We start from the raw sequence: 121,896 nt of genomic DNA on the forward strand, positions 1-121,896 counted from the left end.
GTTCACAATACTGCGTTGTAACTGATTGCGTTATTCTAACTTGTTGCATGCAGGCTTTGTATTAAAGTCTGTGTCCAGTCTCCATTGCACTTCACACCCATAATAACATTATAATGCATATGTTATGCAACTGACCACTGTGAACCTAGCCTAAAGGCTGCCATACACAGGTCGATTGCCACCAGATCGACCAGCAGATAGATCCCTCTGTGATCGAATCTGATCAAAGAGGGATCTATTGGCTGCCTACACTGCAAACAGATTTTGAATCGATTTCACTATGAAACCAATTCACAGTCTGTGGAGCTGCCGCCCCCCCCCCCCCCCCCCCCCTGCATACATTACCTGATCCGGCCGGAGCGAGTCCCCCGGTCTCCTCTGTCTCTTCTCCTCTCTGGGCTCCAGCTTCATTTTACTTCCTGTCGGGGGAAGTTTAAACAGTAGAGGGCGTGCATATGTGCATATGTATGAATTTTATCTATATAATACTGCATTGCTTTGCACACCAATAGAGGGCAAGGTTGATTGTGGCTAGGCAGGATTAGTAATCATTAGGTTGATGGTTAATTTTTCACATATGTATATACACAACCAATTTTAATTTTAGTTTCCACAGAGATTGGGAATATGAGAGGAATGTTTTAATTGCACAATTTTACATGAAATATTGTAAAGGAGGAGTCACTTCCTGGCTGGCGGCCGTACAGGCTTTAAAATGAAGGCGCACACGTCACTCTGTGTAGCCCCTGATGAGTTGCTAAGCAACGAAACGCATAGGGCGGAGCCACGGAGTGACGCAACACGCAGAGCGAGCGCTGGCAACTGGTCTGGCGTCTCGGCGGATTGAGCAGCACACGGTGGGCACTGAGGGGTGATGTGGGTCATTGGTGGCCGCTTGTAACTGACTCCACCTAAAGCCTGAAGTGTACCAGACAATGCTGGCTCATTTTTTATGAACTTTATATTTTTAATAAATCGGAATTACACTATAGGAGGCTGGTCTTCCTATTTTTTTCTCCCTGCATGTTCTACACCTTGAGGACCTAACCAGAAACGGATTAGGCTTGCATCTACCAAGGAGGGGAACAAGCGAGCTCGTGAGGCGACAGGGGGGCCAAACACCCCGAAGGCGCAGTCTGGTCTTTCTCAAAAGACCGCAACATCTGGTGAGTGAGTCCATGAAGGGGGGAGAGGTGGATGAATTAACTTTTATGCTGAGAGCGCAATCATAACCAAGGTAATGTATTGCCACTAGTGTCGGTCGTCGGACATTCGAACGCCGCTATCAACACACTCCCAACCCGCCGGCGATCGAGTGAAATCTTCCGCGCGGACAGAACGGCGGAAACGATCGATTTCGGACAGAAATCGATCGTTCGGTCAGCATTTGCGCAACGATTTCACAGCTGTATCTGCTGTATATCGGCAGGAAATCGTGTAAGTGTATGGGCCCCTTAAGAGGGACTTTTTCTTCAACGGGCAAGTTAATAACGAGTTAAGTGAACCTATACTGCCTCCCCTGGGCTGTGAGGGCTATGTCACAATAGTGACTTAATACAGTAACAGATTTAGGATTGGCACACCTTGCAGTGTTTTTCAATGGTTGGGTGCTCAACCTTGATGTAGAAGCAACATCAGTTCAGTACAAACGATTCAAGGTCGGTCGGCTTGGGAACTTGAATTGGTGTGCCGACCGACCTTGAATCGTTAATAGTGACTTAATAGTGGCAAGCGTCACCAACAAAAAGCCAAGCCATGGTTAGAGGATCTACATCAGCCGAGCCATGGTCAAAGGAATTACATCAGCCAAGCCATGGCCAAAGGATCTACATCAGCCAAGTCATGGTCAAAGGAATTACATCAGCCAAGCCATGGCCAAAGGATCTACATCAGCCAAGTCATGGTCAAAGGATCTACATCAGCCAAGTCATGGTGAGAGGAACTACATCAGCCAAGCAATGGTCAGAGGAACTACATCAGCCAAGCCATGGTCAGGGGATCTACATCAGCCAAGCAGTTGTCAGAGGATCTACATCAGCCAAGTCATGGTCAGAGGAACTACATCAGCCAAGTCATGTTCAGAGGATCTACATCAGCCAAGCCATGGTCAGAGGATCTACATCAGCCAAGCCATGGTCAGAGGATCTACATCAGCCAAGCCATGGTCAGAGGATCTACATCAGCCAAGCCATGGTCAGAGGATCTACATCAGCCAAGTCATGGTCAGAGGATCTACATCAGCCAAGCCATGGTCAGAGGATCTACATCAGCCAAGTCATTGTCAGAGGATCTACATCAGCCAAGCCATAGTCAGAGGATCTACATCAGCCAAGCCATAGTCAGAGGATCTACATCAGCCAAGCCATGGTTAGAGGATCTGCATAAGCCAAGCCATAGTCAGTGGATCTACATCAGCCAAGCCATAGTCAGAGGAACTACATCAGCCAAGCAATGGTCAGAAGATCTTCATCAGCCAAGCCATGGTCAGGGGATCTACATCAGCCAAGCAATGGTCAGAAGATCTACATCAGCCAAGCCATGGTCAGGGGATCTACATCAGCCAAGCAATGGTCAGAGGATCTACATCAGCCAAGCCATGGTCAGAGGAACTACATCAGCCAAGCAATGGTCAGAAGATCTACATCAGCCAAGCCATGGTCAGGGGATCTACATCAGCCAAGCAGTTGTCAGAGGATCTACATCAGCCAAGTCATGGTCAGAGGAACTACATTAGCCAAGTCATGTTCAGAGGATCTACATCAACCAAGCCATGGTCAGAGGATCTACATCAGCCAAGCCATGGTCAGGGGATCTACATCAGCCAAGCAATGGTCAGAAGATCTACATCAGCCAAGCCATGGTCAGGGGATCTACATCAGCCAAGCAGTTGTCAGAGGATCTACATCAGCCAAGTCATGGTCAGAGGAACTACATCAGCCAAGTCATGTTCAGAGGATCTACATCAGCCAAGCCATGGTCAGAGGATCTACATCAGCCAAGCCATGGTCAGAGGATCTACATCAGCCAAGCCATGGTCAGAGGATCTACATCAGCCAAGCCATAGTCAGAGGATCTACATCAGCCAAGTCATGTTCAGAGGATTTACATCAGCCGAGCCATGGTCAAAGGAATTACATCAGCCAAGCCATGGCCAAAGGATCTACATCAGCCAAGTCATGGTCAAAGGAATTACATCAGCCAAGCCATGGCCAAAGGATCTACATCAGCCAAGTCATGGTCAAAGGATCTACATCAGCCAAGTCATGGTGAGAGGAACTACATCAGCCAAGCAATGGTCAGAGGAACTACATCAGCCAAGCCATGGTCAGGGGATCTACATCAGCCAAGCAGTTGTCAGAGGATCTACATCAGCCAAGTCATGGTCAGAGGAACTACATCAGCCAAGTCATGTTCAGAGGATCTACATCAGCCAAGCCATGGTCAGAGGATCTACATCAGCCAAGCCATGGTCAGAGGATCTACATCAGCCAAGCCATGGTCAGAGGATCTACATCAGCCAAGCCATGGTCAGAGGATCTACATCAGCCAAGTCATGGTCAGAGGATCTACATCAGCCAAGCCATGGTCAGAGGATCTACATCAGCCAAGTCATTGTCAGAGGATCTACATCAGCCAAGCCATAGTCAGAGGATCTACATCAGCCAAGCCATAGTCAGAGGATCTACATCAGCCAAGCCATGGTTAGAGGATCTGCATAAGCCAAGCCATAGTCAGAGGATCTACATCAGCCAAGCCATAGTCAGAGGAACTACATCAGCCAAGCAATGGTCAGAAGATCTTCATCAGCCAAGCCATGGTCAGGGGATCTACATCAGCCAAGCAATGGTCAGAAGATCTACATCAGCCAAGCCATGGTCAGGGGATCTACATCAGCCAAGCAATGGTCAGAGGATCTACATCAGCCAAGCCATGGTCAGAGGAACTACATCAGCCAAGCAATGGTCAGAAGATCTACATCAGCCAAGCCATGGTCAGGGGATCTACATCAGCCAAGCAGTTGTCAGAGGATCTACATCAGCCAAGTCATGGTCAGAGGAACTACATCAGCCAAGTCATGTTCAGAGGATCTACATCAACCAAGCCATGGTCAGAGGATCTACATCAGCCAAGCCATGGTCAGGGGATCTACATCAGCCAAGCAATGGTCAGAAGATCTACATCAGCCAAGCCATGGTCAGGGGATCTACATCAGCCAAGCAGTTGTCAGAGGATCTACATCAGCCAAGTCATGGTCAGAGGAACTACATCAGCCAAGTCATGTTCAGAGGATCTACATCAGCCAAGCCATGGTCAGAGGATCTACATCAGCCAAGCCATGGTCAGAGGATCTACATCAGCCAAGCCATGGTCAGAGGATCTACATCAGCCAAGTCATGGTCAGAGGATCTACATCAGCCAAGCCATAGTCAGAGGATCTACATCAGCCAAGCCATGGTTAGAGGATCTGCATAAGCCAAGCCATAGTCAGAGGATCTACATCAGCCAAGCCATAGTCAGAGGATCTACATCAGCCAAGTCATGTTCAGAGGATCTACATCAGCCAAGCCATGGTCAGAGGATCTACATCAGCCAAGTCATGGTCAGAGGATCTACATCAGCCAAGCCATGGTCAGAGGATCTACATCAGCCAAGTCATGGTCAGAGGATCTACATCAGCCAAGCCATGGTCAGAGGATCTACATCAGCCAAGTCATGGTCAGAGGATCTACATCAGCCAAGCCATAGTCAGAGGATCTACATCAGCCAAGTCATTGTCAGAGGATCTACATCAGCCAAGTCATGGTCAGAGGATCTACATCAGCCAAGCCATGGTCAGAGGATCTACATCAGCCAAGCCATGGTCAGAGGATCTACATCAGCCAAGGCATAGTCAGAGGATCTACATCAGCCAAGTCATTGTCAGAGGATCTACATCAGCCAAGCCATAGTCAGAGGATCTACATCAGCCAAGGCATAGTCAGAGGATCTACATCAGCCAAGTCATTGTCAGAGGATCTACATCAGCCAAGCAATGGTCAGAGGATCTACATCAGCCAAGTCATGGTCAGAGGATCTACATCAGCCAAGTCATGGTCAGAGGATCTACATCAGCCAAGCCATAGTCAGAGGATCTATATCAGCCAAGGCATAGTCAGAGGATCTACATCAGCCAAGTCATTGTCAGAGGATCTACATCAGCCAAGCCATGGTCAGCGGATCTACATCAGCCAAGCCATGGTCAGAGGAGGAACTACCATATGTACAGCTGCAGTATCCATGTATGGTGCTTGGCTATTAACCACAGAAGTTGGCACTATTGACTTCAATGCACAGTGTGAAATTTAGTCCAAAACCTGCTGGCAATATTTGATTGACAAGACAAGACAAATAACATTTATATTGCGCTTTTCTCCTTGCGGACTCAAAGCGCCAGAGCAGAGCAGCAGCCACTAGGGCGCGCTCTATTGGCAGTAGCAGTGTAAGGGAGACTTGCCAAAGGTCTCCTACTGAATTAGTGCTGGCTTACTGAACAGGCAGAGCCGAGATTCGAACCCTGGTCTCCTGTGTCAGAGGCAGAGCCCTTAACCATTATACCATCAGCCAACTGCTATTATAGTGTATCTGAGACAATACAAGTGAAAAGATTTATACTTACCTGGGGCTACCTCTAGGTGATCCAGTAGCTCAGTCGCCAACCTTCCACTCTCCTCGTCATTGCTGCTGTCAGTAACGTAAAATCTGTGACTTAACTGAGTCATGGACCACTGCGTATGCGTGCTTCTGGCTGTACACATCCCCCGATCGCGCTCCCATGGTCAGGACTGGGTCAGAATCACTTCTTGCTGAATGTGATTGGCCCAGCTCCAAGCTGCCTACAAGTTACATGAAATCTGAATGAAAGGTAGAATAATTTCCATCACATTGACCATCTCTGCTGTGAAATAATCAATGGGGAGACGTCACCCTGAATGATCACAAATCATCACTTCATGCAGTGTGTCTCCTATGTATGCCTGCAGCAGGTGAGGCGGACCTGCTACAGCGCTTACAGTTTCAGCATGTGATCCACGCGGGGACAACAAGATTCTGAGCTGTTTATTTGCTGGCTGGATGTCAATGCAGCTTAATTGAATGTGTTTAATCATTTCTGTCCCGATTAGGTAATAATGCAAACATTGTTCTGCTGGAGCTCACCTGCTAGGGCCTTAACGCTCTACAAGAACATCCTGGGACAAAGAGAGAAGAGGAGGGTAATCAGGAATATTTCACTCGCTTTTCTGATCCCCTGGTCCGCACCACATCTACCGGTAAGTATAAATCAGCGTTACTGAAGATCCATAAAATGCTGTGTAGCAGCTATAGCCCGCTGTTTTCGGGTTACATCCCCCTGAGTGGCTTGTAAAAGCGCATGTAACCCAAAACAGCAGGCTGTAGCTGCTACACAGCATTTTATGGATCTTCAATAAAGCTGATTTATACTTGGATGTTGTGCGGACCATTATCTTCAAACAATACGGATCTTCACCCTGTTGGTACAAGGGGTTGGTTCCTGCACACCCACAGAGGATTGTCGAGGTGCTGTTCCATCTCTCTTAAATCACGTGTGGAACCAGTTAGGGGCGCTTCAGATGGACAAATGCCAGCGGGTGTGTATTTCCGCTGGGATCCACAATGTCCTGCATTGAGATGAATGGCAGTGTTCACTCAATGCGTTTACCATCGATTGCCGCAGTCAATTGTTTTTCCTGAGACACTGCACGTAGCATCTACGATTAGCTGTGGCTGCATCTCCCCCCAGGAGCTTAAATTGACGAAACGCCCGGAATTGATGCCAAAAGCTTTTCTGCTTGGTACAGTAGCAGAAAAGCAGCCATCTGTCTTAAGTGGTCTTGAACTTAGAACTGCTCTAAATGATTCATAACACCATAATAACCTTTAAACAAAAAAAACATTTATTTGCTACAGCTGATACAAATCCTAAAATAAATCTGCACTGTTTCTACTTCCTGATTCATGGAAGCAGACATATTGTTAACAGCCTGTGCTTTCAAACAGGCTTATCTCCCATCTCTGCCATGGCAGTCATGTGACACGGGAGAGATCAAATTACAACTTGTGATTAGACACAAATGAGGGGGAATTAAACAGGCTAAACTCTCTAAATACATTCAGGCGGTGGCATAGCTAATGAGCTCTGCAAGTTTTACATTGGACCCCCCAAGCACTCTATACATAACAATTGATAGGGCGCACCAAAACCTGACATTATCAGAGGTGCAAGAAGAGGATGGGGAACAGTTTATTAATGATTACTATTCAAAGCATCTATAGACGTGATCATTACCAGCACAGGACCAATAAAGAGCTAATACTACGCTGAGGGAGAGCCCCTCGGTGCGGTCGCAACCTCTGCACCTCTTATTGCTACGCCACTGCATACAGGCTGTATTTCTCTGTTTTCCTTCTGTCCTATGCAAGAGTTCAGGTCCACTTTAAAGAGGAACTGAAGTAAGAGGTATACGGAGGCTGCCATATTTATTTCCTTTTAATCAATACCAGTTGCCAGGCAGCCCTGCTGGTCTATTTTTCGGCAGTAGTATCTGAATGACACCAGAAACAAGCATGCAGCTAGTCTTGTCAGATCTGACTTTAAAGTCTGAAACACCTGATCTGCTTCATGCTGTGTTTAGGGACTATGGCTAATAGTATTAGAGGCAGAGGACCAGCAGGGCTGCCAGGCAACTGGTATTACTTAAATGGAAATAAACATGGCAGCCTCCATATACACTCTCTCTTCAGTTCCCCTTTAACCTTACAGTGATCGTTTCAGATGACAGCTTAGGAACAATAGAGATACATGGCTTGGCTATCTACCCAGCAGCATGTTCTGTGCTATGGAGAGGGAAAGATTAGGAAGAGGGGCCTTAATATTGGAACTTCAACAGATCTCCCCACAAGAACAAGTGCTCAGCTATTAGTGATTCAGCACAATAGGTCACTAATGACCTCAGCAACTATGTCACACTCTAGATTTTCACTCCAGATAATTATCATTTCAGACAACAAAAACATAATGTGTGCACAGGACTTATGCCAGCCAGCCCCAGGCTTGTAATGTGGACTGGACTCATTGAGAACAATGGAGTTTATGGTGCCCTGGCATTTTACTAGCACTAAAAACAATACCTGCTCGAGACATTTTGGTGCCAGTACCTGCTATTATCCCCGATCAGTGCCAGGCATCTCCTGTAGAAGTCCCCACAAGTGCTGTTTTTCAGAGTTTCTGGTGTCAGTGGGGTATATTCATGAAACCGTAGCAATCAGAATAACCTGCATAAAGTCTCTTACGCACAGCGAGTACAGCCTAATGCATTGCATGTAATGTATTGCATGCTGCTTTACTCATCGCACTGTAAAGCTGCCCATACATCAGGCGACTTTGGCGGCTGATCAACCAACCAATTCGATTATTATTATCGAATTGGTTGAGCCGCCCCGACCGATGATGCGACCAATTTGGTCATGTTACCCGATTGCACCTGATTCAAGATGTCGGGCTGAAGTTGGTTGATCAGGTGTGCTTCAGTACGATGGCCGATTTCAGAACAAGCGACAAAATGATGAAACCCCCAATACTGGCCCCCTAATGTATAAATGTCCCCCCCCCCACCCTCCATGTGTGCATTTATGCATTACCTGTCCTGTGTCAGCCTCCGCATGGTGTCCGTCCGTCCTGCGTGTGGCTCTGCCGCATACACACTGGCGGCGGCGGCGCATAGCCTGTGACGTCACACTCTATGCGCCGCCACCAGCATGTATGCAGCTGATAGAAGAGCCACCCGGAGGACGGACACCACGCGGAGGCTGACACAGGACAGGTAATGTATAAATACACACGGGGGGGGGGCACAATTATACATTAGGGGGGCAGGGGCGGCTGATTCCCTGAAGATTTCATGCTGCAATCAGATGGGAATCGGCCTGTAGTATATGGGCAGCTCGACAAAGATGCAAATCTTTCTCTAATCAGATTCGATTACAGATACATTTGTCTCTTTGGCGAATCTGCCCATATTCTACAGATGTATGGCTTTACACACATTATTCTGCTTAAAGGGAAGGTTCAAGCAAAATAAAAAAAAAGAGTTTCACTTACCTGGGGCTTCTAACAGCCTCATGCAGCCATCCTGTGCCCTTGTAGTCACTCACTGCTGCTCCAGTCCCCCGCTGGCAGCTTGCCGACCTCAGAGGTCGGGGGGCCGCATTGCGTACATTTTTACGCATTCCCGCTAGTGCAGGAACATTAACACATATATTTTTACGCGTCACTGGTTCAATGCGTACATTTTTACGCATTGAACCAGTGATGTGTAAAAATGTATGTGTTAATGTTCCTGCACTAGCTGGAATGCGTAAAAATGTACGCAATGCGGCCCGCCGACCTCCGAGGTCGGCAAGCTGCCAGCGGGTGACTGGAGCAGCAGTGAGTGACTATGAAGGCACAGGATGGCTGCAGGGGGCTGGTAGAAGCCCCAGGTAAGTGAAACTCCTTTTTTTTTTATTTTGCTTGGACATTCCCTTTAACGCAGTTTAGTGAATATACCCAATCGTTCTCCATGTTCTTTATATTACAGACAGACTCCGACTTACAAACAACTCAAGTTGCAATGTTTCAGAGATACAAACAAAGTTGTCTTCATGTACAAAATATCAAAATATACAATACTTTTTTTAATTACTGTATATTCCGGCATTTAAGATGACTGGGCGTATAAGACGACCCCCCAACTTTTCTAGTTAAAATATAGAGTTTGGCATATATTCGCCGTATAAGACTACCCCTCTTCCAATGCACACCAACATTTTTTTAAAAAAACATCATATACTGGTGCTATGTATGAACAGATACAGGTGCTGCACTGTATGTGGTACCCAGTATATAACAGTATACAAGCAATTGACTGGTTGGATTGGTCAACTCTCCCTAAGTTAATTTGGTCAGCTCTCCTTGTCTACCTGTTTATCAGAGCGGTATGGAAGAATAGATTGCACTGTGCCCATAAAACACGCCTCTTTCACCTGTCTGGCCCACCCTTGTATCCTATTTACCTCCTTCTCTGCCTCTCAGATCTCGCATATATGCGCCTGCACTGCTTCACTACAGTCCTCAGCAGCGAGATCTGGGAGTCAGTAACAAGATAGGGCATATCACCCGGCATCAATGACACCCGGTGTATAAGACGACCCCTGAATTTTCATAAGGTTTTCAAGGGTTAAAAAGTAGTCTTATACGCCAGAATATACAGTACATAGTTTTGTTGTTAAATGTTACAGTATAGTATAAACTATTATAAGTACTTTAAAAGTACTGCAAGCATCAAAACAACCCAAAAAATAGAAATCCAGAGTTGTCTGAAATATATCTAATTTAATAATTTATTTACATTTCACTATGTTTCACCGCACTTGATTAAAGTCGTCTTAAGCGGCAGATAACAACCCCTCTGCTGATAATCAGCTGTGTGTACAGTAGCCCCTGAACCGCCGACCCGCTAGCGATTCACCCGGCGGATCAACTCACCCAAGTGACAGCCAATTCTTTTGTGCATGCCGTTCCCCACCCATGGTGTTACATCACGCATGCGCCGCTGTCGTCCCTCTGGCGTACCCCCCACCCCTCCTGCATAGCAACAGAACAGGTTGTCAGCTACATAGCTCACTTCACATCTACATTTTAGGAGTCTCTGGTAGGGAAGGGAAACATGCAAAGGGACCACTGTAGGATCTTCTTAACATATTCTAATTAGTATTGTTGTTTCTGGGGTAAATTAACATTTACATCCCCTCTGATGTTTGTGTCTGAAGTTTACACAGTGGCTGGTGGGGGGTTATTATCACACAGATCTAGAGAAACCAGTCTGTGTGATAATTACAGGAGCCAGACAGTAACCAAGCACCACAATACAACCAGGTTAGGGCAGGAAGGAGGATGGTCAGTTCCCGAGATGTATAGGTGGATGAGGAACCCATACATTAAAGGTGCTCATACACTCGTCAGATTAGCAGCAGATAGATCATCAGATGGATTTCTTATCTATCTGATGTGTTTTTAGAACATTTTTACTAGGATAGAATTCCAATAGATCTCAGTTTGAAATCTATTGAAATTCGATCTGATGGCATTTTTTTGCCATCAGATTTCCATTAGGGCCAATGCAAAATGATAAGCAATCTCATCAGATCGACCTAGATTTTCCACCCTGCCAGTTCGATGGAAATCCATCGAAATCGATCGAATTCGGCCGTCGATCGGTCGATTAGCCAACCGATTTGCAGTCGATCAATCGATCGATTTTGATCGATCGATCGCCCAGAAAATTGGCTGAGTGTATGGGCCCCTTAAGGCTACTTTCCCACCAAAACGTTGCGTTTTATGGTCGCATAACGTACCCCTAAAGCAACGCATGGTGGTGTTGAAGTTGGACGTCAGATTGCGCTGCGTCATGCAGCTCTCAAAGCAGCCGCTCAAAATTAGTGATAGGAAGTCCAGATCTTTTTAAGGATTCGGATCATTTGAATCGGATCATTGAAAAGATCCGGATCTTTGAACCGAATCATTTGAATCATTTTACTATGGAAGCAGACAGGACTTTCCCTGCACTGTACATTCTGTATGTTCCTGTTTCTTCCAGACAGACATCCACTGTGAACCGAATCTTTCATTGTGATGATCCGGATGATTCGACTCACAAAAAAGATCCGGATCAAATGAACGATTCATTCATGATCCGGACAGGGCCACCTTCAGAAATTTTGGGGCCCCTCACACATCATCAGGCCTGGGCCCCTCCTCCCTGTGCCCACCCACTGGTTGCTGTGCCCGCCCACTAGCCACCCCACCCCCGTGTCCATGCGCGAAGTGCGCTGCAGCAAAAAATGTGCATGGCTCCAACACCGAAGAAAGCGGCATGCACAGCGTGATGCGGCAAAAAGTGGGCGTGGCCATGGCATGTTGTGGGTGGCACCAAATACTAGAAAAATACTCTTTTGTGTCCCTCTGTGTGACATCATGTTCTTGTCTCATCTCTTTTCTCCCTGTGCCTCTTTTGTCTGCCTCTGTTCCCTCTGTGCCTCTTTTATCCCCTGTGTTACCTCTTGTCCCCTTCTGTCTCAGCTCGTCCCCCTACCCTAGCCAGGTGTAGGTGCCCCAGTAAAGGTAGTCAGGTATAGGTGTTTCCAGCCCCAGTATAGGTAGCCAGGTATAGGTGGTGGCCCAGTATAGGTAGCCTATAGCCAGATGTAGGTGGTGCCCCAGTATAGAAAGTCCGCTGTAGCGGGCTCACTCGTCTGCTCCCCATGTTCAAGCGCTGATGTCACTCTTCTCTCAGTGCTGGAACGCGGTGTGCTGGTTAGTGAGCCACAGGCCTGCAGCCAGCACATGCAGACCTTCCTGCACTTTGGGGGACCCAGGGCCCCTAGAAGCCCTGGGCCCCTCACTGCAGTGTCAGTTGCCCCCCCCCCCTGATGGCTACCCTGGATCCGGACAACACTACAGTTCCACCAGGAGTCACCACAGTGCAGTGAATATTAATTAGCCATGTGGCTGGCCGTGGAGGAGGCCTAATAGATTGACACTCAATGTGGGAAAAAGATAGATCCCTTTCTGATTATTATTATTTAGTATTTATACAGTGGAGGAAATAATTATTTAACCCCTCACTGATTTTGTAAGTTTGTCCAATGACAAAGAAATGAAAAGTCTCAGAACAGTATCATTTCAATGGTAGGTTTATTTTAACAGTGGCAGATAGCACATCGAAAGGAAAATCGAAAAAATAACCTTAAATAAAAGATAGCAACTGATTTGCATTTCATTGAGTGAAATAAGTTTTTGAACCCTCTAACAATAAAAGACCTAATACTTAGTGGAAAAACCCTTGTTTGCAAGCACAGAGGTCAAACGTTTCTTGTAATTGATGACCAAGTTTGCACACATTTTAGGAGGAATGTTGGTCCACTCCTCTTTGCAGATCATCTCTAAATCCCTAAGGTTTCGAGGCTGTCTCTGTGCAACTCTGAGCTTGAGCTCCCTCCATAGGTTTTCTATTGGATTAAGGTCCGGAGACTGACTAGGCCACTCCATGACCTTAATGTGCTTCTTCTTGAGCCACTCCTTTGTTGCCTTTGCTGTATGTTTTGGGTCATTGTTGTGCTGGAACACCCATCCACGACCCATTTTCAGTTTCCTGGCAGAGGGAAGGAGGTTGTCGTTCAGGGTTTCACGATACATGGCTCCGTCCATTTTCCCGTTAATGCGATTAAGTTGTCCTGTGCCCTTAGCAGAAAAACACCCCCAAAGCAAAATGTTTCCACCCCCATGCTTGACGGTGGGGACGGTGTTTTGGGGGTCATAGGCAGCATTTTTCTTCCTCCAAACACAGCGAGTTGAGTTAATGCCAAAGAGCTCTATTTTGGTCTCATCAGACCACAGCACCTTCTCCCAGTCACTCACAGAATCATTCAGGTGTTCATTGGCAAACTTCAGACGAGCCTGCACATGTGCCTTCTTGAGCAGAGGGACCTTGCGAGCCCTGCAGGATTTTAATCCATTGCGGTGTAATGTGTTTCCAATGGTTTTCTTGGTGACTGTGGTCCCTGCTAATTTGAGGTCATTCACTAACTCCTCCCGTGTAGTTCTAGGATGCTTTTCACCTTTCTCAGAACCATTGACACCCCACGAGGTGAGATCTTGCGTGGAGCCCCAGAGCGAGGTCGATTGATGGTCATTTTGTGCTCCTTCCATTTTCGAACAATCGCACCAACAGTTGTCACCTTCTCTCCCAGCTTCTTGCTAATGGTTTTGTAGCCCATTCCAGCCTTGTGCAGGTCTACAATTTTGTCTCTGACATCCTTGGACAGCTCTTTGGTCTTTCCCATGTTGGAGAGTTTGGAGTCTGCTTGATTGATTGTTTCTGTGGACTGTGAAAGGTGTCTTTTATACAGGTGACTAGTTAAGACAGGTGTCCTTAATGAGGGTGACTAATTGAGTAGAAGTGTCTAACCACTCTGTGGGAGCCAGAACTCTTAATGGTTGGTAGGGGTTCAAAAACTTATTTCACTCAATGAAATGCAAATCAGTTGCTATCTTTTATTTAAGGTTATTTTTTCGATTTTCCTTTCGATGTGCTATCTGCCACTGTTAAAATAAACCTACCATTGAAATGATACTGTTCTGAGACTTTTCATTTCTTTGTCATTGGACAAACTTACAGAATCAGTGAGGGGTCAAATAATTATTTCCTCCACTGTATAGCACCAACCTCTTCCGCAGTGCTGTAGAGTATATAGTCTTGTCACTAAAGCTGGCCATACATCGGGCGATTTGGCAGCTGGTCAAGCAGACAGATCAGATGTTTCTGACAAATATGTCAAGATTATATGTATGTTTGTTTCAGCTGTGTGATTAATACACTACTGAAGCCAAAAATCAGTAGAACTGCCAGGCAACCAGAGTTGATTAACCACTTCACCTCTAATGCTGGGAATACACCATGAGATTTTTTGGCAGATAGATGGTTCGATAGATAATTTCTGACATGTCCGATCTTATTTTCAATCGTTTTCCTGATCGATTTCTCATAGAAGTAAATGGAAAAACGATCGGATAGTAAATCTGCTGAAAAATCTCATTGTGTATTCCCAGCATAAGGGTTTTTCACTTAACCAGAGATCAAGCTTTACTAAGATTTGATACTTACCCTGGGAGTTCCACCCGCCCCATAAACACATGTGAGTCTCTCGCCGTCCTCCGGCAGTCTGCCGTTCAGCCGCAATCAGCCTCAGTAACTGGCTCAGTCGTGTCCAGTCTGGGTTTTCTGCACATGTGCAGTAGACTCGGACTGACGTCACTGAGCAAGTTACCGGGTCTGATCGTAGCTGATCTGCAGACCGCAGGACGAAGTGGAACTCACACATGTTTATGGGGCAGGAGGAAGCCCCGGGTAAGTATCAAATCTTAGTAAAGCTTGATCTCTGGTTTACTTTAAACACTAGAGCAATTTTCACATTTCTGCGCTGCGTCCGTTCATCTGCCAATAACTTTATCACTACTTATCATGATCTATACATTATTTTTTTTTTTTTGCACAAAGTAGGCTTTCTTTGGGTGGCACTTTTTGCTAAGAATTATTTTATTCTAACTGCATTTTAATGGGAATAAAAAGAAAAAAAAACATTTTTCAGTTTTCGGCCATTTATAATTTTAAAATCAAACGTTCTACAGTGTATAAAACTTGCACATTTTATTAGCCCATTTGTCCTGGGTTATTGCGACATTTAAAATTTTTCCCTAGTACAATGTTGGCGCCAATATTTTATTTGGAAATAAAAGGTGCTTTTTTTTTCAGTTTTTCATCCATCACTAATTTCAAGCCCATAATTAAAACAATTCCAGTAAGGGCTTGATTCACTAAATACCTTATCAAAGATATCAGACCTTATCAAGGTTAACACGCCTTATCAGAGTAGCATAGCAAGCGCTACGAACCTGCAGGGGCTCAGGGCAGGACGAGTGCCATTGCGAATTAGCAGGCATAAGTACGTAACGCTCGCTATGCTACTCTGATAAGGCGTGTTTACTTTGAAAAGGTGTGATATCTTTGATAAGGTGTTATATTTGCGTTATCACGGTTTAGTGAATCAAGTCCTATGAGCGTTTCCGTTTTTTTTAAGCGCTGCCAATTTTAGAAATCGCCCTAAAAGGGCTTGTGCAATGTTTTCCTATGAAAGTTCACATGTGAGCGTTCTGATTTCTTTGAAATCGTGATACATGTACCATTTTCTGAGCACTTAGACTTAATGGACGGTATAGGGGAATCGCAAAGCGATTTGTATAGAGATTTCCTGAGCGCTTTTATGAATAAATGCATTGTATGTATTCATTACTGGGTCACCTCCTGACTGACGTCAGCAAAAGAGTTTAGAAAAGCGCTTACAGAAGCAATTTTCTAAGCGCAAAGCGCAAGGAAATGAAAAAGCTCAATAAATCACTCAGCGCTTGCGATAGCGCTGGCGATTTATAATGTGAACAAGGCCTAATATACCCTCTTGACAAATATATTTTAAAAAAGTTCAGTCCCTAAGGTATTTTTGTATTTTTTTTTTAATTTATCTTTTTTTTTTTATAATTCAAAACTTTTATTTGGGTAACTGTGGGAGAGTGTGGGAGATAAAGGATTCATTTTCAAATGCCACAAGGATCAATCCTATCCCCTCTGCTGTTTGCAATCTACATGTTGTCACTCGGTACACTTATCCAACGACATGGTCTGACGTACCACTGCTACGCCGATGACACACAGCTATACCTGTCCTTCAAACGTGGTGGAACAGACCCTACTCCAAAAATAAACTCTTGCCTAGCTGAGCTGCAGGCATAGATGAATGATAACTGGTTGAAAATGAATGCTGACACAACTGAGGTCCTTTTTGTCCAAAGCCAGCGCTCGCCATCAAAACAGCTCTATTCTAAAGCAACACCAATCAGGATTGGGAATTCAGACATAAACAGTTCCAACCTTGTGCTTAGCCTTGGCGTACTAATCGATGGGGAATTGAGTTTCAGAAACCAAATTTCATCTGTAGTTAAATCTTCCTACTTTCATCTGAAGAACATTACAAAGATTAAACATCTGATTCCCCCAGAGGATCTTCCAACCCTAGTCCACGCCTTCATCACATCACGGCTGGACTACTGCAATGCCCTTTATGCTGGCCTCCCCAAAAAGGACCTGCTTCGCCTGCAATTAGTGCAAAATGCTGCTGCCACATTGCTAACAAACCAGCCTCGCCACTGTCACATTACACCGATCCTTCGCTCACTGCACTGGCTACCAGTAGAATGGAGAATACTCTTCAAGATTGTACTGCTGACATTCAAATCCCTGCACAATCTGGGCCCTGGATACATGAAGGACTTTCTGAAGCTGCACCACACCACTCACAACCTCAGATCAGCAAGTTATATAAACTTGGTCACTCCCAGAGTGCATCTCAAAAAATCTGGAGACAGAGCCTTCTGTCATGCTGCCCCTACTCTTTGGAACTCCCTGCCACACCCAGTAAAGACAGCACCATCCCTGGAGCTATTCAAATCCAGACTGAAAAGCCACCTGTTTAGCGTGGCATTTCCAGAGTTATAAAATTCTTCCTCTGTACCACGATGGTCGGAGCCATGCTTATGCGCTTTGAGTCCCATGGGAGAAAAGAGCTTTCCAAATGTTATTTGTTGTTGTTGTATGTGTAAGACTTTTGTATGTTAAAAATGTATGTAAGTGTAATTTTACTTTTAATGTAAATTAAAAGTACAATTTTAATTTTAAAGGGAAGGTCCTAGCAACATTAAAATGAAAAATCCACTTACCTCGGGCTTCCGCCAGCCCCCTGTTCCCTCCCGTGCCCTCACCGCAGCTCCAGTGGCTCCTGGTCCCCTCTGGTGCAGATGCCGACTTCACCAGGTCGGCATCCGGGTCGGCTTCACCAGCGCTCTAGCATGCTTCTCACTGGTCGCGCTGACGTCATCCGGACTGCACTGCACAGGCGCAGAACTACTGCGCCTGCACAGTACAGTCCGGATTTTGTCAGTGCAATTCTGAGAGCCGCTCACGCAGACGCAGTGGGCACCTTGCACCGGAGGCCACCGGCGGTGAGCGGAGCTGCGGCGAGGACACAAGACAGCTACCAGGGGCTGGTGGAAGCCCCAGTTAAGTGGATTTTCTTTATTTTCAGCGTGTTTGGATGTGTCCTTTAATGTAAAATGCATGTAGGTGTAACTTTACTAATTTGGCCACAAGATGACCTTGCGCATTATTTCAGCGTGGAGGACATGTCAGGGCTGAGTCTGTACAGAAACATTGCTAGCCTGAGCGTGTTCTGTTGCTATGCGGGGGGGGGGGGGGGGAGAGGGGCAACAGAGTGGCACACAGGAGTGACGTCATGCGACAGGGTAAGAGGGGAGAACAATACTTGGCAGAGGCATTGGTTATCGGCCACCTTGGCTGAGTTTCATCTACCGTGTGTTCATATGGCATCCCTTATATCCTATGAACCCTACGTAATTGTGTATACTAAACACATACACACCTCTGACAGGAATTAGAAGTTTTGTGCTTTAGGAAACGTTTTATATACATATATATATATATATACTGTATATATGATATAATCAGTACTGCTGATAAACACAGTCAATGATCACAAATTCCTAGAAAAAATATAAATATATTAAGTTTTCCTTCTTTCTTTGTATCTGCTAATGCGCTATGAATAGTCATATTGTTCAGCACACTTTGCAGAAAGTGACTTTTGTTCAGCGTTTTTGTGCAACTCGGCTGCCTGACTCCAATGGGTTCTTTTGTTATTAGAAGCGTGAAATGTATAAATATTCATATAAATCACATAGCTGTCGGTGTGGGCTGAGAAACATTTATTACAGTTTTTATGTAGTGCCACGAGTTAGTGTATTACAAATGCTTTGCTCTATTCCTGGACTTGTTTATCTAATATAAGATAACTTAAAAATATAAGCAAGAAGTTTTGAATCAGGATGATACCATTTATTGGCTAACTTAAAATATATATATAGAAAATAGGGCTGAAAGCTTACTCTTTTTATATATACTTTTAAGTTAGCCAATAAATGGTATCATCCTAAATCAAAACGTCTTGCTTTTAGTGATGGCCAACACGGTACAATATTCTACTGCTACTATTAAAAATCTGTACAGTGGGATGCAAAAGTTTGGGCAACCTTGTTAATCGTCATGATTTTCCTCTAATAAATCGTTGGTTGTTATGACAAAAAATGACAGTTAAATATATGATATAGGAGACACTTTTTTGCTTCTGTACTGCCCCTCAGACTTAACTAATGCAGCCTGATTGGCTGAAGCCTCTTTCCCACCTGGTTTCCCCTCCCACACCTCTATTCCTCTCTGATTGGCCAATATTTCTCATGCGGAGACAATCACTTTCTATAGTGAAGGGCTAGCAAATCAGGCAGAGGAGAGTAAGGGAGGAAATTACATCAAGATTGGCTTCCAAATAGCCACATTTAAAATGGGAAATTAAGAATTAAGAATGATTTCTCTTTATTTACTGTAGACAAATCACTAAAATCAAAATGTGGACAGTGCAATTCACGTTATGTAAGTAGAGCAAGTATTTATTTACTTATACATGCGCTGCACAGGCAGCAGGAAGTCTCCAGTAACAGCCTGGGGATCTCCCTCACCTATTGGTGATCACGTTCTGTAAATAAACCATGCGGGAGATCTAATAGCCCAGAGGCAAACCACAGCCTGTCATTACATATGCCAGCAATCACCGGAGGTTACCTAAATGGATTCCTGATTAATCTGTTTAGTTCTTACTAGACAGGAAACCAGGAGGAGATGGTACAAAAATCATTTGACTCTGAAGATTATGAAACCACCAACTCCGGCTTTCGACTCCAGGTACCCAAAATTGCTCCAACTCCAGGACTCCGACTCCTTAGTCGAATACATACCAAGACTATCAAATTTGGTACAAAAATCATCCCACTCCACTTCATCCTCAGGTATAAAACCACTGACTCCGACTCTGGCTTCAGGTACCCCAAAATTCCTCAGACTCTTCGACTCTGAAGCCGTGCAGGAAACACAATGGCTAGCAGTCCCCAGGATTACCTATCCAGTGCATATAACAGACTGTTAATGATTAATGCTTTTTAAAAAAAAGTAAAACATATTCTGTAAAATTTCTGTAAAAGTGCAATCCGACATATACAGTGAAGCATACAGCACATTAAAGTATTCTTCACTGCCATTGTAAATGCACACGTTGGCCCATATGCAATTCACTTTTTCACCTGAGTTATCTCCTAGGTGATATTTTTTATCTTCTCTTTAAACTAACTTTTTAGCATTTTACAATTGAAAAAGTACACAAAAGTTGGTGAAAAAGTACTATCAAATTTATTTTGAGTGTTTCCTTGCTTGCTGGTGGCCCAAAAGGCATTTTATGACAAATTGTGAAAATATCACCTAGGAGAAAACTCAGGAGAAAAAGTTAATTGCATATGGCCCGTTGTCCGTTACATGCACAGCATGCTGCGTGTTATCCCAACTAAAACCGCTGCACCGCACTGCTGAGTGCCGATGTGAGCGTAACATAGAAATATAAACGCATCACATTGTGATTATTTTGTCCATTGTGGCGAAATGCAACAGATGCAGTGTGAAAGGAGACTTAAAGTTAACCAGAGATGAAGCACCCTCCTGTATTTTACCATATATATCAGTGAGAGAAAACACCTACCCTGCTCTCTGTTTCATTCTTCACTGCTCAGCCTGCTTGTAATCAGCCCTGATAAAATCCCCAACTGAGCATTCAGTCTGGCTTTGCTCAGGAATCATTATTGCTGAGTCTGTCTTCTCTGATGTCTTTTCAAGCCCAAGCCTGCCCCCTTCTGGCTCTGCTATAATGACTCAGCTATAATGATTCCTGAGCAAAGCCAGACTGAATGCTCAGCCTGGGATTTTATCAGTGCTGTAACAAGCAGGCTAAGCAGTGAAGAATGAAACAGAGAGCAGAGTAGGTGTTTTCTCTAATGCTCCCACTGATATATATGGTAAAATACATGAGGGTGCTTCGTCTCTGGTTCACTTGTACACACATTAGATACAAATCGGTTGTAACCCCACTAAAACAACCAATTAACAATGTTTTGACTGATGATCACAAAGCAAACATAGCCGACCAACCTTCAGCGACAGCATCAAACGAACAGTAGTCAATCATGAGCCAACCTGTTGGATTCTTTCGACCAATGATCACTCATCACAGGGAGTGTGTACAGATAATTAAGCGACATGTAACGATCATATTAAGTGATGCTCACGCGCCATGTTAAGCAATGCATAAAGCACATGCGCCACTTTAGAACGTAGGTATTAGAATTAAAAGAATGGAAATGAAATACATGTGAAAAAGATATACATATGAGCGCTTTATAAAAATGAATGGAATTCCGTTCCGTCACTTCTCTGAGAATTCCTTCTTTCTTTGATCGTTCATGCATGTATACAGGTCGGTCGTTTGTGAAAGTTAACCTTTGATGAACAATCGTCGGTTGTAGTTCATCTCAACTACCTTTTGTCTGATGTGTGTGGAACTTCAGCTTAAACAAACATACTGTCGTTAAGTTACATTAGTTATGTTAATTAAAATAGATAGGTAATATAATCTCTTACCCACCTTGTTTTAAAAGAACAGGCAAATGTTTGATTTCATGAGGGCAGCCATCTTTTTGGTTGAAAGGAGGTGACAGGGAGCATAAGACACAGTTCCAACTGTCCTGTGTGCTAATCACCCCTCCCAGTTGCTAGGCAACGTGAACAACAACATAGGACATCCCATCATGCTTTGCACAGCATCAGGGAAAAAAGCCCGGGCAGTTTTCTTTGATGGGGCGGAGCTTAAGCTTTTGTGCAGCTAAAAATAAGGCTTATGTAAGAAAAACAAAGTTCTGATGCTGTGAACCTGTTAAAGAAACACCAAGCCTTTTTTAGTGCTGCTGAGTAGATTTTTAGTCTGGAGGTTCACTTTAACCCTGCTGTGCTGTGAGGTCTGCCTCAATATCACAGGCAACGCTTTGAGCCATCAATCTATCCACACTCCTGACCCATCCACGATCGATGCAAATCTTTCATCCTGTTCTATCAATAGAATTGATCAATTGTTGGTAAAAATCGATGGACAATCGATCAGTTGGACATGTTAGGGCAACCGATTCATCACTCTGAAGGGGAAACTTGATAAGTGTACGACCCACCTCTGTCTTATGTAGTGCTGCCAAGGCAGAGAGGGCTCGTAACCGTAACCAAGAACTGAACTTCATCCCAATCAGGAGCTGATACCCCCTTTCCCATGAGAAATATTTTCCTTTTCTCAAAACGGATCATCAGGGAAGTCTGTATGGCTGATATTGTGGTGAAAACCCTCCCACAGTGTGATGCCAGGACCATGGTCCTGACAGTTTCCTGTCTGTGAACCTTGTTGCATTGTGGGAAATAACAGCTGTTTACAGCAGCCAGCATGGGCAGCACGGTGGCCTAGTGGTTAGCACTCTCGCCTTGCAGCGCTGGGTCCCTGGTTTGAATCCCAGCGAGGCCAACATCTGCAAGGAGATTGTATGTTCTCCCCGTGTCTGCGTGGGTTTCCTTTGGGCACTCCGGTTTCCGCCCACAAACATACAGATAAGTTAATTGGCTTGCCCCTAGATTGTGAGCTCCTCTGAGGGACAGTAGGTGACAAGAAAAAAATAAATAAAATATATATATATATATATATATATATATATATATATATATATATATATATATATATATATGTTCTGTAGAGAAACTGGTTGACAGAGAAAAAATGGGAAGGGAACTTCCCTTGTAGCCATTGTTCGGCATGCAAATTTGTGAGGAGGGGCAAAGTGGTACAGATAGGTGGTATTACATGGCATGTTAGGGAATTTATTAATCGTAGGTCCAGGTATGTGGTGTATTGCATCTGGTGCCCCTGTGGGAGATTCTACATAGGGGAGACCACTCAGCCACTTAAGGACAGATTCCTGCAACGCAAGAGGTCAATTAAGAGTGGGGTGGGCTCACGCCGCATGATTGATCACGTTAATTCTTGCCATGGGGGTAATGCAGATTGCCTAGAAGTAGCTGGCCTTTTAAAAATCACAGATTTATCTAGGGGGGGGGGGGGGTCAAAGGAAGAATTATTATTGCGTAGAGAGGCCTCCCTGATATCAATGACCAATGCGCTGGGCAACTTAGGATTTAACGATAGAAATGAAATTTCAGCTTTTTTAAAGTAACTGTGTGGGTTTTATCTATATCAAATTGTATGTGTATGTGTCTTGAGATATTCCCCTTCCCCTTTAAGGGTTAATATTGTTGTGTATTCTTGAAGAGGGTGCCCGCCCCCCCAGCTGGGTATATAGGTGGGGTGGAAAGAGGAAGGGGTAAGCCTTGGTGTCCTGAGGAGGCGTGACTACACGCGAAACAGCTGTTGACACAGGCATTCTGCCCCACTGTTGTTCTTACCTACCGTGCTTGAATAAACTACCTCTGCATTGGAGTGCCGGAGTCCGCTTTTCTTTATTTCAGATTGTATGTTCTGTAAAGTGTTGCGGAAGATGTTGGCACTATATAAATAATAATAATAGAGCTGCCAAAAAAGCAAGCAGCATCACCTGCCAGCAGTAAAAATGTGATTCAAATGCCCTAAAAGCGGACCAAAGAGGTCCTAGTAAATTCTATTATCCAATAAAGTTCCACATAGGTATGTCCCATGTATAGGTATGTAGCAGTAAAAATGTCGCCATGTGATAAATGTCAGAATGTAAATCAGTCAGAGGAAAAAATTTACAATGGGCAAACAGTGACTAAATAATTTATACATAATATACAGGGAGTGCACAATTATTAAGCAAATGAGTATTTTGACCACATCATCCTCTTTATGCATGTTGTCTTACTCCAAGCTGTATAGGCTCGAAAGCCTACTACCAATTAAGCATATTAGGTGATGTGCATCTCTGTAATGAGAAGGGGTGTGGTCTAATGACATCAAAACCCTATATCAGGTGTGCATAATTATTAGGCAACTTCCTTTCCTTTGGCAAAATGGGTCAAAAGAAGGACTTGACAGGCTCAGAATAGTCAAAAATAGTGAGATATCTTGCAGAGGGATGCAGCACTCTTAAAATTGCAAAGCTTCTGAAGCGTGATCATCAAACAATCAAGCGTTTCATTCAAAATAGTCAACAGGGTCGCAAAAAGCGTGTGGAAAAATCAAGGCGCAAAATAACTGCCCATGAACTGAGAAAAGTCAAGTGTGCAGCTGCCAAGATGCCACTTGCCACCAGTTTGGCCATATTTCAGAGCTGCAACATCACTGGAGTGCCCAAAAGCACAAGGTGTGCAATACTCAGAGACAAGGCCAAGGTAAGAAAGGCTGAAAGACGACCACCACTGAACAAGACACACAAGCTGAAACGTCAAGACTGGGCCAAGAAATATCTCAAGACTGATTTTTCTAAGGTTTTATGGACTGATGAAATGAGAGTGAGTCTTGATGGGCCAGATGGATGGGCCCGTGGCTGAATTGGTAAAGGGCAGAGAGCTCCAGTCCGACTCAGACGCCAGCAAGGTGGAGGTGGAGTACTGGTTTGGGCTGGTATCATCAAAGATGAGCTTGTGGGGCCTTTTCGGGTTGAGGATGGAGTCAAGCTCAACTCCCAGTCCTACTGCCAGTTTCTGGAAGACACCTTCTTCAAGCAGTGGTACAGGAAGAAGTCTGCATCCTTCAAGAAAAACATGATTTTCATGCAGGACAATGCTCCATCACACGCGTCCAAGTACTCCACAGCGTGGCTGGCAAGAAAGGGTATAAAAGAAGAAAAACTAATGACATGGCCTCCTTGTTCACCTGATCTGAACCCCATTGAGAACCTGAGGTCCATCATAAAATGTGAGATTTACAAGGAGGGAAAACAGTACACCTCTCTGAACAGTGTCTGGGAGGCTGTGGTTGCTGCTGCACGCAATGTTTATGGTGAACAGATCAAAACACTGACAGAATCCATGGATGGCAGGCTTTTGAGTGTCCTTGCAAAGAAAGGTGGCTATATTGGTCACTGATTTGTTTTTGTTTTGTTTTTAAATGTCAGAAATGTATATTTGTGAATGTTGAGATATTATATTGGTTTCACTGGTAAAAATAAATAATTGAAATGGGTATATATTTGTTTTTTGTTAAGTTGCCTAATAATTATGCACAGTAATAGTCACCTGCACACACAGATATCCCCCTAAAATAGCTAAAACTAAAAACAAACTAAAAACTACTTTCAAAAATATTCAGCTTTGATATTAATGAGTTTTTTGGGTTCATTGAGAACATGGTTGTTGTTCAACAATAAAATTATTCCTCAAAAATACCACTTGCCTAATAATTCTGCACTCCCTGTAATTATTGTAAAAACACAGCACTTTTTTTTATTACATTATTTTCACTGGAGTTCCTCTTTAAGGGCTGTTGGATGCTTCCTGTGCTAAACAATGTGCCAAGTTTCCCTTGATTATCTATTATGCTGATCAATCTGAGCTTAGGTTTCCTATTATACAGACACACCAGTATCCTTCATATGAAGTACCCATTGTTTGCATATTAGAGGAACTTCACAAGCTAATGAGAATAAAGAGGAGCCCTGCCAATATATCAATAGATAGTGAGTACATAGTGTTCTTTCACGCACAGGTGCCAGGGGAGTTCATTGATTTGCACTAAAGAGGGATTCCAGGAGACATGTAGGGAAAAGACATATTGTACTGCTAGTACAGTAATGTAATTCCTGTCCCAGAAATAAGAGTAGTATGGAAATGTTCTGAAACAAGGATGCACCCACTATATATGTGTGCAATACAGGTCCTGTGTGCTGGTGCAGATTCTACTGCAGCCTTCCCTGAAAGGTACTAAATAAGCGTAGAAAAGAGCGCTACAACCCCCTAGGCTTACCGGTGGTGCAGGGCATACCCTCCACAGCTACAACCCCCTAGGCTTACCGGTGGTGCAGGGCATACCCTCCACAGCTACAACCCCCTAGGCTTACCGGTGGTGCAGGGCATACCCTCCACAGCTACAACCCCCTAGGCTTACCGGTGGTGCAGGGCATACCCTCCACAGCTACAACCCCCTAGGCTTACCGGTGGTGCAGGGCATACCCTCCACAGCTAGAACCCCCTAGGCTTACCGGTGGTGCAGGGCATACCCTCCACAGCTAGAACCCCCTAGGCTTACCGGTGGTGCAGGGCATACCCTCCACAGCTACAACCCCCTAGGCTTACCGGTGGTGCAGGGCATACCCTCCACAGCTACAACCCGCTAGGCTTACCGGTGGTGCAGGGCATACCCTCCACAGCTACAACCCCCTAGGCTTACCGGTGGTGGAGGGCATACCCTCCACAGGGCAGGACATATGGATTCAGTAGGAAAGCCCGCAGCACACCATGTAAAGTGTCCAGTGACTTTTATTGAGCACAAAGGACAAGCAGAAAAAGCAGCCGACGCATTTCAGACTCATGACTAAGGACCTGTAAGTTTGAAACGCGTCAGCTGCGGGCTTTCTTGCTGAATCCTTCCCTGAAAGGGACAGGAATAACACTGGGGTTTGCATGTAGGAGAGAGCACTTTAACCTCCCTGGCGGTATGATTATTTCCAGATTTTAGGGTCTAAAAGCTGAGCATTTTTGCATGCTTTTAGACCCTAAAACTGCAAAACAATCAACGCCGCCAGAAATCCTGCGGCAGTCCCTGCATTTTCTCACCTCCCTGGGATCCAGCGCTGTAGTTCTCCCTCCGTACTCCGGCTGGCACTGTCACCCTGTAGTGAGATTGCCGTCTGTCGTCATGACAACAGGCGGCAATCTCATCAGGGGGACGCAGAGCCTCGGAGGACAGGGAGAAGAATGGCTGCTGGTGTCTGGATCCCCAGGGAGGTGAGTGAAATGTCCAGGGAGGTGAGATGCCCACTGCACGCTATATTCTGCATAGGCCTCACAGCGTTCACCATGAGTCTGGCTCGTGGTAACCGCTCTGAGCTGTGGATTTCCACCCCTGAGCCTGACTCGGGGTTACCGCCAGGGAGGTTAAAGTGAACCCAAGGTGAGAGGGAGATGGAGATTGTCATATGTATTTCCGTTTAAGCAATACCAGTTCCCTGGCAGCCGTGCTGATCCTCTGCCTCTAATACTTTCATCCATAGCCCTGAACAAGCATGCAGCAGATCAGGCGTTTCTGGCATTATTGTCAGGTCTGACAAGATTAGCTGCACGCTTGTTTCTGGTGTTATTCAGACACTACTGCAGCCAAATAGATCAGCAGGGCTGCCAGGCAACAAGTATTGTTTAAAAGGAAATAAATATGGCAGCCTCCATATCACTTTCACCTTGGGTTCACTTTAACTTCTGCTGTGTTTCTTGTCCGTTTCAGGAGGGAGGAGCAATCACTCCAGGCCCTGTCATAAAGGACAAATGGGAGTGCCCAGGATGAGGAAAGAGAAGACTAGCCAAGGAACTACAAGTGCCAGCATGTATAGACAGCCAGAATAGTGAGGATAGCTGAACTACAAATGCTAGCATGACTCTGTAGCTGCTGGACTATTCGGATGCCAGTCTGTGGGATAGTGTGTGTGCACCCGGTCGGTCGGATGCCTGGGTTTTTGTCTTATATTTATCTGGCTCTTGGGGACAATCTGGCCCAATAGATAATTATATACAATGAGCCCTGATGAAGGGTATTGTACACCCGAAACTAACATGTGTCGTTGCCACTAGAAATGTATTTTTGCTAACGCCATCAGAAAATTAAGTATTCTTAACTTCGTCAAGCCAGATGATAGATCTTGCTAGTCTCATGAAAATATTTTAAGCTTTAATGCTATCTTTGGAAACGGAATTCCTTTGGATTAGAGTTTGTATTAAAAATTCACCTTTTGTATTTTTGAATAAAGTTGTATCGATTTTTTGCAAGAATTCGATATGCTATGATGTCATTTTTGATATTCTAGTCCTTTTAAAGGAAACCCGAAGTGACATGTGACATGATGAGATAGACATGTGTATGTACAGTGCCTAGCACACAAATAACTACATAGTTACATAGTTATTTTGGTTGAAAAAAGACATACGTCCATCGAGTTCAACCAGTACAAAGTACAACTCCAGCCCGTCCCCCACATACCCCTGTTGATCCAGAGAAAGGCGAAAAAACCCCCACCAGGCATGGTCCAATTAGCCCCAAATGGGAAAAATTCCTTCCTGACTCCAGATGGCAATCAGATAAAATCCCTGGATCAACATCATTAGGCATAACCTAGTAATTGTAGCCATGGATGTCTTTCAACGCAAGGAAAGCATCTAAGCCCCCTTTAAATGCAGGTATAGAGTTTGCCATAACGACTTCCTGTGGCAATGCATTCCACATCTTAACCACTCTTACTGTAAAGAACCCTTTCCTAAATAAATGGCTAAAACGTTTTTCCTCCATGCGCAGCTCATGTCCTCTAGTCCTTTGAGAAGGCCTAGGGACAAAAAGCTCATCCGCCAAGCTATTATATTGCCCTCTAATGTATTTATACATGTTAATTAGATCTCCTCTAAGGCGTCTTTTCTCTAGACTAAATAAACCCAGTTTATCTAACCTTTCTTGGTAAGCGAGACCTTCCATCCCACGTATCAATTTTGTAGCTCGTCTCTGCACCTGCTCTAAAACTGCAATATCTTTTTTGTAATGTGGTGCCCAGAACTGAATTCCATATTCCAGATGTGGCCTTACTAGAGAGTTAAACTGGGGCAATATTATGCTAGCATCTCGAGTTTTTATTTCCCTTTTAATGCATCCCAAAATTTTGTTCGCTTTAGCTGCAGCGGCTTGGCATTGAGTAAGATTATTTAACTTGTTGTCGATGAGTACTCCTAAGTCCTTCTCCAAGTTTGATGTTCCCAACTGTATCCCATTTATTTTGTATGGTGCTAGACCATTGAAACGACCAAAATGCATGACTTTACATTTGTCAACATTGAATTTCATCTGCCATGTATGTGCCCATATAGCCATCCTATCCAGATCCTGTTGCAATATGACACTATCTTCCTGAGAGTTGATGATTCTGCACAATTTTGTATCATCTGCAAAAATAGCAACATTGCTCACTACTGCATCTACTAGGTCATTAATAAATAAATTGAAGAGCACTGGACCCAGTACAGACCCCTGTGGGACCCCACTGCTAACAGTCTCCCATTTTGAGTACGATCCATTGACCACAACTCTTTGTTTTCTGTCCATTAGCCAGTTCCCTATCACTATGCTGTGTTCCTTTTTTTTCTTTCTCTGTCTGAAAGAGTTAAATATCAGGTATGTAAGTGGCTGACTCAGTCCTGACTCAAACAGGAAGTGACTGCAGTGTGACCCTCACTGATAAGAAATTCCAAGTATAAAACACTTTCTTAGAAGAAAATGGCTTCTGAAAGCAAGAAAGAGAAAAAAAAGGAGAATTTCTTATCAGTGAGGGTCACACTGTAGTTACTTCCTGTCTAAATCAGGACTGAGTCAGCCACTTACATACCTGATATTTAACTCTTTCAGGCAGAGAAAGAAAAAAAGAAACACAGCATAGGTATTTATGTGCTAGGCACTGTACATACACGTCTATCTCATCATGTCACATGTCACTTCGGGTATCCTTTAATAATCAACTACAAATGCTAGCATACAGAGATAGCCAGAGGGGAGAGAATGGCTGAGGATAGTGCTTTTGCATGCGTTTTTTATGCCAGTAGAAAACAAACGTAAAACTAATTAGAAATTACACAAGCAAATTTGCATGAAAACAATGGACGTATACGTATACAAATTCTCATCCGAAAAATTGCATGCGAATTCACACGCTTCTAGTGCAAATGGGTCCTTCAGTGTAGCGCGCATCAGGGCACTCACAGAAGCAAAATCTGCGCTGTAAGAGGGAGAAGTGCGCTGTAAAAGGCATGCATGCGATGTCTAGGGAAGAGCTCTCAGAATCGGAACAGTTCTGATTTTCACTTCAAACTTCAGCAGATCGAGTAGAGAAACAAAAATCAGAAATTGCTCTGTACCGTGTACCATTCTTCCAGTGAGATCAATAGAGCTGACCGTAATAACCCCTGTACATGCTGTCATCACCAAATTTGCTTATGCTAGGGAGATTAGTAGGAACATGGTAAAAAACAAAAAAATGTGAAAAGACCACGTGAGAAAATTGATTTTAAAGTTCTATAGGAAAATAGTTTTTTAACCTTTTGAGGACTGCCGCCCGTAAACCCTACGCCGCACTTGTGGCTGTCCAACTCGTAGGATTTACGCCGCCTGCTGCTTGTTTAAAAGGAAATAAATATGGCAGCCTTTATATACCTCTTACCTCAGGTATGCTTTAAGCAGCCCGGGCCGCATGATGCGGACTGCAATCTACATTCCTAAACCTTTTGGGGACCGCCTGCATTAGATTCTATGCCGCACTTGTGGCTGTTCTAGCCTGCTGTGGCGTAGGATCTACGCCACCCGCCGTTACCGCTCCCGACACGATCGTGGGCACCAAAAGGGGAGATTAAGCTGTTATATGACAGCTGACATCTCCCCGCAATGATCAGGAGCCATCACGATTGGCTCCTGATCATTTGATCACTACGATCGCTGGCTGTGAGTAGTGATCACTATTAGAGCAGCGGCGGTAGGAGGGGAAGAAGAGGATCCACTCATCTTCCTGACATTCCCCGGCAATTGTCGCTCCCTTCCGTCCACTCTGGCCAGCATCTATGCTCGCTCTGCCTTAAGTGTCGGGTCCTGTCTTGATGACGTCATCAAGCCGCGGCCCGGAACTTAAAGGCAGTGCGATCATGGAGGCCGGCCAGAGCGGAGGGGGGCTAGAGCTGCTCATCGCTGGAGACTGGGAGGTGAGTAAAGGCTGCTGGCAATACAGGGGACACCATGCCTAGCTATCTATAAAGGGGATCTGGCTGCCTGACCCCCCTCCCCCCAAAAAAAATGCACCCCCCCCCCCACAATGGTCTGGTCTTTAACCACCCTAGCGTTCTGGACGAGCTGAGCTCGTCCAAGAAAAAGTTGCTGTTAGTGTTTAGGACGAGCTCAGCTCGTCCAGCGCTGTCCCCACTCACCGCTGTGCAGCACGTGATTTCAGCCGCCTCCTCTGTGCTGCTGCGGCTGCTGCGGGGCTCCCTCTCCCTCCTGCTGGGCTCTGATCGCTGTCCAAGGCTCCACAGGCTCCCCCGATCCTCCGGTCCCCGCTCCCCTCTTCTCTCCGCAAGCCTACGGAGATCCAGCAGCAGTCAGGGAAGATGGCGTAGCCCAGCCACTTCCTCTGACGTCGGCTCCTGCGCCCCCTAGTGTCCGTCGCGGCGACTGCATCATTGGATTACATAGGGAAACAAACTCTATGTAATCCAATCATGCTACTGTATTTCAAAAAGTTGTTTGCACAAACACAAACACCTGTCAGCTCTCAATAAAAGCCCTGAACAGTTACTGGCTCTCCCTCTTTCAGAGTCCTCAGCGTCCAGTGTTAGTCTGTTTTCAGCTATCATCTGTGATTTCTGTGCGATTTCTGTGCGATTACTGCTTTTTTCCAGCCTTAGCTTCGTTCATATTACTGTCAGATTGCGTATTGCTTTCCGTCTTTTTCAAGACGCTGTGATCCCTGTGCGTTTGCTTTTGCTGTTTTTTTTTTTTTTTTTGTCGCTGCTCGTGACCCCGTACCCTGCTTGGGGTCATGGCCTCGTCCTCCCGGAGGCGTGTGCGTGACGAGGAGTTGTTGGATGTCCTCGAGGCAAGCGACAGCGAAGACGAGCTCCTAGAGGAATCGACAGACAGCGAGGTTCCCGGTAACCTGTCTTCGGAGACGGAGACCAGTGATGAGGAAGCCGAGGAGCCAGTGACGGTCGCACGCACCTGGTGTGAGCTGGGGAGCCCCACTCAAGCTCCGCCACCCAGGTTCCCCTTCACAGGGGCACCCGGGCAGAAGATCGCGTGCGACGAGAGTCCGCTGTCCTTTCTGGAGCTCTTCCTGACTGATGACGTCATCCGCAAGATTGTTGAGGAGACGAATCGCTATGCAGCGCAACATCAGCAGGGATCTTCTCTACCCAGGTTCTCGCGGAGCAGGAAGTGGGAACCTGTGACCACCAACGACATCTGGGTGTTCCTGGGGCTCGTCATCCTCCAGGGAGTTGTTGGTAAGCCGCTGCAGAAGTGGTACTGGACCACTAATAAGATCCTCAGTACGCCCTTCTTTGGATCTGTTATGTCCGAGCCACGGTATACCCTCATCATGAAGTATTTGCACTTCGGAAACAACGAGGAGTTTGATGAGGCCACCCATCCCGCACCCAAGCTGAAAAAAATTTGGGACATATACCAGATGATTGTTGCGAACTTCAAGGCTGTGTATGTTCCAGATCGCGACATCACGGTTGACGAAAGCCTCATGGCATATAAGGGGAGACTGAGCTGGGTGCAATTTATTGCCTCAAAAAGGGCACGCTTTGGGGTGAAGTCGTATATGCTCTGTGAGGCCAACTCCGGGTACATCTGGAACTCTGTAATTTACACGGGCAAAGGCACCAAATTTGCCCCTCACTTCAGCCAGTTTGGGTGTGCCACCTCCTCTGTCCTAACCCTAATTGAGCCATTGCTGGATCAGGGGTACTGCCTGACGACAGACAATTTCTACAGCTCCCCTGAACTTTTTGATTACCTGGTCCAGCATAAAACCGATGCCTATGGTACCTTGAGGGCTAACCGTCGGAATCTGCCGCCGGCCTTTTCTGCCAGGAAGCTGAAAAGGGGGGAGGTCGTTGCCTGGCAGAAAGGCAAAATGATGGCTCTAAGGTGGAAGGACAAACGTGATGTCTGTGTCCTCAGCACTATTCATAATGCCGAGACTGTCCGCACCACCAACAGGAGTAAACAGGAGGTGGATAAACCCAAAGCCATACTGGATTACAATAACACTATGGGGGGTGTGGACAGGGCTGATGGAGCCATGACTTTCTATCCGGCTGTCCGCAAGCAGCAGCGGAAATATTATAAAAAAAATTTCCGCCACTTACTTGAGCAGTGTCTGTGGAATGGCTATGTGCTCTACAAGAAAAGCTGTGTAAGGCCTGTACCCCACCATGACTTTGTCTGGCAGCTGACGGAAGCAATCTGCACGAAGTACCCCCCACCAGAGTCAACATCTAGACCGGGGCGCAGGGCATCATATGTCGTGAATCCGGCACGGCTTTCAGGGAGACACTTTGTGGAGTACTTGCCACCGACCCCACAGAAAGCAAACCCTACAAGAAGGTGCGTTGTTTGCTGCAATAAGAAGGACAAGGATGGCAAAAAGATGCGGAAGGAGACCTGCACTTACTGCCCAGATTGTGACGTGCCACTTTGCGCATTACCATGCTTCAAGATCTACCACACTAAAGAAGTGTTCTAAGGTACACTTGAACCCTGTATAATTTTGTTTCTGCCTTCATTTATTTATTTCTGCATTGATTTATTTATTTCTGCATTTTCTTTATATTTCTGCATTGAGGAAAAATGCAAGGTATTTCAGTTAGTTATTAATACATTTTATTTTATTTTTGACAAGAATTAGTGTTTGACACTTTTATTATACTCAGAATGTATACTAAACTCTTGCTTGGCTCATTTTGGTAAGTTACAGGAAAAAAGGTGCTGAAAATTAAATGTACCGCTTTTTGCACAGAAATCCTTGGGAATCAGAACGCCGAGGTGGTTAAAGGAGTTCTGTGGAGGCTATTAAAACCAAAAACTGACACTTACCATGGGCTTCTATCGGCGCCCTGCAGCTGTCATGTCCCCGCCGTCCTCCTACGATCCTCCGTTCCCCGCCGCCAGTCCCGGTTTAATTATGCTTCTAACTAAACTGCGGATGTGCGCGTGCTCGCTCCAGGGTGCGTCATCGGGTGCTTACTGTGCAGTACAAGAAAACTTCGTACTGCACCTGCGCAGTAAGCTCCTGATGACGCGTGCGAGAGCGAGCAATATTCGTCTAGTTAGACTTATAATTAGACTGGGGAACAGTGAATGGTAGGATGGCGCGGGACATGACAGCAGCAGGGGGCCGATAGAAGAGCCAGGTAAGTGTTCGTTTTTTGTTTTTATTAGCCTCCACAGAACCCCTTTAAGGGGGGTTAGGCAGCCGATCCCCAGAGGGTTAAACTAGTTAAAATTACACTTTGCTGTGGTACACTGTACTGCAATTCTGTGTGTAGCAAGCACCAATGGAGGGAAGTCAGTGATGTGCTATGATGACCCTGACACCTGTGTAGTGGTGCTCAGCAGAGCTCGAATATTCGAGTAGCTCGAATATTCGAGCTCTTTTTCAGCTATTCGAGCTCGGTATTCGAGCTCCGAATAGCTGTAGCTATTCGAATGGGCTATTCGAGAACACTCGAATAGCCCATTCACTATTCGAGCTATTCGAGCAAACCGGCGCTATTCGAGCTCGGTACCGAGCTCGAATAGCGTCATAGCCCAGATTGATGTGCTTAGAGCCAATCAGAGGGCTCCCAGGCCCTCTGACGGCAGCCAATCACAGAGGGGGACCCTGGCCAGCCCCTACCCTATAAATAGCGGCCGCCATGTTCGGGTTTTCCATGCTTGCCTGAGACTTGTACAGAGAGAGATCTGCTCCTTTGTGCTTTGGCTTAGCAAGTGCTCTATTGTGTTCATTTACCTAGCGTTTTTGCTCACCTACACCTGCCATATACACCTGTATTGTTGTTATTTAGATAGACATTGTATTTTAGTTAGTAGCTTGTGTGTTACATTAGAGACAGGCAGCTGCTGCAAGCTTACAGGTTTAGGCCTCAGGGGGGCCTTGCCTCTGTGGGCAGCTGTCCTCTGTTTATTTCTCTCATCATCTATACCAGTATTTCTGCTGTCCTTTACTAATAGTATTGTAGTTATACTGTACTAGGAGTAGGACACTCACTGACTGTCACTGTTTATAGGCTACTAGCTAGCTCCTGCGTGTGTGCACTCACTCACTGTCTGTGTGTACACACACTCTATTTCCTTCTGATTACTGATTGATTATTGTTAGTTGTACTTACTTACTACTTACTCTTACTGTACCCGTAGGGACACTCACTGTCACTGTTCATATAGGCTACTAGCTCCTGCGTGTGCGCACTCACTGTCTGAGTGTACACACACAACACACACTCTATTTCCTTCTGATCGCTGATTGATTATTGTAATTAGTTAGTTCTACTTACTGTTACTACTTACTCTTACTGTACTAGGAGTCTAGGACACTCAGTCACTGTGTTCATAGGCTACTAGCTCCTGCGTGCGTGCACTCACTGTCTGAGTGTACACACACCCACACTCCATTTCCTTCTGATCGCTGATTGATTATTGTTATTAGTTAGTTCTACTTACTGTTACTACTTACTTACTCTTACTGTACTAGGAGTCTAGGACACTCAGTCACTGTGTCCATAGGCTACTAGCTCCTGCGTGCGTGCACTCACTGTCTGAGTGTACACACACCACCCACACTCCATTTCCTTCTGATCGCTGATTGATTATTGTTATTAGTTAGTTCTACTACTTACTGTTACTACTTACTGTACTAGGAGTCTAGGACACTCAGTCACTGTGTCCATAGGCTACTAGCTCCTGCGTGCGTGCACTCACTGTCTGAGTGTACACACACCACCCACACTCCATTTCCTTCTGATCGCTGATTGATTATTGTTATTAGTTAGTTCTACTACTTACTGTTACTACTTACTTACTCTTACTGTACTAGGAGTCTAGGACACCCAGTCACTGTGTCCATAGGCTACTAGCTCCTGCGTGCGTGCACTCACTGTCTGAGTGTACACACACCACCCACACTCCATTTCCTTCTGATCGCTGATTGATTATTGTTATTAGTTAGTTCTACTTACTGTTACTACTTACTTACTCTTACTGTACTAGGAGTCTAGGACACTCAGTCACTGTGTCCATAGGCTACTAGCTCCTGCGTGCGTGCACTCACTGTCTGAGTGTACACACACCACCCACACTCCATTTCCTTCTGATCGCTGATTGATTATTGTTATTAGTTAGTTCTACTACTTACTGTTACTACTTACTGTACTAGGAGTCTAGGACACTCAGTCACTGTGTCCATAGGCTACTAGCTCCTGCGTGCGTGCACTCACTGTCTGAGTGTACACACACCACCCACACTCCATTTCCTTCTGATCGCTGATTGATTATTGTTATTAGTTAGTTCTACTACTTACTGTTACTACTTACTTACTCTTACTGTACTAGGAGTCTAGGACACCCAGTCACTGTGTCCATAGGCTACTAGCTCCTGCGTGCGTGCACTCACTGTCTGAGTGTACACACACCACCCACACTCCATTTCCTTCTGATCGCTGATTGATTATTGTTATTAGTTAGTTCTACTTACTGTTACTACTTACTTACTCTTACTGTACTAGGAGTCTAGGACACTCAGTCACTGTGTCCATAGGCTACTAGCTCCTGCGTGCGTGCACTCACTGTCTGAGTGTACACACACCACCCACACTCCATTTCCTTCTGATCGCTGATTGATTATTGTTATTAGTTAGTTCTACTACTTACTGTTACTACTTACTGTACTAGGAGTCTAGGACACTCAGTCACTGTGTCCATAGGCTACTAGCTCCTGCGTGCGTGCACTCACTGTCTGAGTGTACACACACCACCCACACTCCATTTCCTTCTGATCGCTGATTGATTATTGTTATTAGTTAGTTCTACTACTTACTGTTACTACTTACTTACTCTTACTGTACTAGGAGTCTAGGACACCCAGTCACTGTGTCCATAGGCTACTAGCTCCTGCGTGCGTGCACTCACTGTCTGAGTGTACACACACCACCCACACTCCATTTCCTTCTGATCGCTGATTGATTATTGTTATTAGTTAGTTCTACTTACTGTTACTACTTACTTACTCTTACTGTACTAGGAGTCTAGGACACTCAGTCACTGTGTCCATAGGCTACTAGCTCCTGCGTGCGTGCACTCACTGTCTGAGTGTACACACACCACCCACACTCCATTTCCTTCTGATCGCTGATTGATTATTGTTATTAGTTAGTTCTACTACTTACTGTTACTACTTACTGTACTAGGAGTCTAGGACACTCAGTCACTGTGTCCATAGGCTACTAGCTCCTGCGTGCGTGCACTCACTGTCTGAGTGTACACACACCACCCACACTCCATTTCCTTCTGATCGCTGATTGATTATTGTTATTAGTTAGTTCTACTACTTACTGTTACTACTTACTGTACTAGGAGTCTAGGACACTCAGTCACTGTGTCCATAGGCTACTAGCTCCTGCGTGCGTGCACTCACTGTCTGAGTGTACACACACCACCCACACTCCATTTCCTTCTGATCGCTGATTGATTATTGTTATTAGTTAGTTCTACTACTTACTGTTACTACTTACTTACTCTTACTGTACTAGGAGTCTAGGACACCCAGTCACTGTGTCCATAGGCTACTAGCTCCTGCGTGCGTGCACTCACTGTCTGAGTGTACACACACCACCCACACTCCATTTCCTTCTGATCGCTGATTGATTATTGTTATTAGTTAGTTCTACTTACTGTTACTACTTACTTACTCTTACTGTACTAGGAGTCTAGGACACTCAGTCACTGTGTCCATAGGCTACTAGCTCCTGCGTGCGTGCACTCACTGTCTGAGTGTACACACACACCACCCACACTCCATTTCCTTCTGATCGCTGATTGATTATTGTTATTAGTTAGTTCTACTTACTGTTACTACTTACTTACTCTTACCGTACTAGGAGTCTAGGACACTCAGTCACTGTGTCCATAGGCTACTAGCTCCTGCGTGCGTGCACTCACTGTCTGAGTGTACACACACTAAATTTACTTGTGATTACTACTACTGATTATTGTAACTGCTAGTTGTACTTCCTGACTGTTAATACTTACTTACTGTACTAGGGGACACTCACTCAGTCACCTCACCAACCAACCCACTCCATTAAAGTACCCCACTTTTCACCCGCCCTTTTACAAAACTTTTGTCTATACGCCCAAAACATTGAAGATGTCTGGAAGTGGCAGCCAGCGCGGTTTGGGCAAGGGGAAGGGCAGCAAGGGAATCAGGAAGAGAGGGAGCAGCATTGTGGCAAGCCGCGGCCGCGGGCGCGCCACCATGCACAGTTCCGCAGCAGCAGCAGCAGCGTCAGTGGCTAACATTCCTCCCATAGCCACTGGCCGTGGACGCCTTGGGCGCCGCCCAGGAGGAGCATCTGCAACTCACGCTGCAGAGACACAGCAGCAGCAGCGTGTAGCACCTGCTCCCATTTTCCTCCAGCCGGGTCGGAAACGTCCCATTGAGGAAAAGGATGCAGACACTGTGGTGCAACTCATGACGGAGGATGAGCAGCCCGCCATCAGCTCTGCATCCGAGGCCTCCACCCTCACCACCACCACCCCTGTTCGCAGCAGCCGCCCAGCAGGGCCTGGGGAGGAGGCCAGTTCACCGTCAGTCGCCGACCTGTCACTCAGCACTCTTTTGACCCCAGGCATGATGAGTCAATTGAATGCTGTTGTTGGCGATTTGGAGGAGGAGATGCTGATGGGCACTTTGGGGGAGGAGGGATTGGACAGCAAGACTGTGGCGACAGTCAAGCGTCCCATCCATGCATCAGCAGAGGAGTTTGGGGGGTCATCATCAGAGCAGGACATGTTTCAGGAGGGGCATGATGATGATGACCCGGTGACAGACAGAGACTGGGTGCCAACACATCCAGAGGATGTCGTCCTCAGCAGCTCTGAGGAGGAGGAGGAGGATGCGGTTGTGGGCCTTGCAAGGAGGCGCATCATTGCAAGCATTGGCAGCGTCCCACAGCCTGCTGGTGTCTCAGGCTCAGCAGCAGCAGCAGCAGCATCAGCCAGTACCACCACCAGCCGCACCCAAGACCCCCCCCCCCCCCCCAACCACCACAGGGAAACAGGCAGCAGCGCTTCCATGCCGTAGGGGGATGTTTTTGTCACCAATCTGGCGGTTTTTCACCATGCCCACAGTGTACAGCAAGTACGCCACTTGCAACCACTGTCAGCGGAAGTTGAGCAGAGGTGCAGACCCCTTGAAGTTCAGCACCAGCTCGCTGATCAACCACCTTTCTGCGAAACACTTCCACCAGCATGAGGAGTTCCAGAGGCTGAAGGCATCTGGTGCTGGCAGTGGCACCAATCCCATCACTGCACAGCCTTCAGCAGCAGCAGCAGCAACAGCAGCCACCCGCCCTCCTGCTCCTCCAGCAGCACCAGCAGGAGTGCGGAAACGCCCTGCTCCTCCCCCCTCTGCAACTCCTGCCGCCGACACTGAGGCCTGTTCTGGCAGCCAGTCCTCAGTGGCCTCCTCTGCTCCGTCTGCTGATTCCCGTGCCAGCAAAAAGGCACGCCAGAGCCTTTTGAGCGAGTCCTTCCAGGGGGTGGTTAGGGCTCTGCCTCCCAGCAGCCGTCGCGTGCGGCAGCTGAACGGCTTGCTGGCACGGGCCATGTGCTCCCAACTCCTGCCGTACACGCTCGTGCAGGAGGGGAGCGACATGCGGGCGCTGCTTGCTTGTGCAGCCCCAGACTGGCAGCTCCCCAGCAGACACTTCTTCGCCCGCAAGGCCATTCCTGCACTGCACCGCTTTGTGATGGCCAATGTGGAGCGAGGGCTGGAGCACGCGGTTGGTGAAAGGGTCCACGTCACCATGGACTCCTGGAGCAGCCGCTTCGGGACAGGCCGCTACCTGTCCTTCACTGTCCACTGGGTCAGCTTGGTGGAAGGGGGTGAGGATGGGAGAGCAGCAGCGGGCACAGCAGCAGCAGCAACACAGTGGGTGGTGCCACCCCGCAGGGTCAGGGGAACTGCAGCGGGTTCCTCCGATCCTCTGCCATCCTCCGCCACACCTGGCCAAACCCCCCGCCTCAGCAGCAGTGTGAAGGCCCGCCACTGCCAAGCGCTGCTGCACTTGGTCAGCCTTGGCAAGACCAAGCTGACGGCAGCCCACGTGTTGGCCAAACTCCAGGAGCAGGAGCGGATTTGGCTGACCCCCAGAGGCCTCAGAGTCGGAGAGGTGGTGTCCGACAATGGGGCCAATCTGGTTGCTGCCATAGACAGGGGAAACCTGACCCACATCCCCTGTCTTGCCCACGTGCTGAACCTGGTGGTGCAGAAGTTCCTGCGCACCTACCAGGGGATGGACGAGCTGCTGGAAACGGCAAGGAACGTTGTGCGTCACTTCCGGCGCTCGGCTGCAGCCTGTGCGAGCCTGGAAGACGTGCAAAAGGAGCTGGATCTGCCACGCCATCGGCTGATCATTGACGTTCCGACTCGCTGGAACTCCACCCTGGCGATGTTGGAGCGTCTGGTTGAACAGAAGCACGCTGTCAACCACTACCTTGCCCTGGCCACTGTTTCCGCAGCTCAGAGAAGGGACAAGACCAGCAACATCCCGTCCATCGTCCCCGATGATGACTGGAGGCACATGCAGCAGGTGTGCTTAGTGCTGGCTCCCTTCCTGCAGGCCACAAACATGGTGAGCAGGGACCATGCTATGGTCTGCGAGTGGGTGCCCCTGGTTTCTCTGCTGAACAGGGCACTCGATGCTTTGCTGGCACAGGGAGCGGCAGCCTTGGACCAGCAGGAGCGGCAAGCAGCTGCACAGTCCACCTCTGAGGGGGAGGAGGAGGAGGACTTGGTGGAGGTCCCTGACCTGGCTGCTGATGAGGGGGATCAGCGCAGTGCAGCTGAGTTGGTGCGGGGGTGGAGAGAGGATGAGGCAGCAGAGGAGGAGGATGAGGAGGACAGCACTGACGTCGATGTGCCAGCAGACGTGGCCCGCCTCTTCCCAATGGCAGCGCACATGCTGACGTGCCTGCGCAGGGACCCCAGGGTGATCCAGATGAAGCAGAGGGAGGACATCTGGATCAGCATGATGTTGGACCCACGCCTCAAGGGGAAGTTGAGCCAGTTCCTGCCGCCTGCAGGAGGAGACCCAGCGCAACAAATAAGGAGCTTGCAGCAGGCCCTTGTTGAGCGCTTGGAGGAAGCCTTCCCCCAGCCTTCCACCCCCACTGTCCAGCAGCCAGCACAGAGGCAGCAGCAGGTGCCTGCATCCAGCAGCAGCAAGCGCCCCACAGACCTGCTGTCTCTCAGCCACGAGCTCTACAGGACTGTAGAGGCTCCGGCAGCAGTGACTAGAGAGGAGATGCATGCAGCAGCATCCTCCTCCGGTCACAGCCAGCGCCTGACCCGCATGGTGGCTGACTACATGGGGTCCTACAGCGGGCTTGACAGCGATGCCCCTGTTGATCCCATGGAGTATTGGGTCAAGCGCATGGAGATCTGGAGCGAGCTGGCGCAGTACGCCCTGGAAGTGCTGTCCTGCCCCCCTTCCAGCGTGCTGTCCGAGCGCTGCTTCAGTGCAGCTGGTGGCGTGGTCACCGAGAAACGCTCACGTCTGTCTCACAAGTCTGTGGACAGACTGACGTTTCTCAAGATGAACCAGGCGTGGGTGGAAGGCGAGTTCCTGGCCCCTGTTGTCGGCGAGAGGGGGACATGAACTGGCTGCCGGAACTTAGTACCATCGTTAATGTGCCTTACCACCCTTTACCACCTCCTGGCTCCTGCTCACTAAGCCAGCCTGGTTCACTTTGACTATTACGTCGCCTGCAGCCACACATTTCACACCTACAGTGGGCTGCTGCTGTGTACTGCCCTTCTGCTGTCTGTCTGTGTTTCCCACTGCCAGGGTACACAGAATTACCTTCTGCTGCCACTCTGCCACCAGCTATTACGTCAAAACAATAGCTATATTGGTTGTAAAACCAAAACCAAAAAAAACCAATAAAAAAAAAAAAAGGTTTAATTTTTCTGAGGTGCCCGGGTTGAAAACTGTGTTGTCCCAGTTGTGTATTGGACACAATGTGGGCTGCACGACCGCTGTCTGGGACCTCCTGTTGTGTTTATTTACAGCCCTGGTATCACCGCTAGGTACCAGGGCTATTATGTCACGCTGCCTACCTGCTGCCACACTCACACTGCTCCTCCATTCCTCCTGCTGCTGCTGTCTGTCTGTGTTTCCCACTGCCAGGGTACACAGAATTACCGTCTGCTGCCACTCTGCCACCAGCTATTACGTCACAACAATAGCTGCTCACACTGCTCCTCCATTCCTCCTGCTGCTGCTGTCTGTCTGTGTTTCCCACTGCCAGGGTACACAGAATTACCTTCTGCTGCCACTCTGCCACCAGCTATTACGTCAAAACAATAGCTATATTGGTTGTAAAACCAAAACCAAAAAAAACCAATAAAAAAAAAAAAAGGTTTAATTTTTCTGAGGTGCCCGGGTTGAAAACTGTGTTGTCCCAGTTGTGTATTGGACACAATGTGGGCTGCACGACCGCTGTCTGGGACCTCCTGTTGTGTTTATTTACAGCCCTGGTATCACCGCTAGGTACCAGGGCTATTATGTCACGCTGCCTACCTGCTGCCACACTCACACTGCTCCTCCATTCCTCCTGCTGCTGCTGTCTGTCTGTGTTTCCCACTGCCAGGGTACACAGAATTACCGTCTGCTGCCACTCTGCCACCAGCTATTACGTCACAACAATAGCTGCTCACACTGCTCCTCCATTCCTCCTGCTGCTGCTGTCTGTCTGTGTTTCCCACTGCCAGGGTACACAGAATTACCTTCTGCTGCCACTCTGCCACCAGCTATTACGTCAAAACAATAGCTATATTGGTTGTAAAACCAAAACCAAAAAAAACCAATAAAAAAAAAAAAAGGTTTAATTTTTCTGAGGTGCCCGGGTTGAAAACTGTGTTGTCCCAGTTGTGTATTGGACACAATGTGGGCTGCACGACCGCTGTCTGGGACCTCCTGTTGTGTTTATTTACAGCCCTGGTATCACCGCTAGGTACCAGGGCTATTATGTCACGCTGCCTACCTGCTGCCACACTCACACTGCTCCTCCATTCCTCCTGCTGCTGCTGTCTGTCTGTGTTTCCCACTGCCAGGGTACACAGAATTACCGTCTGCTGCCACTCTGCCACCAGCTATTACGTCACAACAATAGCTGCTCACACTGCTCCTCCATTCCTCCTGCTGCTGCTGTCTGTCTGTGTTTCCCACTGCCAGGGTACACAGAATTACCTTCTGCTGCCACTCTGCCACCAGCTATTACGTCAAAACAATAGCTATATTGGTTGTAAAACCAAAACCAAAAAAAACCAATAAAAAAAAAAAAAGGTTTAATTTTTCTGAGGTGCCCGGGTTGAAAACTGTGTTGTCCCAGTTGTGTATTGGACACAATGTGGGCTGCACGACCGCTGTCTGGGACCTCCTGTTGTGTTTATTTACAGCCCTGGTATCACCGCTAGGTACCAGGGCTATTATGTCACGCTGCCTACCTGCTGCCACACTCACACTGCTCCTCCATTCCTCCTGCTGCTGCTGTCTGTCTGTGTTTCCCACTGCCAGGGTACACAGAATTACCGTCTGCTGCCACTCTGCCACCAGCTATTACGTCACAACAATAGCTGCTCACACTGCTCCTCCATTCCTCCTGCTGCTGCTGTCTGTCTGTGTTTCCCACTGCCAGGGTACACAGAATTACCTTCTGCTGCCACTCTGCCACCAGCTATTACGTCAAAACAATAGCTATATTGGTTGTAAAACCAAAACCAAAAAAAACCAATAAAAAAAAAAAAAGGTTTAATTTTTCTGAGGTGCCCGGGTTGAAAACTGTGTTGTCCCAGTTGTGTATTGGACACAATGTGGGCTGCACGACCGCTGTCTGGGACCTCCTGTTGTGTTTATTTACAGCCCTGGTATCACCGCTAGGTACCAGGGCTATTATGTCACGCTGCCTACCTGCTGCCACACTCACACTGCTCCTCCATTCCTCCTGCTGCTGCTGTCTGTCTGTGTTTCCCACTGCCAGGGTACACAGAATTACCGTCTGCTGCCACTCTGCCACCAGCTATTACGTCACAACAATAGCTGCTCACACTGCTCCTCCATTCCTCCTGCTGCTGCTGTCTGTCTGTGTTTCCCACTGCCAGGGTACACAGAATTACCTTCTGCTGCCACTCTGCCACCAGCTATTACGTCAAAACAATAGCTATATTGGTTGTAAAACCAAAACCAAAAAAAACCAATAAAAAAAAAAAAAGGTTTAATTTTTCTGAGGTGCCCGGGTTGAAAACTGTGTTGTCCCAGTTGTGTATTGGACACAATGTGGGCTGCACGACCGCTGTCTGGGACCTCCTGTTGTGTTTATTTACAGCCCTGGTATCACCGCTAGGTACCAGGGCTATTATGTCACGCTGCCTACCTGCTGCCACACTCACACTGCTCCTCCATTCCTCCTGCTGCTGCTGTCTGTCTGTGTTTCCCACTGCCAGGGTACACAGAATTACCGTCTGCTGCCACTCTGCCACCAGCTATTACGTCACAACAATAGCTGCTCACACTGCTCCTCCATTCCTCCTGCTGCTGCTGTCTGTCTGTGTTTCCCACTGCCAGGGTACACAGAATTACCTTCTGCTGCCACTCTGCCACCAGCTATTACGTCAAAACAATAGCTATATTGGTTGTAAAACCAAAACCAAAAAAAACCAATAAAAAAAAAAAAAGGTTTAATTTTTCTGAGGTGCCCGGGTTGAAAACTGTGTTGTCCCAGTTGTGTATTGGACACAATGTGGGCTGCACGACCGCTGTCTGGGACCTCCTGTTGTGTTTATTTACAGCCCTGGTATCACCGCTAGGTACCAGGGCTATTATGTCACGGCGAGCTGCCTGCCTCATTGACTGCCTGCTGCCACACACTCATCCTCCTCCTCCTGCTGCTGAATTTACCTCCTGCTGTCTTTGTGTTTCCACTGCCAGGGAGCACATACAATGGCGCTTCCAACATGCGTGCGCCCACCAGCTATTTGTTACGCTCAAAAATAGCTGCATTTCTTTAAAAAAAAATTTGAAAAGAGAAATACGTGAAGAAGAAGAAGAAGACGATATTGAAAAAGAAGGAGAAGGAGAAGATGAAGAAGAAGATGAAGAAGAAGATGAAGAAGAAGAAGATGAAGATGAAGAAGATGAAGATGAAGAAGAAGAAGAAGATGAAGAAGAAGAAGATGAAGAAGAAGATGAAGAAGATGAAGATGAAGAAGAAGAAGAAGATGATGAAGAAGATGAAGAAGAAGAAGAAGAAGATGAAGAAGAAGAAGATGAAGAAGAAGAAGATGAAGAAGAAGATGAAGAAGATGAAGAAGAAGATGAAGAAGATGAAGATGAAGAAGAAGAAGAAGATGATGAAGAAGATGAAGAAGAAGAAGAAGAAGATGAAGAAGATGAAGAAGAAGAAGAAGAAGATGAAGAAGAAGAAGAAGAAGATGAAGAAGATGAAGAAGATGAAGAAGATGAAGAAGAAGATGAAGATGAAGAAGATGAAGATGAAGAAGATGAAGATGAAGAAGATGAAGAAGATGAAGAAGAAGAAGAAGATGAAGAAGAAGAAGAAGAAGATGAAGAAGAAGATGAAGAAGATGAAGATGAAGAAGAAGAAGAAGATGATGAAGAAGAAGAAGAAGAAGAAGAAGAAGATCTAGAAGAAGATTAAGAAAGATAAAGAAGAAGAAGAACAAGTATATACAGTAACACTACACTACTGAACCAAATTAAGGACACAACTTCTCTTTCCACATTTTTTTTTAAAGGAACATCCCCACATAATCACTTGCTGTTGTTACTTGGAAAAAAAGATGTTTCTTGCATCATTCACCCTCAAAACAAGTGTTGGAAGCTATTTTGGGCCAATTCGAATAGTCAGCTCGAATAGTGAGCTCGAATACCGACTCGAATAGTGAGCTCGAAGTCCGAGGTCGAATCGAATAGTAAAAAATATTCGACTCGAATATTCGACTGACCTCGAATAATTTACTATTCGAATTCGACCAAATTCGAATTTTTAAAAGGGGTATTTGAGCACCACTGCACCTGTGCACTCAGGTGTCTTCCACTGCAAGATTCCAACCAGTCAACGCCGTCAGCGTGCTGACTCATTGGAATTGTACTACATTCCAAGCTGTGTATATACATTTCATGACAAACAGGCAGCCTCTGTCATCCATGCAGGCTTTTATACCCAGAATTCAGAGCCTGGAGGGGGCTCCGCACAGCCAAGAGAGTCGCAGCAAAAGGGAGAGAGGGGGATTCCCCACATATGCACTAACCAGAGGCTTCCATTTGCTGAGGTATCTTTTTTTTGGTCTGCCTTTAGGTACCTTTTAAACCCTACAAATAGCAGCTTGGCTGGAATCCTGCCTGGTCCTCCTGCATGCTGTGCTGAATCCGACACAAACATCTATTGCAGCAAATGAATGGAGAGAGCAGACTAGCAGCCAGCCAGCCAGCCAGCCAACCAGCCAACAGTCTGTGGCAGAAGAGACTGGTGTCTCCCATTCTCCAGCCCCGCCTCCGCCAGAGCTCAGCCTGTCATATAGCATGCTGTCATCTCTGTTTGCAGCAGAAACTCAATTTCCCAGCAACCCTGAGCTCCACTTCCGTACACAGAGCCTGCCCAACCTACTAACGGCTGCTACTGCTGCTGTGACTTGCAGGATCCCCTTCATCATTTCCAAATCCTCACCAATCCCCAGCCTATGCCTGCCTAGGAGATAACCAGCTCTCACTTCCATTAACAGGGTTATTGTGGCCTGAGCAGAAACTGGATGAGCATCTCCTGCTAGTCATTCTCTTGGTGAGTTAAGTATGCAATTATTTGTGACTGTATCTGTGTCTTTATGAATAGTAGAAACACACTGTAGCGGTTGTGAGCTGCAGTCAGGGGTTATGTAATACACATATGGCTGGTTGTATCATATGTAAAGGTTCATGGATCAATTATTGTGTCCGGATTTGATTATCTCATATCTGATTGTCTATGGACACTGTCATGCAAAGAGAAAATCGGTACCCACATTGTCTTGGTGCGCCTTGCACCACTTGCAAACACAAACACTAAGGGCCCTTTTCCACTACCTTGCGTTTTGCATTCTGATTCTTATCACCAATGGATCACAAAACGCAGGGTACAGTAAAATTAATGGAAAAGGCAGTGGCCATTTCCAGTAGTGCAATCCGATTGCGTTGCGATCTTGTCCTAAGCGCAATTTTCATCCTGTGGTGTTTTGCATGCGATTTAGCGACTATACTGAGTATAGGAGCTCAATCAAATTAGTCGAAATTAGTTTGAAACATGAAAAAAATGGTCCCTTAGCATGGCTGTGACATACCATTGACAGGTCATACAAAGACAGGTCATGATGACCCAGAACCACTAGGATATCAAAAGGGATTCAAAGGGGCCAAAAAGCTATCTGGTGGTGAGTTTATTTCCAGGCCCCTTTTACACCTGGCCACTTTCTTTGCATTGTGTTACCCTTTCTGCATGTAGGGAATTGCAACGGCAAAGAAAGTTTATGGGGCCCAGTACTACATTACCCGCATTGCTTTGCACTGGAAATTCCCAACACGCCGCATAGTGAACAGCGCGCTACTTTGCAACATCGTGATGCAGCGGAGGCATGCTTGGAAGTCTATGGGTGAAGCAGAAATTTTAAATTTGTTGGCAGTGTGATGCGGAATGATGCAAATATGACAGGGAAGCAGGGAATCCCAGTGATGTACTTCCATCCAGCTCTAGAAACATGAATAATCACACAATTGCAGTTAGAATAGAATCTAGTCTTTAGAGTGTATTCAGTTTTATATTCTACTGACCTATCCCTAGTGTTAGGGATAGGTCAGAGGGGCAGATTAAGGATAGGTCAGGCAGTAAGGTTAGTGTTGGAGATGGGTCAGACGGGAAGGTTAGTGTTGGAGGTGGGTCAGACAGGAAGGTTGGTGTTGGGGATGGGTCAGACGGGAAGGTTGATCATTGGGGATGGGTCAGACGGGAAGGTTGATCATCGGGGATGGGTCAGACGGGAGGGTTGATCATCGGGGATGGGTCAGACGGGAAGGTTGATCATCGGGGATGGGTCAGACGGGAAGGTTGATCGTTGGGGATGGGTCAGACGGGAAGGTTGATCGTTGGGGATGGGTCAGACGGGAAGGTTGATCGTTGGGGATGGGTCAGACGGGAAGGTTGATCGTTGGGGATGGGTCAGACGGGAAGGTTGATCGTTGGGGATGGGTCAGACGGGAAGGTTGATCGTTGGGGATGGGTCAGACGGGAAGGTTGATCGTTGGGGATGGGTCAGACGGGAAGGTTGATCTTTGGGGATGGGTCAGACGGGAAGGTTGATCATTGGGGATGGGTCAGACGGGAAGGTTGATCATTGGGGATGGGTCAGACGGGAAGGTTGATCATTGGGGATGGGTCAGACGGGAAGGTTGATCATTGGGGATGGGTCAGACGGGAAGGTTGATCATTGGGGATGGGTCAGACGGGAAGGTTGATCATTGGGGATGGGTCAGACGGGAAGGTTGATCATTGGGGATGGGTCAGACGGGAAGGTTGATCATTGGGGATGGGTCAGACGGGAAGGTTGATCATTGGGGATGGGTCAGACGGGAAGGTTGATCATTGGGGATGGGTCAGACGGGAAGGTTGATCATTGGGGATGGGTCAGACGGGAAGGTTGATCATTGGGGATGGGTCAGACGGGAAGGTTGATCATTGGGGATGGGTCAGACGGGAAGGTTGATCATTGGGGATGGGTCAGACGGGAAGGTTGATCATTGGGGATGGGTCAGACGGGAAGGTTGATCATTGGGGATGGGTCAGACGGGAAGGTTGATCATTGGGGATGGGTCAGACGGGAAGGTTGATCATTGGGGATGGGTCAGACGGGAAGGTTGATCATTGGGGATGGGTCAGACGGGAAGGTTGATCATTGGGGATGGGTCAGACGGGAAGGTTGATCATTGGGGATGGGTCAGACGGGAAGGTTGATCATTGGGGATGGGTCAGACGGGAAGGTTGATCATTGGGGATGGGTCAGACGGGAAGGTTGATCATTGGGGATGGGTCAGACGGGAAGGTTGATCATTGGGGATGGGTCAGACGGGAAGGTTGATCATTGGGGATGGGTCAGACGGGAAGCTTAGTATTTGGGATAGGTCAGACGGGAAGATTGAGTGTTTGGGGATGGGTCAGACGGGAAGGTTGAGTGTTGGGGATGGGTCAGACGGGAAGGTTGAGTGTTGGGGAGGGGTCAGACGGGAAGGTTGAGTGTTGGGGAGGGGTCAGACGGGAAGGTTGAGTGTTGGGGAGGGGTCAGACGGGAAGGTTGAGTGTTGGGGAGGGGTCAGACGGAAAGGTTAGTATTGGGGATGGCTCAGATGGGTAGGTTGAGTGTTAGGTCAGAGGGGGTGGTTAGGGATAGATTAGGAGGAAGGTTAGTGCTGGGTTAGATTGGAGGTTAGATTTGGTAGGGCAGAAGTACAATCTTGGAGATATCAGCTTCAAATTTTCAAGCCACTACATCACTGTCAGGATTAGCAGGACGACTTCCGGTTTCCAGGAACCATGCATATATGGGGATTTTTAAAGCTACCACTCTTGGAACACCACAGAAGTAGTGAACTCTAGAAAGACATTAGTCACAATTACAGTGTATTCCATATAACCACAGGTAGACAGGTGACCGGATTTTATTTGCACTGTGCTCCAGTTAGGCATATGTCATGGACGTCAAGAACCAGATTCATTGTGTCATTGATCAGGACCACATTAGTCACTTTACTTACCTTGACCAATCCAACATCTACATGAGAAAGCATCCAAGACCATCTGATCAATATACATTTATAAACAGTTTGGACAGTTTAACAATTAAAGGTGCACTAAAGCGAAACATTTTAAAATGTAAAATATGTGCAAACATATACAAATAAGAAGTACACTTTTTCTAGAGTAAAATGAGCCTTAAAGAGAACCCAAGGTGGGGTTCTAAGAATGAAATCTGCGCTCAGAGGCTGGGTCTGCTTATATTGCCCAGCCTCTGTTGCTATTTCAATCCCCCTAAAGTTCCCCCTGCGCTCCGTTCTCCCCCATAAATCACAGCCGCGCTGTGCGGGCTGTGTTTACTTTTGTCCTGTCACTCTCGCCTCACCCCCGCCTCCTCCATAGCTCCGGTCCCTGCCTGCGTCCCTTCCCTCCCCGCTGATTGGAGGGAAGGAATGCGGGCGGGGACTGGCGCTATGCAGGAGACGGGGGGATCGGCGAGAGTGACAGGACAAAAGTAAACACAGCCCGCTGTGACATGCTGCGTGTCGGCAGCGCGGCTGATGATTTATGGGGAGAGCGGTGCGCAGGGGGAACTTTGGGGTGATTGAAATAGTAACAGAGGCTGGGCAATATAAGCAGACCCAGCCTCTGAGCACAGATTTCATTCTTAGAACCCCACCTTGGGTTCTCTTTAAATTACTTTTCTCATATGTTGCTGTCACTTTCAGTAGGTTGTAGAAATCTGACAGAAGTGACAGGTTTTGGACTAGTCCATCTCTTCATAGGGGATTCTTAGCAAGGCTTTTATTCTTTATAAAGATATTCCCTAAAAAGGATTTAAACAATGATGCTGCCTAGCCTCCCTGCTACCTACACAGTTTTTTGGCAGTTGGACGGAGCAACTGCCATTCACTAAGTGCTTTTGAAAATAAATATATCCCTGAGAATCCCCTATAAAGAGATGGACTAGTCCAAAACCTGTCACTTCTGTCAGATTTATACAACCTATTGTACCCATGTAAACAAAATTGGTAAATGTGGTGGTAAAAATATAAAGTGCATGGTAACCAATGCTCGGAGCCTTGCAAATAAAATAGACGAACTAGAGTTCATTCTGAATGACAAAGGCTATGACATTGTGGGAATAACCGAGACATGGATGGATGAAAGCTATGACTGGATAGCTAATTTAAAAGGATACAATGTGTTTAGGAGGGATAGAACAGGGAAAAAAGGTGGAGGGGTTTGTCTCTTTGTTAAGAATTCTCTTACAGCTGTCCTCAACGATGAGATGGAGGAAGATTGCGAAGATGTGGAGTCCGTTTGGGTAAATATTCATGGTGGAAATAAAAGTTGCCAATTGCTTATTGGGGTATGCTACAGGCCACCTCTTATTAATGAAGCTGCAGAACTGCGATTACTACAGCAGATTGAAAAAGCTGCAGGTAAAAATGAGGTCATAATTATGGGCGACTTCAACTTTCCAGACATTGGCTTCAATTCATCAAAGGGTGTTCGATAACAAAACCCCAGTCCTTAAAATACCGCATTCGGTATTTTACACTTCACTGTGCTAATTCATCAATATTTTCCCATGTGTGGTAGAGGTTCGTAAAGTTACCGAACTACTAGGCTTCAATTCATCAAAGGCTGTTCGATAACAGCAGAGTGGTGCAGAGCAGCTTGGAATGTCCGTGTGTGGTTACAAGCTGATAACAATAGAAGGCATCCAGACATCCCTTTAGATGTAAAGGTGTTATAGTTACTGTTATTTATACTGCCTCTGCTGCTCTGAATCTGTCGATCAGTCTTTCTTAACATTTTATTTATTTGCCACAACGTAGATGAACTTCCTGGAGACATTACAAATGCCATGCTTGGTGATTTCACCACCAGCATCTTTGCATTATCAAACAGGGCCTGAAAGGGTTACACCACCGAAGGGAATCTGGGGATATATTTTGACCTGTTCTCTCTGCTCACTGCTTGGGGGGTCTGAAAGCTCATGTGGAGAAGCCTGTGTGACCTATCAGCGGCACTTGCAGGAGAACAGGGGCTGTTTTTATTGGCTGCCTGCTCCTGCTAATCATGAAAACATTCACACAGAAGGCTTTCGAAGCCTGTAACGACAGGGGAGAGCTGGAGATAAACACCGAATGTGTTATCGAATGTGGGAACCTTGATGAATTAACATTTGTTGAGCACATGTCGGTAATTTATCTCATTGCTGTGTCATTTCAGCTTCTCATTCGGTAACAGCTTTGATGAATTAACATTTTCTAAAGTGCTTCGTTAAGTCAGCTGTTTTCAGCATTACCGAATGCGGTAATGCTTGATGAATTGAAGCCATTGACTGGAGTATTGAGGCTACCCATTCTGGTAAAAGCAGCAGATTTCTGGCAGCACTACAGGACAATTACTTGACTCAAATGGTAACTGAACCAACTAGGGGGCATGCGTTACTGGATCTGATCATTTCTAATAGACCAGATAATGTATCAAATGTGCAGGTTCAAGAACATTTGGGAAATAGTGATCACAACATGATAACGTTTGATCTGGTGACTGAAAGGCCACGGGGCAGCGGGACCACTAAAACTATGAATTTTAGAAAAGCAAAGTTCAATCAAATTAGGCAGGCACTAAGTTTGGTGAACTGGGATAATGTACTACAAGGGGAAGACACTGAAGGGAAATGGCAAGCTTTTAAACTTATACTCAATCAATACTGTAGTATGTATATCCCATATGGAAACAAAATGTCTAGGAATAAAAAAAGGCCTCTATGGATGAATAGAAAGGTTAAAGATAAAATGAAGAGGAAAAATAATGCCTATAAGGTCTTAAAACAGGAGGGGACCGAGGCTGCACTAAGCAATTATAAGGAGTGCAATAAAAATTGTAAAAAAGAAATTAGGCAGGCAAAGATTGAAGCTGAAAAACAAATCGCTAAGGATATCAAATCTAACCCAAAAAAGTTTTACAAGTACATTAACTCTAAAAAAAGAAAGGTTGACTGTATAGGACTCCTAAAGGATGAGGATGGGAACTCAATGGTGGATGACCAAGGTAAGGCAGAGTTATTAAATGCTTTCTTTGCTTCTGTCTTCACAAAAGAAACAGCACTGTTGCAAACTACAGAGGCAGAAGAGTCTCAATCTTCTAACTGTAATATTAAATACTTAACGCAGGAAGAAGTGAAGGCAACACTAAATAAATTAAAAATAGACAAGGCACCTGGCCTGGATGGCATGCATCCTCGGGTCCTAAGGGAATTAAGTTCAGTTATAGATAAACCCCTTTATCTTATCTTTTGTGACTCTCTTGCAACTGGCAGAGTCCCAGTGGATTGGCGTACAGCCCACGTTTTCCTATTATTTAAGAAGGGCAAAAAATCTGATCCAGGAAATTATAGACCTGTAAGTTTAACATCAGTTGTATGCAAACTATTTGAGGGGTTACTAAGAGATACTATACATGACTTCATAGTAGAAAATAATCTTATTTCTCAGCATCAACATGGGTTTACTAAAGACAGGTCCTGTTTGACTAACATGCTCAGCTTTTATGAGGTAGTGAATGCTAATATGGATATTGGGAATGCTGTAGATGTGATATACTTGGACTTTGCAAAGGCCTTCGACACTGTTCCCCACAAAAGTCTGGTGCAAAAGTTGAGGATGCAAGGACTGGGGAAGAGTCTGTGTTCATGGATAGGGAACTGGCTAATGGACAGAAAACAAAGAGTTGTGGTCAATGGATCGTACTCAAAATGGGAGACTGTTAGCAGTGGGGTCCCACAGGGGTCTGTTCTGGGTCCAGTGCTCTTCAATTTATTTATTAATGACCTAGTAGATGCAGTAGTGAGCAATGTTGCTATTTTTGCAGATGATACAAAATTGTGCAGAATCATCAACTCTCAGGAAGATAGTGTCATATTGCAACAGGATCTGGATAGGATGGCTATATGGGCACATACATGGCAGATGAAATTCAATGTTGACAAATGTAAGGTCATGCATTTTGGACGTACTAATGGTCTAGCACCATACAAAATAAATGGGATACAGTTGGGGACATCAAACTTGGAGAAGGACTTAGGAGTACTCATTGACAACAAGTTAAATAATCGTACTCAATGCCAAGCAGCTGCAGCTAAAGCTAACAAAATTTTGGGATGCATTAAAAGGGAAATAAAAACTGCTAGCATAATATTGCCCCTGTTTAACTCTCTAGTAAGGCCACATCTGGAATATGGAATTCAGTTCTGGGCACCACATTACAAAAAAGATATTGCAGTTTTAGAGCAGGTGCAGAGACGAGCAACAAAATTGATGCGTGGGATGGAAGGTCTCACTTATCGAGAAAGGTTAGATAAACTGGGTTTATTTAGTCTAGTGAAAAGACGCCTTAGAGGGGATCTAATTAACATGTATAAATACATCAGAGGGCAATATAATACCTTGGCGGATGAGCTTTTTGTCCCTAGGCCTTCTCAAAGGACTAGAGGACATGATCTGCGCATGGAGGAAAAACGTTTTAACCATTTATTTAGGAAAGGGTTCTTTACAGTAAGAGTGATTAAGATGTGGAATGCATTGCCACAGGAAGTCGTTATGGCAAACTCTATACCTGCATTTAAAGGGGGCTTAGATGCTTTCCTTGCGTTGAAAGACATCCATGGCTACAATTACTAGGTAATGCCTAATGATGTTGATCCAGGGATTTTATCTGATTGCCATCTGGAGTCGGGAAGGAATTTTTCCCTTTAGGGGCTAATTGGACCATGCCTTGTAAGGGTTTTTTCGCCTTCCTCTGGCTCAACAGGGAGGGAGCAGGCTGGTGTTGTACTTTATACTGGTTGAACTCGATGGACGTATGTCTTTTTTCAACCAAAATAACTATGTAACTATGTAACAGCAACATAGGAGAAAAGTAATTTATGGATCATTTTATTCTGTTAAAAGTGTACTTCTTATTTGTATGTTTTCACATATTTTAAATGTTACAATCTTTCGCTGTAGCGCCCTTTTAAGAATGTTATTGGACACTGTAGCAACTCAATGTTGAGTAGGTAAGTGGAGGGGCATTGGGGTCCGTAGTTGCAGGCTTGTGTACACATCAGGGACTTTAAAAATGGCAAATAGTAAAAATAAAACTGCTGCTCTGAAGCCTTTTCAAGCATTTCACAGAAAAGAAAAGGTCAAAAATGGTTCAAAATGTCTCAGAATTCTTGCCAGGTCTTTGCAAGACAGACTGAGGTATACTGAAATGCCCACTAACTTGGCATTTTTCACTGCTTGTGTATGAACGCACCCTGACAAATGACATTTGGGCCTGTTCCCAAAAAGCACACACGATGACACAAATGCAGTTTTTAGTGTAAATGGAGCCAAAAAATGCCTCATACAGGTTTAACAATTACGAAGTTCTTTTTTTTCCTGCTTGTTCTCTCCTATAGACCTTGCATTGCTCTTCAAAATACTTTACAACACAGTATTTGGTTTATTGCCTGGCAGGTGCATACACACCTTTGAATTATGTCGCCGTCAGATCGGGACCTGATCCCCCTAGGAGACATTGCTGGGAGGGCCTGTACAGACAAGGGTCAGCTGTATAGCTGACCACACATTCTGTTGCTGTGTGTGTGGGGGGGGGAGGGGACAATGGAGCAGCGGCACATATGTGACGTCATGTGTTAGGCGAGGAGGTGGGGTTCACAAAGGAATTGGCCGCCACATGGCCAGATTGATCCGCCGGATGGATTGCTTGCAGAGTGGCAGTCAGGGGCCGTACACACCCTTGATTATCCGCTGAGGCGGTCATTATTGGCTGACTTTACTCATAATATGTGTACAGTCTGAGCTAAAGTGAGACAAGATGGTAAGTTGATTGCAGCTCCCTGATTTCCTATCAGCCCATGTGTTCTGAGCAATGTCATCAAGCGTATGACTACGTTTAACCATATTATTTTTACTGCTTTTGTAGCAGCTCTTTTTTTTTATTTTATCATGGTGATTTAAGTATCCTTTCATGCTACAATATTAAGGTCCTGTTTTTCCAAATGCATGGAACATACGCTCCAGTGGTACCATTTACACCTATGTGTTGCATTTGCGAACACTGTTGTATTTGTCTGGTAGTTTGTTATCCTTACAATGCAGAACACAATAGGAAGTTCTCGATCCCTTTCTTACAACATTGGGCAAATGCCCCACAGTGCATTCAGGACAGATTCAGAATGCATTCAGTCATATTTTTTTTTTTTTTTTGTGGGGCACTTTATTAGAGTAGATGGTGATGCAGTATTTTTAAACTTTTACCTGTAGTTCATCTCTCGAAAATACGGTAACTCCATTTTAGTGCAAAAAAGTCGCATATCTTCACTATACCAGTTAACTACCTACTATTATCTTTCTGCTGCCATAACTATTGCTAGTTGGAAACTTGCTAGAAACCATGGCAACATGGTTTCTGTTGTAAAAGTAATCCAGAATTCTTTACTTTCTTTGGTGAAACAAAAACAGAAGGACACCGGGAGCCCGATCTGGTGTATTATCATTGGTTTTCAGTTGTGAAAGTTCAAGAAGTAAATTTTATACTCACAAGGTCGGGTTGCATGGAGAGGCAACCACTCCAGTAGCGCATGTAGGGAAGTACTGTTCCCACTTGGCTTTGTGAGAGTTGACGGAAGTTCACAGCTCCTGGAAAGGCCACCCGAGGTGGTGGAAACCCCTGGAATGGGGTAAATGACTGGACAATGTGAACTAGGAGGCACCCGGGGTGCTTGAGTACAATGGGCTCTATTCACAATCATGCATGCCGTAAGAGATTTTTTTACCGCTATATTACCGCCAGTGATAATTTCCGCATTTTTTTTTTTCCACATTCACTAAAAATGTTCCACATGTTTCCCGCATGCGGGAACAATGCGTAAAAAAATTTGGGAAACGTGTAATTACATAGTAAACATGCGAAACCATGCGTAAAAAAGTGGCATAAAAAAACTTGTCCCAAAAAAAAAATTCAAGCCCAGCAAACACAGCACTCAAGCCTCCAGACTCCATTTAAAGAGACACTGAAGCGAAAAAAAATATATGATATAATGAATTGGTTGTGTACTATGAATAATTACTAGAAGATTAGCAGCAAAGAAAATATTCTCATATTTTTCTTTTCAGGTATATAGTGTTTTTTCTAACATTGCATCACTCTATAATATGTCCAGATTACACAACACTCAGCATTCAAAATGAGTCTTTCAGAGCAGTCTGTGAAGTAATGACATCTCCTCTGCTAGAGGAAAAGTAAACAGTTTAATTACAGTTGAGATAATAAAAGTCAGATAACAGCCCTCTCCACGACCAAGTTTGTCGGAGAGCTTAAGCAGGCCATACACTGGCTCGATTCACGGCGGTTTCGACAGCAGATCCGATCCTGGGATCGAATCTGCTGCCAATCGCTTGCGCTAAACGCACCCGCCGATCCGATTCCCTCCCGAAATCGGATCGGTCCGTCGATCGCGCCGTGCGGGAAATTACCCTCGATCGCCCGGCGGTAGGAGCGCGTCGCTTGCGGCGTACGATTCGGGCCCGATCCAGCATGTATACATTACCTGAAGCTGGCTCCGGGGTCCTCTTCTCCTCGCTGCACCGCATTTCCGCATGTCCCAGTGTACGCTTATACTTCCTGTGTCACTCCGGTGACCAGGAAGTTGAAATAGAGGGCGCTCTATTTGAACTTCCTGGTCACGGAGTAACACAGGAAGCGCCGGTATGGAGCAAGAACAGCAGTGCGGTGCAGTGCGGAGAAGACGCCCGGGAGCCAGCCTCAGGTAATGTATACGGGGGGGGGGGGGGGGGGGGACAGGCGGCAGGAGCAGCTGAACAGATTGTGATCGGTTTCAGGCTGAAATCGATTCACAATCTGTTTGCAGTAAAGGCAGCCATACGATACCTATCTGATCAGATTCGATCAGATAGGGATCTGTCAGCTGGTCGATCTAATGGCACATCGACCAGTGTATGGCCACCTTTAATAGCTTTTTTGCATAGAGATAACAACTGGAGTTTCTCAACTCTTCCTGCACTGGAAACAATTAGACTGATGTATCTGATCTTAATGTTTTTTTTCTTAGCTGTAGTACACATACAAATCATAATATCATCATTTTTTTTCGCTTCAGTGTCTCTTTAAAGAGGAACTCCAGTGAAAATAATGTAATAAAAAAGTGCTTCATTTTTACAATAATTATGTATAAATGATTTAGTCAGTGTTTGCCCATTGTAAAATATTTTAAATCCCTGATTTATATTCTGACATTTATCACGTGGTGACATTTTTACTGCTGGCAAGTGATGTAGCTGCTGCTTGCTGTTTTGGCAGTTGTAAACAGCTATTTCCCACAATGCAACAGGGTTCACAGACAGGAAACTGCCAAAAGTACGTACTCAGAATTTCTTTGTGGGAGGGGTTTCACCACAATATCAGTCATATAGCACCCCCTGATGGTCTGTTTGTGAAAAGGAATATATTTCTCAGTGGCTGAATGGTGTAATCAGAATATAAATCAGGGATTTAAAATATTTTACAATGGGCAAACACTGACTAAGGGATCCCCAATCCCCAACCTGTGGTCCGCGGCCCACTGGTGGTCCGCAGGACGCTTTCAGTTGGGCCGCGGGACTGTCCTCTTGCCCCCGCCCGCCCCCTCTGCAGCCGCCGCTGCTGTTATCTCTGGCGGCCGCTTGGTATCTTACATTCCCCTTCTCTCCCTCTTGTCAGCGTGTGAGTCACAGCAGCACGCCCTGCAGCTGCTGTGACAGAGAGGGAGAAAGCAGGAGAGAAAGAGCGGCTTCCTGTAGCTGCGCTGTTACTATGGGAACCGCTCTCTCTTTCCTGCTTCCTCCCTCTCCATCACAGCAGCAGCGGGGCGCGCTCCGGCGAGAGAGAGAGGGGAATGTAAGACACCGCCGGCCAAGGTAACTGCAGCAGCGGCGGCCGCGGGGGGGGGGCACTATACTAGCTATACTTGGGTACTATACTGGGGCGCTATACTGGGCACTATACTGGCTGTACTGGGGCACTACTAGCTATACTGGGGCACTATACTGGCTATACTGGGCACTATACTGGCTGTACTGGGGCACTATACTGGCTGTACTGGGGCACTACTAGCTATACTGGGGCACTATACTGGCTATACTGGGGCACTACTAGCTATACTGGGGCACTATACTTGCTATACTGGGGCACTATACTGGCTATACTGGGCACTATACTGGCTGTACTGGGGCACTACTAGCTATACTTATACTAGCTATACTGGGGCACTATACTAGCTAAACTGGGCACTATACTAGCTAAACTGGGCACTATACTAGCTATACTGAGGCACTATACTAGCTATACTGGGGCATAATAACTATACTGGGGCACTATACTACCTATACTGGGGCATACTAGCTATACTGGGCACTTTACTAGCTATACTGGGGCACTACCTACCAACACTGGGCACTATACTAGCTATACTGGGGCACTACCTACCTATACTGGGCACTATATTAGCTTTACTGGGCACTATACTAGCTATACTGGGGTAACTGTACTAGCCATACTGGGGCAACTAAACTCCCTATACTGGGGCAACTATGCTAGCTATGCCCCCCCGGTAACCCGCTGTGCACGACGCTGTCCACTAGGACGCTACACCCCCCGTGGGCCCCGGAGAAAAATTTGGTCAGAAAGTGGTCCCCGGGCCGAAAAAGGTTGGGGACCCCTGGTGTAATAGTTAAGGGCTCTGCCTCTGAAACAGGAGACCTGGGTTCAAATCTTGGCTCTGCCTGTTCCAGTAAGCCAGCACATATTCAGTAAGGAGTTTCTTGGGCAAGTCTCCTTAACACTGCTACTGCCTACTGAGTGCGCTCTAGTGGCTGCCTCGCTAGCGCTTTGAGTCCGACAGGAGAAAGGCGCTATACAAATACTGCAATTATTATTATTATTATTATTATTATTATTATTATAATTATTAAAAGTGGGTATCAGCTACTGATTGGGATAAAGTTCAATTCTTGGACTGAGTTTCTCTTTAAGTCAATGGGAAGCAAAATATATCACCAACTATTAGTAGGTGATTAAAAATCGGTAGTTAAGTCAGAAATAAGGCGCCCCCTTTTTTTCTTTGTGGGAATTACCGACTTTTACCGCATTTTTTATGCATGCGGATAATTAATGCGTAAAATTTTACGCATGCGGTAAATGTTCATGCGTGCATTTTTTTTCAGTCGGGAATTTACTGCAAGTGCATTTCAGCATGCGGAAAATGATTGTGAATAGAGCCCAATGTCGTTTGGCAAGATTATCTGTAGCTCTATCTTAATTGGTAAGAAAAAGGGGGTCATACCTTAATGATTTAGTAGTCCTTTTGTTGAGAAAGTAAAACAAATTTTATTGGGCACTTGTTAAGAAAGACAACGTGTTTTGCGGCGTGAGCCACTCCCTCAGGTCAAGTGTGGTGTCTCAGTTGAGACAGCTCCAGTCTCAGGCGCCTGTATTTCTTTATTGGTCTATAAGTCTGATGCTTTCTCACCCCTACAGCTTTACTGCCTGTACTGCACTGACACATTCCAGTGAGGGAATGGGGATTGGAAACTGGTATGCATACGTCAATATTTCAATAAGTAATCCCATCTTGGTAACATCTGAGAGCAATGCAAGCAGCTTTCTCATTGAATGATCTGGAAAGCTTCAGAGGAGAAATCAGGAAGTGGTCAGGAGTACGTAATTGTTTGTGAAAATATTTGACATCTGAAGAAATGCTTTCTGAAGCATCATCTTATGGAAATAGGAAATACACTTTAACTTTTTACAGTATTTGGAATTATTATTAATTAGAAATGCCTTTATATGAATTATTCATAGGAGGAGCTGTGATATTGTGATGGAGTTATTGAATTGACTCATTCTCCAGAAGATGCAGAGGAGCGTCCATTAGGGGAATTCATGTTCACACTGTTCATTTATCCGTCCATTCAGATAACATTATGGGCGCTGCAATAAAACCCATCAATACTGGTTTCTGCTCTGTTTGGAATAAATTGTTTCAGGCTGTCTGGGCTGCCTGGAGCCTGACGTGACCCCAGCGTGATGGGAAGGTACTCCTCATCTGCCTTGCTCTCATTGTCAATAATTTGAAGTCTTCTAATGACTGTTGGAGGCATAATGAGACCAAAATAAATGTCTGCTTCCTGAATGTTTAAAGTGATTTCAATCATAAGAAAAGGGGACATTTAGCTTTATTTAATATTTTTTTGCTTAAAAATTGTGTGTGTGTATACGGTATATCATAGTCCAGTTCAGGGGGGGAATTACAGCTGCCCAGAATCCCCCCCCCCCCCCTCAGACCAGGGCTGATGCCGTGTCTGTGGACAGGCACAAGTTGGGACACCAGAATATCTGCAGGCATCCTGCAGCTCACACTGCCCCCTTTCTTTCCTGGCTACAGTTGACTTTGGATGGAGCAGCAGTGTGTGTACAGAGCATGGAACAGCAGTGTGTGTACAGAGCATGGAACAGCAGTGTGTGTACAGAGCATGGAACAGCAGTGTGTGTACAGAGCATGGAACAGCAGTGTGTGTACAGAGCATGGAACAGCAGTGTGTGTACAGAGCAGGGAGCAGCAGTGTGTGTACAGAGCAGGGAGCACAGCGTGTGTGTGCAGAGCATGGGGCAGCAGTTTGTGTGCAGAGCATGGAGCAGCAGCGTGTGGGCACAGAGCATGGAGCAGCAGCGTGTGGGCACAGAGCATGGAGCAGCAGCGTGTGGGCACAGAGCATGGAGCAGCAGCGTGTGGGCACAGAGCATGGAGCAGCAGCGTGTGGGCACAGAGCATGGAGCAGCAGCGTGTGGGCACAGAGCATGGAGCAGCAGCGTGTGGGCACAGAGCATGGAGCAGCAGCGTGTGGGCACAGAGCATGGAGCAGCAGCGTGTGGGCACAGAGCATGGAAGAGCGGCGTGTGGGCACAGAGCATGGAGCAGCGGCGTGTGGGCACAGAGCATGGAGCAGCGGCGTGTGGGCACAGAGCATGGAACAGCGGCGTGTGGGCACAGAGCATGGAGCAGCGGCGTGTGGGCACAGAGCATGGAGCAGCGGCGTGTGGGCACAGAGCATGGAGCAGCGGCGTGGGTACAGAGCATGGAGCAGCGGCGTGGGTTCAGAGCATGAAGCACAGCGTGGGTACAGAGCATGGAGCAGCGGCGTGGGTACAGAGCATGGAGCAGCGGCGTGGGTTCAGAGCATGAAGCACAGCGTAGGTACAGAGCATGGAGCAGAAGTGTGTGTATAGAGCATGGAGCAGCAGCGTGTGTACAGAGCATGGAGCAGCTCTGGGGAACTTAACAGAGTCCGGGATGAGCACAGCCTTTTGCCCTGCTGTGCGAATGCTTCAATTCCCCCTTCATTACCAATGTCGGCTGTCCTCATTATTATCTGTATCCAAACTGCTCCTAATCGATCGGGAGCAGATCGGACATGTTGGAAATAATTGTCAGATCCTGTGATTGGGACGGGAAATTGCATTATGTGTACCCAGCATCATGTCCAATCATATTATTATAGTGTATTGCGCGTGGCTGAGGGAGACCTTTCAGGAATTCCCTCCAAAAGGTATTTTGGACCATTCCTCTTTACAAGTTCATTCAGGTTTGATGGCTTCTGAGCATGGACAGCTCTCTTTAACTCACACCACAGATTTTCAATTATATTCTGGTCTGGGGACTGAGATAGCCATTCCAGAACATTGTACTTTGTTCCTCTGCATGAATGCCTTAGTGGATTTTGAGCAGTGTTTAGGGTCGTTGTCTTGTTGAAAGATCCGGCGTAGCTCTAGCTTTGTCACTGATTCCTGGACATTGGTCTCCAGAATCTGCTGATACTGAGTGGAATCCATGCCTCCCTAAACTTTGACAAGATTCCCAGTCCCTGCACTTGCCACACCACCCCACAGCATGATGGAACCACCACCATATTCTACTGTAGGTAGCAGGTGTTTTTTTTTTGTAATGCTTTGTTATGACTTGTTATGCCCAAATAACTCAATTTTAGTTTCATCAGTCCACAGCACCTTATTCCAAAATAAAGCTGGCTTGTCCAAATGTGCTTGAGCATACTTCAAGCGGCTCTGTTTGTGCTGTGGGCGGAGAAAAGGCTTCCTCTGCATCACTCTTGCATACAGCATCTACTTGTGTAAAGTGCGCTGAATGGTTGAACGATGCACAGTGACTATCTGCAGCAAGATGATGTTGTAGGTCTTTGGTAATGGTCTCTGGATTGACTCTGACTGTTCTCACCATTCGTTGCTTCTGTTTATCCGAGATTTTTCTTGATCTGCCACTTCAAGCCTTAACTTGAACTGAACCTGTGGTCTTCCATTTCCTCAATATGTTCCTAACTGTTGAAACAGACAGCTGTAATCTCTGAGACAGCTATCTGTAGCCTTCACCTAAACCATGATGGTGAACAGTCTTTATCTTCAGGTCATTTGAGAATTGTTTTGAGACCCCCATGTTGCTACTCATCAGAGAAACTTGCAATTGACCCCCTTAACCATGCAGTAATTTTAAATGATCTGTGCTGTGTGGGCTCTTCAGCCCCCAGCACAGATCGTGTGGCAGGCAGGGCGATCAGACTTCCCGCCCCCCCCCCACCCTTTTTTCCCCACTAGGGGGATTTCCTGCTGGGGGGGGGGGGGGGGGTCTGATCGCCGCTGCTGCCTTGTGCCTTGCGGGGGGGGGGGGGGGGCTCCTCAAAGCCCCCCTCTGCAGCGCTATTCCGCCCTCCCTCTCCTTCCCTCCCTCTCCTCATTACTGTGGGCGGTACAGGACGGCGATCCGTCCTGTACCGCCTCTGATAGGCTTCAGCCTATCAGACGGCGGCGATCCCTGGCCAATCAGAGGCTAGGGATCGTCAATCTCCTTTACGGATTTCTTCCCCGGGTGTTTACATTTCGCCTGCGAGCCGCAATTGGAGGTTTGCAGGCTGTTCACGGAGACTCCCTCCGTGAACTGACACGGAACGTTTCCATGGAAATACCACTGCGAGCAGCCGCCGCCTATCGGCGTTGGCTGGTCGTTAAGTGGTAAATACTCTTTCTCATTATTGGATTCACCTGTGTATGTAGGTCAGGGGTCACTGAGCTTACCAAGCCAATTTAAGTTCCAATAATTAGTTCTAAAGGTTTTGGAATCAATAAAATTACAACAGTGCCCAAATTTATGCACGTGACTAATTTTATTTAAACAATTATTGCGCACTTTCTGTAAATCCAATAAACTTCATTTCACTTCTCAAATATCACTGTGTGTGTCTCCTATATGATATATTTAACTGACATTTTTTATCGTAACAACCAATGTTTTATACAGGCAAATCATGACAATTAACACGCTTGCCCAAACTTTCTCATCCCACTGTATATATACTGACTAAAGGGTTTGTCCGGGGCCAGTTGCAGATGAACAAAGTAAGGTGGCAGAGGAGAACAGCGAGGGAGCGATCAGCCTGTAGGAGGGCTGGAGGAAGCCCCAGGTATGTATTTATTTTTTATTTTATTTTATTCCATCTTGGGTACACTTTATACTATCCAGAGCTTTCACCCTACGTGGGTAAGTATCTAACTTAAAGTTAATTTCTCAATTCAGGTTTACTTTTTAAAGACGCCTGAAGTAAATGGGATATGGAGGCTGCCATATTTATTTCCTTTTAAACAATGCATATTGTCTGGCTGATCTGCATATCCTCTGCCTCCTAATATTTGTAGCCATAGACCCTAAACAACCATGCAGATCGGGTGTTTCTGACAAGATTAGCTGCATGCTTGTTTCTGGTTTGATTCAGACACTACTGATGCCAGAAAAATCACCAGGACTGCCAGGCAACTGGTATTGTTAAAAAGAAAATACATATGGAAGCCTCCATGTCCCTCTAACTTAAAATTTCCTTTAAGAAAAACACAAGTAATCAGGTGAAACATATCTTTTAATATTAATGGAATGAGATTTCTTAAAATATTAAAATAATTAAGGAAAACATAACCATTAAGAAAATACTGAGATGGTCCCCATTTCAAATTTTGCATACCCTTCGTAAATATGGCAGCCTCCATATGCCTCTCACTTCAACTGTACATTCCCCTATTAGCATCAAAGACATCTTTTGTGATACTTGTGGATGAGAGACTCGGGTGGTGCAGTTGCCCGTTCTTCTTGGCAAAACCTACAGTTCCTTCTTAGGCTGTTTTGCGTGAACTGCATGTCTGAGATCTCCCCAAAGGGACTCAATGATATGGAGATAAGGAGCCTATGATGGCCACGCCACAATGTTTTTTTTCTACATTGGCCAATGATTGGTTAATTTTGCCTTGTGTTTGGGAACATTGTCATTTTGGAAAGTCTGGCCTGCTTAAAGGGACTCCGAGCGGTGCAGTAACTATGGAAGATGCATACCATTTTTGAAGCTCTCTTTCTCCTCTTTCCAATGATATATAAACCACCACCCTATGCCTTTTAGTTTTCGTTATTTTCGCGATCGAAATTGCGGCTGCCATCTTGGATTTCTTATTCAGCATTGTATTATGCAGGACGACACTTTCCCCTGTGTCGGCAGCTCCATTCAGTGCAATGCAATGAGATACAAGGAACCCAGAGGGATAGAATTACAAACATCATGCTGGTAGCTGTGAGGATGTAATTAATTAGTTGTGGGTATGCTTAAAAGCATACCCACAGGCACTGCTCGGAGTCCCTTTTAGGCTTCTTGCACACTACAAGCGATTCAGATTCCGCTTTTTAATCAGTTTTTACATCAGATTCAGATTCCGATTTGCAGTGTGCAAGGAGCAAACTTCAAATCTGAATCGGAAGTAAAAACAGATTAAAAAGCGGAATCTGAATCGCTTGCAGTGTGCAAGAGGCCTAAGGTGGCTCGCTGTTGTGGTCACTTGCACAGCAGCAGAGCATGATACCAATAAATAACCTGCTTCCGACAAGGGGACAGGGCCTAACTTATCACTTTAGTGGAACCGCGCTCTGTAAGCCTATCTCCTGCTCCAAATTTTATTGTTATTTAGTATTTATATGGCACCAACATCTTCCACACCACTTTAGTGTATATAGTCTTGTCATTGCACTAGATATTGGAGCCTCAAGGAGATGGGCTGTACGTTGTGGTGCTGGCACACAGTGTGTGTGTGTGTGTGTGTGTGCGCGCGCTAATAAATGTTCCACCCAACCACTGATGACTGAAAGACTGCATTTTGGGCATAGTCAAATAAAATATTTATATATTATAAAGATTTTTGCCAATATTTCACAGATTCTGCCAGGGCATGTACGGTAAACTGATCAGCACAACCATATATTGAAATCCATCCATCCATGGACCGGACTTGGTTTTTCAGCACATCCCACAGAACAGATGCTTTATCAGAGGAGGATCGAAGTGACAAGGTCTCCTTCATCCATTTCTGATGCTTACAAGCACTTGCAGATACTTTTGGCAGTGTTTGAACACACTGGCTGGTCTGTGGCTATGTACCTCTATATCAGCCTTTCTCAACCTTTCTACCATGGAGGAACCCTGCAAATAACTTTTGGATCTCAAGGAACCCCTGCAAACAATTTTTTGGTCTCAAGGAACCCCTGCATTTATTTTGCAGGAGGCATAGTCTTTAAAAGTATGTGTAGCTGTTTATTTTACTACCCCCTATTACACTGCCACTCATTATACTGCCTCCTAAGCCCCTAATTTAGTGCTTCTTGTTACAATACTACCTATTATAATGTGCTCTATTATACTTCCCCCACGATGGGGGAAAATGCCAAGGAACCCCTGCAGAGTCCTCAAGGAACCCTGGTTGAGAAAGCCTGCTCTATATGATGCAGGCTGTGATGCATTGTGTGTTCCTACATCTTTCTCTCTTGGCCAGCATTGTTTCCAGCAATTTGTTCTTCAGTAACTGTGGGTTCATCATCTGTATACACTGCAAATTCAAAATTGTGGGTTCATCTGTATACACTGCAGATTCTCTGCCAAAACTAGGAGCAGCTACATAACCTGCCCACAGTAAAAATGTCACCATGTAATAAATGTCAGAATGTAAATCTGGGAGAGGAAAGATTTTACAATGAGCAAACACTGACTAAATCATTTATACATAATTATTGTAAAAATGAAGCACTTCTTTTTTTTTATTACATTATTTTCACTGGAGTTCCTCTTTAAGATACAGAGGAGGTCAGGAAGATCAACCTAAATAACTATGTAACCACAGGGCAAAATCATCCAGATAGTCCAGAATTACATACAGACATGAAATCACTGTGCGACTTGGAACAGTTGTATTTGGGAAATGTTCGACTGGGGTTCAAATTCAGAAAAGGGGGTGGAGCCACAAACAGCCAATCAGATTTGTTTCATTTCAATGAAAATTATTGATGCCAAAGACCGCAAAGCACGCAAAGTAGGTTATTGAATAATTGTGTGTTTTGGTACATACACATCTTTTAGGGTTAGAAAAAGTGGGTGGAGCCAACACCAGCCAAATACATACCTGGGCAACGCTGGGACATCAGCTAGTTTATTCATATCAATTTTATTTATTTTGCATTATCTGTATTAAATGGCATTATATGTAGCTAATGCACAGGAAGCTAATTTTCTTTTTGTCTGGGTTTATAGGACAATGCCATTTGAACCGGGTAATCCGCAGTCTGGAGAAGAATCATCTAATGATCCCGGCGGGTCCAGCCATGGTAACAGTGCAGATGTCTCCGAAGAGTCAGTCCGCAAACGTGTCCGACAGAGCACACCCAGTCCGCACAGAGGAAACGCACCCAGTCCGCACAGAGGAAACACACCCAGTCCGCACAGAGGTAACACACCCCAGGGTGAGAATTGTTCCATCACATAACCTGGTTTACTAGGGAGATCACAAGATGGAGAACACCAGGGGATGCTTACAATCCTCTGTAATAAAACCCTAATGTCTCTGCGTCCCATGTCCCTGTGTGTGTCCCACATGCGCTTTGCGCATGTGCAGGGATGCAGAGACATTGAGGGAGAGTGACGCGCGGCGGGTGGGCGCGGCAGAAATGTGTGTGCGCGGCGGGCGCATGCGCAGTGACAGACCTAGCCCGTTTTTAAACGGGCTAAGGTCCACTAGTTCTTAATAATTGCAGGTTAATTTTGTATTTCATAAATTAATCTTGGGTTGGGCTCAAATTTTTGTCCGGTTGATCAGGCAGTAACCTCCCACCATGAGGATTACAGTATTAGGACTTCTTTCCATCTGAACAATTTTATCTGCACTTTTGGAAACGCAATGTGCGATTGCTGGGACATCAGAAAGTGCATAGACTTCACCATCTGATGTTTCCATACATGTGTTACAGAGACTCTGAAGTCTAAAAAAAAATCCCTGTTTTTACCTTGGAGTCGTCTTTAGCAATAATGTCATAGCTGAACCGATGCATTCCTGCGGCACAGTGAGGTCTTAATCCCCCCCCAAAATCCCCAGGGGAAGATTTGGGGATCGCTTCCGTGTAGGGGCAGAGCTTTGGGAAGTAGCTCTGCCTCTACTCGTGTCAATCTGCATGGATCTCTGCCTCCTCCTGCCCCTCTCAGTCTTTTTTCACTGAGAGGGGTGGGGAGAGGCGCCGATCAGTGCAGATTGACTGGACTGGATGCAGAGCTACAGCACTAAGTTCTGCCTCCCCCGGGCAGCAAAATCCATGACTTTGAAAGTTGTGGATTTTTGCCCCAGGATTTTGGGGGGTTAAACCTTGCTGTGCCACGGGGATGCGGCGTTTCAGCTCTGGCATTACTGCTGAAGAGGATTTCAATGTAGAAACTGTTTTTTTTTCTTGTTTTGTTTTTACGCTTCAGTCTCTGTTTAAGATTCACCATTGAACCGCAATGCATGGTTGCATGTATTTTGGCGTATTTGCACTGCAATCCTGTTCATTATAAATGAATGGAATCGCAAGTGCATCTGGGAGATTCGTGTTGCAACGCAGTGCCGTGCATCACCGTGGCAACCTGCGTTGCATGCACAGTGAGAATGGAAGTGAGGCCTAAATAATGTCTAACCTGGTATATCACTGTTCCCACCGGCGTACCTACCGGGGATGCGACCCCCTCAGCCGCAGGGGGGCCCGGGGCTGCTCTGGGGCCCGCTCACTGTGCGTGGGGGGAGCGCTGCTCTGGACCCCCCAGCAAGGTGCTCAACTGGCCGCAGCGTCTAATAGACGCTGCGCCAGTTCATTCCCCGCAGCCCCGCTCCGGCAAGTCTCCGGCAGGCAGAGCAGGGCTACGGCAAGATGGCCGCCGAAGAAGCCCTACACTGGAGACTATTTGTGTCTCTAGTACAGGGCTTTGGCGGCCATCTTGCCGTAGCCCTGCACTCTGCCTGTCAGCGCGGGAGATGTGCTGCAGGAGGACTCGGGGAGCTGCGAGCCAGATGCCGGGAGAGGAGAAGACTTCTGTCAGGTAAGTGAATTGTTTTTTTTTTCACAGGTGCATTTTTTTTTCTAGTGTCCGCTGCCTACATTGTGATTTTCAGGTGTCTGCTGCACACATTACGATTTTCTGGTCACTGCTGCCCTCATTGCGATTTTCTGGTGTCTGCTGCCCACATTGCGATTTTCTGGTGTCTGCTGCCCACATTGCGATTTTCTGGTCACTGCTGCCCACATTGCGATTTTCTGGTCACTGCTGCCCACATTGCGATTTTCTGGTCACTGCTGCCCACATTGCGATTTTCTGGTGTCTGCTGCCCACATTGCGATTTTCTGGTCACTGCTGCCCACATTGCGATTTTCAGGTGTCTGCTGCCCACATTGCGATTTTCTGGTGTCTGTTGCCCACATTACGATTTTCAGGTGTCTGCTGCCCACACTACGATTTTCTGGTCACTGCTGCCCACATTGCGGTTTTCTGGTCACTGCTGCCCACATTGCGATTTTCTGGTGTCTGCTGCTGCCCACATTGCGATTTTCTGGTGTCTGCTGCTGCCCACATTGCGATTTTCTGGTCACTGCTGCCCACATTGCGATTTTCTGGTCACTGCTGCCCACATTGCAATTTTCTGGTGTCTGCTGCCCACATTGCGATTTTCTGGTGTCTGCTGCCCACATTGCGATTTTCTGGTGTCTGCTGCCCACATTGCGATTTTCAGGTGTCTGCTGCCCACATTATGATTTTCTGGTCACTGCTGCCCTCATTGCGATTTTCTGGTCACTGCTGCCCACATTGCAATTTTCTGGTGTCTGCTGCCCACATTACGATTTTCAGGTGTCTGCTGCCCACATTACGATTTTCTGGTGTCTGCTGCCCACATTACGATTTTCAGGTGTCTGCTGCCCACATTATGATTTTCTGGTGTCTGCTGCCCACATTGCGATTTTCTGGTGTCTGCTGCCCACATTACGATTTTCTGGTGTCTGCTGCCCACATTGCGATTTTCAGGTGTCTGCTGCCCACATTACGATTTTCTGGTCACTGCTGCCCACATTGCGATTTTCTGGTCACTGCTGCCCACATTGCGATTTTCTAGTCACTGCTGCCCACATTGCGATTTTCAGGTGTCTGCTGCCCACATTACGATTTTCAGGTGTCTGCTGCCCACATTACGATTTTCAGGTGTCTGCTGCCCACATTACGATTTTCAGGTGTCTGCTGCCCACATTACGATTTTCAGGTGTCTGCTGCCCACATTACGATTTTCAGGTGTCTGCTGCCCACATTACGATTTTCAGGTGTCTGCTGCCCACATTGCGATTTTCAGGTGTCTGCTGCCCACATTGCGATTTTCAGGTGTCTGCTGCCCACATTGCGATTTTCTGGTGACTGCTGCCCACATTGCGATTTTCTGGTGACTGCTGCCCACATTGCGATTTTCTGGTGACTGCTGCCCACATAAGGATTTTATGGTGACTGCTGCCCACATTAGGATTTTCTGGTGTGTGCTGCCCACATTATGATATTCTGGTGACTGACTGCTGCCCACATTACGATTTTCTGGCCCACATTACGATTTTCTGTTGAACACTGCCCACGTTACGATTGTCTGGTGACTGACTGCTGCCCACATTACGATTTTCTGGCCCACATTACGATTTTCTGTTGAACACTGCCCACGTTAAGATTGTCTGGTGAATGCTGTCGATGTTACAATTTTCTGGTGAACGCTGCCCACATTACGATTTTCTGGTGAACTCTGCCCACATTACGATTTTCTGTCCCACATTACGATATTCTGGTGAACGCTGCCCACATTACGATTGTCTGGTGAATGCTGTCCACGTTACAATTTTCTGGTGACTGCTGCTCACGTTACGATTTTCTGGTGACTGGTGCCCACATTACGATTTTCTGGTGAACTCTGCCCACATTACGATTTTCTGGTGAACTCTGCCCACAATATGATTTTCTAAAGGCCCACATTACGATTTTCTGGTGAACTCTGCCCACATTATGATTTTCTGGCCCACATTACGATTGTCTGGTAAAATGCTGCCCACTTTACAATTAATTTACAGTGAAACGCTGCCCCATTATGATTATTTGGCACCTATGGGGGGGCCCCATCCAAATATTCGCAGGGGGGCCCAGTGATTTCTAGTTACGCCCCTGACTGTTCCTCTTAAGTGAGCTTACTTCCACCGATGGAATAGGTTTGTAAACCTTTAATTAGGAAAAAGTGGTGCTGAACGACCATCATCACGTGCTCAAGATGGCTGCCTCACCTTTTACCTGCTCCACACCTTGTCTCGGCTCTGGGAAGCATTAATCACATATATGCACAGAAGGAACAATAGAGATTCTGCACCATGAAATCTCTGGCTACCACTGGAACCTTCTGGGAATAGTGGAAGTTTATGGATGGCTAAGTTACAAGATGGATTGTACTCACCATGAAAGTCATGTGTAGCTGACCTCTGTTTGGAGTCCTGCATGGGAAGCTGATCCACACAAACAAACAAAAACCTACAAGGTCACACAATGGAATAGGATTTCACCACCAGGGTACTCATGGGGTTCACAGCTTCAAACAAACCAACACATCAAAAAGCATGTCCATGCAACACAGCAAGCAGATCTCCTACCTTCCCAAGTCCTCTTCCGAAGGTAAAGGAATTCATCCTCCTTCCTTAACCCTCCTGGCGGTCTATTAAAAACCGCCAGGGGGCAGCGCAGCGGTTTTTTTTTTTTTTTTTTTTAAATCATGTAGTGAGCCTAGGGCTCGCTACATGATAGCCGCTGCTCAGCGGCATCCCCCCAGCCCCGCCGATCGCCTCCGGCGATAGGCGATCAGGAAATCCCGTCCGTGGTGACGGGGCGGGATGACGTCACCGACGTCATGGACGTCGTGACGTCTAAGGGAGTCCCGATCCACCCCTTGCCGCTGCCTGGCACTGATAGGCCAGGCAGCGCAGGGGTCTAGGGGGGGGGGGGGCTGTCTTGCGACGCGGATAGCGGTGATCAAGCGCGGGGCGGCGGCGATCGAAGTGCTGACGCAGCTAGCAAAGTGGGTTACCGCCAGGAAGGTTAAACAGCAGTAACAGATATATCTTTCAGTTGGCAATCCATTTTCTGCAGACTGTAGAAATATTTAAAGTGCATTCAGAGGCTGAAATTATATAGACCTGTGTCTCCATTGCCTTTCTAAGTGAACCTTAGTAGGCCCCATGTTTCTGCACAGCAATGGAATTTTCACACCTTCCAGCAGATTCTCAAGGCCAGTGGTTTTCTTTTGTCTACCCCCTACTAATAAACAACAACAACAATCAAGGAAGAGCTTAATTAATTCCTTCCCAAAGAGCAATGTTAATATTTAAGGCTAGCGTCTTACTGTCTCTCAGGCCATCAAGAGCTGCTTCTCACATTGGAAAAAAACAAGCTAATTTGCTGGAATCTCTAGGGATTTTAAATAAAACGCACAGAGGTACAAAAGGTGGTCAGGCCAATAAAAAGTGCCACACTCAGACTCAGTCCAACTTCAGGGACCCAGGCCCATTGAAGGAAAAGAACTTTCCAGCAATCTCCAGTGATGTTTACTGGAAATCAGATTCCAAAAGTAGCAGTGGTTGCCATGTCCCTAGTCAGAGATGCAGTAACACCCTGGCAGTGAACCCAGTCGCTCTGCAATGCCCGCTCTATAAACAATAAGACAGCCATTATTGCGGACCTTATTCAGACATGCGATTTTTCATGCATCACTGAAACCTGGATTGATGCCAATGCGGGCCCCCACATTGGAAGCAACCATCCCATACAATTACTCAGTCCTAAGTGAGGGAAGACGAGACCGCAGAGAAGGGGGTGTAGCAATTTGTGGCAAAACCACCTTGCAGCTCAGAGCCCCGAATGTTGGCTCAACAAAGTCCTTAGAATGTATAGGTGCCCAGATCGCAGCTGGCAAAGGCTTCAACATTTTAGTGGTTTATCGTCCCCCCCGGAGATGCTGACCCATTCCTACAGGAATTATCAGAACTTCTGGCCATGCTGACTCTGTCTTATCTGAGATGGATCATCCTTGGTGACTTCAACGTCTGGGCTGATGACACTAAATCACAAGATGCAAATGAACTAATAAATCTAATGGGTGGACTAGGCTTAAAGTGAGCCTCCAGACTAAAAATCGACTCAGCAGCACTGGAAAGGCTTGGTGTTTCTTTAACAGTTTCACAGCATCAGAACTTTGTTTCTCTTATAGAAGCCTCATTTTTAGCTGCACAGAAGAAAACTGCCCTGGGATTTTTCCCCTGATGCTGTGCAAAGCATGATGGGATTTCTGATGTTGTTGTTCTCGTTGTGCTGTTTTTGTTTTTTTTTACATTTTGAATTTGACATCTGCTACCCACAGAGGAGGGCATACTCTAGACTTACTGTTCCACCTAGGAATGGACATTAGTAACATAAAAGTAACCCCAGTGGTATGGTCAGACCATCACATAATACAGATAATTATTGATCATCACCCTATCAAGCAGCACCCTAAGGAAACAATCAAAATCCATACCCTGAATAAATTAACACCGGAGAGGATAACTGCCAACCTGGATTTTACAAATCTGCTGCATAGTCAAATGGACCCCAACACTCTAGTAACCCAGTACAACAACATGATTTATGAAACACTTGACAGTATTGCCCCATGGCGCACCAAATCAGCAACCAAAAAGCAGAAAGCTAATTGGTTTGACAAAACCATCATGGATCTAAAAAAGAAAGGGCGCAGACTAGAAAGACAGTGGCGTAAATCCGGGTCTGAGGAGCACAAATCTAACCTAGTTCAACACCTCAGACAATACCAGCAAGCAATAATTAAGAAAAAATCATCTCCATCTCACACAAAAAATCATCTCACTTCATCTCACACAAAATATCTACAGCCAACAGAGCTGCTCAACTCCTGCCTAAAAGCCCCAACCACATTCTCCAGGGAAAGGTGTGAAGAATTCTCTGCCTTCTTCACAAACAAGGTGTCTGCCATCCATGCCAGCATTACACCAACATCAATTGACCACTGGACTTTGCATATGCCTACTACCGTACCACCATGGCAAGTCTTTGACACTCTGAGTGAAGAAGATTTTGGAATTCTCCTTCAAAGTCTCCGCCCCACTTCCTGCGACCTGGATCCAGGGCCAACTGGATCCTTAATGCAGTGCCCAGTAGGGCTGCACGGTTTTTCGGTTTAAAACCGAAACCGCGGTTCGTGGCAAGACGATCTGCTGATCGTCACTACCTACGGTTTTTCGGTCCTGTTTAATAAGTTGCTTCTGGCCCCGCTGTGCGCGGATTGGCCAGAAGCAGTGAATATGTATGAGTGTTAATGAGCGGGGGGGGGGGGGCGGATCCACTCCAGCGAGCGGCCGGGCACATACAGCATTACCAATCACTGGCTAGCGATGGAATGACGGCAGCGGTAGGCGGAGCTGTATGCTCTGTACAGCTCCGCCTACCACTGCCGTCATTCCATCGCTAGCCCGTGATTGGTAATGCTGTATGTGCCCGGCCGCTCGCTCGAGTGGATCCGCCCCCCGCTCATTAACGCTCATACATATTCACTGCTTCTGGCCAATCCGGTCCGCACTCTGTAATACTTTGCTTCTGGCCCCGCTGTGCGCGAATTGGCCAGAAGCAGTGAATATGTATGAGTGTTAATGAGCGGGGGGCGGATCCACTCGAGCGAGCGGCCGGGCACATACAGCAGCATTACCAATCACTGGCTAGCGATGGAATGACGGCAGTGGTAGGCGGAGCTGTACAGAGCATACAGCTCCGCCCACCGCTGCCGTCATTCCACCACTAGCCAGTGATTGGTAATGCTGTATGATGTGCCCGGCCGCTCGCTGGAGTGGCCCCCCCGCTCATTAACACTCATACATATTCACTGCTTCTGGCCAATCCGCGCACAGCGGGGCCAGAAGCAAAGTATTACAGACAGCGGACCGGGCAGTGCAGAACCCCCCCCCCAGCATTTGAAAAAAAATCGGGGGAAAATCGAAATTGCAATTTCTGAGAGGAAAATCGCAATTTCGATTTTTCCCTAAAATTGTGCAGCCCTAGTGCCCAGAGCTGATCAGGCCAGCACTTCACAAAATAACTCAGTGCTCCTTGCAAAGTGGACTTTTCGAAAAACAACTAAAGAAGGCAATCATAAAACCCCTCTTGAAGAAACCATCACTAGATCCTGATTCTGTGACCAACTACAGACCTGTGGCGAACTTAAAGCACAAGCGACACCCATGCTAACCTAGAAATAAAAACACATATATAAGTAGATAAATACTACTTCTACTTACATAACAGATGTATTGTGCTATCCACGTAATGATTCCTGTGAATTTTACAAAGGAAAAGCAGAGAATCCTACTCTAGGCAGTGGCCATCTTGCCAAGCTTAATGCTGACATCATATCCTCCCTGACTCTTGTTCCCCCCCCCCCTCCCTTCTCTTGCTCATTGTGTATTTATTAGCTGCCCTCCTCCCAGAGTCTTTTTCTTTTATTTACACATCCAATCACTGAGTCACTTCAGCCTTGCTTGTAAACACAAGTGAAATAAATGGAAGAGGAGGAATATATTATAGATAAAAAGAACTCCCAGCATTCAACTTTTTGGCACTGTTTGGCACTAGGGCCAGTGCTCCTAAAGTATGTGATAACTCCAAACCATAACAGCAGAAAAAGTTTTGAATGCAGGATTAGCATCTTTATCACTTAATACACTCAGACCAGTTGCTGTTGAAATTTGATATTTTTTTTTTGTAACAACATTTTATTTGACTTTTCACAGATTACACTAGTAAAGTTTCATTCCCTCCATGGAGTATTGAGCTTAACGTATTTAACATACAGGAAGTAACTTTTACAAACCAAATTATATAAGCATAAAGGGTCCAATGAGAAACTCCCCCTATAGTGTCTTGAGGGAATGGTTATCTGAATCGTCTTTTCTCCCCTCACCCCTCCCCCCCCATTTCTCCCTCCCCACTCCCTCCGCCCTTCCCTGTCACTCCAGACCATACACTTCTAAAAGACCTTAAGAAATGTCTAATTTTCCAAGCGCGCCCAGAAATTTGATTTTTATGGTGACAATACCGCTTTAACATTCCTATCAAAAGTTATCGAGAAAGCAGTCGCCAACCAGCTAGTAGCCAGGCTTACAGATAACATTTTTGATACTTTTCAGTCAGGATTAAGGAAAAGGCACAGCACTGAAACGGCATTAGTCCGAGTAATGAATGATCTACTTACTGCAAGGGACAAGGGTGATTGCTCAGTTCTGATTCTTCTTGACTTGTCTGCAGCATTTGATACTGTGGATCATGAAATACTAATCCAGCGACTGAAGATTTACTGTGGCCTAAGAGGTGCTGTTCTTAGCTGGTTTCAGACCTTCCTATCTGGCAGGACACCGCAAGTATGTCTGGGCACACACTACGCTAATCCAGTGCCACTTGCTTATGGAGTTCCACAGGGTTCTGTGCTATCACCATTACTCTTTGCAGTCTACATGCTCCCACTGGGCAAAATAATCCAGAACTATGGCTTAGGATACCATTGTTATGCAGATGACACACAACTGTATCTGTCCTTCAAGCCTGGCACCCAAGACCCATCAGCATCCATAAATGCGTTTTCTAGTGGATTTACAAAATTGGATGAACACCAGCTGGTTGAGGCTGAACTCTGACAAAACAGAGGTGTTGGTGGTAGGTGGTCCACACATGGTGGATAAAGTTCAAAACGCTCCCCACCTCAAACTAGCAATTGGGGGAGATACCGTACAGTATAAAGACTCTGTGCAAAACCCTGGGGTGATCCTGGATGGAAATCTAAAACTCAGACAGCAGGTATCAGCTGTCGTCAAGTCTTCCTTCTTCCATCTAAGAAATATAGCGAAAATCAAACACCTTATCCCAGCTGAAGACCTACCTGTCCTGGTTCATGCATTTGTATCCTCCCGCCTAGACTACTGCATGCCCTGTTCATCGGATCTACAGATAAGGTTCTGCGCCCCTTACAGCTAGTAAAGAATGCTGCAGCCAGACTCCTAGCCAATGCCCCTCGCAGCTCCCACATCACTCCAGTACTGCAAACTGGTTGCCAGTAAAATGGAGAATCCATTTTAACATCTGCCTGCTGACATTCAAGGCTCTAAACCACATGGGACTCAAATACATAGCGGATCTATTGGAACTTTATGCCCCTTCATGCACCCTTCTCTCTGCCAACAAGATGAAGCTGGTTATTCCCAGGATACACTTAACATTTGGTGCTCGGGCCTTTTCCTACGCAGCCCCTACTCTATGGAACTCACTTCCACAATCAGTACGGGAGGCTCCTTCTCTGGACAGCTTTAAAAAAAGGCTAAAAACTCACCTCTTTTCCGAGCCTTTGAGACTGCATAATGCAGGGTCACAGCGCTTTGAGTTATCAGGGAGAAAAGCGCTATAAAAATATTATGGTTATTCAATGGTTGTATGTTGCTTAATGCTTTCCCCCCCGTCCAAAAGTGGCCATATGTTTGCTCTCCTACAGTTTTCCTTGCACTGCCTCAGCGTTTGGAGATAACTTAAAGAGGACCTTCAGAGTAAATAAGAAAATCCGTCAGCCTGCAAGTACAAGAAAGTTATATTTTACCGGAGAAGCCTTGTCCCGTGATGCCGTCCCGAAAACCCTGCATAACCCGACTTCCAGCGCCTGGCCCCGCCTCCTCTCTCTCCTCTGGGAAAAACGCCAAGCTGTTTGTTGTAGTGCACATCTGGGAAAAACGCCAAGCTATTTACTGTAGTAAATAGCTTGGCGTTTTTCTCTGAGGAGAGAGAGGGGGCGGGGCCAGGCGCCGGAAGTCGGGTGATGCAGGGACTTCGGGACGGCATCGCAGGACAAGGCTTCTCCGGTAAACATAACTTTCTTTTACTTGCAGGCTGCCAGATTTTGTTCTTTACTCTGGAGGTCCTCTTTAGGCTATGCAAGCACTCTAACGAGAGAGTCATTTATTTAGGACCCTCTTGGCTGAGGATCTAGTGTGTGCACATGAGTACCCTGAGTACTTTGTACTGCTGTATTGTGCACCGCACTTCAACCCACCCTCCACAGTGTTTGATACAAGTTGGAGCATCATCTAGCCGGGGTGAGTAGGGATGAGCGAGAAAAGTCTTGTGAAAAAATGCACATTGTACCGGAATGGTGGGCACGGGCTATGGATTTACTCACCTAAGCTACCGCCTCCCTTCTCATGCGCTCCATGCAGCATTCCATTATCTTCTACTTTTTACCTTCAGAGCAGAAGTTCTGGTTTAGAAGGTGAAAGTGTCAGAAGACGGAACTTTGCATGGAGCGCTTAGGCCTTAATCAAGTAATGAGTATAAGAACAGGAAAATAAGGCCGGAAAATAGAATCAGAATCAGAATTTATTATCGCCAAGTACAATGGTGGATTGTACCCGGAATTGGTTTTGGCGCATACAGGGTCGTTGATGAAGAAACAAGAAATAGCATACAGTTAAAGCATGGCACATACATAGACATGGGACAAGCATACATAGGACAACATTACAGCTTGTGCGTACAATTAAGCAGAGTACAGCATTGCATACAGTTAAGCATGGTACATACATATAAACAATAAACACCATTAAAGCAAAAAAAAAAAAAAAAAAAAAAAAAGACAGAGAGCATTACAGCATACACGTACAGTTAACGTAATACAAGCATAGCAAAGCATACACTGATGGCAGGAGCAGAAAAGAGTGGGACTGGAGGAGCAGCCTGAGAGCTGATATGAGCGCTGCCATTTTCGGCACTGGACGCTACACAGCGACACGCTCCCAACAAGACAGGTGCTACCGATTGTCCACAAAAGTAGAGAGAAAGCTGAGGGGCATCATGATGGAGGCGGACCGCAGAGTGCACTCAGACCAGGTTGCCCGAGGAGTAGCACTCCTGATTTCAAGTCCGCAGGGCTGGGTAATGAGGTGGGGGCCCTGTGGGGCCAGGGGGCACCTTTGCTGGGCAGCAGTGGTGGACGTGGGGCCAGGGGCCACCCCGGCTGGGCAGCAGTGGTGGACAGGCCAGGGGGGGGGTTTACCTTTGGTGGTGGCAGGACACTGATGCCCAGATGCAGCAGCCAGCTCCACTGGAGAGGGGGGCAGCATCACCTCCTCTGTGGCTGCGATGGGGCAGCATCAGGCCCCCTGTGGCTGCAGAGATCCCCGCCCCGAGCACATCCGAGGCCCCTGCATCATCCCCAGGTGGGTGGAGGTGGTCAGGAGGTTGCCAGCGGGGGAATTAGGGAAAGAAAGGAGAAAAAGACCGGAGCCCTGTGGGCGTCCTCGCATGGCGCCATCTTGTTGTTAGCATAATTGTAATTCCATAGCATAACTGTACACATCCTCTTTAAGTCCTATATTCTTGGACAAGACGGACATTTCACAGCCACTTCGACTGAGTTTAATCCTGCGTGCGAACCTAGCTAGAGACTATGGTAGGGATAATAAATTACATGTATGTCTTCGATAGTAATTACATTGTGGGCTCTGCAGTGAAACAGATAACATGGAGGTACTCTGTAAAGCATTGCAAAAGAGGTCAGTCCTATATGATGGCCCGCTTCTACTATTGCCAAGTGTGGCCCATTTCTGCAGCGTTTCCCCACAGGTGAGTTGGGGGGGGGGGGGGGGGTCTAAGGATGACGACTCTGCCTATTCCTTCTGTGGCATGCCGTTTGAATTGTGCTGCAGTGCGATTCTGGACAGCATGCTCCAGTTTTCTACAGCACACACCAAAATCCCTATAACCGGATTGGAATTGGCCACTCCACGTAGTGAAAATACGGTAAGTCCTAAATGTGGAATTATAATTTCTGCTGAGGCACAGAGCTGGTAGGATCAGAATTTGACAACACTAGCATGCCTCCTTTGACCCGCACAGCTGTGCGTCACCAGTCCAGGCTGATGGGGGTGTAGATTATGGTAGAAAGCGTGGCTTGTAGCATGAATATGCACCTGACAGATCTGCAGAATTGACTAGACAAATCTGGTCATGTCAACATTGACTAGAATATCATGTTGAATGTTTTCAATATCTTGAGGTATTAACAAAATAATATAGTGTTCCTAAGAAAGTGCTCAGTTGTGTTTTCAAAAATGCATCCAAAGAATCCCTTTGTCTGCATGAACCCACATCTAGTTGGGTGGATGGTAGGGAGGAGCAGGGAGCATGCACATCAGATTGTATGCTGGGGATATCTTTTGGGGAGTGGCAGCTTTTAATGCTTAGATCTGCCTGTAAGTATTATAATCAATCATACTAATGACCTTATATTTACGTTGTTGTGTTTTTCAGCCAGCCCACCTCGCTTTGTGTCTGTAGAAGAGCTCATGGATGCAGCAAAAGGTGTCACTAACATGGCTTTGGCTCATGAGATTGTGGTCAATGGAGGCTTTCAGATCAAACCCATGGAGCTCCCCCAAGGAAGGTAGGTCATGGATATACCAGTCATAGGTCCCTCCTGTTCGTTCCTATGGGAGGGAAGTGTGGTTCCTGATGATGGAGACAGCACATTGGTAGCACAGATGTGAGGTGAAGACGGGTAGTCCGCTCAGAGGAAGGACAGAGTTTGAAAACCATCACAGATGAGTTTTTGGGGAGTACATTTGTAGATCAGATGGGTGAGGAAGAGATTTTTTTTTTTTTTTTTTTTTTTTTAAATCTCATGAGTTGGTCATTGAAAACATAATTCATATAAAACCCAGGAAAGTAGGTTATTAAAAGGTAGTCCCTCTTATTTCTTCCACATGCATCTTTCATCAGGTTGCCATTAATAAGGTCATATTAGTTGGTTGAAATAGAGAAGGAATTTCAGCTGTTTCTCAGTATGAATCCCAGTACTTGTGCTGTTTGCAATGAGAAGGAGTCTTCACACGTCTGTAAAGTCCCATACATTGTCAATGTAAAGGCTCGTACACACGTTGGTTTTTCGCAAACGACCCGTCGTTTGGACGTTTGAAGGATGGGTCGTTTGGACGTCCAATCGGGCGTGTGTACGGTCTGTCGTTCAGCTGAGAAGACTGGATTTGAACGATCCGCCAAGCTGATCTTATCAGCTGAACGACAGACTGTACACGCCCGATTTGATGTCCAAACGACCGGTCGCTCAAACGCCCAAACGACGGGTCGTTTGCGAAAATCCGACGTGTGTATGTACCTTAACCAGTTCACCCCCAAGGGTTTTTATCCTAACGGACCAGAGCAATTTTCAGTTGTCAGCGCTCCTCCCTTTTATTCCCTAATAACTTTATTACTACTTATCACAAGAAAATGATCTATACCTCGTTTTTTTCGCCACCAATTAGGCTTTCTGTGGATAGTACATTTTGCTAAGAATTTTTTTATTCTAAATGCATTTTAATGAGAAAAACAGAAAAAAAAAGAAAAAAAATCATTATTTCTCAGTGTTCAGCCTTTATAGTTTTAAAATTAAACATTCTCCTGTGGATAAAACAAACACGTTTTATTTGCCCAGTGGTCCCGATAATTAAACCGTTTAGATTATGTCCCTACCACAATGTATGGCGACAGTATATTATTTTGAAATATAAGTGGTTATTTTTCTGTTTGTTCTGGCCATAATTACAAGCCCCTATGTAATAAATTAAAATTAATTTTCCCCCATAAAATATAGAATAAAAAAAGCTGAGTCCCTAAGGCAACTATTTTTTTTTTTTTTAAGCTGATTTTTTTTTTTTACAAGTGTTTTATTTGGGGGGGAGGGTTGGAAGTGTAATTTTATTAATGATGTGTATATACTTGAAAATGTATGTATTTTGTAAGTGTAATATACTTTTTGGCCACAAGATGGCGCTGGTGAACACTCATAGGACGTGTTCACTTTTTTTTTTTTTTTTTTTACACACTTTATTAAACTGTTACATTTCCTGTTTATGTGAATGGACGTAGCCGCTGTTCGCGGTCACGTCCATTCACTCCAGGCACTGCGATTGGGTAGAGGACTGTTCAGTCCTCTTCCCCAATCGCCCAGCACGGGATCCCGACGGTAATGGCGGCGGTAGCGGCGGACACACGGCGGTAGCAGCGGCGGGATCGCGCGACGTATTAAAACGTCATGTTGCTGTTAATAGCGGTAAGCATGACGTTTTAATACGTTAGGATGGCGGTAAATGGTTAAAGGGACACTGTAGGGGGGTCAGGGGTAAATGAGTTGAAGTTACCCGGGGCTTCTGATGGTCCCCGACAGACATCCCGTGCCTGCGCAGCCACTCCCCAATGCTCCGGCCCCGCCTCCGTGTCACTTCTGGAATTTCAGACTTTAAAGTCTGAAAACCACTGTGCCTACATTGCCGTGGCCTCTCTCCCGCTGATGGCACCAGGAGTGTACTGCGCAGGCCCAGTATGGTCTGTGCCTGCGCCGTGTGCTCCTGGTGACATCAGGGGAAGCAAGGGCACGGCAACGCAGGCGCAGTGGTTTTCCGACTTTAAAGTCTGAAATTCGAGAAGTCCCTGGGTAACTTCAACCCATTTTCCCCGCGCCCCCCCCCCCCTCCCCCTACAGTATCCCTTTAAGTGTCTTAGTTGACTTCTGGCCGCCTACACACTTTCAGCAGTTGTTGCCAAACATAATCATTAAAGATTATTTTAGGGGTCTGTTTTGCTACTTTTACTGTACAAAAACCTTCAGGTCCCAGCTAAGCAGTGTATTCTGCTCAATGGAAAGGGGAAGGACATGTGAGTGGCAACACAATGCAGGAACTTTTTTTTTTGAAGGTCCCAGTTTGTATTGGGACAGGCAATCAGTCAAGATGGATCACTACAGAGGAACACAGCAATGTCCGTGTAAGTCAGTACGCACTTTAGATTTGTCTCAAATGAATAATTCCAGAACATTTCAGTTGGAAATCTAAGCTGTGTACGTAATGTGGCTCTGTATAGCACTGATATCATTGTTCCTGTATGCACAGATGGCATAGGTTATTGTAAATGTAGCACTATGCCACAGCCAAAAAACAGAATGAGTAGAGCTGTGTTAGGCTGCCATCATGTGATGTACAGTACAGTGGCTAAGTGTCTTCCCTCACGTGTCCTCTTTGAAAAAGCCTAGCTACCTTCAGTTCTCTGACTTCCTGCTGCCAATCCAGGGCCAGGCATGGTTCCAGAGAAAATTCCATTGTATTCTAATAATGAGGACATTGTCACTCCAGAACCGGCCAAGTGAAAGTACAGATATTAAGGAAATGTACCTCTACTGGGGAAAATAAGGTTCTTCTCCTTACAGATAACCCGTTAACACAAATTTAAAGAGCGATCCATGCAAAGTAATTTGCTTATCTTTGACTGCTGGGGATGCAAATAAACCACTGTCTGAAACTTTAATAAAGCCTTGTACACATGTATGATGAGGCATGTTGCCTGGTGAGGATCGATACCTGGTCCCTCAAGTGACATGGCTGACAAACGCGTTCCTATGCGGAGCACGGAGTGGTGTGGGTTTGACGTCTCTTGGTGGGCGGGGTAAGCGGAGAGAACAATGCTCTTGGCCGTCAGTCAGCTGAAGAGCTGGCCAAGAGGCTTCTGGGGCTGCTTTATATACGCTGGATCCTTGGTAGAGGCGGTCATTAATGACTGCCTTGGCTGAGTTACATGTAGCGTGAATCCGTACTTACGCTAGATGAAATTCAGCTTTAATCCGTCCATTTCGCACAACATTTTCAGAACGGAAATGCTTTCTTCATTAATTGTTTGAAGCATGTTCTAAAGCAGAGGTCCCCAAACTTTTGTAGTCAAGGGCCAGGCCAACATACTTTAGACTGATGGGGGGCCGGAGTGTACATAAAATGATGTAGAAAAACATTACATTGAACCTAGGTAGTGTAAACAGTGCATGAAACACAATTCCCCACACACAAAGCAATCAGTTTTCAAAATACATACTGTATTTTCAAAAGTCCCCCCCAAAACAAACCACTTTTCCAAGTAATTGCAAGGACTGCAAATTATCCACCCCTACACCCGCGCGCGCCCACACTGGTTTTATATTACCTCTAACCACTCCACCACCACCACTACCACAATGTTTTTGCGCACCAGACAGTGAAGCATACCCAGGTGACAACCTGCCATACAATTGGACAGCAGTGCCACCTAATGCGGAATTAGATTGGAAGCCAGCAAATTACTTCTCGCTGGCTTCCATGTGGAAATGTGGTGCCAGCACTGCTACCGCATCTATAAGTAATACATTTTGTGTGTGGAGGGCCGGTAAAAAAGCCTCAGGGGGCCAGATTCGGCCCGCGGGCCTTTGTTTGAGGACCACTGTTCTAAAGGCTTATACACACGCTAGATCATTGTTGCACTACAAGACGAGACAAATAACATTCATATTGCACTTTTTTCCTGACGTACGCAAAGCACCAGAGCTTGCAGCCACAGGGCAAGCTCTATAGACAGTAGCAGTGTTAGGGAGTATTGCCCAAGGTCTCCTCACTGAATAGGTTCTGGCTTATGGAACAGGAAGAGCCAAGATTTGAACCCTGGTCAGGGAATAGTGTGTTATAGGCACACTATCCAGCCACTACTACCCCCTTATTGTCTATAAGGATCACTGATCAATCACTTGTGAGGATCGAGTGCTGGACAGACACAATGCTCAGCTATAGCTAAACCGTATGTACTGGACAGTGGAAGCGGGATAATGGGACAGCACACAGCACAACAAAATTGGCTGCATGCTTGTTTCTGGTGTTATTCAGACACTACTGCATCCAAATACATCAGCAGGGCTCGCAGGCAACTGGTATTGCTTAAGGGGGAATAAATATGGCAGCCTCTATAAACCTCTCGCTACAGTTGTCCTTTAAAATAATATGCGTACAAGATAAACGACAAACTGCACAACATGCCTGCATTCAAAAACACAGTTCAGAAGACTTGTATACACGTTCTAACCTGCATGGTAGTTGGGCAATGGGATCTGGCAAACTATCTGTTATCAGTTACCGTAGTCGTTTGGTTGTTTGCCAGCCGTACACACGCCCAGTTATCTTTCAACAGACCAAGTATAGAAGATAGTTTGGCAGATTGTTGGGATGTGTGTATGAGCCTTAAAACCTCCGGAATAAAAATCTACTTAGCAGAACTGAAAAGGCTTAGTGTTTCACAGTATCAGAACTTTGTTTTTCTTAACAAAGCATAATTTTTAGCTGCATTTTTAGCTAAACTCCACCCATCAAAGAAAACTGCCCGGGCTTTTTTTCCCTGATGCTGTGCAAAGCATGATGGGATTTCCTATGTTATTCACGTTGCCTAGCAACTGGGAGGGGTGATCAGCACACAGGACAGTTGGAACTGTGACTCATGCTCCCTGTCACCTCCTTTCAACCAAAAAGATGGCTGCCCTCATGAAATCAAACATTTGCCTGTTCTTTTAAAACCGGGTGGGTAAGAGATTATATTACCTATCTATTTTTATTAAAGAGTAACTGTCAGGCTGCAGAAGCTAATTTAAACCTCTATTCTCCTGTGTTAAACAGTTTAGAAGGAAGCTCAAAAGCCATTAGTGAAGATAAACATTTCAGTTACCTTTGATGTGTGCTTATCTTAAAGTCTGTTATAGACCCATAAAGACGCAAGCCGCAGCTAAACTGCAAAGCATTCTGGGGCCCTCCCCTCGGCTGCTAATGAGACGGTACAGGAGCTTCTATTCAGTCCAGCGCGAAACACTGATAAATCTCGGGGCAGAGTTTCACTGCAGGAGTCAGCTATTGTTCCTAGCCACATGGCTCATTAATATTCACTGCACACTGTGTTGTTCAAGAACGAGCTTATCTGTGATCAGAAGCAGGCAGGACATGACGACACATTTGGCTTCACAAACATGGAGCCTGCCATGAGCTGTCAGGAGCATCTATCTCTGCATATACTATATACAAATTCTGTGAAATCCAAACGTGGACAGTGAAATGCATATGTAATGTAAGTACAGCCAATCTTTAGCTACTGATATATGTGTTTATTTTCTCTGAGACCTTATACCTAACAGCTCCTCTTTAACATAACTAATGTAACTTCATGCTGAAATCGATTCACAATCTATTTGCAGTAAAGGCAGCCATACGATCCCTCTCTGATCAGATTCGATCAGAGAGGGATCTGTCTGTTGGTTGATCTGATGGCAAATTGACCAGTGTATGGCCACCTTAAGGAATACAACATTAGTAGCAAATAAAATAGCCTCATATTGTTTTCCAGTACAGGAAGAGTTAAAAAAAAATCTTCAGTTGTTATCTATGCTTCTCTGAGCTCTTCTACCCACTGGGTTCAATACAGTCATGTTTTTTGAAGAAACAACAAATAAATAACTTGAGATAAGGTTTTACAGCAGGAAAATTCAAAGGGTCATTACTTCTGCTAAAAGATACTGTGTTTTTAAAACTGTGACAGAATGATGCAATGTTATTAAAAAAGCTATATAACTGAATAAAAATATGAGCCTTTTTTTTTGTTGTTTCAGGTTCGTTTTAAAAGTAAATGTCTTCTAGAATACAGAAATGCTGGGTTGAAACTGACTTCTTTGCCTCTGTATATAATGTGACCTAGATTTACCAAAAAGAGAGAGAGCGATACATAGACAATTTAGCCTTCACTTGTTACTTTGATGAAGTTTGTTTTTTTTCTTTTTAGCCTGGAAAGGACAGTTCGGGACATTGTGCACAAAGCATTCTGGGATTGCTTAGAGGCTCAGTTCAGTGAGGATCCTCCAGTGTATGATCATGCTATAATACTACTGGGAGAAATTAAAGAGGTAACACTTTCTCATTTCACAGGAACAATTCTACCTTTTTCTGAAATCTCTTCTTATTGTGTTTACATAATCTACTCTGGAGAGGACTGAGCTTGAGGTGACTTAATCTCCCCAGACTCACAAGGAAAGCTCACACAATTGGACTGAGACAGCAGCATTTGGAACCCAAAGACATATAGGAGCTGCAATATGTATTTCATTTTGAACAATAGCAATTTCTGCTGATCTTTCTGGTCAGTAGTGTCTGCGCTTTGCTTTGTACTAGACCTACATGAGTTTTATGCTCCGTTCATAGCCTGAGGAAGTGAGATATGCCTGCGAAACGCTTTTTACTTTCTGGTGTATGTGAATAAATATTTGGTTGAATTCTATTAACGTTTTTTTGTGTCTACTTGGAGGAGGGAAATCCACCTCGGCCTCTCCCGACTTTTAAACTTTTTATCGACTTTTATCCTTTTGGCCCCTCTGTTTGCTTGTACAGGCAATGGGCATTGTTTAAAATGGAAATAAATATATCCGCTTCCACATGTCTCTCCCCTCCGATTTTTCCTTTAAATCCTTACAAACCACTGCCCTGATAAACCTAAACTAAATCCATTTTTGTCCCCTGGAGATATCCTTTACGGCATGTTTTCTGCTGCTCCTGTAGCACTGGTCCACGGGATTTGACAGCTGTGCAACTCTCAATCTGCTTTCCCTATACATTTCAATGGAATCGTTCAAAAAAGCAGTTGAATCAGCAGTTGTTCACCGTTCATCAACCATGACAGTTACTGTTGGTTCACACTCGGACCAACACTAACTAACCTACACTAACTAATCTAGACCTACACTAGCTCTCTATTCTAGCTCTAGTTAGTTCAGACTTGTCCATTCTTAACTGTGCCCATATAAACTGCAGCAGAGTCGGAACATCGCAGATGCTGCGGTTGCCTACTGAAATAATGAAAGCTCATGGGAGTGGACAGTGGTCGTTCCAACTATGCCTTTTCCCTACCTGCTTGTCTTTACACCTGTCTTGTCACCTTCTGCCTTCATCTGTCTTTCTGTCCTGTCACCTACTGCATCGCTGCCACTCAGGTCCTCCATCGCCGCTGGGGACAAGCGTTGCAATACCAATTGGAGCCCTGGGGACTACCTAAAGTATCCTTTCAAAGTATAATCCAGTTTACCCTTCTATTGCATAGGTTTGGTAGAATTGTACAATCAAGATTGCATTGTCCATGGGCACTTTTAGGAGGACATTCAGGCTAAGATAGATTCTAACACTGTTACCACTGTCAATAAATGCAACAGAAGTTAACACTCCTGTTAAACATATTTTAGTCTATAATAGAATTAGAAACACAACTTTTTTGGCCTGGTCTGTCCCTTTTACCAAGGCAGGAAGTCCAACCAAGCGCCAAGACTCACTAGGGCCTTACTAGTGACAGCAGCTTGTGCTTCTGAGATATAAGTGACTATATACTCCATTGGAGTATACTATAGGGTCACTTGATATCTCTGCTCTACAAATTTCAGGCTATCAAAGCACAACAGTTGTAGCTTATTGTCCATTTTCAAAAGTCATAACGGGCTGCTAAATGAAATGAATCTTTTAACGGCATAAAGGCCGGCATGGCAAAAAGAGCTGGGCAGCAGTGAACTATATCGGATGCTTTTGGAGAAAACTGTCACTTGACTTTAAATCCCTTTTTTCCCTATTTTCTTTTTTCAAGGCTCTCTTCTCCTTCTTGTTACCTGGCCACACGCGGCTGAGGAATCAGATCAACGAGGTGCTTGACTTGGAGCTCATTAAACAGGAGGCGGAAAATGGAGCTCTAGATATACCTAAGCTTGCTGACTTTATCATAGGAATGATGGGGACTCTGTGTGCGCCATCCCGGGATGAGGAGATCAGAAAACTAAAGGACATTAAAGAGCCGGTGCCCTTGTTTAGGTAAGTTAATAAAGTGTACTTTCATTTACGTCACTTCATGCCCTCAGGCTCTGATTCAGACAGAATGTAGTAGCTCTGTTTCCAGTGCTATATGCTAGATCACTTGTACATACTCCAAGCCTAAAGATAAGCTCTTGCTTTGTTAAAGAGGAGCCGTGGTCAAAATAACATTTTGACATAATTAATAAAAATTGCTTCTTTTTTATAATATTAATCTATAAATTATTTGTAAAATCTTTCTGAAATGTATTACAGGTGGCAATTCTGCCGGGTGATCTGTGTGAAATGTTGGTTTCCTGAGAGCTCTAAAGCCAGTTAAAAAAGATCTCTGACCTCCCAGAATGCTCTGGTGGGGAGAATTCCACATGATAAACAGCCTAGGCTAAGCCTCAGTGGAAGGGCAGGGATACATACCAATACACAGAAATATATATCTATAGGAAGTGATTCTGTACAAGTGGGTACCCTGAAGAATTTACTGCATCGGTGGGGAGGAAGTGTCAGTTCTTCCTCCTCTCTGCCCGTCCTTAGTTCTGCCTCCTCCACTCACCGCTTATAGTTCCAAATAAGTGTTAAGCTGGCCATACACTGACCCGATTTGCCGCCGTTTCGACAGCAGATTCGATCACTGGGATCGAATCTGCTGCCAATCGTTCACGCTAAACGCTCCCGCCGATCCGATTACCTCCCGAAATCGGATCGGTCCGTCGATCGCGCCGTCCGGGAAATTACCGTCGATCGCCCGCGGGTTGGGAGCGCGTCGTTAGCGGCGGCCGATCCGATACAGGTATACATTACCTGACGCTGGCTCCCGGGCATCTTCTCCGCGCTGCACCGCTCTGTTCCTGCTTCCATCCCAGCGTACATTAACTTCCTGTGTCACTCCAGTGACCAGGAAGTTCAAATAGACGGCGCTCTATTTGAACTTCCTGGTCACGGAGTGACACAGTGTACTCTGGGATGCGGTGCAGCGCGGAGAAGAGGACCCGGAGCCAGCTTCAGGTAATGTATACGACGGGGGGGGGGGGGGGGGGGGGGTGACAGGCGGCAGGAGCAGCTCAACAGATTGTGATCGGTTTCAGGCTGAAAACAAGGCAGCCATACGATCCCTCTCTGATCAGATTCAGTCAGATAGGGATCTGTCAGTTGGTCGATCTAATGGAAAATCGACCAGTGTATGGCTACCTTTACAGCACACAAGAGAGCTGCGCTGTGTGTGGGCTTGTGGTGATTGAGGTCGGAATGATAGTGTACTAATACAGCTATTAGTACACTATTGTTTTTAGCTAAATCACCACAAGCCCACACACAGCGCAGCTCTCCTGTGTGCTGTAACACTTATTTGGAACTATAAGCGGTGAGTGGAGAGGGCGGAACTAAGGACGGGCAGAGAGGAGGAAGAACTGACACTTCCTCCCCGCTCATAATGAACGACTGAGCAGAGCAGGGGGCACGAGGGAAGGGGGGGGGGTGCTGTGATAGCACTACAACTAAAACGGGTATTAAAATTATGTTGATCTAAAAAAACAGTTCAGATATACTTTAAATTTAAAGTTAACCTGAGTTGGCGAAATAAAAAGAATGTATACTCACCCGGGGCTTCCTCCAGCTGACCGGGGGCATTGGGGATGGAGGAAGCCCCAGGTGAGTATAAAATCTTTTTATTTTGCCATCTCAGGTCCACTTTAAGCTGAGCTGTGCTGAGATCATGAATCTGATGCTGGGCCTGATTCAATTCATTTTTTTATCCTACGTTTTGTCCTAGGTGAATTTTCACATCTTCTCAATAAACTGCCTTTCAAGCCACCTGCAAGCAAGACAATACTAAGAATAATTTTGGCAGTACTTTTTCACCTACTTTTTGGTACTTTTTCAATTGCAGAGTGCAATTACGTTATCTCCTAAGAGATCAAAATGTCCTATGTGTCGCAGAAAATTGTATTTATATTTGCCCATGTTGCCTCCCAAATATGCTCCTTATCGGAGGAAATGTGTACAGGGGTTAGAAGAAATGGAAAGTTGCCTATAGCATTATTGTGTACATTTTGCATATATAATACCTTATTTTATGAAAATTGGTATAGTGCAGTGTTTGGGTTTTTTTCTACTGCATTGGGAAACTTGCATCTAGATTCTGAATGGCGTGTTGATTTCATCAACCTCTCGCCTTAATTTTGGGTCTTTTGTTGCCACAGCACTGTTGCTAAGAAACCACAACCATAAACTTTGAAGAAATCTGACACTTTGCAGCAATGTTATTCTTGTAAATGATTCATTTCTTTCACTGCTTGACTATAAGAGTTTACACAAACTCACCATCACAACTTCTCCAAAACATCACTTCACAGCTTAAAGAGGAACTTTAGCCTAAACAAACATACGTTACATTAGTTATGTTGATTAAAATAGATAGGTAATATAATCTCTTACCCACCCTGTTTTAAAAGAACAGGCAAATGTTTGATTTCATGGGGGCAGCCATCTTTTTGGTTGAAAGGAGGTGACAGGGTACATGAGACACAGTTCCAACTGTCCTGTGTGCTAATCACCCCTCCCAGTTGCTAGGCAACGGGAATAACAACATAGGAAATCCCATCATGCTTTGCACAGCATCAGGGGAAAAAAGCCCAAAATCTTTCATGGGTGGAGCTTAGCTAAAAATGCAGCTAAAAATGATGCTTTGGTAAGAAAAACAAAGTTCTGATGCTGTGAAACTGTTAAAGAAACACCAAGCCTTTTCAGTTCTGCTGAGTAGATTTTTAGTCCGGAGGTTCACTTTAAAGTTAGGAACTAAATTAAAGTGAACCTGATTGGTATGACTGTATGGCCAGTGGGGACTGCTGGTAAAGGCGGATGCATTTTACTTTGTGTGGTCTTTTTCTCAATGTTCTGAAACAGGTGACTGTACAAATTCAGGGTCAGAGGATAGTGATGTTACTCACCATTACCTTAAGGTGGATCTGAACTCTTGCAAAGGACATAAGGAAAACAGAGATAACTGCACCCTGTATGTATTTAGAGAATTCCTCCTCATCTGTGACTAATACAAGTTGTTATTTGATCCATTAGGTGTGACAGCTTCTGGCACAGCAGAGCAGCTAATTTGGTAAACACAGGATGTTCCCATTGTCTGCTTCCATGAAAGCAGGAAGTTGACACATTGCAGATTTATTGCAGGATTTGTATCAGCCGTAACAAAGAAAAGTTTTTATTTAAAGCTTATTACGCGGTTTCTTATTTTTTTAGAGCAGAGAGGAAGTTCTGAGTTCAGGCCCACTTTAGTAGACCTTGCAGGGATGAGGGAAAGTTGCATCTATGGTCACTGCAGCTGTCACTGTGTAAGACTAGGTCAAGTATTAGGACTTATACAGTGTTTGGGGGTAAAGGGCATATTTCTTTCCATCAATCCCTCAGTTTGAAATGGCCTTAACTGACAGCTGTCAGTTAATTTAATCATTAGCTTTCTGAATCTGATTTAGCCCTGTGCCTCAGCATATTCCATTAAGCACAGATCAGAGAAACTGAGGACTCAAATTCCAGATATCACCTCTAGATGAAGATGTGTTATCCTATATGCTGGGTCTATAGATGTTACATATTAGCGCTTCACTGGCAGTGGCATGTGGAGTATCACACAGTGATCATTTCAGGTAACCTAAGTGGCTATGAGCCTGATGCAGGTAGCAACGGTATGTAGGCAGCGCATAGAAATATTACTTATATCAGCAGAGTGCACAAGGAACATGACCTGCGGAACATGGGTAACACAAGTAGTGTAAAGCACATTGCCATGGCGATGCTCACATTACTAATGTACCTCAGGTTGTGCTAATTGCACATGGTACTCTGCTGGTGTAAGTACCGGTAATGTTGCTGTGCGCTGCCTGCACTCGGCAATTTAACTGGTGCTCTGCGCGTTAGGCCCTATGAGCCGTAAACACTTGAGGACCGCAGTGTTAAAGGGAAGCAGAGGCTACGAGAGCCGGATCCCGTCACTGACGTCATTGGAGCCAGCCTACGCGGGAGAAGTGCGCCCTCTACGTATCTCTCCAGCGGCTGCTGGAGAGATGCGCAAACAGCGCACTTCTCTTGCGCTATACTGGGTCCGACTGACAGAAGTGTGAGGACCCGGTTCTCGTAGCTGCGGCAGCGAAGGACAGCGGCGTGGGTGTGATCCAGGCGGATGGGGCTGGAGGAAGCCCCAGATATGTATAAAATCTTTTTCCTTATTCATCTCTGGTTCACTTTAAACTCCCCTAAAGACCAGGCCATTTTTCTCAAATTAGGCCACTGCAGCTTTAAGGCCTCGCTGCAGGGTCGTCCACCTCAGCACACAAGTGATTTCCCTCCCCATCAACGGAGCTTTCTGTTGGTGGGGTCTGATCACTCCCCAATGTTTATTTTTATTTTTTTTTGCAAATATTTATTTCTTTATTGTCTAAATAAAAATGTGTATTCTGTTTTTATTTTTGTGGTCCTCCCTCTCCTCGCCAGCCAATCAGTGTGATCGGCTGTCATAGGCTTTGTTTTTCTTACCAAAGCCTCATTTTTAGCTGCACAGAAGCTAGGCCCTGCCCCATCCAAGAAAACTGCCTGGGCATTTTTCCCCTGATGCTGTGCAAAGCATGATGGGATTTCTGATGATGATGATCTCGTTGCCTAGCAACTAGGAGGGGTGATCAGGACACAGGCCAGTTGGAACTGTCTCTCATGCTCCCTGTCACCTCCTTTCAACCAAAAAGATGGCTGCCCCCATGAGATCACAAACATTTGCCTGTTCTTTTACAATAGGGTGGGTAAGAGATTATATTACCTATCTATTTTAATTAACATAACTAATGTAACTTAATGACAGTATGTTTGTTTAGGCTGAAGTTCCTCTTTAACTGCTCTTTTTACCTCTCTGCAAGTCTCCCAGACAAAGTAATGGGAAGAAAACAATAGACTGAGTTCCAGACACACTTTTAAGGTGGCCATAGATCAGGTGACTTGGCGGCCTATCGACCCTCCGATTCGATTATTATAATTGTATTGTATGAAAATCAGTGCCGCCAAAAGCATGTCCGATCAACGATGTGATCGATTTCATGCCAAAATTGGTCACATGTATCGATCGGACATGCTTCAAGATGTAAGGCAGACTTTCTCGATTGGGTGCGCAGCGGTAACAGCATGCGCTATAAGTATCAGCGACGGAACCCCCAGCGCTGTCTCCCCTAATGTAAAATGTGCAGCATACCTGTCTGTCTCAGGCTCCAGGCTCTGTCCACATACACACCCCTCGTGGTTGCCGGAGTAACATAGGTGGCTGTGTGGCGTCATAAACGCACCCATGTATACCCTGTAACCACATGGGGCGTTTGTATGCGGATGGAGAAGGGAGTCAATGAAGGACAGGTAAAGTATACTGCACTGTGGGGTTGGGGGGGGGGGGGATTTTACGTTGGGGAGGTCAGCGCAGGGTGTGGCAAGGCAGCAGATGTAGTGTCACAAGGCAGATTCCTGAGAGATTTCATGCTGACATTGATCAGGAATCAGCCTGTGGTGTATGGGCAGCCAAAGTTCTCGCAATGTGATCTGTTGCCTAGAATGTAGGTCACATGATGTGTTCATGTGAAAAATCCTTCTTTTATCCGCGACCGTTATAATAAAAATGTTTTGATAATGCCGCAGAGACTCATGTGTAGAATGAATGTTAATGACAGGTTCTCTTGATTCCGCCGTGTATAGAATACTAGTAGTTGCATTGTTGGTGTGTGAGTATAATTACATCCTGCTGTGGAAGGTCTTCTGGCGGATATGAAAGTTTAATCTGGCTGTGTCACTTCTAAACTTTGCCTTGTGTGGCGGTGAGGCTCTGCGGTTCATTGTTTTAAGACCAATTATGAACAGCATTTCATTTCAATTTACAGCCTTGTAAATGTGCAGTAAAACATGGCTCCTTGTTATTCTATACATACTTATGTTAGTACCTGGGTCATTTCATAGGACTGTTATAAATGTTTCATATCCTGCAGCTCTCTTTATTTCTCTCTATATATTACGGAATACCCGGATAGCTCATGGTGACCCAGAAGCACTAGGGAGTATCTCTCTGTATATATTGCAATCTACAGGGAAGCCATACACAAAAGCACAACAGTGACACCTGCTGGGTGTTCTTCCTCTGTAGGCAAATCACTGCCAGAGATCATCAATGAGATGCCAGAAGGTATCAGGATGATACCATTTATTGGCTAACTTAAAAGAATAAGAGTAAGCAAGCTTTCGGCTGTATAGCCTTCATCAGGCTTCAGTCTTGTTCAATGAGATGCCAGTAAAGTATGCTCCGGTGTTAGTTGAGGAGCAGAAATGCAGACATTAAACCAGCAAACATTGATTCCAGTAATACCTTTAATAACTGTACATGGTTTATTGCAATAAACCATGTACAGATAGTCATTAAAGGGACTCTGAGCAGTGGCCTAAATTGCAAATCAGGACTTACCTGGGGCTTCCTCCCACCAGGTCCCCCGGCATGCTCTTTGCCCCTTCCGTGGTCCCGCTTGAGGCTCCGGTAATTCGGTGACTTTGGCTGAAGACACGCGTGCGTCATCACTCTGGTTGCCATAAGTGTCCTGCACATGCGCGGTTCAGTCTTTAGATAACCACGCAGGACTCTTACAGCAGCAGGCATGATGACGCGCAGGGTGCAAGCATGCACGGATTACTGGAGCCTCAAGCGGGACCATGGAAGGGACGAAGAGGATGATGGGGGACCTCACGGGCTACGAGAGGCTGGAGGAAGCCCCAGGTAAGTCCAGATTTTCAATGTAGGCCACTGCTCAGGGTGCCTTTAAACGATACGCCTAGGCAAAAAAAAAAAAAAATCCACTTGCCTGGGGCCCCTGGCAGCCGTCCTGTGCCCTTGTCACAGCTTCGGTGGCTCCTGGTCTCCTCCGCTGCAGATGCCGACATCGCCAAGTCGGGTTCCGAGTCGGCTTCTGCATTCCACCGCATGGGTCACGTGGTTGCGCTGACATCATCAGGACAGTACTGCGAAGGCGCAGAACTACAGAGGGCGGGCAATGCATACACAATCAGGCAGAGGAGAGTAAGGGAGGAAATGACATCAGGATTGGCTTCAAAATAGCCACAGTTAAAATGGGAAATGCTAAGAAGGATTTTTGCCTTTTTTACCGAAGAAAAATCACTAAAATCAAAACGTGGACAGTGCAATACATATGTTATGTAAGCAGAGCAAGTATTTATCTGCTTGTGTGTGTGTGTGTGTGTGTGTGTGTGTATGTATATATGTATATATATATATATATATATATATATAATGTGTGTGTGTGTGTGTGTTTTTCTGAGATAGTATGGCTGACAGCTCCTCTTTAAGATCTGCATCAATGAGATGCCAATGATTTTGACTTGCACACATATTTAAAGCAGCTTGGAAATATGCTAGCCAATTTGTGGAATTCTAAGCTGCGCACAATTTGCATGCATTCTTATATCAAAATTGAGCTTTATATGTTAAATATAGCAATGACCCTAGTATCTGGCACAAGCAGGGATCGGGGACACATGTGCTTGCCGGTTGCTTGAGCAATGGTTGAAAAAGGCACAAACCGCCCCCTTGTGCAGAATAAAATCACTCCTGGCGGCTTTGCAGCATCCTCCGTGTACAGCTCCTGGCATGTCACCCGATACATGTTGGGTGATGTGACACGCCAGGAGCCATGCACAGACGCCAGAAAGCTGCTATGAGCTACAGGACGTCACTGGAGACTCGGTGATATTTTGTGCCTAGCAAATGCAAAAAGTACCAAAAAGTAGGTGATAAAAGTACTGTCAAATAATCGTGAGTATTTTATTAGTTGCTGGTGGTTTAAAAGGCATTGTATTGATTAAGGTGTGAAAATATTACCTCAGAGAACAAGTGAATTGTATCGGGCTTCATGTATCATTGTATTATCTCTTTACATTATATCATCCGTTATTAAAACATTTATCATATGTTTTTACAATGTTTTCCATCCCTTTGTTGTAGCACTATCACCTTCCTCACCTATAAGTTGCAGGGATTGGGCAGGGGGTTGGTGTGGCTGGGGGGGGGGGCTTCGTGTTAACAAATGGAGCTACTGAACAAACAGTTACTGGCGTTCTGCAATCAGGTGGCAAGTGGTGCAGGGAGAGAAGGGGCTTGATTCACTAAACCGTGATAACTCGTATCACGGCCGTGCTAGCACTTTTACGCGCAATTTTGCGTTTTCGCTGGCACAAATTCACAATTGCGTGTGAAAATTTGCGATTAAGGCTGTGAATCAAGCCCCAGAGATTAACCTGATAGAAGCAAGTTAAATTGTACATACTACCGTGTGCAGTAGAGTGTGTGTGTGTGTGTGTGTGTTACATAATATATTTTTGATAGTGAAGTTGCCAGCTGCCATCTTCATTTCCTCTCTGGTTCCCTATAACACGCTCCAGCATCCTATCCAGTGTTGCATATTTATAACTGGGTAGTGATCATAGCCATTTGTACCTGCACTAAGAGAGCTATGGCTTTTACAGCTTTGTGATTTATGTTTAGTTTTATCATTTGTGTCAGTTGTTTATAGGGAGTCTCGTTCTGTAGTGTTGGCAGTGCGTCCTCTGCAGTGCTGAACATAAATTTATTGGAAAGAGTGGGTAAAATAGAGCTTGATTTGTGGAGATCTAAAGCTGCTCTCCTCTCCAGGACAAATGTGCCATCAATCACTAGAGATTAAAGGCTTGGGCCGTGTCCTGTACAGTCTCTGGCTTGGTGAGGCAGGAGTGCTGGCCAGGAGAGATCGGGAGCACTGGAGCCATCCGGATACACCTCTTCCTGTAAATTAGATACTTTAACCAAATAAATGTATCCAACACAATAACATGACATGGGAGAGGCTTTATAAATATATATTTACCAGTCATATCCTGGTGTACACAGCAGATGCAAAAACGGCCTCATCAGGCTAAAAGACAAAGTTGTGAAGTGTTGTTAGATCTACCGTAATCTCCATCATGCTGTACCACAACCTTCCCCCTAATCTCCATCATGCTGTACCACAACCTTCCCCCTAATCTCCATCATGCTGTACCACAACCTTCCCCCTAATCTCCATCATGCTGTACCACAACCTTCCCCCTAATCTCCATCATGCCATACGACAGCTATCCCTCTAATCTTCATCATACCTTACCCTAACACCCCCCCATCTCCATCATGCCTAATCCTAACCTTCCCCCCCTAATCTCCATTATGCCATACCACAACCTTCCCCCTAAGCTTCATCATGCCTTACCCTAACCTCCCCCTTCTAATCTCCATCATGCTTTACCCTAACCTCCCCCCCTAATTTCCATCATGCTATACCACAACCTTCCCTCTAATCTTCATCATACCTTCCCTTAACATTCCCCCTAATCTCCATCATGCCATACCACAACCTTCCCCCTAATTTCCATCATACCTTCCCCTAACATTCCCCCTAATCTCCATCACGCCATACCACAACCGTCCCTCTACTCTTCATCATACTTTACCCTAACCTTTCCCCTAATCTCCATCATGCTGTACCACAAAAACCTTCCCTCTTTTCTCCATCATGCTGAACCACAACCTCCCCCCTAATCTCCATCATGCCATATGACAGCCATCCCTCTGATCTTCATCATACCTTACCCTAACACTCCCCCCCCCCCCTCCCCCGTCCCATCTCCATCATGCCTAATCCTAACCATACCACAACCTTCCCCCTAATCTTCATCATGCCTTACCCTAACCTCCCCCCCAATCTCCATCATGCCTTACCCTAACCCCCCCCCACCCCCCACCCCTAATTTCCATCATGCTATACCACAACAACCTTCCCCGCATTTCTCCATCATGCTGTACCACAACCTCCCCCCAATCTTCATCATGCCTTTATCCTAGTCTTCCCTCCCTAATCTTGATCATGCCATACCACAACCTTCCCCCTAATCTTCATCATACCTTCTCCTAACATTCCCCCTAATCTCCATCATGCCATACCATAACCTTCCCCCTAATCTGCATCATGCCATACCACAACTTTCACTCTAATCTTCATCATACCTTCCCCTAACATTCCCCCTAATCTCCATCATACCTTCCACTAACATCCCCCCTAATCTCCATCATACCTTCCACTAACATCCCCCCTAATCTCCATCATGCCATACCACAACCATCCCTCTACTCTTCATCATACCTTACCCTAACCTTCCCCCTAATCTCCATCATGCTGTACCACAACAACGCTTCCTGCATTTAGGGCCTCTGGTTACACACGTTTTCAAAGAAGTGCATGTTGATTTGAGTTCAGGCAGGTAGAATATCAATAATGTTCTGTTACCAATGTTCTATGATCGGCTTGCCAACGGCAGTTTTGTTGGAATTTTCAGTCAATCTCCTTCCCCCCCCCCCCCCCCCCCCCACACACACACACACACACAGACACACACACACACACACACACACACACACACACACGCCCTTTTACTACTTGTTCCCTAGCCCTAACTTCTTCCACTCCCCATTGTAACCCCATACACACACACACACACACACACACACACACACAATCCTCTTCCAAACCTCCTCACCCTAACTCCTACCTTCCCTTACCCTATCCACTAAGACTATCCCTCTTGAATCTACTCCTAACCATAATCTCTAATCCTACCACACTGCAAGTCCAACAGGTGAGCAATGTATCTGTACTGACGATATCTGTTGCACAGTTGTATAATGGCTGCACCCTGGTGCCTGTTAAAATATTGGCTCTGTAATAGTTGATCAGCTATGTACCGTAATAGCTGACTCTGAGCTAAAAAAACGTTGACATATTCAGGGGCGTAACTAGAAATCACTGGGCCCCCCTGCAAAACTTTGGATGGGGCCCCCTCCCCCCCCCCCCCCTTTTTGCACAGGTAAACTGAAAACCAATGCAGACTCCTCCAGCATCACTACAGTACACAACACTTAGGGAGGGGGTGGAGAGGCTGGGGGCAGGGTGCTGGACACAAGACCCTGTTGCACATTGAATAGGGTCTGTCTACAAATCTTTGTATGATTCCTTATCGGTGGCTGAGCATATGCAGTCATTAGAACAATTGTGCAGAGAGCAGAAAGCTTTTTCTCTCAGTGCCTTTAGTTGTCAGTCTCTCAGCACAGGGAAAATAAACTTCTACCCCACAGGGCCCCCTGTAGCTTCTGGGCCCCCCTGCGGCTGCATCCCTTGCAGGGTCTATTGTTACCCCCCTGGACATATTGGCTGTGGAATACTGATCTGCTACCGTGTTTCGCCGAAAATATTGGCATAGCTGAAGTTTCGAGCATGCTCGAAATATAAGCCCTACCTCTAAAGCAAGCCCTAACAGCAGCGCACAGCACCCACAAGTCACGCTGGATACAAAACCTGCATGGACTCACCTGAAAAGTGAAAAAAGGAGACCAGAACCTTCAGCAATGTGGTGTGAGTTCTAGGGTACCGTTATCTGGGTTTTAGACAATTTGTGTTTTTATTGGAGCCAATGGTCTCGAGGGTGGGACCATGGCTTTGTTATTGAGCCAATCACTGCACTTGCTGAGTAGCAGCGAGTGCAATAATTGTCCCAGTGACTGAGCCATGGTCCTGCCCGCCAGACCATTGGCTCCGATAGAAACCCAAATGGCCTGAATCTGATCCTGCTGGGTATATAGGCATGAAGCTGGGGAACATGGGAACAGTGCTGCACTGCTGTGTCCCTGCTGCTGGCCGCCTCTCCCTCCTGAGTATGTACCTGTACTGTATTTGAGCTGATGGTCTCGGGGGTGGGACCATGGCTCTATTATTGGGCCAATCACTGCACTGGCTGCTACTTGGCGAGTGCTGTGATTGGTCTGATAACTAAGCCATTGTCCAGCCCGTGAGACCATCGGCTCCAATACAGTACAGGTACCGTGTTTCCCTGAAAGTAAGTCAACCCCTGAAAATAAGCCATAACTCCTCTTTTGGATCAAATATTAACGAGACACTGTCTTGTTTTCGTGGAAACACGGTATGTAATAGCCTCCACATGGCTAAATAACTGGCATCTGGTGCCCAATTGATACTCAGCTAGTGGGCACCCAAATTGACTGTTTTGTTTGTGGACTCCTATATGAACCCTGGTAGTTAGGCAGAAAATTGCATTTAATAGTGTAACGTGTTGTGTGGTTCTAACTCGTCCCTGCTGTACAGAAAAGGTTTTATGAATGGCTGTCCCTCTCCTTGCTGGAGAAATGTATCCCCTACCTGTCAGGGTACTGTACATTCTCCAATACTGGGGAAACTGACAGCAATAAAAAATACGATCTATTTTCACGTTATCCAGCGCTGTTTATTTTTTTTTTTCACTTTGTGTCTTTTCCATAGAGCCCTCTTTGCTGTTCTGGACCTGATGAAGTTGGACATGGCCAACTTTGCCATCAGCAGCATCCGGCCACATCTGATGCAGCAATCTGTGGAGTATGAAAGGAAGAAATTTCAGGACTTCTTTGAGAAGCAGCCAAGTAGGAACTGCGTTTGTTTATCATATTTCATACATAGAGCTTTGTTACTTTGCCACTTTAGACACAAGACTTATAAAGTGTACCTGAAGTTACATATCCAGTAATAATCTACCTCCATGCACAGGATTACCGGTAGTGATGTTCTCCTCACCCTCCTTAGCAGTAGAACAGTATAATCCCCTCTAAGAAACTGCAGGTAGACCTGGCTGTTGCATGGAGCTTGCCCCAGAAGCAATGCCATACCCCACATACTCCACCTGTTTCCACCCACACGTTGACTTATATCTCCACGCACCTGGCTGTCACTAGCCACGGGGAGGTGGAGTAAATTAATGTTACTTTGTCGGGTGGATGAGTGGAGCATGGCACTACTATATAGAAAGCCCCCTTAAAGAGACTCCGTAACAAAAATTGCATCCTGTTTTTTATCATCCTACAAGTTCCAAAAGCTATTCTAATGTGTTCTGGCTTACTGCAGCACTTTCTGCTATCACAGTCTCTGTAATAAATCAATGTATCTTTCCCCTGTCAGACTTGTCGGCCTGTGTCTGGAAGGCTGCCAAGTTCTTCAGTGTTGTGGTTCTGCTATGAACTCCCCCTTCCAGGCCCCTCTATGCACACTGCCTGTGTATTGTTTAGATTAGGGCAGCTTCTCTCTTCTCTCTTATCTTTTACAAGCTGGATAAATCGTCCTCTGAGCTGGCTGGGCTTTCACATACTGAGGAATTATAGACAAGGGCAAAGCTGTTTGCAGGAAGAAAAGAGCAGCCTGAATCTTCAGTGCATGAGATCTGCAGGGGGAAAGAAACACACAAATGATCTCTTGAGATTCAAAAGGAAGGGTGTATACAGCCTGCTTGTGTATGGATGTATTTTCTATGTGTGGACATACTGTACATCAACCTACTTCCTGTTTTGGTGGCCATTTTGTTTGTTTATAAACAAACCTTTTAAAACTTTTCTTAATCACTTTTAATGCGGCGAGGATCGGCGAAATTGTGACAGAGGGTAATAGGAGATGTCCCCTAACGCACTGGTATGTTTACTTTTGTGCGATTTTAACAATACAGATTCTCTTTAAATTAATATTACTGTACACTCACCAAGCTATTTACTTTTTTCACCATGCTGATGTATGGCACATGTATCCACATGTTTTGCATTGAAAATCAGTTTCAGTTCTTGTTATTGATTTCACATGTTGAGACTGGGAGAGGGATCCACATGTTCACTTTTCTGCTTCCTCCAAACTAAGGCTGGGTACCCACGGAACCACTAAATTGCTGGTAATGAATGATACATGATGGATCGTTCAGATATTGGCGGGTGGGTACAGTCGCTAAAGATCCGTCATGTTGGATCTTTAATGATGCTTAAACACTGCATGACACCATTGTTCTCACCCATCTTCCGTCCGCTGGAAACCGCTTAGTCGTACATGCTCGTAGTCCCTCCAGTTTATTGCTCTTCCCTATTCGCTACAGTTACTAGCAGAGCCCTTTGTGTTGGAATCAAACATCAACAGTTCTAATCTGGGCTAAAAAGCATCTGTTTCCTTGAAGGCCATTCATGTACATGGTACATAGTAGTACATCTTAGCAGATTTATTTCAGCAAGTTGACTCTCCATGAGGATGAGTGAAACCAGGAAACATTTCAACAGATCTGCAACCAATTGGGGTCTGTGATGTTTAACTTCGTTGTAATAAACAGCATTTAAAGGGAACCTAAACTGAAAATAAAAAGTCAAAATAACCATACACAGGTCATATTTACCTCCTGTGTAGTCTTCTCCTCAATTTCTTTCTCCTCTCCTGCGTCCCATTTTGTCCACTGTGACCAATGGAATTCTCCGTCCTCCATTTTCAAAATGGCCATTACCCATAACAGCTTCCTGGTCAGCACACTGTTAAACTGTAATATCGCCCACCTGAGCCATAGGGAAACATGGACATTACCTTGCACATTCCGTTGTAACTGACAGCTGCTGATATATAACTGACAGCAACTGGTATATTCAGTTCTGACAAAATATTGTCAGAACTGGAAGGAATAACTGTAAGAAGAAAATGGTGAGCTTCTGAGAGGAACTGACGGTAAGGTTAGTATGTAATATTCATTTGCAGCTACATCATGTGTTTATTTTAAAGTCCAGTTGTACCAATTCTGAGAATCCTCTGCAAAACCATTCAGTGCAGATCAGAGGTAGTCATGGTTGTACCTTTCTGCCCCTAAAGACCATGGTCGACTCAGCGCAAGAAATCACTGATTCAGGATCATTGGATCTGTCTAATTCAGCTTTTACCTTGCTTCACAGGGTCCAGCTTTTTAATCTGAATTTAAGGTGCTGCATTTTGGCCTGAAATCTGAAGAGAGGATATTAAAACACCAGGAATGTTTTTATGAATGATCTAAAACCCTGTTGCACAGCTGAAGATCTGTAACATGAAAAAATCATTCAAAAATTTAGAGGGTCTACAACTCCTGGTACAGGGAACAAGCAGGAGATCCCAGATGATGTTACTTCAGTACTAGAATGTCCTCAAGCAGGATTAAAAAAAGAGACTGGCAGTTTCCTGAAGGCTCAGACATCAGTTCTCAGTGTTCTAACCTCGTGGATCCATTCAATTGGATACTTCATCCCTTACCAATATTTCTTCTAGATTCCACAAGTCTAATCCTAGGTATGCATGCTAGATGACACTCAGCCGAGGTGGCCATTAAAGCAATCCTGCAGCGAGCTGCAAAAAAAAGTTGAATTCTCACCTATTTAGAGGGAAGGCTCTGAATCCCATAGAGCCTTCCCAGTCCTCTCTCCATGTCCTCATTCCCCCGGTGAAATTATTTAAGTGGCCCACCTCGGGCAAGCTGTGTCCCCAAGTACTTCTGAAGACAAGTGGATTAATACTGCCGTATTTTAACCTGTCCGCTCTGCGTCCTTCCGCTCCTGTGTCGATCATGTCCGCCCGTACACATAATGCTCACCTTTTCCGCCATTCGGTCCATCTATTCAGCCCGGATGCCAGCAGAAGCATGGGGCTCTCCATAAGCTGCATCAGGCCAATTCTTCCTAGCAACAGGGAGAATTTTCATTGGTCCAACATGAACCAATGAGAATTTTCCCTGTTGCAGAGACACGTAGAGGGCACACTTTTCTTGCGCAGACTGGCCGCTACTGAAATAACGTATGGGAGCCGGTACCGTAGCTGGAGAAGAGTAAAAACGGCACACTGGGGGTGATCCGCATGCATGGGTTTAGAGCAGGTATGTCAAACCGGTCCTACGAGGGCCAAGATCCTCACGCATTTTTGATACTGCTCAAATGAATTGATGGGACTGAATCAGGAAAGGTGTGGCCCATCAGGTAGAACACATTCCTCTCTTTCTCAATCCATCCTAAACACTGGCATGGATCTGGCCCTCCAGGCCTGGAGTTCGACACATGTGGTCTAAAGGAAGCCTATAGGTCACGAAAGTGAAAGTGGGCCAGTGCGGCCCACAGGAGCAGCGGGGAGCGGTGGTTTTTGCGGCTACCTGATCTGCTCTGCCCCCCTGGATCAGGTAGCCTACTTTTTTTTTCAATTTTTTGAGCTCACCTTGGGCTCTCTTTAACTCCTAAGATCTATTATGGTCGTTTTCTTAAGTTGTCTACGGTTCCTCATGTGCAGACCTTTAAAGCTGGTTGAACTCGTTGGACGTATGTCTTTTTTATACCAAATAACTAAGTAACTATGTAAAGCTGGCCACACATGATACAAGCTGAAGGTCTGATAAAACAATCAATTTGATAATATGATCAAGTTGAAATTTTATTGAAGTAAATTTTTCTCACTTACATCAGATGAACAATCGTTTAATCCATCCTTTCTGTCTAGACGAGTAGCTGTAAGAGTTGGAAAGTAACAGTCGCTGGCTGGTCGCACAGTGTAAGCATCTTTGTCTGCGTATGTGTGCGAATGTTGTTGTGTCTTAATATAAGTCGTGGCACAAACAACTACCTACTTATTAAATGTCTTTGCTTGTTCTTGTATGGAAACAATCTGGGCTTTATCCAGTGATGTTCTTCTGATTCATAATAGCCGCATAATTATAGAACAATTCCCTTCAGTGTCATCCAGAACTGGAACACAACGAGCGCTCTTTCTTTGGAGAACGGCCCTATTATCTGCAATAGGAATACTCCACAGATGTCTGCATACCGTAGTGTATGATTCCTGGGCCAGCCAAGTCACGGTAATGACAGCAAGACTAATAAGACACCCAGAGCCAATGTTTCAAGGTCACACTGGAATAGCTTATCAAGGTGTGACTGGTAATCATTGTTCATGATGCACATCAGACAAGTATACCTGTCACAAAACTGATAGGTGGTTAATATGGCCGCAGCCCTAGGGTCAGGTTCAATTTTGGGCTAGGACATGATCTGCATGGAGTTTGTATGTTCTCTTTAAATTTAGGAGAGTTTTCTCTGGGTATTCCAGGTTCCTCCCACATCCCATAAATGGTAGAATAGTTGGTAGTGCTCTCACCTTGCAGCCCTGGGTCCCCAGTTCATATCCCAGCCAGGGCACTATCTGCACAGAGTTTGTATGTTATCCCCGTGTCTATGTGGGTTTTCTCCGGGCACTCCAGTTTCCTCCCACATCCCAAAGAGATACAGATAAGTGATTTGGCTTCCCCCTAAATTGGCCTTATACTATAATACCTACACTATACGATACATAGACATGTGACTACGGTATGGATTCGATTGTTAACCCTTCTGAGGGACAGTTAAGTGACAAGCCAGTATACTCTGTACAGCACTGCGGAAGATGGCGCGGTACTTATCCGTTAGCCGGGCGCATCCAGCAGGTGGCGACAAAACTCCACCAGAGTTACATCTTTCCCTACTATCCATGTCGGCCTGGAGGGGGAATAGTAATTAGCGCCACCTGCCGGATGCGCCCGGCTAACGGATAAGTACCGATGGCGCTATATAAATACATGATGATAATAATAAATAATAATCCCTTAGACATAGGGGTAGGTTGATTGGATCCCCACCCAAATTAAGCCTTATACCTGGTACACACCATGCAATTTACCATCAGAAAGATGGTTTGAATCAATTATTTCCGAAAGTTACGATTTCTGATTGTTTTTCTGATCGATTCTGTATAGAAGTGATCAGAAAATCTATCAGAAAAACGATTGGAAATCAGATCAGACCTGTCAGAAATAATCAATTTGACCTGTCTATCTGACAGGTCATGGTTTGTACCGGGCATTCGACAGTATTAAGGGTACTGGACTATAGCCTCATACATATGCTCATTTACTGTTGTTCAGGGTAATGATTGGCAATCATTCTCATTAGAGCAGGGGTTCTCAAACTGGGTGCCGCGCCACCCTGGTGCGCCTCGGGCACCTTTCAGGGGTGCCTCAGGCATGCATCCCCATCCTTTATGCAATACCATCAGGTAATGCAACCGCACATGGATATACAATGTGGCTGCATTACCTGCTAGTTAACCTTTAGTCCCCACAACCATGGTTGAAGTTGAACATGAGAGGAATTGCGGTGCCTAATAAGCATCACTAGCTACTAGTGGGTCGTCACCTGATAACGGTCATAACAGCATTTTGGTAGTTGTTCTTGCCGAGGGGTGCCTTGAAAAAAATTCAAAGCCATCAAAGGTGCCTGACCCAAAAAAATTTGGTAACCACTGCATTAGAGCTTTAGGAATGTGTAATGAACATTCACACCACTGGGTTACAGCCAAGCAGCCAACACTGCTCCTATATAAGGGGTATGAGCAACTGATGAGCGAAATGTAGCATGCAGGCAATTAAAAAAAAATCATAAGACTCCTTTAGCAATCTGTCATGACTGATGAGTAGATCTGAGGCTGCCATACAATGCTAGATTTTTGCAACAATTAATGGCGGTGAAAAGCTTGCTTTTGTTTGGGGCATAACGACTATGCTGGAGACATTAGATGGGGAGATCCTGTGAGGGAGTAGTGACTGGATCTGCAGATCCTTCCTTGTTTGCTGGAGACATTAGATGGGGAGATCCTGTGAGGGAGTAGTGACTGGATCTGCAGATCCTTCCTTGTTTGCTGGAGACATTAGATGGGGAGATCCTGTGAGGGAGTAGTGACTGGATCTGCAGATCCTTCCTTGTTTGCTGGAGACATTAGATGGGGAGATCCTGTGAGGGAGTAGTGACTGGATCTGCAGATCCTTCCTTGTTTGCTGGAGACATTAGATGGGGAGATCCTGTGAGGGAGTAGTGACTGGATCTGCAGATCCTTCCTTGTTTGCTGGAGACATTAGATGGGGAGATCCTGTGAGGGAGTAGTGACTGGATCTGCAGATCCTTCCTTGTTTGCTGGAGACATTAGATGGGAAGATCCTGTGAGGGAGTAATGACTGGATCTGCAGATCCTTCCTTGTTTGCTGGAGATATTAGATGGGGAGATCCTGTGAGGGAGTAGTGACTGGATCTGCAGATCCTTCCTTGTTTGCTGGAGATATTAGTTGGGGAGATCCTCTGAGGGAATGGTGACTGTAGATGAATTCTTTAGCATTCTGTGGAGTGCTGCAAGATGTCCTCTGTCTGTAAATGCATATATAATACTTAGATTAGCGCAGTCGCCCTGCAGTCCAGCCACTCAATGCCAGCCTGGAGATTTTCAAATGTCCTCTCATGCGTGTGTGGGTCTCCTCCAAGCACTCTGCTTTCCTCCTGCATTCAATATACATGATCCTAAATGACATGGCTCTAGTCAAAACTGACCCTTGACTGTGGTTTTTTACATTTTTCAAAACGCTAATTGACAGGCTTATGTTTTCAAATATTCTGAATCACTAACCCAGTACCAGTATGCAGATCAGATGGTGTGACTCCATCAGTTATCAGCATTTAAATTCTTATTGGCCCCATGTAAAGTTTTGGTTCTACCCAGCTATGTTACTCTTCCTGTGAAGCTGGAAAATCATGTAAAGTTGGAATGTACAGGGTGGGCCATTTATATGGATAAACCTTAATAAAATGGGAATGGTTGGTGATATTAACTTCCTGTTTGTAGCACATTAGTATATGTGAGGGGGAAAACTTTTTACCATTGTTTTTCTTGTGAAATTCCCAATAAGTTTGATGTGTCACATGATCCTCTTCCTGTTGAAAAAACAAAAGTTGGATTCAAAATGGCCGACTTCAAAATGGCCACCATGGTCACCATCCATCTTGAAAAGTTCCCCCCCTCACATATACTAATGTGCTACAAACAGGAAGTTAATATTGCCAACCATTCCCATTTTATTAAGGTGTATTCATATAAATGGCCCACCCTGTATGTTTATCTTTAGTTAGGAGATCCTTTAAGCCCTGTAAGGTGAGATCTTCATGGATTGGACCTTTTTCCTCCATCACATCACATCAGTGGTCAATTAGCTTGAGATCTGGATATTTAAAAAAAATTTGATTCGTCAGACCAGGCCCCTCCTTCCACTCCTTCATGTTCCACTTGCTTGCCCATTGTATGTACTTGCTGCAGTACACAGAGGTCAGCATGTGCCCGCATTCAGTTTATAGCAGTTTGTGCTGTAGTACGTCTTATGTGATCTGACCAGATGTGCTAACCTTTGCTACCCAGGGGCATAAATAAGACTTGGGCACTTACAGTATAATGCAGTTCTAGATGGGCAGTTGTCCTTCTTTGGTCCACTTTTGGTAGTTACTAACAATTGCATCCCAAGAACACCCCACAAGGGCTGCCTATTTAGAAATGCTGTCACCCAGTTGTTTATCCATCACAAATTGGCTGTTGTCAGAATCCCTTTTTTTTTTCCAACCATCACTTAATCAGCACATTTACCCAATTTTCTTACTTACAACACATAACCTTAAAGAGCTGACTGTTTACTTGCTATTTAACAGCGCTTTGAGTCCCCAGGGAGAAAAGCGCTATATAAATATTATTGTTATTGTTGTTAACCACTTCACCTCCAAGGGTTTTTCATCTTAAAAACCAGAGCAATTTTCACCTGTCAGCGCTCCTTCCATTCTTTTGTCTATAACTTTATTACTACTTCTCACAACGAAACAAGCTATATCTTGGTTTTTTTTTTGCCTCCAATTAGGCTTTCTTTGGGGGGTACATTTTGTTAAGAATTGTTTTATTCTAACTACATTTTACCTGGAAAAATTAGGAAAAAAATGGGTAAAAATCATTATAATTTTAAAATAATAAATGCTATCTTCATTAAAACCCACACAATTTATTTGCCCATTGTCCTGGTTAATGCAATGTTTAAAATATTTCCCTAGTACAATTTATGGCACCAATATTTTATTTGGAAATAAAGGTGCATTTTTTCAGTTTTGTGTCCATCACTATTTAAAAAGCCTATAGTTGAAAAATGAATAGTAATATATTATCTTGACATACATATTAAAAAAGTTCAGCCCCTAAGGTAACTATGTATTTTTTTAACTGTAATTTTTTTTTTAATGAAAAAAAAAGGTGTGATTATGGGATAGTGTGGGAGGTAAAGTGATAATTTTAAGTATATTTGTGGATCTTTTAAAAAAAATAACTGTATAGGTGTAATTTTACTCTTTGGCCACAAGATGTCTTCGCGCATTACTTCCTGCTGTGTAACTATAGTATGCTAAATAGAAAGTAATGCACGCATGTGTCTGATCAGAACTATCAAATGATTGCGGCATCTCATTGATGCCGGTCACCATTCACACGGGGACAGAGATTAATGAATGGGAACGCATTCCTATCATTCATCTCCCACCTAACGATTGGCGGCAATAACATGTGCGGGAGCGCGCAGTGGCAAGGGACATAATAGCCTACATCCTTTGCAGGGACATAGTTACTGGTCCCGGGGTAGGGGAAATCGTTAAAGGGGGTTGTAATGCTGGGAATGCACAATGAGTGTTTTTGGCAGATGTACTTTCTGATCTGATTTCCGTTTTTCTGATCGATTCCCATTCACATCTAGAAGAAAATTGATCAGAAAAATGATCAAAATCAGATCGGACCTGTCGGAAATAATATATCGAACCATCTATCTGCCGTAAAATTTCATGGTGTATTCCCAGCATCACATCCAAAATTTAAAAAAAAATGCGTAAATATAGTTAGTGCCCTAAATCTATACAGTATGTAAACCATTTTCTAAAATGGGTCCATACATGTCCCCTAATTTTGATTTCTTTTCTTTTGTTTTACCTAGTCTGTGTGCCTTTGCTGAACTGTGCAGAGCCAACAGGATTGTGGGAAGTCATTTATTATTATTATTTTTTTAAGCTACAGTAACAAGCATATCTCAAAATGCAAATAACAAACTTTGACCAGAAGCTAAATAAATCCCCTCCTCACTTTGAATAATTTATACAGTGATGTAAAGGTGCATACACACGCACTACCAGCGGCAACGATGGGTCCGCCGGACTCTCCCGCTGGGCGGTCTTTTAGCCGACAGGCCGACAGTAGTGCGTGTGTGCGTGCTGTCGGCGGACTGATAAGTCTGTTTCTGAACGATCCGCTTTACTGTTGGCTAAAAGACCGCCCAGCAGGAGGGTCTGGTGGACCCGTCGTTTCCGCTGGTAGTGCGTGTGTACGCACCTTAAGCTTGTTATCTAGGACTAGGTGATGTTTGCTGTGGGAGGGACTGTAAGTGCATTTCTTATATCATTAAAAGGAAATAAAGGGAAGAAGAGGTATATATTTTAGATAAAAAGACCCCCCCCCCCCCCCCCCCCAGCATGCAACTGTTTTGCCAGCTGATGGCAATGGCAATTAAAGGGTCAATGCACCTAGGGTATATGATAACTCCAAACCATAACAGCAGAAACAGTTTTGAAAGCTTTGAATGCAGGATTAGCATCTTTATTACTTAACTAGTAAAAAAGCCTGCCCATTAAAAAGTGGGTGCTAGGCTACGAGGGCTGCCCCTCTCCCACCCCCAGCAACGCAAGCACAGGTGTGTCCTGCTCGCCGGTCCTCCATCGCTGTCTGCAGTATATGCACACAGGGAGATGTTGCTTGCTTGGCAGCTGGAAAAAGCTGTTATTTCCACAATGCAATGAGGTCACACACACACACACACACACACACACACACACACACACATCCCACATCAAAGGCAACAGCCTTACCAGTATGCTATCCAGCTTTGTGTACATTTTTTTTTCTACTATTAGCAAGTTACAGTACCTGCAGACTGAAATGGAAAAGTCATTTTTAATGATGTAGAATTGATATTTCCCCCTTTCACTGTGCTCAGGTATATGCAGTGTGTCATGCTCTAGTCCTTGTTTTCCAGATTCTCTGGAATATGTTTCCAGTTGGCTTCAGGAGGCAGCGGATGACTTGTATTCTAAGGACATGGATTCCGCTGGAGCTTCTTCCAAGTCTCTCAGTCCCGTCTCTGTATTAAACCATGCCTACATGAAACTTCTAACATGGGATCATGAACAAAGACCCTTTCCGGAGGTAAGCATGACTAGGCTGCTCTTGTACAGGGCTAGGCCGAGGGCTGTGAGGAAGAAGGAATATAGACAGAGAGGCCATTACTAAGGCGAGAGAATGCCGATTCCTTTATCACATGCAAGGGGGGGGGGGGGGGGGGGGGGGGTTGGGGGTGGCGGTTGCAACCAAATACCCTATTGGTGCAACATGCGTTATTAGGACAATGCACATTGCACACATTTACATGCTTGCCCCTCTGCCATTCGTACCGCTGCTTTGTGCGTCAGGCACAGGGGGCTTGATTCATCAAGCTGCGCCGCTGTTATGTAAATTAATACAATAGGGGCCGTGAGTTTAGTATCACGGTAGCGACACCTCACAGTAGCAGGACCACCCGCAGTGAATGTTACGCGCATTGCTAAGGAAGCAATGCGTGTAAGTAATGAAGGCACGCTCCTTAAAGGGCAAGTGACACCCATGTTAACCTAGAAATAAAACACATAAATAGATAGATAAATACTAGTTCTACTTACATAATAGATGTATTGCACTGTCCACGTTATGATTCCTGTGAATTTTATAAAGGAAAAGCAGAGAATCATATTCTAGACAGTTTCCATCTTGGTTGCCTATAAATGAAGCTAATCCTGACATCATTTCCCTCTCACTTTTTTTTCTCCTCTTGCTAATTGTGTATTCGTTACCTGCCCTCCTCCCAGAGTCTTCAGACACTCCCACTGAGGTCTATACTAGGAATTGCACTGTCTTAGGCCATTGGAAGGAGGGGGAAATAAAGGGAAGAGGAGGAATATATTATAGATAACAGCTTGCAACTGTTTTGCCAGCCGATGGCAATGGCAATTAAAGGGCCAGTGCTCCTAAGGTATGTGATAACTCCAAACCATAACCGCAGAAAAGTTTTGAATGCAGGATTAGCATCTTTATCACTTAATACACTCAGACCAGTTGCTGTTGAAATTTGATTTTTATGATGACAATTCGGCTTTAAAGCGGAATATAACCTTGCATTTCAACTTTGCTCTAAAACATTATTTACAGCAAATTATATGCAAAAAGCATTTTTTTTTACTAGACCAGCATTAAAAGGGCTAAACACAGAGGTTTTAAGTTCCATGCAGACCTTCAGATAGTTACATTCTATTTAGTTATATGTATATATTTAGAAATGTTACACACTCTTTGGCTGTCCTCCAACTTCTTCTCAGTGAGAGAGATGAGTCACAATAAACACTTAGATACATTTGTGTAAACAAAAAGTATCTAACTCAAGTTCGGATGCTTCTGCAAAAATCTCCAGGGACTTTACAGCCCTGTGTAACCCTTCCAATGCTGGTCTAGTAAAAAAAAAAATGCTGGTTGCATATAATATACTGTAAATAATGTTTTAGAGCAAAGTTGAAATGCAGGGTTATATTCCGCTTTAAAGAGGAATTCCAGTGAAAATAATGTAATAAAAAAGTGCTTCATTTTTACAATAATTATGTATAAATGATTTAGTCAGTGTTTGCCCATTGTAAAATCTTTTAAATCCCTGATTCACATTCTGACATTTATCACATGGTGACATTTTTACTGTGGGCAGGTGATGTAGCTACTGCATGGTTTTTGGCAGTTGGAAACAGCTGTAAACAGCTATTTCCCACAATGCAACAAGGTTCACAGACAGGAAACTGCCAGAAGTACCACGGTATTCAGAGCTTCTTGTGGGAGGGGGTTTCACCACAATATCAGTCATACAGCGCCCCCTGATGGTCTGTTTGTGAAAAGGAATAGATTTCTCATGTAAAAGGGGGTATCAGCTACTGATTGGGATAAAGTTCAATTCTTGGTCGTAGTTTCTCTTTAAGCTGCGCTGCATTAGCAATCGATGAATCAAGCCCTTGGAGTCTTAATTTAATGCCCAAGTCAAGGTGGAAGATAAACTTGGCAATGTTGACAACAACAGATCTACATATCATATGTTATTATGTCTATTTCGTTTATAAAGTTGTAAACTTCATCAAGATTTTTCCAGTGTATCAGCTGTTAGATCTGTTATAAAACCCCAAAATTCTAACAAAAGACGAGTGAGAATATGAGATTACAAATGGAGTGGTATAGATTAATGCAAAGTGATAAAAAAACAAAAAGAAAAATATAGCTCCACCATGGATATAATCTAAAACCGCATGGGATGGCCACCCCGCCACACATAGGAACCCACTGACACAGCTCAGGACCATTCAGATGAACAATAGTTTCCACTTCTATTAGCATCGATAGAGAAATTGTGCAGCAAAGAAAAGCCAAAGCATAGGCCTGTCAGAAATGTCCGATCCTAGGGCACAGTAAAATGGGCAAAGCGAAGCAAAGTTCATGCTGGTAGGGCAGTGTAATAAATCCCAGTCAGCACAGTTTAGCAGGTAAATAGGTAAATCGGGAAAATTAGCACAGATGAAAACAGATCTCACCACCCAAGAGCCTCCATCAAGCAATCAGTCATGTAGAATCCACAATAACCAGGGGTGGCAGACACAAAACCAGCAGTTTTTGTTTTTCAGGGGGGGGGGGGGGGGATTTCCTATAATAGTGTCAAATTTTGCAGTCACATGGCAAAGCATGATGGTTGCTGATTGTCTAAAGGGCAGTAGATGGTATGAGCCAGAGCTATGCAATTCTACTTGAACACTAGTGTTGTGATTGATAGTATACACTACAGCAACCTAAAAATCCTTACCCCAGTCCCAGACTGCAGAGATGCAAAGGCTGTCTGTTGGTTGCGCACGTGGACCTCATTCCTACATTGTATTGTTTGAACTAGCAGTAGAACTGTGATGGTGTGACCAGATCAGTGTAGGCGTATGGCATTATATAAAACTGTTTGCTTGCCTGGACGTGGCCTTTTTTAAAATTTTTATTAGGCAATTGGTGTAATTGGCAGGTTCACCAATTCATTTCACTGGATGCCCTTTAGTTGTCTCCCCCTGACTCCAGCCTGGAAGATTCTGAAATTAGCTGACTCCATCCTGGAAGAGTCTGAAATTAGCTGTCTGATCCGGGAATATATGCAGAGCAGAAATAGATGTGAATGAATTATGGATGACCTTTCATGTCTTGGCTTCATGCTAGAGACGCCCAGCAGAGGAAAATTGAAGCTAGACAGAATGAATACATAGTAGAATGTCTTAAAGTGGAGAGTTTTGGGTGTCTATGCACCCTCTCTATGAAAAGATACAGGAAACAGAAAACGGGAGCCCAATGGTGAAGTATGTCACAGGCAATAATGGAAGTAGATAAGAAAAAAACTACTCACAAAGGTGGATTGCAGGGGGCAACCAACCACAGGAAGCAGGTGGAGACAATAAACCCGACTCCACTCGGGGTGATCCCTTGGGATCTAATAGCGGTCCTAAGGAAAAACCACGGAGACAGATGTTCAACGTGGTGGACCCACGTATAATCTGTCTCCATCCCTCAGACTGGAACGTGTGGGGGTGTAAATGCACAATAGGGTATAAGAGGCGCCCTGGGGGTGTATAAAAGCACTTAAAAACAGTTTAAAATGCAAAGGGTTTTTTGAGGTAGGTTACCTCAAATGACGAAAATCTTTGTGTGATATAAAAGATTTTTATTGGTAGCACAGGCAACGCGTTTCACAGGTCTAAGCCCGCTTCCTCAGGCCAATAACCGTGCCTAACTACAATGATAGTTTCAGCAAAGGGAGCCTCTTAAAGTGGACCTGTACTCTTGCACAGGACAGAAGGAAAACATAGAGAAATGCACCCTGTATGTATTTAGAGAGTTTAGCCTGTCTAATTCCCCCTCATCTGTGACTAATCACAACTGTAATTTGAACTCTCAGCTGTGCCAGCTGGCTGCCTCAGCAGAGCAGCTTATTTGTAAACACAGGATGTTAACCCTATGGGCTTGGTTCACAAAGCGGTGCTAACCCAGTTAGAGACTTTAGGCTAATCATTGCACCACGCTGGTGAAAAGCCAGTTTAGGCGTGATAAGTTTAGGCGTGATAAGTTTAGATTGCGCGCAAAGTCCCGCACACAAAGCAGCGCCATTAAACTCTATGCGAAGTGCACCAGACTTTGCTAGCGGAAAACTTTTGATCAGCTGTGCACTGCGGTGCTATCCCAGTTGGCGCTTAAACTTATCACGTCTAAACTTATCACACCTAAACTTATCATGCCTAAACTGAGTTTAGGCGTGATAAAGGGCTTTTCACCAGCGTGCTAATTTTTAGCACCGCTTTGTGAATCAGGCCTTATGTCTGCTTCCATGAAAGCAGGATGTAGACACACAGCAGATTTATTGCAGGATTTGTATCAGCTGTAACAAAGAATTTTTTCTTTAAAGGTTATTATGCTTTTGCATATCTTTTAGAGCAGAGAGGAAGTTCTGAGCTTAGGTCCACGTTAAATGTCATCCATCAGGCTAGGTGCGCACTTAGCAGAAACGCAAGCGTTGCAAAAAACGTGCCTCTAATGGAAGTCTAAAGGACACATGAAAAAGACGCATATGCGATTTGTATGCGTGTGTTTTTAAAAACTCTGGTTTTGCTGCATAATATTCAAAACTGCACATAATGTTTTTTCATGCGTTTTTATATATGCGTTTTTAAAAAAATTGTTTTGTGATGAATTTCCGCTTCCTGTTGTCTTCCTAGTGCTTTGTATGAAACGCAATATAAAAACGCATTGAAAACTCATACAGAACGCATGCCGTATTTTTCGGACTATAAAACACACCTTGGATTAGAGGAAAAAATCCAGGAAAAAAAAATATATATACTAAACCTGGTGTGTCTATGGTCAGGGGCATCTTGTAGACCTTTTCCTCAGAAAAACGACCTCGATCTGCATGGAGGTTGGGGCATCTGTACCACAGCGACACTGCCTGCTCTCTTCAGAGGAAGGATGTATGGGAGAGCAGCCTGTGTGTGTGTACCAGACATTGCTGCAGACCGTTGAAGCTTAGCTGCCATGACGCGGTTGCTAAGGCCGAGCTGTGGGCATGGAGGTTCACTCTGACACGCAAAGCAAAATGAAAGTGAATAGAAGCTGCTGGAGTTCAAGAGGTCAAATGACAACCACTTCATGTGACAGCAGCTTTTACGCATGGTTTAGATCATGCTTAACCCAACATAGCCCAACATAAGATTAATCAATAATGCAATAATGTCTGTCATTAAATGATACCACAACTGAAATGTGACATAATGAGATAGACCTGTATGTACAGTGCCTAGCACACAAATAACTCTGCTGTGTTCCTTTTTTTTCTTTCTCTCTCTGAAAGAGTTAAATATCAGGTATGTAAGTGGCTGACTCAGTCCTGACTCAGACAGGAAGTGACTACAGTGTGACCCTCACTGATAAGAAATTCCTCTTTTTATCTCTTTCTTGCTCTCAGAAGCCATTTTCTGCTAGGAAAGTATTTTATAGGTGGAATTTCTTATCAGGGAGGGTCACACTGTAGTCACTTCCTGTCTGAGTCAGGATTGAGTCAGTCACTTACATACCTGATATTTAACTCTTTCAGGCACAGAAAGAAAAAAAGGAACACAGCATAGGTATTTGTGTGCTAGGCACTGTACATACACATGTCTATCTCAACATGTCACATGTCAGGTGTGGTATCCTTTAATATTGCATCCTCCCTTCCACTATTTTATCTTTTCTGATGGGATGGAGGTGTGGCTTGAGGATTAGGGCAGCATCCAGGCAGAGGTTGAGTGTGTCATGTGACCCGTATAGTTTAGGACTTTCATAGGCAGGGTTTGGTGGGTGGGAATCCTACTCTGTGTAAATTGGGGGCGGACATGAGCTAAGAGGTATTTGCTTTGATTTTAATCTTGACCTTTTTTTTGTGGTATAATTTTCTTTCCCCCAGACTGTAGTGATGGACCAGATCCGATTCCAGGAGATGAAGGTAGAATTGCTGCAGCTCACCCTGCTGGGGACGTTACTGCTAATCACACACAATTCCGCAGGTCCAGCAATGTCTGCTCTTCCTGGTTTTACAGAGAAGATCAAGGGTCTTACCAAGCTGCTGCTAGAGGGAGTGGGAACTCCGTAAGTCGCCTCATGCAATAACAACTATATGGTTTGTCCTTGGCAACCAATCCAGTGCAGCTGGCTTCAATACAGTATTTATGTTGCATAGATCCAATCCAGTGTTTCAGGACAGCATATTCTCCTTTTGTCAAGTAAACCACAACGATACCCATCCAGGGCGCACTTGCTTTATACATACATACAGATACATGTACCTGCTGAAGCTGTATACGCCATACTCTGATGTGTCTAAGCACCTCATCAGATCATACAGTTGGCCATAACCCAAAGAGGGCAGAGCCTTACTTGTGCTTTGAGTTTTGTAATGGGAAGCCTGTGTGGAAAAATAAATGTCCCCTCTTGTTGGTAATCAGGCGCCTCCAAGCTCCCAAATTTGCCTTCATAGCTGCATTTTGGGTGGGGGGTTAAGTGTAGGCAGCACCAGGGGGGTTAGGCACCACCATGGGGGGATTTTAGTGTAAAAAAACAATGGGGGACAGGGGGGTATTAGGGTTAAGGAAGGATTCTGTGTGAGAGTAGGGTTAGGTTTAGCAATAGTGAAATATCGGTACATAATACCGATCGATATTCTACTATGGATATTTACCGTAGTAGTAGAATATCTCTAATTTTAGTGAGATTCTACTACCAGCAAACCCGGCGCCCTGTTTTTCCCACATGCCTTTTTTACATGTATGCCCCAAGATAACTACAGTGACATGGTCCATGTCATGGGGCAGAGCCACACCTCCCTAGTGAATGGCAATGAACTGATAGTCACTTGGGAGGTGTGGCTGCAGAAGTCCCTTCCTTCCCCTGTCAGTGTATACCTGCAGGCACGACGTGATTTGCGAGGGGGCAATATTAGTCTAGCAGGAGAAGGGAGGGAATGGGTAGAGCAAGAATACTGTTAATGCTTGAGGATCTGGGGACCTCTGATCTTTTGCAGTAAAAACTGAATGTTTTGACATACTTTACTTTGTTTTTATATGTGCTCTTCATAGAAATACAAGAAACATTTTGCTTTGTAAGTAAATCATTAATATTTGACTTTTATCCTGTGGCCAGAGTTGTGAATACAGAGGAAACTCTTGCAACTATCAGTGAGAAGATCTGTGTAGAAGTGTCCAGCTGCCTCGCTCAGCATGGCTCCACCCCCTTCTCTGCAGAAAGAGAGGAATCTCTCAAAGGACAGATCCGGACCGCCACATCTCCTTCCAACCAGATATACAGATTAATAGGTAACGTTCTGTTTGGTGCAGGGCTGGCATGATAAGTGAAGCTACTTACACACGTTAATTAACTGTCGCCTGGAAAGATCCTTCTACCTATGTACACATGTATGATTAAAGTCGTCTGAGGCAGCTGATAACAACCACCTCAGGCGTGATCGGGTGTGTGTACAGTAGCCCCAACTGCGGCTCCGCAATCGTTCCACCAGGCGGATCAACAGCAATTTGCATTGTATATGTGGTGCTCCCTTGTCACTCCACCGCCTGCATAGCAACAGTGCACATTTTCAGCTATGCAGCTTACTTTCACATCTGTACAGCCCGCCCCAGCTGTTGGGGATTGGCAGGCGATGTTAGTCACGGGAGTTTACTCGCCTTAATATTTTAAGAATGATGACTGAACAGACACACTGCTTGGCTCTCTGCTGGGCAGCCTATTCTCTTCTGAGGGGAGGGGAATATATGTAAGAGGTGGCCTGCCAAAGGGACTACAGTTGAAAAACAATAGAGATTGGCTGTGTCTCAACCAGATAGATTGTATGTGTTAGATCACCAAAACCCCATACACATGCTAGATGCTAGAGGTCAACAATGACCTCTTCTGCTGAGAATCCAGTGTGTACAGCAGCCTCTTACCGCCCCCCAACAAATTAACTGCACGTCGGTGTGCTTCAGAAACTGCTTACGAATCCTCCTGGTGCCATTCCTTTCACTTTCTTCAGCTCCCAGTAGCTTTGCACCTTCCTTACATGGTCCCTATGTGTCACGTGAGCCAATGCAGATGAGTGACACACCGGGGAGATGTGTGGCGGATCACTTTGGTAGAGTAATGGCTAAGCGCCATTGCTCTCCCATGCCTGCTAAATTAGTTTATACCCATGGATGGTGATGTCATACTTGCATCATTCCATCGACCCTCCACAGAGGGGTGACACTCGGTGCGGCCCGATGTGTTCTGTGAGTGAAGTTGCCCTTTAGTGTAGGCTGTCATTATCTTACTGCAAGTTTTGAGAATATTTGAGATTTGTCAGAGCCACTATGTGCTGAATCTGAGCCATTCATGATGGGTGCTGGGCTGGTGTGTGTTGGGACTTCAGTATCTATATACGATATACAGTAGAGTCCCGTATAACTCATCATCTCAACTAACCGTCGTGCCTGGTGGTACACAATGGGAGCGTTACTAAGTAAGGTGTGCATCAGAAATGATTCCTCTGGGCGCCATCCTTTTCACTTCTTGCAGTTCCTAGCTGCTTTGTGGCATCCTCTTGCTTCTCCCCGGTGTGTCACTCATCTGCATTGGCTCACGTGACACATCGGGACCGTGTAAAGAAGCTGCAAAGCTGCTGGGAGCTGAAGAAAGTGAAAGGGATGGCACCAAGAGGATTCGTAAGCAGTTTCTGAAGCACACCGATGTGCAGTTAATCTGTTGGGGGGGAGGGCAGTTTATTTTTAATGTCGGTTGCTTGACTTCTCAAGCAGCCGGTAAGCTCACATATCTGGCATCAGGCAATCCCTGCCTGTGCTGGATAAATGAAACTCTACTGTATAAGCTGCAACTGTGAATGAGATGTCTCACTGGTTTCCTTTCTTTAGATTCCAGAATTCAGTCATTTCTGTTGAGCCACCTATCCGCAGCCAACCAGAGATCCATCCCTGCCGTCCCCAGCGGCCTCGGCCCCATCCAGAAAGAGCTGGAAGAGCTGGCGGTGAAGCTCGTCCGGCTTGTCAACTACAACAAGATGGTGTTCAGCCCGCACTATGACTCCATCCTCAGCAAAGTGCTGAACAAACAAGACAGCCGACCTTGAACGTTCAATCAATACATTGACTTAAGAGGAAGTTCTGCCACCTCCGCTTTACATTACATAGCTTTCAATGTTACAAGACGCAATGTTCTTTTACTGACTATCAGCAAACACATTAATCTCCCACACAGGGCACCGGAAATTCCAAACAAACATTGTGGTATACATTCTTGCATACAGAGAAATCTGCAGCTGGGATCCAGGACAGGAGGCGGCAGTCTCAGCTGAGGTGGAAGTGTATTGATTGAGGCAGGATGGGTATGTGTGATCACCATGGAGGGAACTGGATATTCTCCACACCGACAGAGATCCAATCACAGGAATTGCAGCACACAAGTTCTCCTGGCTTCTCTTGGGAATGAAGGGAGAAGTTCATGAGCTTGATTTACATTTGACATTATGGGAAAAATTGATCTGGCAAACGGTCTCACTCATCCGGATCATCATAGTATACACAAAGAAAAAGTAGTAGCTTCAGTCACCATTTTGTGTTGTGGAAAAGGTTTCATTGCTGTTACTGAGCAATATCTTCATATTTAGAGGTGCAGAAGTTACTCAGTAAGAGTGGTGAAACCTCCAGCATAATTGGGTATTTAGTTGATGTATATAAGTTGATTTTATTTTTCTTTTGGATATTTCCTGAATAATATGGTTTATCTAGAACTACCTGAAATTCCCAAGCCTGTTAAATTAATTTATACCCATGGATGGGCAGATTTTTTTGTGGAATGGGACATCAACATAAAGCCCTGGGAAGTCCAATATGGGGATTTGACGTGTACCCAAGGCGATACCTCTGATACAAAAGACATACTTACCTAAAAGAAGAGTGAAGCCTCTGGATCCCATAGAGGCCTCCACAATGTCCTCCGGTTCCCTATCGCTGAGCACGGACCCCCAGAAGATTACCT

The 121,896-nt window shown here is 45.4% G+C and overlaps 1 protein-coding gene across 2 annotated transcripts; it reads left to right on the forward strand.

Moving 5' to 3' along the window:
- Positions 1–46,363: 46,363 nt before the first annotated feature.
- TCP11L1 (t-complex 11 like 1) lies at positions 46,364–121,064 on the forward strand. 2 transcript variants are annotated; one of them, XM_068259984.1, is made up of 10 exons: positions 46,364–46,533; positions 67,248–67,456; positions 80,427–80,559; positions 86,778–86,898; positions 88,617–88,837; positions 101,266–101,402; positions 111,734–111,903; positions 117,782–117,963; positions 119,014–119,186; positions 120,774–121,064. In XM_068259984.1, exons 2-10 carry the CDS (start codon positions 67,252–67,254, stop codon positions 120,986–120,988), a joined length of 1,557 nt encoding a protein of 518 aa, XP_068116085.1. In that variant the 5' UTR covers positions 46,364–46,533; positions 67,248–67,251; the 3' UTR covers positions 120,989–121,064. The 2 variants fall into 2 exon arrangements, with proteins under 2 accessions (XP_068116085.1, XP_068116086.1); XM_068259985.1 differs by lacking the exon at positions 46,364–46,533 and adding an exon at positions 50,388–50,519.
- The last annotated feature ends 832 nt before the right edge of the window (positions 121,065–121,896 follow it).

Source organism: Hyperolius riggenbachi, chromosome 11, assembly GCF_040937935.1.
Source record: "Hyperolius riggenbachi isolate aHypRig1 chromosome 11, aHypRig1.pri, whole genome shotgun sequence".
Lineage (NCBI taxonomy): Eukaryota > Metazoa > Chordata > Amphibia > Anura > Hyperoliidae > Hyperolius > Hyperolius riggenbachi.

Excerpts from the sequence above, each read along its gene's own strand:
- TCP11L1 (XM_068259984.1), top strand. The coding sequence starts at position 67,252 with ATGCCATTTGAACCGGGTAATCCGCAGTCTGGAGAAGAATCATCTAAT. Across the intron at positions 101,403-111,733 it reads CTTCTTTGAGAAGCAGCCAA|ATTCTCTGGAATATGTTTCC; the intron begins GTAGGAACTGCG and ends CTTGTTTTCCAG. Across the intron at positions 117,964-119,013 it reads CTAGAGGGAGTGGGAACTCC|AGTTGTGAATACAGAGGAAA; the intron begins GTAAGTCGCCTC and ends TCCTGTGGCCAG.